The sequence below is a fragment of the Ictalurus furcatus genome, chromosome 15, assembly GCF_023375685.1.
Source record: "Ictalurus furcatus strain D&B chromosome 15, Billie_1.0, whole genome shotgun sequence".
Taxonomy (NCBI): domain Eukaryota; kingdom Metazoa; phylum Chordata; class Actinopteri; order Siluriformes; family Ictaluridae; genus Ictalurus; species Ictalurus furcatus.
In genome coordinates, this window is record NC_071269.1 from 16,914,111 (window position 1) to 17,048,052 (window position 133,942).

The window sequence follows — 133,942 nt, forward strand, 5'->3', positions numbered from 1 at the left end:
TAGGGGACTTTGGATTGTAGCTTTGGAGGCTTTCTGACCCCAAGACACAACTAACTTCTGCAATTCTCCAGCTGTGATCTGGCCACTTTTATGCCACTCGAGCCATCCTCTTCACAGTGCACTGAGACAGTGTAGACATGCATCCTCTTCCAGGTTGATTCATAACATTTCCATTTGACTGGAACTTCTTAATTATTGCCCTGATGGTGGAAATAGGCATTTTCAATGCTTTTGCTATTTTCTTATAGCCACTTCCCATTTTGTGAAGCTCAACAACCTTTTGCTGCACATCACAGCTATATTCCTTGGTCTTACTCATTGTGACGAATGACTAAGGGAATTTGGCCTATGTGTTACCTCATATTTATATCCCTGTGAAACAGGAAGTCATAGTTGAACAATTTCCTGTTCTTAGTCACCCATGTGTACTTAAAAAAATGTAAAGTACCAATGAGAATATACTTCAAATATATTTTTCTCATATGAATTCCAATGCCAATAATTGTTGCACACCTATATTTTATAAATATTTTTTTTGGATAAACCTGTGTTGTTTGCAATTGTTTGATATCCATAAGAGCAGAGTATTTTTGTGATCTTTTTTTAACAAAAGATCAAAAGGTTAAACAATAAAGACAATTTTTTATAGCCTTCTTGGCTCATATTTACCAAGGGTGCCAATATTAGTGGAGGGCGCTGTAGATGAGAGGTTTGCTAATACTGCAGGGCAGTGACGTGACATTTATCAGTCAACTGCCTCCATTTTCCCCTTCTTTTCATTAGCTGCTTAGGATGCTAACATAGTTTTATAATTTCATTACAGTTTCATCACCATTTATGTTTCACTAACATTATTAACAGGCCTACTACAGTAAGCTGAAGTAGGTCACGAGAGAAAGCCTCAGCCTCTTTCTAACTGTCTTTTTATGCACATATCCATGTTGTCAATCACACCACTGACTTGGCTTTCTCTCACTGTACATTGACTTTGCTCAACAGAAACCTTGTGCTCAGTAGGATATGCCAGAGCAGGTCTTGTGGAAATGCCCTGACAGTGGAACCTTTACTACAGTATACATGATATGTCATTGGGTTGCTGAGATGCAATGAATTTTTTAAAAGTGGGGGTACTGTATTATTAAAATGAACTGTACACATTGTTCAGAGCTGCACAGAAATGTCTGGAGCCTAAGTCTCGAAAGCCCACTCATAGTTAAAAATGTGGCTTTATGACATGTTGGCATGATAAAGTATAGCCGGGCGAGCGTAGTTTTCCTCTTAATCAAGCAATAACTGTATACCATAGCTTACCACATGCAACAAATCCATATTACTTATCATTTGAAAAGAGTGAAACAATATAACACTCAATATAAAAAACTGTAGTACTGTAGATAATTTATCATAAAAAGAAAAATAGATTGTTATTATTTTGTTTAAAGATCTTACTTTTGTCATTTAGTACTGCCCTTACTGCTACATAAGATATTTACACATTCCCCAGAAGACAAAATAATAACAATTTACACCAATCATCTTGTTCAAAAGTTTACACCCCTTGGCCTTTAATGTATTGTGTTGACTTCTTGAGAACCAGTGAATGTTTGCACCTTTTGTAATAGTTGTGTATGAATCCCTCAGTTTTCCTATGTGAAAAGATAGATCTCAAAATCATATTGCCACTGTTGGAAAGGGGTCAAATATGCAGAAGATGCTGGAAAAGCAAAGAATGTGCAGGACCTGGAGGATTTTTCTGAACAACAGTGGGTAGTTTAACTGCTCAGGACAAACATGGAACTCATGAACAACTATCACAAAACATAAACACGGTCGTTGATCATCCAGGTAACAACACACAGGATTAAGAATCAAGTATAAGTAAACTTTTCAACTGGTTCATTTGTGTGAATTCAGTTATTATTTTGTCTTGTGGACTATATGTGAACATGTGTTATATGAAATAGCTTATTCAGGGCAGTACTAAATAAAACAAAATGCAATTTTTATGATCCCTCATATATATATTTTTACATTGTAAACATTTGGCAGATTCTGCATGGTGTATGTAAACTTATGTGACCCTAACTGTAACAATTTAAAAAGTTATAATTAGTGGCATTTTTTTAACAATACTCTGTTCCTCGTTATTTTCTAATATTGACCTTTTGACCCACTGAGCAGAATGAAACCTGTTATTGCCGAATTGGAAGCTATTAAATGACTGAAATTAATGAATGAATTAATTAATGAACAGTAAACTTGGATGAATAAAGAGTGACTGTGAGAGTTCTATGAACCAGTAGACAGAAGAAGTTTTGTGAACTCTTCCTGTTGTCAACAATGAAGCCTTGTGCATGGAAGTCAGTCTTTTTTATAGTTTCCCTGTTTAAGGTAATATTGGGATATGTGGTTAAACTACTTTCATTATAGTTACTTTATATAAGGGCAGAGCAAGCATTTTGTATCTGCCGTGAGAGTGGGAGTCTTCTGAGCCCATAATAACACACATCATTGCCTGGTGGGATTATAAGTAGAGCAGTATGCACTGGGCAGGTTACAGCACATGCTTTGCTCTTGGGCATTGTAGTACTCGATACACAGACTTCTGTGTCTTTCTACTCTGTGTGGTATCATTTTATGTATGCATATCTAATTTTTCTGTTGTACAATTATCTCCTAATTATATTGCCACAGTGAAGTTCCAGATAATAGCAAAGAGATGAAAATAAATAAAATCTATTTCATGCAATATGTATGCACAGTTGAGTGCAAAAGTTTACCATTAGGAAAACCCTGTGTTAGGTTTCACAGATGTTCCCTCATTATCATAACAACAGTTGTGAAATACTTTGTAAATAATTCATGATATCTCTTCAGTGGTTTGCAACCCTCCATTTTAGTGTGATATAAATATCCTCAAATAACCTCTTTTCTTTCTTCTGAACATCTTTTGGGTCTGCTCAAAGTTAAAATCGTACCTGGAGAATTAGGAAGTCCTGGCAAAACCTCTTTCCAGAATAGTTTTTTCTGTTGAGTTTGTTGAAATGTGTAGGTCTTATTTAGTTCTGTGTCATCTCATGCAGTTTGTGTATTGTTTTATGTAGCACCATGGTGCGGGAGGAACATTGTTTGGTTTCACTGTGTACTGTACCAGCTGTATATGGTTGAAATTACAATAAAGCCACTTGATTTGACTACTATTCCAATTATACATTCCCTATATACAATGTGCAAAAGTTAAAAAAGACATTTTGATACTGAAGATCTATTTTAATACTTTATGTATCTCTTCCCAGAAATGCCTTGTTACTAAGACAGTGTCCAGTTTCCTGACTTCCACAGCTTCCCCAATAAAGCATGCTTTCTATCTTGGGGTAAAACATGATATTCGTACTGATTCGATATCTGCATCGGAAATCTGTGTGTCCTTAGAGCACTCCTCATTTGAGATAATGAAATTGCACCTCTTTTTCCTTCTTTTATTTTTAATTATACATTTCAGCTTTTTATTCATATTTCATGAATTTGACATAGTTCAACTATACACTCAGCACAATTCAATGCAGTTTCACTGTTTTCCAATGGGTGGCAGTATTGCATGAGATTACCACACTGCTGCAATATACTAACAGTAACTACAGAATTATATTATACTTATTTGTAATTGAAATTTTGCACTGTTTAGGGGTCCTAACTGAGGTGCTGTTGTTTGGGCGGCTTAGTAATTAGCTTGCACTACACTTACACTTTGCATTGGTCTGGTATTGATTGTAGGACAGAGAAAGAGCTCAGAGATGCCCTGTGGTCATAGGGTGACATCCATCAGAGGCTGAGGCTCCATTAGAACTGTAATAGATCTTTTACGGTTTGTCAGTGCAATCAATGTGGATGAAAAATACTTGGCCAAGCGTCTATCCATGCCTATAAACCACTTGCCAAGTCAACCTATTGATCCAGCTTAGACTAAAAAGCTTCATTACAGTAACACTGAAGGGAGATTGGTTGCAAGGTGAAAAATCACGTTACTAGTTGGGATGTGAATTTGATATGATGGGTTTGCAATCAAATGAACTAAATGTCAATGGAGATGCACTCACCAGCCACTTTAATAGAAACACCTGCAATTGTATCAAGCAATCATGTGGCAGCATTACAGGTCAGGAGCTTCTGATAATGCTCACATCAACATCAGAATAGGAAAAATGTGATCTCAATGACTTTGGTCAATGGTTCTTGGTGCCAGACTGGCTTGTTTGAGCTTTTCAGAATCTGGGTGATTGAAGATTGGAAAATGACCAGGCGACATTTTTCCAATTTCCAGCTGTCCAGTTTTGGTGAGCCTGTGCCTGCTGTAGTCTCAGATTCCTGTTCTTGGCTGTCTTGGAATCTGACATAGGCTTCTACTTTTGTAGCCCATCTGCCTCAAGGTTTGTTGTGTTATGTTATACTATCTGAGATGCTTTTCTGCTCACCATGGTTGTGGTTATTTGAGTTACAGTATCCTTTCTGTCAGCTTGAACGAGTCTGACCATTGTCCTTTGACCATCTAATGTTATGTTATCTAGTTATTGACCTTTTGAACAGCTGAGCAGCATGAGAACTATTATTGCACAGGAGGAAATTGTTAACTTACTCAAATTGCTGAACAGACAATTATGTGTGCATATAAATGTTCTGTTGAACTACAAATTCTCAAATGCTGTAACTTGTGTCCATGCGTCACTTTTGTAACTTTTGCTTCTTCTGAACAACTTTTAGATGTGCTCAGGTCAAATCATGCCTGGAGACTTAGAACGTCGTGGCATGATCAGTATTCTTTCCAGAATATTTTTCTGTTGATTTTGCATGTTTTGGATTGTTCTATTGTTGCAGAAAACTAAACAACCTTAAAGAGATTTAGTAACTGACCTAGCATTCTTCTTGAGCTTGTCTTCTGTCCAAGTATGCCTGATGAAGTCAGAGACACTAAGAAACTAATTTGGCTTCATTGCAATTATGCCCAGCATATTAACAGGACAAATATTTAACCTGAGTCTGTGTTTGTGTAATATACAGCCTTTTTAATGAGACCCAAATACAGCATCAGGTCTTGAAGGACCGCAGAACCCTTCTCACACAGAGTGTTGCAGCAACCAGAGACATTATGTAAGAAGCAGCTCTAAACACATAGTCACATAGTGTACTCCACATGCAATCTAAAGCTTAGTCCACATCAATAAATGAAAGCCAAACAGTTTGTAGTGCTAAGAAACCATTCACTCTTTGAGATCTGACCCAGCTATCACCTCAGAGATGCAGTGCATATACGTGTTCTGCTTTAGCATGGCAATATGAAAACGAAGACAAGAAAAACAAAGGACCCAGCACACATAAGATGCTAAATATTTTCTGCACAATTTCTCTTTGAATATTACCTCTCACCCCATGTTTGAGCCTCCTCCTGCATTCTAAATATGGCCCAACCTGGCTTTCTTCAATCAAGCGTCTGTGCTCTGGATCGCCTTGGGCAGGGTGCTCATCATGGTGCAGTGTAAATATTATCATGTTATTAATCCTCCACTCTGAAGCGTAGTAAAAAACCAAGCAACCTTTTACAGGTCCTGGATCAACAGCCCATAAACAGCTGCTTTGCTGTCTACTTTTACAATTTTTGCGCAATGAAAATTATTACTCTTGCTGGAACATTTGCTCTGTTTCGTCATTGCTCTCGGGCAGTCTGATCAAGTACTTTCCAGAACTGTTCAATTCCTGTTGCTTCTGTGTGCATGCCACATCTCCAGAAGGCCACCATTTCTTCTAAGTGTGCCTCCAGTAAAGTTGTTGATTTCACTTTGGAGCTTGACAGTGTTTCTGTAAAACCAAAAGCTACAGTACTGTTATGAACTTTGGTGTAACCAGTTAAATCATTTGTTATTTACGTTCGCTGTGTTAAAGCAATATTGCACGAGTAAGAGTGTTTTTATACTAAATATCAACATGGATGTGATTTGGCTTGGCTGAGTGGCATAACTAAATGTTGTTTATCCCAAAAACGCAACGCTCACTTTATAGCACGTAGGCTAGCTAGCTCACAATAATTTGTACATTCCTGTTAAAGGTGCTTCCAATGAAATTGGCTTCCCTTCTTCCTTTTCATCCTCATCTGACAAGTTGTCATATTTTAAGTAAAAATTTAAATTCATGAAAAATGTATCGTTTGCAGTGTCCACTGATTATGTCACTAACTCGTTTCAAATGAGGAAGTGGAAATTTACGTGACGAGCGGAGTGGATTCAAACAGTGAAACAGTGTGATTATACTAAATATAAGCACTCTTGTAACACCGCTCGACCAATCTAATTAGTGGACCGGAGTGTTATAATTAGTAATAAATTCGTTTTTCTACATGTTCAGTAGCATTGCTGCCTCACAGCTCCTGGGTCCCTGGTTTGATCATGAGCTCAGGATACTCCCTGCCTCATAATAGAAGGCGGCTTTTTTGGTGTGGAGTCTCTTAATCTCTGTTTTCTAAGAATTGCACAGGTTCTTGATTTGTTGTCTCCCACAGGTCAGGGTTGCACATAGGCAAATTTTGTTCATCGTTTTTTGAGTCAAATTGAGTTCATCATATCGGAGATATATGAAAATATGTGTAGTCTGACATGTGTATACTGTATGTGTAGTCTTTTAATACCTGCCTTCATTATTCTTTAAGCCATAGAGAATCGCTCACACAACACTAGAGAAGCCTGACTTTAGCTGAAGTGATATTCATGTAAAACTCCAGATTTTCCTCAGGGTAATGATTGTCACTTTGGCCTTGTGAGTTCTAGCAGTAATATTTTCATCAAAGGTGCAAATTGTCATTGGTGCAGAGCAGGACAGCTGAATTGTCAGTGGGGGAGATGAAGGAGATCATGAAAGGCTCTGCTTCCTCCAGGAAATGTGCTCTGAATTTGTCAGCACTATGATTTGTAGTATTAATCCTCACCATCTTGATGTCTGTGAATGGTTAGTCCTGTCGATTGCTGAAGTTGATGTCGGCTGTGTGAAATTAAAGTCATCTGTAAAGACCAAGTCCTTCTGTTGCTTACAGTGGGTTCATTGGGTACTCACTTACTTGCCAGTGGTGGCTGTTTGCATAATTGAGTTCACAGCAAGGATAAAAAGGAAGCATGAGAGCAAACACCATTGCGTTACTTAGAGCTAGACTTTGAATAAATCTTTTAGCTGTCCTACATGGATTCCTCTACACATCATTTCATTTTATGTTGTATGTTGAGTGCTCCACTAGACGAGTTACAACATGACCAGCACAGAATTCTTTGCTGAGTAAATTGCTGATGGCCACTTTCAGCCTCTTTATGATAATTTTGTTTATTAGGACTTTTCCTAACAATTGATTGCAAGCAGCATGATACCTTCATGGTTGTTTGTGTTTTGTAGGTCACTTTTTCTTTTTGCCAGGGTTATCCAAAAAGCTTTCCATAAAATCTGCAGGTGTTCTGGTTGTTTTTTCTTTCTTTCTTTTCAAGAGTAAATTGACAAGTGTTAGTCCAAGTCTCTTTGGATTTTTTTTTTTGTTTGGTTTCCTCATTGTTCATCATGAATTCTTTACTAGTCTGCAATCTGTTAGTGGGTCCACACTGGAGCTCTACCTGTTCTTTCCTGAGGTCCAAGGTTTCTTTATCTGCAGAAGGTGGTGATAAGACGCTGCATCTGCAGATGGAGTACAGATGGACTGTTTGATAGTAATATGTCCTATCTGGCTTTTAGTTCGAGGCTTTGATGAAACCATGCTGGCCTTAGATTCTTGTATGTGGACATGTGTTGCCTCCCACCAGTTTGTTAGTTGTGCATAGGTTATGCATATCCAAACCATGTCTTCATATGATATCTTAGTATCCTCTATTGTCTGTAGCAATTAGGGGTTTAACGCAATTCCACTATCTGTTTTATGCTAGATATAACTGTATATGTATGTGTTACTGCTGTGGCCTAAACCTGAAAGGTGTATTATTATTATTATTATTATTATTATTATTATTATTATTATTAAAAGTGAAGGTGAACAGGAAAACATGAAAAAATATAAAAATGCATTTAAATGTATTCAATTCATTTTTTAGAGTCCAGAAGTGATATGCAAGACTGTGCACAGTGTGTGGTTTGTGTAAGGAGGCTGTATGGATCAGTGGCTCTGCAAAGAAGTGTCATCTTTAAAAAGGAAACTGAAATCATATTTGAAGAAGTGTCACACACAATGAGCACAGGCATATTGTAATACAGAGGTTTGAGCAACCGTGAGACTGCTAAGACCAGGCCAAAACAGAGCCTTAAAGAAGCTGAGCAGGGTGAACTTCCATGCATTCACGAAAGAGACAAGCCCGCCTTTGCACTCAATCTATAGCCACCTCCTATTCGTATCTGTATGTGTATCTATTTACTGTAGAACACATTATCTGTTCAAACCGAATAATGATTTTTAAAAATGTACATCTCTAGTACCAATGTTTGCATTAAAGCCATAGATCAGTGCATTTGTCTTTTTCTTTTTGCTGATCCACAATGTCCTATAGTCTCCTGTAAAAGCTGTTTGATAGCTTCTTCTTTGTCATTTGTTGGATCGTACCACTGCACAATGTTGACTTGTATGTTTTTCTTCTCAGTTTCAAATGTTGCTGGGAGCTTTTCCCCAGTTGTGTGCAATATTAGATTCTTTGGTGCCTCAGAGTGTCACCACCTTCCCCATTGACAGTTCAGCTGTCCTGCTCTTCACCAGTGACATAAGCTATAATAACCTTGCTACACTTTTTGGAGGGTGTTTGTTATAATGTGAGATGCCTGATAAATGTGTTTATTGGGTTTGAATTCAGATTTACCTCATATGTTTGTTAAAGTTTCTTGGTGAGCTTTGAACTGATGGATTGTGTCTTTATGAAGCTCGAAAACAGTGTCTTGTTCGCAGGTAAAAATCACACATTGTATAATAATCCTGAGTAAAGATCAGTGGTCTTAGAACACATATATCGTGATGTGCTTCCTGGCAGCCATTTTAGCGCCACTGCAATCAGAAACAGGTGACAACAAATTTCTGACAGTGTCAGAAAGTTTTAATTAAAATCTCTGAGTGTGACCACTGCTGTGGTGCTTGTCTAAAAGCCCCCAATAGGAGGATGACAAAAGATGAAATGTTTGAGCAAGTGATCATTTAATATACTGACTAGCTCACCTGATATTTTGTGATTCTTAGGCATATATATATATATATATATATATATATATATATATATATATATATATATATATATCCTGATGAAGTTTGACTTGAGCTGCTGGTGATGCAGGCAATGAACTACTCGCTGTGTATTTACTTCCTTAGTGCAGTATGAAGTGCAGATCTATGCCATTCTCCATTCAGAATCTATGAAGTGAGCTGCACGTCTTGGCATTTATACTGGACCACATGTGTTGGTAGAAAAAGAATATATAGATGCTTCCACATCTGAGCGAACCATATAGTAGTCATTTCTAATGGCATTTCCAGCAAGTACTAAAAATGATATGTTTGATCAGGGGTGTTAGCTGGACTGTTAATCATCCGGGGCTGAGCCCAGACTCTTCTCCATCAAAAAACTTTTAAAAACATACTGTACTTCTAAATAGATTGCCATGCATTTTTTTTCTTGCATGTGAAGGCTATTTGCTTACAAAATGTGAAAGTTGGACAAAAAGTTGGATTTAGCATAAAACTTGCTTTGGTTGTTTGTAGGACTACCAGACCGATAAAATCTAAAACTTTTAGGCTATCTAACATGAGACTAAACTAGTTTGGTGTCGCTAGCCAAGGGGAGGCACAACTAAGCTATCATTGTATGGGTTTAGCTGCTACAGTGCCGTGCAAAGTATGTTAAATGTCCTATAGACATTTGCACACCTTGTTTTCCTGCTCAGCATGAGAGTATATATCAGTGTATATCCATTTTTCCCTCACACTAACTGACTGTTTGGCATTAAGACATGAGTATTTTCCTGTATTTTCCTGTAAACCCTGTAGATAAAGGATGAAGATAAACTATAACACTCAACACATTCACTGAAGATACAAAATTACATCACTGTCGTCTTCTTTTACTGACGTTCATTTACGTAGTGACAAACCGCTCCAAGGGGAGTATTATTCAGGGCTAAAGAAAAAATCTTCGGGGTTACAGCTCCGAATGGCCAGGTCAGGTTATGCCCTTGTGTTTGATGCTCTTATATATGACGTGGTCAGCTGAGTGCATGCTGTTTAATTTTTCTAGTGAATGTAAGATATAGAAATTTGCTTTTGCACCACTGAACATTCATGAAAAGTTTGGTAATAAAGTTTTCAATCTTCATCTGAATGCCAAACACCCCCTCCACCTACCATCCCCAACTACCACAAGGCAGAAAGGAAGGCCTGTTCCTGAGGAATCTGAGCTTCAGTGTCCTTGTGGAAGTCTGTCTGCCTATCTCTCTCTGATAGAAGGGTAAAAAGCATGCCAGTGAGAAGCAAACAGGAAGTGCTCGGTCTTGTTTTGTTTTTTTTGTTTGGAACAAAAGTGTTGAGCTGGTATTTTGGCAGAAAGACGTAATGCAGTAGAAGAGAGACAGAAAGAGACAGAGAGATAGAGACAGTAGAGTTGGACATTATGATTTACTTTATTAGGCCAGTTCTTTCTAACTACCAATTTAAAGTGATTGAATTTTGTTGGTTTGATTCATGAACTCATTTGGTTCATGGAAAAATGACACAGGTTATCATATTTCATTATTTTATATTGTCTGTATTTATCTAGTTATGAATTTTTCATTTATGTGATTATCGAACCGGAGACCATGTTTACAATTAACAACCCATTTTAATAGCATATAGTGTAGCTATGCTAAAACAAAATCTAACGTATAGAAGAACACTGCATTACTGACCAGAACTAAACCAAATAACTATCTATTTTTAGCTAAGCAGCACTGTACACTACCATGCTAGTTATATATACATGGCCACTATCTCTCTCATCTTATAACAACAATATAAATTATTATAATGTAAGAGATTTTATGGAGAATATCTCCCTAAGAAAGATGAATCGTTTTGGGATACAATATTTGTATCCTTTTGGTTTTTGTTATGTACTGAATGTAACTGAATGTGAATACAGTGTTCGGGTTGAACAGATAACGTGCCCTACATGAATACAAACACAGACATGAATAGTTGGCGGACTATTCTTTTTTTTCTTCTTCTTCTTTTTTCAAGTAAGCTTGCCAAAAAGCTTTAGACTGGGTGCATTGGGACTGAGATCCTGCAGGGTGAAACAAAAAAGTTGCACAAGCACAAGGTTTTTACTTTCATGTGGAACTTGAAAAGACAGCTTGTGGAAGCTTATGGACAGGTTTGCCAGGTTTCAGCAAAGTCTCACGCCAACTCAAAAACTGTCCAAAAAGACTTGAAAGTAATCAGAATGTTGAAAGCTGTTTTTTTTTTTTTGTCAGTGGTTTGCTCTAGCAGCCTGACCTAAATACTGCTTTACTCAAACTCCATATTTCTGTAGAAAACAAACAAACAAAAAAAATAGGCCTATGCTTATATTTATTGACCCACGCTAATGAAATACCATTTAAAGGACCTCATTTTGACTTGCAGCAGCACTGTGTCCCAGCTTGATAAGTAGATTCTGATAGTGAGTCCAGCAAACTGGAATGTAATAAACCCCAAAACCGAATTTTTTTTTTTTTTTCGGGGGCGATTGTTCTTTTGAAACAGGCACTTTAGATGAGGGTGTCTGGTTCAAGAGTTGAGTGAAGTTATTTTCAACAGATTGTTAATTTGTGAGTTAAACATTACTTATTTATCTGGTAGCCCTGTTTGTTTTTCAGTGTTTTCCAATGCTTCCAGGGCATAGTGGTAGGGTTCTCATAAAAGAAAAATAAAAGAAAGAAGCAACCTTCTGGTACAGACCACACCCACTTTTGGTTTCTGAATTTGAAAACAGATACGAATATTTTGAGCACTTAACAAATAGACAGATATAGATACATTGCATTACATCCCTAACATACAAGGATGTTCAAAGAGACTTTTGAAAAAGATTGTGTAATAAACTTTCCACTACTTGTGTGTTTTTAAACAGTTGACTTCAGTAGAACTTCTATCTTACTATATCTAAAATAACACATATTACGAAATAATACACAAAATTACTTTCACTTTCCTCTGTTCCTGGTTGATTTATTGCAAATGTGCAAGCATAAAAGGGAAATAACGGCCTACAGTGGGTGTCGTGAATCGAGAACTTTGTTTAGCAAGGCAGTGACTAAAGGAGGAGACAATTCCCGCTTACTGTGTTTGTTCCTCCCTTTTGTTTGGCCAGCTGGTTTTTGAAATGATTTGTGAATATATCACTATTTTATTTAATGTACTTTAGATGTTCTGCCTTTTTCTTTAAAGCCACCTCTGTTTTCTCTATTTTCGGTCTGTTATTTGTCTTCTGTCTTGGCATTAGTGTCATTAATGGTAGCAATCACCTATATTCTGAAACTCTCATTTACATTATTTACAAAGTCGGGTTTGCAGAGCTTCTTTAAAGAGCCTTTTCAGCTATTGGTTACCGGAGGCTAAAAGTGGTCGGTGGAGAGAGAAATAGAGGAAAGGGAACATACATACGAAGAGAGGTGGAGAGAACGACAGAAGAGAGAGAGAGAGGCAGACAGGGAGGGAGGGAGAGAGAGAGAGAGTCAGGGGAGTGGAAGAGAAGGGACACACACACACACACACACACACAAACACATTCACACTCATGCTTGGCCACTCTCGGTTCAGTCCGGTGAGACAGGCATAGTGCCTCCATCTCAGTGCATATCTCTGTTGATGTCTGTGTGTCTCTAATGCTGAGCTCAGCCTGTTTACCAAGATGGCTCAAAGGAAAAGGAGTTTTACTTTTGGAGCATATGGAGGGTAAGAAAAACTACCATTTTTGTTTTCTAAATCACATGTTTTCAATGTCTGTTCACAGTTTGTGTATGCTGTGGAGTAGAATAATGGCTGTCCCCAGTCATTGTCCACAGATTTTTTTTCCCATGCTGAAGGAAATACCATTCATGCTTAGCTTGGTTTAACATGACATTAAATACACTTGTACCAGTCTTAATGTGTCATCAGTGGCAAACATGGACGCTTCTAGCATATGCTTTAACGCAGGCCGTGATGATTGGCCATCATGTAAGGATGAAAGTCTTTAAAACCCATCACAGCAGTAGGTATAATTGAGTCTGGATTAAATTAGTCTGCGCAGCTGTTTGTAGCAGATAGTGACAACCAGACAGACCTGCTAACTGGTCAGGCAGCGTAACACAATCACATGCTGTTTACCTTCTCAGCCAGTCCATCTGGTTAGATTATGTCCCTCTTGAGTTGTTTGTTAACTCACCAGAAGAAGGCACCGTTAAGTGGGATTTGAGATTGACACATGTACAGACAGCAGGAGACACTGACACATCAGCAGGCTCCAGGAGACCCTGAGCAAAATTCTTCTGTCTGCTCATCTGTGGAGGAGTATCCCACTTGAGTCAACAGGTGCAAGGCTACCGATTCTGAATGCTGTCTCATCAAGGACAAGTCCTGTCTGTCCCTGTGCCTGTGGCTGGAATGCTGATGAGAGAACAGCCACTGTCCCAACCGACTGACCCTGAAATACAGAAAAAGTTACTGCCTGTGAAAGGGCAACTCTTCGTTCATTGGGATTTTTGCTCATGTTGTCAGACATTTTTTTTGGCAAAAGATCACCATATTGATTCTCTACCTTACTTTTTCAAAAATTCAGTCTTTTGACCTTTAAATTGGTGTTTTTTATTTCCAGTCCCAGTGGGTGATAATCTTGCTGTAAAATGTCATCTAAGAAAATTGCATGCTGTTGTAATATATTTGCTGTCCAACGTACGTGATGTGCAATGTCTTGACTTAAAACATGTTGCTATCATCCACTTCGAATCTGAAGTAAAACAGGGAAGACAATTTTGTATTAAGGAACCTCCAAGGCAGAAGTGTCTGGATTCATTCACATATTTAGCATGCTTGCCATTTTCTGTTTCATATGGCCGGTCGTGCCTCATTTCATGAACTCTTAATGGAGCTACAGTGTGCCTAGGATTTGGCCTAGACCCAGAAATGCTCAACCCCCACTTTCTATCTCTCACTGTAGCATAGCACCTATACCAGGGCCAGACAATCTGGGAACTAGCTGATTGGTTGACTCACACCAAGTCTTTGTCTGCTGTTACTGCCACAATGCCAGTGGTTAAAAAGCCCAGCTCTGTGTGGACCTTTTTTCAGTAACAGCCTTGTGGAAAAGGACATTTGTTGTATTGAATCTAGTGTAGCCAGTCAGTCATTCTAAGAATTCAGCACATTCAGTTGACTTATTTCAGATGATTCTATTAAAAGGAACCCCAACTATGAAAACTTGTATGGCTTATTAGATTAACGGTGACATCTGCTATATAAATCCACTATACAAAAACACTCTAGATATCAGGGTTTTTTTAAAATACTAAAAGTCCGTGCACTCGTAGGCCGTCATTGCTGTTTACGTTGCAATGCATTCTGGGTAGTGACGTCAAATCGTTGCAACGGTCTTGATTCTCCATTTGAACCCGGGTGCAACATAAGCGAGGAAGCTAATATAGAAAACATTAATCAAAATGTACATCAAAATGAAGACAATCAGAGAGGTGAGGAGGCAAGAGTGGGGCAAAATCGATGATGTCTGTGTATCAACTGTAGCGTTTGTTGTTCAAGGTAAACATATGGATTAAGCTATCATTTTATGATGAAACGTATTCTAATATCAATAATTTTAGAGATTATCAAATATTATCTCGCTGTCGTATACTTTATCCTGTTAAAATTTCCACGGTCCGCCAGCGCACCGTCACCATGTTATGAGCAAATCTACACAGCTATCTACACAGCTTCTGTGTGTACGAAGGTACTCATATCTTTGGAAAGTTAAGATTATTGTGATTCGATTGATATAAACAGTTTTGAGATACAATCACAACCGCAGCTACAATCAATGTCTCTGTCAGACCACCGATATACAAACAAGCACTTATGAAATAGAAGCAACTCACCTCATATGAAGCCTCATAGTAATCCACTGATCCATAACATCCTGACAATAACAGCCTTGTTACACTGGCAAAGGTCCAAACAATCCAATTATGTAAAAATATTTAGTCCACCTTTCAAAAGAGACCACAACCATGCATGTGCTCTAAATGGTTCAAGACCAGCTTTAATTTTACTTTGGGTATGCCTTGGCTAGGCGTTTTATGCTAATTTTACAGGAGATTTACGTTATGAGAATATACAGAAAAACACACTAACAAGATGTTTACAGGTTTGATTATATTTACAGATATCCCCTGTGTCACAGCACACAAGAATTAGAAAATTACAGCCAAAAGTAGCACACTGTGGCATTCTTTTCCTGCTACGGGGTGTAGTAGCTAATTCTTTTGACAGCTCAAGTGCAACCATTTTACGTCATCAACGTAAAGAGTAAGAGTGCACTTCGCATCTCACGTAATGGCGGCCTCCATAGGTTAAAATATGTACTAAATATTAAGTAATGAACATATTTCATGTGTTTCTAACAAGGTATTTTAGTAGGAAAGGGCAATTATTGGGTGTTAAGGCCTGGCAACCCTGTCCACATAGTCTGGGTTCCTTTTAAGGCAATGGGAAATACAGAATACAGTGGTGAAGAACAAAAACAATTGTTATATACTGTTATTGTTATATACTGGCATATATTCGAATATCCAGTAATGCTAAAATGATTTAGACACTCTACATACAAATTGCAAAAAGCTTATCTTTGTTATGCAGGGTTGAGTTAGTTGTGGCCCAATTATGATACATATATGTAAATTTTTACCAGCTGACTTTTTTTTTTTTTTTTACCAGTGTTTAATTTTTATTACAATCTATTATCTAGTGCTCATTTGAATTTAAATGGTAAATGGTCTGCACTTACAGCATATAGTGCCTTTTTAACCTTAGTGGTTCTACAAAGCTCCGTACACTGTTCCTCATTCACCCATTCACACACACACTCGTACACCATGCAGTGTGCTAGCCTGCCATTGGGAGCAACTTGGGGTTCAGTGTCTTACAACCAAAGACACTTCGGCATGTGGAGGCATGTGGTCTGGGGATTGAACTGCCAACCTTGCGATTAGTGGACAACCCGCTCTACCACCTGAGCCACAGCCGCCCCTTTAAAATGCTGTGATTTCTACAATACTGCTTTATTCTAATAAATAACCTTGACTACAAAGTTGAAGGTCATTTTAGATCCAGCGTACAGGATTATAGAACTCAACAACAGAAATTTCCACTTCACTTATTTTTAGACTACACTTCATATCTCAGTGTTGTGCCAGAGACATGTTGATTTGACTGTTGATTGTTTTGATGTTCAGTTAAAGAGCAACAATTCATGGCGCTATGGGATTCCTGAAAGCAAAGCTACATTTCAGCTATTCTAAAAATGAAGTCAAACTCATCACTCAGTGTTATCTGAGCAGCACAGGCACATGCACATGACATTCTTCTTGTGCTTTTGTGTGACAGGTGGCAATGAGTCTCAGGGACGCTCGTCATGTTGCGCAACATGGTGTTATGTTGTGTTAAAAGTCAGTGACGGGGTCAAACGCCAATGCAGGCTGCTGGTGTAGTGTAGCAGCATGAAATAAATACTGGATGTTTAGCAGCATTTATTTATGTGGCTGTCATACTGCATTTATTCATATGGCTGTTCTACTGACGAGTCTAGGCTATTACCACTATGTGTGAGTGTGTGTTATTTGTGTTAGTACAGTGCAGCATAATGTGTCCACTGTATTGAGGTATGAGTATGCATATTCACACTTCTTCATACTCAGTGACTGCATTCAGCAGACGTTAACCTTATGAACCCTCAGGTCACGCTGCATATTATGGTCTAATATTTGGAGTGAAAATACACTTAATCCTCATGATATTACTTTGCTACTTAGCGATGCGTGCACCATTGACCCAGGCCATGTATTTTAATTTTTTTAAATATTCAATGTATCTTATATGATTCATTTTAGTTATTAGAAATGTAAATAATGTTTATGGATGACAGATAAGCACGTACAGATGTGACATATGGAAGAAAAATATGATTATGGTTAATATACACAAGAATGTTTATGTTCATGAGTGAAATTGAGCCAATACATACATTATCAAGCTGGAAAAATTATTACAAATTTTTTTTTTTTTTCACTTTTAGTAAGACTATAAATTTGATCAATCCGCCCCAAACAGAACATAAGGTTTAACCTATCTTTAATTATTATATTTATTCCATAAAGATTAAATATTAACCTTTAGTAAATGTGTTAATATTTTTTTAATGTGAAATGTGCCTGCATTTAAAAATGAGATAAAATAAAGTTAAAAATTGCTAATGTAAGTAATCATTTGAGAGCTACAACAAAAATAACAAGCTCCTTACATTTGTAGCCGGAGAGTTAATCCCCCGTTTTTTTGTTTTTTTTTTTCAAGCTGAAAGGCTTCAGAAAACATGACATCATTTCCAGTAAGGGAACATAGTGAGCATCGATGCTCCCTGGTTTTTGTGGTGCATTGTGGGATTTTTTAGGGAGCAAATATTCCAGTACACTGGAAGGATTTTGTGATTGAGACAGCCCTTAAAATGGCCGACTCCCTGATCAGTGCCCTGACTACTGAACTAAGGAGCTGCTTGAGACATTTAGCAAATGGTTACAGCTAACAAGAAGTTTATTTTTGTGCTATTGTGCTTTCTATAGTTTTGAGAAACACCCAAAGAACCTGTTATGGGTGCTAAAGTTACAACTCACTGATATACTGCAGGTTAGTCACACAGATAAATTGATCTCAAATGGCTTGTAATTTAATTCTGTTTCACAACATGCCGAGCTACCTTAAGGAGGTTAGTAGCATACTGACTGGGTCTGCTAATGCTATAGGCAGGGTATCTCTGATTGGTGCAATAAATAAGGACAGACGGTACCATATAGCAGAAAATTTTTAGATTTTCACATTACCCACTTTTTCCCTTTGCAGAGGTGCCAACATTGCTAATAAAAAAATCCTAGTAGATGTCATGATTTCCCCTTGAGTCAGCACTGCAGTATTGCAGCGTGCTTGGAAAACTGAAGCGCATGCTCGTGCACGAGCCAGGTGCCGAGCCCTTAGCAAACGCACGCTTTTCAGTCTTCAATGACATTGACTTTGTTTACATTGGACATGTGATTTTGTTATGGTTATGTTCTGTCTCCGCCCCTGTTTTGTCATTGGTTGTTTTCCGAATGTGTCATCATTGTTTTCAGCTGTCCAGTGTTTAAACCATGATTACATTTATTATATATACCACTCGTATTTAAACAACCAGATAAGCTTATTTATATAGTTGGTACAAGTTCTTGCAAGAACATGTAAAATATTTTTAGATTTTGCACATAATAATAAATTATATACAATAAGTATATAATATAATAAGTATGCAGACTCAACCCCAAAAAATGGCTTGTGTTTACACGTGTGTTACTGACAGCGCATGGCACATTATCCTTTCTGTTTTTATTATTGAGTGACCTGCTTTTCGACACAGAAGGGCTGGGTGATATGACGATATAATATCGATCTTGTGATCAATTATATCACGGTACACTTTTCGGAGATATCATGGACAATATCTTATTATTGACATTGATTTATTGACATCATTACAAACTGACTAGAAGCAACTCATCTGATGTTAAATTTTGTAGCTAATCTTTAAAATAGTAAAGAAAAAACTATTATGAAATGAACTATTTAACTATAGCAAATGTAAGACGTTTTAGCAAATTTATTATTTAAAAAAAAACACAGTCATGATACTCTACACACAGAAACACAACAGTGTCCTGACTAATCTTATAACATACTTTCGGCAATTAAATAATTCATTCGTTTATACTGATTGAAAATGTCTGATAAGTTGATTTCCATTACTCGGGCAGACTGGAACTACAGTGTACTGTGAGAAAGGGTTAAATGAAACACTACTGAATTGCTGGCAGTTTGTAGGCAAACCTATATATCGTGATACCCGCTGTGTAGCATAGAGATGCCTTCAAGAATCATGGTATAATATTTTTGTCATCTTTTAATTGCAGTTGCAATATACAGCTGGCTTTTGATGTGATCTTGGTTACTTCAGATGATGGTGATAGCTTTCATTATTAACAGAAATGAAACTGATCAAAGAGAAGCAAGATGTCTGAGTTCCTCTTTTTATTTATTCCTTAAATTTTTTTAGGTTTCGTGTGAGTCTCGCGTTGTGTGTCTTTCCCTGTCTGTAAGATTCTCTCCAGATAACACGTGTGGACCCTGAGATGTGTAGCAATTATCTTGTTTTCTTATCTTAATATGAGTCATACTTTGATCTTAAATGTATTATCAGTATTTATCGACAACTTTCTAGAGAACATAATTTGCGTAGAATAGAAAAAACAGTTTGAGTACCAGAAAAATGTGCCATTTTTAGTGCAGTAACTGATTCATTATTTTGTGTAAGGCACATGATATGTCTCTGACATTCTCACCACTTCACGTGGTCTTGTTTATCTACGCTGTGTTCATGAGGAAAAAGAGATAACATTACTTAAACTACCCACAGGCAAAAACTGAACAGTGTTCACCACAGGAAGAAAATCCGCCCTCGTGTGTCACACCTGCTTTCAGTATCCCGTTGATTAGTTTGCATATTTAAACCTGCGTATGTCTTTGTCCTGTGCGAAGTGTCGTTCAGTGTCTATCTGCCTGTTCATACCAAACCTTTGTTCTGAGTTTCGTTTTTCAGGTTTCTTGACTTTGTTTACTTTTTCGGTTTTCGTGTTCTAGTGTACTCTGCTTGCTGATCGCCTGCCCCATGCCAGTTTATGACCTTGACCTTACCTTTAATTTTTTTTTTTGGATTTGTCTGCCTTCCTCTCTAAATAAAGCTTTAACTGCAATTGTATCCGTCTGCACTCAGATTTCATGACAAACAGAAACTAACTTATCACATGGATGTTTGACAAAATTAAACATAACTATAAATGGATAAAAAAAAAGCATGTTGTTGTTAATAAATAAAAATTTGAATCGATCACAAATTGCTGTGGTATAAGAGGAATAAAACATTTAGGCATTAGGCAGTCTGACCAGTTTTATGGACTTTTTTTTTTTTAACTGGCTCTTTATTTACCTAGCATGATTTTGTGGAAAGTCTCGTCAAGGTAAGAAAGGTAATAAAACATTTATCCACTGATAAATATATTTATGTTTTCATAAGGGTAGAGGTGTCATGTTACAGGCAGAAAAATGAAATGTTGCTTAAAATAACATTTTTCAGCTGCTGCAGATTCTCCCAGAGAAATAACAGTTATTTGAATGACACTTGTAGGATAAAGTATCTTGATAGTGGCAGGCTTTTCTCCAGATTTCAGTCACTCCAGTTTTTTTTTGTTTTTTTTCACTTTTTCCCAATCACTTCACCATGTAAGAGTGAAAGTACTCTGGAGCTCTTCATGTAATTAAAAAGAAGGCTTTCTTTTATGTAATATATAAATAATATTAAATTATTGATATTTTCCTGTAACTCTGGGCAGCACTGTAGTTCAGTGGGAAGCGTTGCTGCCTGAGCTCAGGTTACTGTCTGTGTGGAGTTCCTCTGCATGTTAACCATTGTCTGTGTTGATTTCCTCTGGGTTGTCTGGTTTCCTCCTACTTCCTAAAAACATGCTGGTAGGTGAATTAGCTACACTAAATTAACTAAATTATCCACTCTAAAATTAACCATGGGGGAGAATAAATGTTTGAGTGTCTACGTGTATGGGGCCCTGTTATGGATTCATCGAGGGTATCTTCACACCCTGAATACACACATTCGGTATCTACTGCTACCTTGAAGCACTTACTGAAGATGAATGAATTAATACATGATATTTTCATCTACACTCCCAATTAAAGTGAATAAAACTATTCACTTATATACATTTTCTGTATAGACTATGCTTGACCGTTGCAATCTCTTCATCCTCAGAACACAGATCCCTCTTTGTTCTATTTCCCTGTGTGGCAATGAAGCACTATGCTTAATGTATTTAATTAATGTCACTGCGGAAGCCAAGTAGGGCACTCCCTTCCTCGATGCCTCCATTATGTAGGCACAAAGCACTTGCTCCACTGGCCCAGATAAACCAGGTTAAGGGTTCTCTGAAGGCTATACATCATTGCTCATGCCATATGCCACTAGGCACTAATGACCATTTAATGTGTAGTCTCTACTGATTGCAGAGATGTGGAGCATACAAGTAGTAGATTGTGCTAGGTTTTATGCAGTGATGCCTAACTTTTGGGAAAACATGGACTTGAAACATTGAATTGCAACACTACTCTGATTTAGAGATGCAACAGTAATGATACTGCTATTATGTGTTGGTCCTGATACCATGCTCATTTACTCATACTAGTACTCAAAAAATTGCTCGGGTACCTACATACAATAAGTAAGCCTACTGTACATTGTCATGTCAAGAGATAACACAAAATGACAGTGACTTGAACATATTTCGCAATGAATTATGGATTTAAAATCTGAAATATCAAGGGAGGGACTACAGCATCTTTGTAAAAGTAACCAGATGAAATAGCTAGCACTGGGAATTCACTGCTACCACACAGTAGAAACCAACTCTGAGGCAAATGCTGAGTGGTGAGAAGAAATGTTCTCAAATAAAGCTAGATGAGTGGAAATTACAGTGATTACACAGTATATTGTTCTTGACAGTCATCATTTTGCTAGCAGTACATCACATCTGTCATGGACAATTCACCACCACGCCACAAGAGGGCACCCTCTTTTCAAGTTTGAATCCTTTACATTTATGGAATTAAATTTGTGGCAAAAGTATTGAACATAGATTTTCAAGAAATGAACAAAAATATGCAATGAGAAAGAAGAGAAACACTCTGAAACTGAAAACAGTGAACTCAGTGGCAAAAATTTAACATAGTCTTCAAATAAACAGCATTATTTGTTAACAGTTTCGAAGCTTCGTTAGAACACAGACCGCTGTTTATTTGAAGGTTATGTTAAATTTTTGCCACTGAGTTCACTGTTTTCAGATTCAAAGTGTTTGATTTCTTTCTCATTGTATATTTTCGTTCATTTCTTTACAAGTTACATTCAGTACTTTTGGCACAAACATAATTCCATATTCGTTAAGCACATGGACACTCATGATAATGTGTAAGCGATTTGTTTATTTGTTTATCACTCAAGTAAGTTCTGAGCCTTTGTTTCTCTGATTGAGCTTTGTGTATTGCCCGGCCTTGCTTTTCTGGTTTTTATCATTTTGATTATGCCCTTGTTTTTGTTTACCTCTGATCTTCTGTGTATCTACTCTTGCCTCTCTTTGTGATCATGATTTTGGATCTGCCTTTTGGATTGTGTTTCATTTGACCTCAATTGTGCATGACCTAGATCTGCCCATTGTTTGTGGTATTTGGATTTTGGACATTGTTTGTATTAAACATCTTGCACATGGTTCCTAACTATACTCTGGAGTCACATCGCAGTGTGAAAAACATTTGTATTGATGCATCCCTACTCTGATTATGTCTAATTATGTTTGAAGCTGTAGAACCAACATATTATACCAATTTACTACGAAACCCTTCGATTTTTATCATCAGTACACTTTCAAAGAAGCATGTTGCCATTTAAAATCATTTAAATGTCACATCAAACATCAAATATTGACATGTCTGGTACAGCCAGACAGAGAGACATTGAACCACCAGGATAATGTGTGAATTGTCACAGTGATGACTACTGTAAACACACTGCATATGTTCAGCTTTAGAGTAATAAACCAAGATGTTTTTATATCAGTGTACCACAGATTCCCTATCACTTACTCTCACAAGGCATCTAATGAACTCTACAGCCTTTATTAAATCTCCCCACACACATATGCACAGACAAATGTTGCTGTGGATCCAGAGGACCATGCACATGCACCTTGGCATACTCATTCACACCTAGGGGCAATTTGTGGCACATTAGGAGGTAGGAGGTAACCAGAGAACCAACATTCAGTACATTTACATGGACAACAATATTCCAATATTAACCTGATTAAGACAATACTCTGATTAAGAAACTGCCATGTAAACAGCAATTTTTAATTACCTTAATCTGATTAAACTCATACGCGAAGTAAACACAATTCGAATTAAGACATGTGGAGTACTCCTGTTTTAGTCACATTATTGGCGTGTATTACAGACATGTACACACCTTAATCACACTATTAACGTCGCGTGGGAGTTTTCACCGCATTTTGCGATCTACGTTAACGTAGATCTACGTTCTATAACGTAAAATGGGAACATGAAAGGGGTATTCTAAAAGCAACTAATGTAAACACCTTAATCACAATATTGTCTTATTCAGAATAAGGTCAATAATTAGATTACTGCTGTCCATTTAAATGCAGTCAGTGACAGGGGAAAAACATGTGAAACACCACATAGACAGTAATCCAAGCTAAGGATCAAACCAGGGACCATGGAGCTGTGAGGTGATAACACTACCCAACAATTATAAATTTAGTACAGTATGGCTTATTGTAAGGCAATGAATGGCATGTCAAATGAATTTCTAATGTATCTTTTATTTTTAGTCATATTTTCTTTTCAAGGTCAAAGGTTTGTGCTATGTTGTGCTGTGAGGTTTGTATTGCAGTCATTATGCAAAATAGTACAGGTATGATGGCAACTTGTGTCTTGTGTTCATGTGCATGAACTATGTGGTGGCTGTAGATTGAATAGGAAAATATGTCAAATCTGAGATCCGGTGTTTCCAGCAAGATGGACTGCTTGTTTATCTTTTTCTGTCTCATGACACCCAGTCTGTATATCGCTGTGATGTCCCAAGGCCTCCTTAATATTCTGACCCTGAGCACCACAGATTTTTGATAGCATTAAATTCAGGATTAATTTTCAAAATGCCTTCATATCCAATATGCTGTACTTACATACAGTACTTTGCAAAGTTTTAATCTCTCTAGCATATACAGTAAGCAGATTACACTTTATGGCCAAAAGTATGTGGATATCTGACCATACAGTGCTTGGTGAACATCCTATTTTGGAGCGTTGTGCCCATTCAGCTACAAGAGCATTAGTGAGGTCAGGCACTGATGTCGGTCAAGAAGGCCTGGCAATGCAGTCAGCATTCCAATTCATCCCAGAGGTGTTCAGCAGATTTGAGGTTAGGGCACTGTGCAAGATACTTGAATATTTTCAAACCAGCCTTAGCAAACCCTGTCTTCATGGACCTCACTTTGTCCACAGGGATATTATCATGCTGGAATAGATTTAGGCTTGGCCCTAGTTCCACTGAAGGGAAATCATAATGATGGATCGCACAAGACATTCTAGACAATCATGTGACTCCAACTTTGTTGCAGAAGCTTGAGGAAAGCCCACATACAGTATAGGGGTCATGGTCAGGTATCCATTATACTATTGGCCATATAGTGTACTCCCCAGAAATTTTTTAAACTTTGAAATATGCCATTAGTTTCCCTAAGTGATATTTTAAGGGCAGTTACAGCTTCACTGTGTTAATATATTGTGATTTGAAGTGTGTATTTTAAACATCTGTTGTCTTTATGTGCTCTTGAGCTGTACACGTTATAGATATACTATTGCACATCCAATTGAAGACCTATAAAACATGATAGGATAGAATGGTAATACAAACTATATGCATAGTTCACTCAAACAGCACCCAGTGAATGGCAAATAAACACACACCACAACAGCTGTACGTTTGATTTCACTTTTTTAAAGCCCTGCTTGTGCAGTGTTTGACAGCGAACAGATATTGTCTGGGATCCAGTATCTTCCAATGTAGGCTAACATATGAAGTTGCTTTAAAATCAGCATTGTGATAGGGCTGCACAGTATATTGTTCTGTAATCATCACTGCAATATTGGCTTGGATATTGGCTTACTGAAATCTGAAATTTGCAAACAAATAACACAATAGCAAATTTGGAAACATGGCCACAAAACCAAAAACACACCAGCAAATTTCGAAACACAACAACAAAACCAAAAACACAACGGCAAATTCAGAAACAGAATAGAAAATTCGGAATCACAACAATAAAACCAAAAACACAACAAAACCAAAAACACAAAAAAACAAAAACACAACAGCAAATTTGGAAACACAACAAAACCAAAAACACAACAACAAAACCAAAAACACAAAAAACAAAAACACAACAGCAAATTCTAAAACACAACAACCAAATCAAAAACACAAAAAAACAAAAACACTTCAGCAAATTCAGAAACACAACAACAAAATCAAAAACACAATTTCACAAACACGAGGACAACAAACCAAAATCACAACAGCAAATTTGGAAACATAAGAGCATTAACTTCAAAGAGTAGATCCTTGCTGAATACTACATGTTCATTGCTTATTCTTGTACAAACTCAGTTGATGTGTTTTAATTTTTAATGTTGTGTTTCTGAATTTGCTATTCTGTTTTTGGTTTCTTATTGTGTTTTGTTCTTGTGGGCAACCATACATTTTAATGAACAAAAATGCATTTGTTGATATAATGCAGGCTGTGTATTTTAATATATTGTGATGCACAATGTAATCACAATATATAACTGTATAATTGTAGTGTAGCACTTTGTCTTTCTCAAGCACCCTTTCTTTACAACCATGGTATAAACTACATTCTTCATTCCCTAGCACAATCTTACTCAATCTGGTGTTATTGTAATAGAGACAAGTGAATTTAATTACAATTGCTGTGTTCGGTAATGCCCCTGTTTTCTTTAAAAGCCATCAGGGACCTGCTTCCTCAGTGCATAAATGGATTAAACACACAGTCATGTTTTCATAGCTGAGCTATCAGGCTCTTAGATGAGTTTAGCTATTGACCTTAGCTGCCTCTGCAAAGAATCAGTAAGACAAAAGCAAACATTACACAGAACATGTTTTTTGAAATCTGTACTGAAGACATGGGCTGTCGAGAACCTCTCTGTCTCTTGAGCACTGCAGCTTGTAACAGGTTGTACTGTTTGTCATAAATACTAAGGTCTAAAGGTTAAACTATACCAGTGGTCACCAACCACCAATCTTCCTTGAGATCTACGTTCCTGCACATTTCATCTCCTACCAAAACACACCGGTTTTAATTAATCATGAACTTCTTAAGGCAATGTTTAGATGGTCAGGTGGGCACGTTTATGGCTGAAGCTAAAGTCTTCAGGAAGGTGGATCTCCAGGAACAGGATTGATTACCAATAACCTATATTTCTTCTATAAAGATATATATATATATATATATATATATATATATATATATATATATATATATATATATATATATATATATATATCTTTAATAATATATATTCTTTCTTCAAGTGTCTCTGTGTTTTCTGTCTGTATTAGCAAAATGCGTGTACATGCAAGAGCAGCCTTTATGTTTTTGCGCCTTGGCCCCTGAAGGACATTCACTATTTCTGTAGCAAATGACATGATCAGACTTGAATAGAGAACACATTGTAAATACCCTAATGCAAAGCTTAGAGTTGTATTATTGACCTCTGTGAAACATGGCACTGTCATAGGAGAATCAACACTTGTCATATATCATTATGTACTGCTGACAGAGCTTAATACAATTTTGACTAAATGATACTGAATATACAGTAGAAGAGCAATAAATACAGTAACCTGTACGGTATTTATTTTACAAACTGATTTTTAAGTATGTATATTTATATTTTGGCATGCATACTTATTTTTCAAGTATGCATATAAACTTTGTGTCCATACTTAATTTGTGTACAACTTTAAAAAAAAAAAAAATCATACATATTTAGCATACTTATTGTTTAGTATTTGCACATAATTTTACTGATTTGCACTTTCACATTTTTTTGCTTAAAGACTTCTGTGTATTAGTAAATTAGGTAAAAGTTGCTTAGTAAATTAATCCATATGGTAAGGTGGTTAAACTTTATCTTGGTCCTGCTGTAGTGGTGAGTTTGCATAATGGATAGTGTTATTTCTTCATGTTCCAAGGGTTGTAGGTTCAATGCTGAACTGTGGTCACTTCTGTAGTGTTTCATGGTTCCTCCTGGGCCTGTGTGGATTTTACTACGGGTTCTCTGGTTTTCTACCACCTCTAAAATTTTAGTATGAATGCTTATTTTTTTTTACATATGCATAAACTTTGTGTCTATACTTAATTTGTGTACAACCTTTTTTCAAAGCATACTTATTGTTTAGTATTTGTACATATTTTTACTGATTTGTACTTTCACATTTCTTTGCTTAAAGTCTTCTATCAGTAAATTAGGCAAACATTGCTTAATAAATTAATCCATATGGAAAGCTAGTTAAACTTTAGCTTGCTCCAGCTACAGTGGTGAATTGGCATAATGGGTAGTGTTATTAGTTCATGTTCCAAGGGTTTATGGTTCAATGCTGAACTGTGGTCGCTTTTGCAGAGTTTCACGCTTCCTCCTGGCCTGTGTGGGTTTTCTATAGGTTCTCCAGTTTTCTCCCACTTCTTGAAAAGATGCCACTTAATGGTTTAGCTAAAAGTCTGACTTGTGAGACTACTGTTATCCTGACCAGGACAAATATGTAGATGATTGAATGTATAGTTTCAGCATGATTCTGATGCTCAAACTGACATGAGGAATAGTAAACACCTGAGGTTTGACCAATGAACCTAACCAATAACTAGTTTTTAGATGAAACCCTTGGAACACAAACATGTGCAATGAAATAGTTTGTCACATTTCCATGACAGTGTGAAGATGCACATTTATTAAAACATGCAGTTAACAGTTCTGTTCCCCACGTTCTTGGCAGCCATGAAAGAAGTAGAGCTTCCCCACATCCTAAATATTACTTTTACCCCAGACGTAGATCAAATGTTTTGAAATAAAATCATACTGGATTTTGCAAGTATATTTATTTTTTGCAAACTTAAGTATATATTTAAATTTTTCCATGCATACTTAATTCTATTATGCATACCAAAAATTTAAATACACATACTTAAGTATGCATACTTACATAGGCATTTAAACTGTGTCCATAGTTAATTTGTGTACAACTTTTAAAAAGCATATATGTTTTGCACACTTATTTATTATTTGTACACATTTTTAATGATTTGTACTTTGCCGATGTTACGACACAGGACTCAAGACAGGAAGTAAGCACAGGAGTACAGTCTTTATTTACCACTTAAGTCAACGCACAAGGAGGCGGGAAACCAGATCTAAACATAACACTCGAACACAAGCAAAGAACAGGAAACTTAAACAGGCTGTGGGAACTCTACCACATTTAACTAAAACATTTCTCCTTTAACTAGAAATGAGGTGGGAAGTACCAAACTTAGAACCAGACCTTGCCATGAAACACTCATCTAACTATCTCATGAACACAACTATGGCATGAACACATCATTTCACTAGAGCATGAACATCTCATTTAACTCGAGCATGAACACTACTTTAACTTGAGCATGAATACTCATTAAACAAAGACAGAAACGCTCTTAACTATGACAGGGCGTAAACACTCTCAACTAGGCATAACATAAACACTCTTAACAAGGCATAAGCTAAGGAACAGGAAAACCTGGCACCATTATTCATTCCATCTTCTTCTCTGTTCGTCTTTTCTCTACTTTATTTTAATGCTGCGCATATTGCGCAGCAACACAAGGGGTTTAAATAACCAGTCAGCATTCTCTTAATTGCCGACAGCTGGCAACACTTGACACCGTTTTAGCGTCCATGCGCACTTCAAGCACGTGCGGTTGAGCGCTCTGAAGCAGATCGTGTACGTTGTCGCCACAGCGCCATCTGCCGGCGAGATCGTGACAGCTGCCCTATTGATGCTTTTATTCGTGATTAATTTTACATTGGTATTATTTTAAACACGCTATCAATTTTGTATGCTAGTAAGATGTGATCTTTAAAACACACTTAAGGGAAGCTGGGTTTTTCAGAACAAAGAATGACTCCTTATTATAATAACATAACTTCTATAATACTATAATAAAGTAACTTTGAATACAATTGCTTTCATTAGGCTAACTAGATAAAATAGATAGACTGAAAATGTGCGATTTTTTCCTCCTTTGTATTAGTCATATGCCATATCCAATCAGGAACGAGAATGTGATATTCAATAAGGACCTGCACTGTCTGTTTTGAGGTAATGTTGATTTCTTTTTGATTTTGCTGTTGCATTTTTGGTTTGTCAGCATGCTATGCACTTACAGACCAGAGTAAATAAAACATCATTGGGAACGAAACATAACATTCAACTATCATTAGCCTGTACGTAGACCAAAGCACATTCCATTTAAATCCCACTTAACATGGGAACAGGAATACCAGAGCTGTTGTCAGATGGTGGTAGATGAATCCAGTTAATACACAGCCTAATCCAGGACAGAAACATAACTAAGATGACAGGATTCCCAGAGCAGCCCACTCTCCGGCCTGCCTAGGAACAGGGGGCTGTCTGTTCAAAGCAAAATGCTTGAGAAAAAAAAGAGGTCTGATATGAAAAGAGACCACTTAGCAGCAGGAGTTCTGAAATATTGAGCAGCTGGATAACTTTTGTTGACATGACAGACAAGTGCGCTTGTATCTCTATACAGAAGTCTTATTGGCGTTTTCAGACTACTCGTACAGAATACAAAAATGGATTTCCTGCAGACTTCAATCCAAGGAATTGCTCTGTGTCCAGCGTACTGTTACTGCAACCCTAGCAAGGATAAAGCGGATAAAGCGGTTACAAAAGAGGAATGAATAAATGAATGAAATTTGGCTATAAAACAAGCCAGCACTACTTGTCGAATATTATTGAATTATTTATTTAATTCAGTTTGAGTGTGGAGCACCATTTTATGTTGTATGATAATCCTGAGACGGTAATTAAATTCTCACGACAGATTTCAGGGATTTACATGGCTTAAATCACACCTTCAGTTGTCTATAAATCTTTGATAAACCATTTCTTAAAATACAGCTGATCAAACGTCTTCATATCTTCAAATTTGTCATTTTGCTTTGACCAACAGTAACATGCAATTTAGACTGAACTAAAATCCATAAAATCCAACCACCGTTCTTTTCATTTATGACCATCATGACGTCTTTGACGTGTTACGAAGTCTGTAGTGAAATGTTTGCAGCTGCACTTGAGTGTTGACTGCACTTGACTTTATTCGAGTGTTGCACCACAACTCCATCTACTGGTTTCAAAAGCAACTTCTCTTATTAGAGACAGATGAGCATGAACAGAATATGATTTATTCACAATATCAGCAGCTGTGTGGGCTGTGCATGCTCTGGTTTTTGTGATGTGTTTATGCTGCTGAGATGTTTATGTAACACATGGACTCAGGTTGCATTTGTAATCATATAACTTTGCGACACGATTAAAGCGGAAAATTAAAAAAAAAAAAATTATTAAGGCAGAGAGCATAGAAGAGCAGTTACACACATCAGTGATTCATGACTACCCACAGCTCATTAGCAACTTTATTAAAAGTTTAAATACTTCAAAAGGTGAGCCAGAGGTTTGAATGAGGACATGTCTATCAGACTAGAGAGTCTAGCAGGAATTCTGCTACTCTTTTGGCACTCTAATTGGGAAAGCTGTCCCTGTGCTCAGGGGCTGAGGGAGTGGGAGGGTACTGAGTCATGCATTAGCAAACTGAACCCCACTGTGTGTACAGTCAAATGACTTATCCCCAATAATTACTCCATATGCTTTACAGACAGCAACACACTGAGAGATCAGGAGTGCATCAGTCCCAGTTCTGAGACATGCTCTCCTGATCTCACACTAGCAGTTCAAATTGTTGATATCATTGTGAGAGTAGCTGTAATATTAAGTAGAGTATGACTGAAATGATTTTAGAGATGTTACAGCCAAAAATGGCCTGAACCAGTATCAGATTCGACCTGACGTATATTTCTGATCCAGTGAACTGACGGTATAAGGTGTACTCCAATCTGAACATAGGCAACATTTTTACTAGGAATTGTTACATTTGTTATGCACAACAAATATAATATAAATATTACATTATATAAATATTATATATTAAAAAATATTATATTATAGAAATATTAGCTACATTATCCTACGTTCAGATTGGAGCACACTTTATATATAATAAAGAAGGAGCTCACTTACATTTGTGAGTGTACTCACTGTAGTCCACCATGTTTCTCACAGATTTGTAGGATTGCATACATACATTTCATTGGTTTGCTTCCTTATTGTGATCATCTGTTCTGTGTCAGTCTCTTGCAGTCCGTACAGGATTTTGTGTTATTTTGTGATTGTTGCGGCTAAATGCTTGATGTTGCTGCAGATTTTTTCAAAATTTGTGATGCAACTTGCAGAGTTTTTTTTTTTTTTTTTTTTTTTTTTTACAGTAAACTCCTTGAATTGGCAAAATGTAGTGGTAGTGTCACAAATCCCGAGAAGCAATAATTTTAAACTATGCAAGAGGTTAAATATGCAGATATCAAGATAATTGAAAGGTATTACATTCATATTAGCACGATGAAATGTACATTACATTTCCCATGCATCAAAATCTATTAAAAAATTCCACTACATGTGCGATTTTGAATCTCATGCCAATTTATCACCCCAACCTGACCGAGCAACACATTCATTTGTGAGCAAAAAAACAAACAACAACAACAACACAAACAAGAATAGAGGATTTTACTTGCGTTGGCATGAAAATAGGTCTCAACTTGTCTTAAATGTCACGTCTCGAGACGTCACGAAGATAGGGACGGATGCAATTGCAGTTTAACAGTTTATTAAATGTGAGACACAGGCAGGTAAATCCAAATCGTGATCAGAAACGTAATCCATAAACATGCAAAGGTCAGGCAGTCGGCAAGCAAGTATACACGGGGCAAAGCAGGAATCAAGGTCGCGGTCACGGAATACAGGGTCGATATACAAAACAAGAAACATAAACTATAGCCGGAACTGGGAGCGGAGAAACCAGCGTGGACTAAGTGCACTAATCTAACATGGAACATAACATGGACAATAACTAAGACTATGACTGTGATAAACTATCGTGTGGAATCTAAACTAATCTAACCTACTATAATATTCTGCGCCGTGTGCTGGGAGACGCACGGTATATATACAAACACAATCAGCATCTTAATTGCTGACGGCTGACAGCAATCCAGACGCACGCTAAATAGCAGCCAATGACAGAACAGGGAGGAGACATAACAGAAACATAACAAAAGCACGTGTCCAATATACACAATGACACGATTGTCAACATACGAAAAGCAGTTGCTCGCGCACCCTGCTCGTGCACGCGCCCACATGCTCTCCAGCGCACTGGTTAAAGGGGAAACCGTGACATTAAAGAAAACAGTTTGCACTGACTCAGTTCCTGTGAGGATGTGAGTGGCATCAATACTACCTCATGTGAGATTTCATTAAAAAAAAATTTTTTTAAACCTGCTCTCTAAAACTTAAACTTTTTATGTCCTTTCAGAGTTGACAAGACATTCTCCAGAGCTCGAAGCTTATGGTGAGTATTTAATCTCCACTTTATTTGCAATAAATTTGTTTGCACTTATTGGGAGTGAATAATGCTGTTTGGCTGTCTGTCGATTAGTCTTAGAGTTGCAACTGAAATGCAAGTGGCAAAGCTTGCATTTCTGCTTGCCAGAGCTTGCCAGTTTCATCCATACTTTCTTACAAAAATTACCTTTTGGCATCCTATGATGCATATATATATATATATATATATATATATATATATATATATATATATATATATATATATGTGTGTGTGTGTGTGTGTGTGTGTGTAATTTTTTTTTTTTTTTATCACATCATTTTCCCCATAGTTCCATTTGTGTTATTCAAGAGTTTTGATGACTGTATTATTGTTCTAAAATGTGGGGAAAAAATAAAGAATGAGTGTGTATTTTATTATAATAATTTATGCAGTTACCACAAGAAGTATTGTATCCAGTACAGTCTCCATCATGCAACATTGCATAGTTGTTTGGTTTGAATACAGTATATTCACATTGTACAAAACATGAGTGTCAAGTTTAAAATATTGCAATTACAACAAACAGCTGTAATTAGCTATCTAGGAAACAAAGAGTTCACTTACATTTGTGAATGTACTCACTGTGGTCCACCATGTTTCTAACAGATTTGTGGGATTGCATAGATTCAGAAGGACACATGACCAAAATAATCACCTCACTGGTTAGCTGTTTTATGATAGGGACAGTTCTTAGTTCTGCTCAAAAATGCTGCCTGCTTAGGAATGTGCATTCTACACATACAGATTTTGCAGATGAACAACTGGCTCTTTTTTCCATTATCATGATGTACATGAAGAAAAGACAAAAAAAACAAGCCATAAGACTGGTGCCTTGTATATTTTTGGCATCATTAGTGCATGTGGCACAGATCATTATCAAGAGGTGGGTTAAATATGTTGCTGTGCTATCTAATCAGATCAGCTCCTGACATTCTTTATAATGTTTCTGAGGATTCCTAGATTTCTCACATGAACATTTTTTAAGGCTGTTCATGTTCATGCTTTATTTTCACTTCTTAAATATCGATTTTCTAGTTTCTAAAATAAAGAATGAACAGATTATATGGTTGGGTATGTGTAAATAGAGAAGTTCTAACCAAATAAAGTATTATAAAGTCAATAAATAATATTTACTATTATTTAGTATAACCTAATTATTATAACATTACTAGCCGTTATAACCTGCTGTACATAATTGCTTTTTCTCTATATATTCTGTACCGGGGGGCATGGCGGCTTAGTGGTTAGGAGGTTTGCCTCGCGCCTCTGGGGTTGGGGGTTCAATTCCCACCTCTATGATGTGTGTGCAGAGTTTGCATTTTCTCCCTGTGCTTCGGGGGTTTCCTTTGGGTACTCCAGTGTCCTCCCCAGTCCACAGACATGTGTTGTAGGCTGATTTTCATTTCCAAATTGTTCATAGTGTGTGAATGTGTGTGTGATTGTGTCCTCCAATGGGTTGGCACCCCATCCATAGTGTCCCCTGTCTTGTTGCCCAAGTTCCCTGGGATAGGCTCCAGGCTCTCCTGCGACCCTGTGTAGGATAAGTGGGAAATGGATGGATGGATATATTCTCTAAAGTTTTTGTATGTTTACATAGTTGCTTATTTTGAACTTATGAAATATTCCTCTGCTGTTGTATTTTCTATTGTCTTATATTCAGGATTGTATCTTATCTTTTCTCATCTTATCGTATCTTATCCTACCTTATGATTTCTTATCTTAACATCTTAAAATGATTAAATATTTGAATTGTAATGAAGTTTTGTTAAAGAGTAATTTGGCACTCCTACTAGAAAATCTAAATATCTTCCAATTTTTATTTAATTCATCACGATTTCCCCAGCAGTCTGAAAGCAGAAACCACATCACACCACCCACCCACATCCTGAGCTAGTTTGTATGGCCCTGTGCATGTGTGAGCATGGCACTAGTGAGGCAGAGGTAGACAGAGAGCGGTCCCAATACGAGCCGAGACACTGCAGCCCCGCTGTCTGGTTGCCACAGTAACAGTAGACAGTTCTGCAGTGTTGGCAGGACAGATCGGGTGAGGTGCAAAGTAGGATGCATGCGTGAAAGTGTATGTGTGAGTTTGTATGCGTGCATGCGTGCTCACGCTGACAGGAAGTGTGTGAAGGCAGATGGACAGTGAGCTCATCCAGCCCTGAAGGTCAGCCTGCTAGAGCCTCTATCAGGTTTCTGCAGCACTTGGCACTGGCGTCTTTCCCTCTCTATGAGCCTCTCTAGCTTCTAGCTGTCCTGGGAAAAAGGAGCCTACCGCAGACCACACTCGACTCCTCCTCATCGCACTGACTGTCCGTCCGCTTCGGAGAGGATACAGGGAGTGCTACCTACATAGCATACTTATACCAGTGGATTTATTGCTGTAGTTGTGGTTTGTCAGTATTTTTGCTGTTAGTGCATGATAACCTTTTTTGCATGCAGAATATGATGCTGGTCAGATCACAACAGTGGCCACAGTGTCTGATATGAAGGAAAGATTCTGATATGGAAGATATCATTTGGAAAATTTGAGTAGTTATATTAGAGCCGAACAATTCACAGGCCTTGTTTTGAATAGGCAGAACACAATTTTACCCTAAGTGTTAATTCTGAAGGATGTTAATGTAAAAAAAAAATAGTTTAAGTTTAGCAAAATGTGATTAGCTTATATCTTAGATTTTCATATGTTCATTTGGAAGACACTTTTATCCAAAGCAAGGACAAATGCAATCCAGATATTTTTTCGAAAAGCATTCCAAAGTGAAGTACACAATTCCAAAAGCTTCTCACAATTGCAAGGTCGAGCACTAAGCTATAGCCAAGGCCTTGTATCTCATTGGATGTATGATGTAGGCCAGATTAGTAGTCGACTGTACTAATCACTGGGACTTGAGAAACACAAAAAACTCTATAGGTCTGACAAGAGAGGACCAACATGCCTTGCTCTCCATTCCGAATCGGGAGGCCAAAAAAGTTCTGGTGAGTTTTGCATGCAGCAATGTCATGTAAATGTTGTGACTTTTGAATTTGAATGGGAAGAACTTTGCTGCACAACAGAGGACATTTTTTTGCTGTAACATCTACAGCCCCAATTCCAAAAAAGTTGGGACGCTGTGTAAAATGTAAATAAATGTAAATAAAAACAGAATGCAATGGTTTACAAATCTCGTAAAGCCATATGTTATTTACAATAGAACACAGAAAAGATATCAAATGTTTAAACCGAGTAAGTGTACCATTTTAAGAAAAAAATAAGGTAATTTAAAATTTCATGGCCGCACATCTGGAAAGGCACCATCAATGCTGAAAGTATATAAGGTTTTAGAGCAACATATGCTTCCATCCAGATTCCATCCCATCTTTACGTCTGAGAGACTATGTCTCTCTAAGATACCCCTTTTATACCCAATCATGTTACTGATCTGTTGCCAATTAACCTACTTAACTGCAAAATGTTCCTCCAGCTGTTTCTTTTTAGTAACACTTACTTTTTCAGTCTTTTTTTGCCCCGTCCCAACTTTTTAGAGATGTGTTGCGGCCATCAAATTCAAAATTACCTTATTTTTCCTTAAAATGGTACATTTCCTCACTTTAACCATTTGATATGTTTTCTATGTTTTATTGTGAATAACATACGGCTTTATGAGATTTGCAAATCATTGCATTCTGTTTTTATTTACATTTACTTCATATTTTACAAGCGTCCCAACTTTCTTGGAATTGCGGTTGTATGTGCTCTTCAGAGTCAACAAAACAGAACAATTCAGCTGTGTTTCTCAAAAAGCAGAACACAAAAAAGAAATGCTGATCAGTTAAAGCATATGATTCAGTATGATGAATTATTCAATTACTATTGTGAAATTAATAGGAAAGGTATACAGTTACAAGAGTGAGGCACTGACAGATCCTTGGTGTTTAAGGGGTTAAATGTTTATGATGGTATATTGGAAAAATAACATATTACTGTCTTTCTTATTCTCTCTTATTCTCTCTCTTTATCTATAGCTGTTGCTTTTAAGGGTTATATATTTTTAGTTTCTAGCAAATGAATAAATGACACTAAGAGACCGACATTAAGAAAGTCACTGCTCTTTGGGTCACTTACTTGTACCATGAGCAACTTTTATAATCAAAATAACATGGTTTTTAACAATAATATCCAGATTTATAAGAAATTGCTTTAACTCTAATTCATTTGCAGTTGACATCCATTTGACCCATGTCATACCTTTCTATTTTATAGCAACACTGTAAAAGTTCTACTAAAATACCTAATATAATTCCTTCACTGTTATCAATTTACACTGCATTTATGGATATAGAAACACATGACAGGTGGGTGTGCACAGATGGGAATTTGAATTAGAAAAAAAAAACAAATGTGACAGGGACTGATTACATTCTTCTTTATAAAGACATATCATATGTGATCTACGGCAACCATGTGTTACCTTAAAGGCCATGAATGTGTTATGTAGACAGACACTTTTAATATTAAGTGCTAATTGTATTCAAAATTCACGCTGAATGCTACACAGAATCACACGTCAGAGTAATTATGTTGGTATCTCAGGAAAAGTATCTGGTTATATTTTCCATAGACCTGGATGAAATCATATATATATATGATATAAAGAAGATTTTTCAATGCCTTTAGAAACACTGAGCCAACAATATAAAATGTATTTAAAGAGTAACCTATACTGGCCATTAATCGTATATTCATGAGCATTGCATACATATTTTATAAAGCACTACTGGAGGATTCATATAAGGATTTACATTTTATACACTGTTAAATTCTCAAATCCGATTCCTTATCTGAAGAATATATTGGTTTGTCGTCACATAAAAGGCAGATAAAAGAAGAAACTTGTGTGAATGTTATGAGTTTGAGGCTGTTGCATTAGCCATTTAAAAAAAAAAAAAATCATTTTCTTGGAAGTTATCATTTTGTCTTTAGTAACAGCGAATTCTTAAATTAATGAGAAATATTTTAGAATTTGATAACTGGGTCTACTACTTTTTTTATTAGCAGGGAATTGGATGATATTTACTTAAGAGCTGGTGATCTATTTGCAAAACTGAAGCATCATACCAATACAAATTCAGTACATATGCCAGCAAAATTATTGTCTTTACTACTCTCAAACTAAAGTGATAATCAAACTGCAGTGAAAGTGCTGTTAGTAAAAATCAGACTAATAACATTCAAGATAAGATTAGCACGTTCGCCTCACACCTCCAGGGTCCGGGGTTCGATTCCTGCTGGGGCCGTGTGTGTGGAGTTTGCATGTTCTCCCTGTGCTGCTGGGGGTTTCCTCCGGGTACTCCGGTTTCCTCCCCCAGTCCAAAGACATGCATGGTAGGCTGATTGGCGTGTCCGTAGTGTATGAATGGGTGTGTCTGTAGTGTATGAATGGGTGTGTGAGTGTGTATGTGAGTGTGCCCTGCGATGGACTGGCACCCTGTCCAGGGTGTACCCCGCCTTGTGCCCGATGCTCCCTGGGATAGGCTCCAGGTTCCCCCGCGACCCTGAAGAAGGAGTAAGCGGTAGAAGATGGATGGATGGATTATGTATTGTTGTCTCTTCTCGCTAACAAATGTCCCAGAAATACCCAGATTTCCCCTTGGGGATCAATAAAGTACATCCATCCGTCCATCCGTCCGTCTGTCCATCCATCCATCCATCCAACTATCCATTTCATCCATTAATTCATCCATTCATCCATCAATCTATCTAAATGTCACCGCACAAGTTTGGACATAATACACCAGTCCAACATAGATAAATAAAGTATTACAAAAGTTTGTTGGGTTGGTAGTAAAAATGTAAATTGGAAAGGCTCCTGAATGCTGCAGTGATAAGAACTTTTACCCTGTCACTGAGTCATTGAGTTTGAATCCTATCTGGGAGGCCAAGAAAGTAGAGCTGATCTCTTAGAGAGATGGCATTACTGTCCATCTCTCTGCACTGTATATGGAAAAGGTCAGTTAACACTCCCACAAGTATGTCCGGGTGTCCTATGGCATTGTATGATGTTTTTAAATAATCCAGTGGATAGCTACAAGAAATCAGTATTATTTCTCACTGTCCTAGATTAGTAGCTAAAGAACGAGAAATCAAGCAGTGGGTGGGAATTGTCAGCGACTAAATGGGAAGAAAAATATGGTGGAAAGCCAGTTCAACTTGATTAATGATGGTAACAGTGCAGTGTTTGGGTGCCAGGTGGCCTACTCAAGACAACTCTTATTTAGTCTACACGGACTTCCCACTAAACCACGGCCTAGATTTTAACCACTGTTTTGACATTGGAACAATATTTGTTTCAGCCAAGAGCCATTTTTTGCACTCCTAAATTGCTTCTCATTGTCATGTTTGAATCGAGAAACAGTTTGGTGGCAATAGTGAGGATGAATAAATAGGGGAAGTAATTACACTTCACAAAGACAAGATCAGACAGGATAATAAATGCAGTTGTTCACCACTAAAGAGCAAATGCACCGCTTTTTTCTGTAGTGGTAATAAATTGCTGCATGCTGTGAATTTGTTTGAGAGTTTAAAGTGGATGTGAGTTTGTTTTTCTGAACCAAAGGAATTTTATAGCAGAATTGAATTTTCAATATAGTGTATTTGCCTTTTCTTGAATTTTTATATATTTTGTGTATGGGTTTTATTATTATCGTTATTAATTATGTCCTGCATACACAGTTCAATACAATCAGGTTCATGTGTCATTGATGGTCAGTAGTATGAACTCTAGGTTGCGACTTGCTAGGAAACAAGTTCACCACTAATCCCCTCCTGCTGCTAATCTTCATCAGAAAGCATGTTGTACTTATAGCTGTGATATCTAGAGCTCTCCTCCATAAATTATAGTAGTCTAAGAGGAGCCAAAGCCAGGGCCAGTGATAAATATGGAAACACTAATTCATCATGCATATAGCATTGGACGTAACAGAGATGCTTCTTCACACTTTTTTTTGTCTGCGTTGTCATTAATATTTGAACTATGACTAACCTGTGGCCATGGAAAGGCAGCTGTGACATTAGGAGGTGATATTTGAAAGCAATCAAGTGTCTTTCTGATTGCTGTATTGCTTCCGCCAACATCAAAGCGATACGGCCTGCTTTGATTCGGCTCCGGACGCTGGCAGATATGCTTAGCTTGCACTGCCGTGAGTGATACTGCTCGTTCATTACCACTTAAAAAGAACTTGGCTCATCATGAAGTGCAGGTGATTCTTTGAACTGAACCATTGCTGTTTTAATTTATTTATTTATACAAGGCAGTCATTTGAGACTCGGGCTGGTTTTCAACACATAAAGAACAAACGATGCATACTACTGTATACACTGACATTTACAGGACATGTGGAATATAATTTAATAAGGAAAAAACAATAAGGTCAGCAGCAGGGCTTTGTAACTATTAAAGCAGGTTTGTTATTAAATTTTCACTAGTTTGTTATTTACAGATATAGACTGATATCAGTATTCACCTGATTTGCACACCCATATGACCACTTTTACTTAGTTTTTAAAATAGTTGTTAAAATTTGCATTTCTCCTTGACAGATATGTACAGATGAGATTATCTAAATTTTGGCTCTTGATCTGTATATTTGTGAACTAGGTTCACGCAATATAACGATTTATATTGCAAAATCGTCTCCACACCGTAAAAAAGAAAAGTTGACTTAATGTAAAATTTCATTGCAACTTGCTGCACAGCTTTTTTGAGGTTACTCAACTCAAGGTTAAAAATTGAGTTAAGTGAAGTTAAGTTGAGTCAACTCAAAAAAGCTGTGCAGCAAGTTGCCTTGAAATTTTAAGTTAAGTCAAATTTTCTTTTTTTACAGTGCACCATATTACACTGCCATGATATACGGTGACGTTTACTCCAATTATATTATGTAACCCGACCTGCCAAACTTTATGCATTTTGCATAGAGGCCTGAAAATTAACATCAGAGTACACTAGTATGTGTTACCATTCAAAACCACACCAAAAGAGCAGACTTCTTCTCCCCAATAAAACAGGAGATGAGGCAATCAGCCTCCAGTATGAATCTGGAATGATTTGCGCAGGTGTTTTGAACTCTCCAATATTAACTGACAGCACCAGGAAGCCCCATAGCCCATCTGACACACCCGAGTTTTATATATATAAAACTCACCTGCACTAGACAGCATCAAAAGCATCAAGAGTGAAAAATATCAGCCATGTGGACATTAGACAACCAGTTTTAAAGGGTTTTAGAGTACTGGCATACATCAACACATTAAAGGTTGCATGACTATTTTTTTTTTCTGGATGACCACTAGCAGCTAAATACACTTATTTTTAAAAGCCATATACGGCTACAAATTTTGTTTCCACATAATTTTTTAGTCTACACTGTTATTGATTAAAAATAAATAAATCAGTGCAGTATGTGTATCATATAACATAAATTAAGCATGTGCCAATTCTTAAAACATAATTGTGTGGACTGCCTGGAGGCAGAAGTTTAGAGGACATTGTTGATCCTAAAACTAAGAGTACACAGATACAGAAGCTCATTAGCGAAGCTCTGCTTGTAGTTCAATGGCTGGCTATCCTTGGATGGAGGGTGCACTGTTTACATCAGTGTCTGGGAGTGTTTTGTTTAATGACCCGGGGTTGAACTGTCATGCTCAACTCCAGCCTCTTTAGTATCTGGCTCATTCTGGGTCAGCTGTCATGAGCCACTCTAAACTAGCTGAGTGGGATTGGATAGTGGCTTACTGTTTTTTTTCCCCCACACGCCCGACTAGTCAACATCACCACAGCAACTAGTAAATATATTAGTCCATTAGTCTGTGTATTGCCTAAAGCCATAACTGAGATGACTGAGGAACTTTTTAAATAAGAAAAAGTGAGCCATTAAGATAAAAATCTGTTGTTCCAGACGGCCATTAGGGGAGGCAATAGAGTCTAACTGAATAAAGAACTACAGCTGTTGTTGTTACCTCTTGCAATGTAGCTATCTGGAAATTAAAGTTTGGATAAAACTCTGGCAAGGAAATAACTGATGGTTATGATTGTCACTGATTTGGGTTGTTTCAGGCCTACAGTATATGTATTTATATATATTGGGGGTTCCTTTTTGGGCAAACGACTCCACATGAACATTAAATGGACATTAAAAACCTTACTGGGGTGAAAGATTTTTACTAGTAGACAAACGCACCCATGATTTTTAAAGTTGAAACGAGTGCAGTCTGCAGCCTTCAGTACTCATAGTTTTGTACTGAGATGAACTTTAGTTCATTAATGACTTGGACAGATGTCCCAAATGTATTATTGAGTTTCAGATAGAGCGGAGATGCCTGAGGTCATGTGTCCTCTAGCCGGAAGACATTTGGTACTTCTCAAGCTGACTTCTTAATACCCCTAAGAACTAGTTATGTCCAGATTATTTAGGACATAATGCAAAATTCAGACCATGTGTCAAACTGTTACTAAACTTCTTAACATTCAGCATTTCTGCTCAAATGTCAGACACTACTCTAGAGATATCTAGAAAGTATTAAATTTGTATTCAAGTTATATTCAAGCTCTCTGAATTTGATCAAATAAATGAAATAAATGAAAAGCAAAGCATATTTTATACTCAATTTGTTCATTAACAAATTGTTTATAAATAACGGTCAGTGTGAGTACTGAGTGTAATGCAGTAAGTACTGTTTCAAATAACTGGTTAAAAATACAACCAATGGCTTACGTCTCTACCAGTGTAACCAGTGTTCTTTCATAACAAGCATAATATGGCTGTGACGTGTTGAACTTGACCAGTAGGGTGCATAAGTCCGAGAGAGAAAGAAAAACCTTTTTGTAATGTGTGGCTGTTTTTGATTTTATTTGATTCTGTAGTGTAGTTTTTTGTTCATTTATTTATTTATTTATTTTTGCTTGAGTTCACCTTCAAGAAATAGGATGTTTCTGGGGGGAAAAAACATCCTGCATCTTAGGTTGTTTTTTTCCCCCATAAAAATCACCACAGATTTCTGAATGACTGCTGTATAGCCTGGTATTTTGTTGGTCATTCTTGTTAATGGTTTTCAGCAGCTTAGGAAGCAAATGACAACAGAAATAAATACTTTCACTTTTTAACCACCGGGTTCCTGTGCCATATACATTCCTACTTTTTCCATTCAAAGAGAATTGAACGAAAAGTGCTCCTGCACGTTAGACTTCCTCACCCGTGACCTTCTGCTGTTATTGCAATGTAGCTATGTGGATATCTGACAGTTGGATAAACCTCTGGCAAAGAATTTATTGATGGTTAGGCATGACACTGATTAGGGATACAATATACTGTATGTATTTAAACATATTGGTGTTTACCTAACCTTTTGGGCAAATGACCCCAAATGGACATTATGAATTTTCATAGAGTCAGGAGTGTGAAAAAGTGTATCTCATGTGTGCTTGAAAGAGTACATGTCATTTCTGCTGTTATGTCCAGCTTCAAGCGATACGCAAAAGATACTAAACCCATGTTCAGTAAATGTTTCAGCACTTCAAGTCATTTGATGTCCTTGTTTTTATTGATGAAGTCTAAAGTTAGTGCAGCATGTCAGGATTGTGAAAAAACTAAAATTGCATGTAAACTCTTGTGGCTTGTTAATTAATATTCATTTAATTAAAGGGGAGAATGTCATATCTGACATTTTTGACCTTGTGGGGACGTTTAGTTGGGGACATTTCTGTTGTATGTGAAAATCCCAGGAGATCAGCAGTTTCTGAAATACTCATCTGGCACCAACAACCATATCACAGTTAAAGGCATATAGATCCCATATTTTTCTTCATTCTGATGTTTGATGTGAGCATTAACTGAAGCTCTTGACCTGTATCTGCATATTTTTGTGCATTGTGCTGCTGCCACATGATTGGCTGATTGGACAACTGCATAAATGAGCAGGTGTCCATATGTAGTACATACTGAGGTTAAGGTTATGTGTAGCACATTTATTAGCTGCAGTAATATTAATGTCAATGGAAGGTCTTCACAATGAAGGATAGTAAGACAAGTGTGTGTGTGTGTGTGTGTTTGTGCGTGTGTGTGTGTGTGTGTGTGTGTGTGGCTTTATTGGGTTTGAAGATTTTATCAGAGGGAGCAGAGAGCTGTCATACTCAATCAGCTCCGACTGTCTGCGTGTGTCACCTACATGCCACAATCTGACTAAATATAGCAATGTAGTGACAGGCTAGTGTCTAACTCTCAGACACTACACATCCAAACATGACCCCATCCTGATGACAGCCATAAGCGTATGTAGAAAAGCATGAAGCGAAAGTCAGGTCTGACAAAGCAGCATCAAACTGCAACTCAGTTTAAGCCTCTCTGTCTTATCTCTTTTTTCCTCATGGGGCTGTTAAAGTGCTCTTATGCTAGGAGGGATTAAAGTACCTGCAGCTCAGATATGATTGCTACTGTATGTCAGGGAACTGCATTGAACCAAACCGCTTAATAAATAATTGCATTTCACACACACGTACCTACATTCACACACACACACACACACACACACTCACACACACACACACACACACTTCTCTCAGTGATTAACTAGCAAACTAATCTATCTGTATAATAATGATTTCCATGATAATAGTATTGCACAGTAATAATTGGGTTGTTGACCAGGAGGATTGATCTGTTCTGCAGAGACTGTGTGCGTGTGTGTGTGTGTGTGTTGGGGGGGGGGGGGAAGACAGACAGATGTTATATTTTTTAATAATGTAAATGAAAATTAATGTCAGCACTAGCACTTCTAGGTCTTGTCACTTGTATAATTTGTATAATTGTCCATATTTTGTGACTTACTCCCACACTTATAATGGTGGCCTAAGACCATATGGCACTATTGTCTGGAAAATTAATCAGTTTTTAACTGGACAATATGCCACATTATACGGACATCAGTATTAGAAAGCTAATTACAGCAGTTTCACCTGGTTGAAAGGAATACTCCAGCCAGTTTCAACCTAATCTCTGTGCACCATATTTATGGCATGAACAAAACCTTTGACACATTTCTCTTTACTGGGAAAAGAACAGAAAATCCGTTGACTCAAAATTCACTTATAATGCAAGCCTAAGAGCAGTTGTTAAATTCTACCCTTCCAACTCATGTGCAGTGCTTATCAGTGAGTTAGGAGATGTTTATTTAACATTTACAGAAAGAGTGAGGGGCTCAGTGGCTTAGTGGTTAGCACGTTTGCCTCGCACCTCCAGGGTTGGGCGTTCAAATCCTGCCTCCACCCTGTGTGTGCAGAGTTTGCATGTTCTGCCAATGCTTGGGGGTTTCCTCTATGTACTCCAGCTTCCTTGCCCAGTCCAAAGTCATGCGTTGTAGGCTGACTGGCATCTCTGAATTGTCCATAGTGTGTGAATGTGTGTTTGTGTGTGTGTTTGTGTGATTTTGCCCTGTAATGAGTTGGCATCCTGTCCATGGTGCCCCTGCCTTGTACCTCGAGTCCCTTGGGATAGGCTCCAGGCTTCCCGTGACCCTGTGTAGGGTAAGCAGTACAGATTATGGATGAATGAAAGGAGTCTCCAGTGTCAGTGCTGTGTAACACTCAGTAAGCTGTGTGTGTGTTTTGTTTTGTTTTTTTGTCTGATTAACTTGAGAAAAAAGAGAGGCTAATGTAAGAACAACTGTTTATAGCTGCTGTAAAGTAATAATAACAGGAACTAGTCTTACAGACATATTAAATGTACCCTATAAAGTGATAAAAAGCATGACATGTCATTCACTAATTAATTAAACATTGTAATCATTGGCAAATTGCTGTGGTATAAGAGTAATAAAACAGTTCTGGACATGCTGTTATAGACAAATAATCAACTTTGGGGTGGTAATTGCTCTCTGCTTCGCATTACACCATTCTGATGTTGATTATGTGCCCACCATGTTTTATTCTTATTATTGAAGGTTAATGAAAAAGAATTAGTATTATGTTTGGACTCACACATATCTTGATAAAGATAAGGGTGGTTGTGAGTGTAGTGCAGGTGGTCTTCAAGTGCTCATGGCTTATGTTGGAGTGCTTTAAATGATGCCCTTTGGGTCCAGAGTTCAACATCCGTCATTCTACCCTGCAGCTCTGTACACTGTCATACAGTCAACAGTGAATGAGAGAGAGAGAGTGAGCACGTGTGTGTGTGTGTGTGTGTGTGTGTGTGTGTGTGTGTATGTGAGGTTGTGTGTATCTGTGGGTCTGAAGCTATGTGCTTCTTAAAAAAAAAACACTAAAAGTGTAAAACCATGTGTTGTGTTTACTGATATTATAATTACAAGTAGGTAGTTACATATATACAATATACATATTGTTGTGTTGTGCAGATTTAATTCATTTTCCACAGAGCAGACCTCCATACTCTATTGTTGTCATGTGTTCATCTGACCTTTCTGCTAGTGGAAATGGTTGTGATATTGTGAAGTAATGCATAGTGGTGACAACCTGTAGGAAAAAGTGATGTAGTCGGTCAGTCTTATTCAGGATTTTACTTTGCGCAACTAGCTTTAATAATATTCACAGTCACTTTTAATTGAAATCCTACGAGGGTTTATTCTGCTAAAAGGAGCATGAAGCATGGCTGCAGAATTATGGTGGTTAGATCACACCATCTCCTGGTTTTAATGAATGTGATGTTGTAGGGAAAGAGCAATGGCAAGGTGGTATGATTAGTAAGCAGGGGGTTCGACCTTCGAGAAGCAGATCACAGTTGGCACAATCAGATTAGAAGCAAATTAGAAACAGATTAGAGAGAACAAAAAAACGTGAGATGAAATGCGAGACGCATTGTTCATATACAAGCCTGCATACTCTGAGTACATCTGAGGGAATAAAAGCGACATTTTCTGAGCCAAAACAACCCTGTCCATTATGTTTCTAAGTCAAACTATTCAATGTTTGGCAATTTAATACACAGCAATGCTAACCACCCTGACAAGCTCTGTCTTATTTTCTGCCATCATCATGACTGTTGTCATTTTCTACATCTCAGCTCAAAAGCTATGACCTTACATTTGAATATATTTACTAATCTAGATGATTTACAATATTGGTACACAAGAGAGATATTCTTGTTGGTTTTAAAGGCTACGTGGGAGGTTTTTAAAATTCAAACGCTCAACCAACTTACACATAATGAGATGGGAATTTAGACACAGCACCAGTTAATTTGGGGCGCACGGTGGCTTATCACGTTCGCCTCACACCTCCAAGGTCCGGGGTTCAATTCCTGCCGGGGCCGTGTGTGTTTGCCATGTGAGTTTGCATGTTCTCCCCGTGCTGCGGGGGTTTCCTCCGGGTTCTCCGGTTTCCTCCCCCAGTCCAAAGACAGGGTCTGTAGTGTATGAATGGGTGTGTGAGTGTGTATGTGATTGTGCCCTGCGATGGACTGGCACCCTGTGCCCGATGCTTCCTGGGATAGGCTCCAGGTTCCCCGCGACCCTGAAGAAGGAGTAAGCGGTAGAAGATGGATGGATGGACTAGTTTATTTGGTCACAGTGTCACGTGGTGCTATACAGCACCCACTATGTATGTTGATATTGTACCATGCAGATACATATACAGATACATTTCTAAAGATGAGCACAAGCAATACTCCAATCAAGTATAAAAAGCAAGTATAATCCAGGCTTAGGGTTGAACAAATTCATTATTCAAAACCACAAATATCAAAGTACATGCATTTGCAGTGCTGTCTATCTATCCAGAGGGAGAAGGAGTTAAGGTCATGTAATTTGTCAGCCCAGCTTGGGACTTTTAATACTTGATTTCCACTTATCTGCATCGATCTTCTCTCTCTGAATGCTAGTGTGGGTCATTTGGGTTTGCTGTCTCCGAGAGTTGGAGGTCTGAGAGATGAACTCCAACCGTGCAGTAAGTATTGGTTTAGAGTGGCTCACACTGGAAGTCTCTCTGCATGGCATCAGTTCTTAGTCATACTCATTAGGCCAAAGCAGAAAGTGAAATGCAATGTGCTTTGAAGAAAAAAATGAGGGGAGGATATTTTGGGTGTTCATGTCTTCGGAACTTTTTGTAAGACCATCTTGTAATATTTTGCACACACCTGATTATTTGCACCTGGCAATGCATCGATGCTCATACAGCGATCTGGTATCGGTCGGCTACCATGCTCATTTACTCATACACGTACTCATACTTGTAAAAAATGAAAATAAATGTGTCCATATTGCCTTTCTGACAAACTCAAAGCATAATTTGGGTCACATGACCAGAGCCATTTGCTTGCGTCCTTCTACTGATACAGTGGATATAAAGTCTACACACCTCTGTTAAAATGGCATGTTTTTGCGATGTAAAAAAAAAAAAAAAATGAGATAACTCATCAGAAACATTTTAGGGAAAAATAGGAAAAATAAAAAATGTACAATAACCTTTAAATAAGTGTACACACCCCTAAACTAATGCTTTGTTGAAGCACATTTTGATTCAGAGTTTATCAGCGTGGTACATCAAGACTTGGCAATATTTTCCCACTCTTTCTTGCAAAAATATTCTAGAGCCATCAAATTGTGAGGGTTTTTCCTGTGCACAGCCAGCTTCAGGTCACATCACAGATTTTTAGTTGGATTCAGTTGTGGTCATTCAAAAACGCTGATCTTCTTTTGGTTAAGCTATTCCTTTGTTGATTTGAATGTATGCTTTGGGCCATTGTCATGCTGAAAGGTGAAATTCCTTTTCATCTTCAGATTACTAGCACACACCTGAAGGTTTTGCAATAAAATCGACTGGTATTTGTAGCTATTCATGATTCCCTCCATCTTGATAAAAGCCCCAGTTCTGGCTGAAGAAAAGCAGTCCTAAAGCATGATGCTGCCTCCACCATGCTTCATAATGGGTATGGTGTTCTTTTGGTGATGTGCTTCTTTAGCACCAAACTTACCATTTGGAATTATGGAATTATTACACCTTTTGGAATTGGTCTCATCAGACTATAACACATTGTGGCATATGTTTTGGAGTGATTTAGCTGGGCTTGGATGTTTTTTGTGAGAAAGGGCTTCCCTCTAGCCACCCTATCCCATAGCCCAGACATGTGAAGAATATGAGAGATTGTTGTCACATGCAGAGAGTAATCAGTACTTGTCAGATATTCTTTAATTCAGCTCCTTTAATGTTGCCGTAGGTCTCTTGACAGTCTCCCTGGTAAGTTTTTGTCTTGTCTAGTTTTTGTTCATTGAAGACAGCTGTATGATAATTACTTTTGAACAGGAGATTGAACATGATTGGTTCATTTTCATGTTTTCATATTCACAATTATAAAAAGGATGTACACACTTATGCAATCAGGCATAACTTGTTTTGTTTTTATCATATATTTTTCCATAAAATGTTTCTGATTGTTTTTTACTTCATTTTTATATGTTATAATTTCACATTGAGTGTCAAAACCTTTCTGACCTGATTTATAATTAAAAAAAAAAAAATTTTTACATTACAGAAACCTGCCATTTTAACAGGGGTGTGTAGACTTCTTTATATCCACTGTATGTTCCACTGTCTGTTCCAAGGCAGACCACTGCTTAACATGTAAATGGGGGCAGTGGCTGCATGAATGTTGCTTTGTTGATGAAGCTGATAGCTGAAAATGCCTGGCCTTCAGATTTTTACACTGATATGTGAGCAGGTATAAGGTGCTTTACTCAGTTAGTTATTCAGCTTCAACCTGAAAAAAAACAATTTTTGGTCAGTTTATAAACAGCCATTTCAAATTTGTGCTTGAAATATCATCTTGTTGATCCAATTCTGGATCTCTCTCCATTTAACCAATTAAGAGAATGAATCTTGTTAGACTGAAAATAACTGCCCAGGAGCATTGCCAGAGCAGCCACAGAGAGGACAGACTTTTCTAAAAGCTCTTTGCGGAAAATCAATCGTTGGTGGTAATTAAGTATACAAACAGACTGACTGCACCTGAGCACTTGGCAGGTGGAGATTTAATACATTAGACGGTCTGTCAAAAACCCTCTATACTATCATTATGGGTTAGTCCCACAACATAAGCTGACACCAATTAAAGCCCTTGGCACTACAGTGTTAAATATACTGTATATATAAAATAAATTTAATCTATTTTTTAAACATTACTTTTAGTAAAGTTACATCCATAACTAAGATATATATGCATTATATATGAATTAGCCCTAAGATTAAATTATAACTAAAAGCTGCAAAATGCCCTACTTTCTGCCTGATCAGTACTGTGTAGGCGTATCAGATAGCATACAGAGCTAATGTTAGAAAAGCGTGTAGGAATGACAGAGTGAAGCTCCCACAATCCTTTTGTTTTTTTGGCTTAAAAACAGAATAAACATTTTTCTTTCTTGTGTTCCAACCCCAACAGAAAGTTCCTAGCCACAAATGAAGGAAATGTATTACCTTTTTCATGTATTGGGATATATGTATAATATAATCAAATACTGGCAAAAAAAAAAACTTTGAACAAAATTGTAGAACAAAACTTGTAGAATCCAATAAAGCTTAATGGCTCTTCTGGCTCAAGCCTACATTTGCAAAGTTGCAAAAACCTACCCATTTTTATGGAAGTATTTTGCAGATAATTTATTTGCAATTGGGTTTCCTATTTGTGGATGCATAAATTGTAACATAATTCAAATGAAAATGCACATCATATGTTACCATTCGCACTTTCCTTTACTCAAACATACAGTGTCTGCCAAATTTCAAATGAAAAGTCCATTTGCAATTGCATTTCCCTTGTCTTACGAATAATGACCCTGTCATATCGAAATAGTAATTACCCCATCTGCTGTTTCACTTCCTTGGTATCGCATATGGAGCCTACCAAATTTCAAACGAAATCGCGAATCCCTTTGCATTTGCATTTCCGATGCCTTGCACAGAAACTTGCCAATCAGTGTAGGGGGTGTGAGTATACTATGGGGCGTGTATTTGGAAGTGACGTCCAGTGGGCAGTGGAGGGCAGTGGAGGTTTAGTGGTTAAGGCTCTGGGTTACTGATCGGAAGTTCGGGGTTTCAAGCCCCAGCACTGCCAATCTGCCACTGTTTGGCCCTTGAGCAAAGACCTTAACCCTCTCTGCTCCAGGGGTGCCGTATCATGGCTGACCCTGTGCTCTGACCCCAGCTTCCTGATATGCTGGGGTATGCGAGGAAAAGAATTTCACTGTGCATATGTATATGTGACCAATAAAGACTCATTATCATTATCACTGACAGTCGACCATATTTTAGAATGCCACCTCCATAAATAAAGCATCGGCGGTTTAATGTTTTTCTTGGATTGTACTTTTAACTGTAACAAATTGCCCATAAAACTAGCCAGTTTGCACAAACAAGCATTAGACTCATGGAAGTTGGCTTGCAAACACAACTTTTCTCCTCATGGTTGTATCGTGTGGAATAAGCAGCATATTCTGCATAGAAACAGGACCATATTTAACAAAAATGTGTTGTGAGGAATTTAATTTTCATGAAAGATTTTATTTGGGATCCACTTAGTTATGAAAAACTGACCAAGGATAAGAATGTTGATGTGACATAATCACGTCACCTTCTTCATCTTATCAAAATCCTCAATACAATATTCATAGTTAAAAGAAGAACCACCTTGCCTGATGATATAAGTGTATTTCTTAGATTGCAAGTGAAACAATAAACTTATTAGAAAAACTTAATGTGAGCAGTGTTACTCCCAAATCTATGGTTTTATGGTGACAGATTTATACTTAATTATCTTTAAATAAAGCATCAGCACAATCGTCTGTACAGCACATTTTCCTTCTTGGCAATCGACTGTGAGTGACGTGACTTCCAAATACAAACACTCCCCATAGTATACTCCCACCCCAACACTGATTGGCAGGTTTCTGTGCAAGGCATCAGAAATGCAAATGCAAAGGGATTTGGAGTTTGCAGTTGCTTTTGAAAATCGTCCGCAAAATACTTATACATTTTACAATACAATCCCATACATTTTACAATACATTACCATACATTTTACAATATAATACCATACATTTTAATGTATTATTATAATTATATAAATAGGCTACACTTGCTTAAACTCTTTCAGTTGTTTCATTGGGGCTGTAATTCTTTCTTTTCTTTCTTTACTTATTTTTTCTTTTTGTAAAACGATAAACTGAGTGAAATCACACAAGACATGACGTTGATCCAAAACTATTTGTACATAAGTAAATAATAAGCTAGAAGGCTACGCAGAATATAAAAACAGTTATTAACCAGTACCAGAGATTTCTATTTGGGAACAGTTAATGATGATCACATTTTGTTCCTAGCAGAATACCATTCATTTCTGGTTTTTGTTTACCTTCCTCAAGCCAGATCAGAGCCCAGTTTTTATAGACAAGTCATGAGTTTTGTATGGGGTGTTGTATTTACCCATAGTAACTCTGTGCTCATGGAAGCAGCAAATTATGGTAAGATTGAGGTTTGGGTGCAGTTCACTGTTAACTCCCCTCTTACAGCTAGCTAAGCTATTTTTATTTATTTATTTATAAACCAGCAGAACATATTATTGCAATATGCTTAGGCAAGTCACGCATCATGTCAGGTTTAATAAAATTGATTAAAACGATTTTTAATGTCCTAACTGTCTACTCTCAAATGCATTGTTCACATGTAATTTAATCTAAGTAATGAATATTATAAAAATGTATTTATTTGATAAAAATACAGTTAGGTTATAATGCAGCCACTCTGCTAAGGTAAATAAATTTTTGGATGTAAATTGGTACAAATACTCACCAGATTTAGTTTTATTCATAGACAGGCACAGTGAGGATGAGTGAAGAGGAACGATTTCACTTTAGTTTCTCTGTCTAATTCAGATTGGTACCAAATATAAGTCCTGACCATCTCAAACTAGTTGAAGTAAATCACAGCAAAATAAATTCAGACTATACCAACATTGTGCTTTCTTTTTCAGTCGACGGTTAATACAGAACAGACACTACAGCTTAAAGTAAAGAGCTAATGACATACATAGGTTGGCAGGGGTTTTAATGATGGCTTGGAAGTAATGAATGGTCATTTAAAGAGAAGTGCTGCTTTAGTTTTCACTGTATTAGCATTTGGCTGCCATAACTACTTTACTGAGTGCATACTTGGCTGTTTGTATGCACCAAACCTCACAGTTGTGTACTTATGACCGTAGCTACCTCTGACGAGACAGAGGTCATGTCCCCAGTATTATATATATATATATATATATATATATATATATATATATATATATATATATATATATATATTGTTGTTCTTGTTGTTGTTGTTGTTGTTTGTTTGTTTGCTTGTTTATTCCATGGAGACAAATTCCTTGTGAATAGTGTTGTCTGCAGTCAATTAGAAGTAGCCTAATTAATTCTCTTTAAAAAAAATCTGTTCCACAAGGTGTGTGTATGTGTGTTTATTAAAAAAAGCAGTGTGCAACCTGCACAATAGAGTTTTTACTGGTGGATTGCCCTCTAATGTTTGTCGAAGATATAGACAGGATAACATTGTTTCAGCTAACACACTGTCCAGACAAACTCCAGCAAGTGCAGACAAATGCAGGGTGTGTTAATATTGTCTGTTGACAAGGCAAAGCAAGTTCATTTATATAGCACAATTTATACATGATGTATAGTAATTTATCATGCGTTACAGACAAAGTACAAGAATAAGCGAGATTAATAATAACTTCTGGGGTTTTTTCCCTCAACTAAACATATTTCCCAGTTAGTTGCTAAACAAATACATAACAATAAAGGTTACTGGACTAATGTCAGTGCAGGGATGGTGTATATTTTGACCTATTTGGCCATCATTTTTAGCCATTAATGCCAATGCTCGATTGTAGACTATTTCCTAGCACAATTTTCATCTGTGTTTTGCCACTGAAATAATTTTCAAGGTGATTATTGTTGCTATCAAAATGCACTAAAATAGATAGATTAATACTATAGTCTTTAAAAATCACTTGGGTGGACATGTCTCTGAACCCCACTGGAGAGACTGGGACTCATGACCGTGATATTTATTTTTTTTTAATCCTGTCTAAGGCCCTGGATGCACTGACTTTATGGATAAAATTGGTAAAGGTTTGCTTGCAGATGTTTATACGACTCACTCCCCCCACAGGAGATGAGATCAGCTGGATCCATTTGAGCAGTTGTCACTGTGTATTAAATGGGAATCAGAGTGGCGATGTAATGGTTAGAGCTGAACTGATTACTGAATGTTTGCAGCTACATGACATAAACCTTGGGAAGAGAAGTTGGAGAGTGATGGAGAAAAAGAAGGTTCAGGGGTTGAAGTAGGTTGATTTACCAAGACCACTAGGGGCTGCAAAGGTAATATCCAAGGACATATAGAAAAAGCTTCTGTTATATTTTCATTGGCAGAGCGTTAGCTACTTTTTTTTTTAGCTGCCACCATGTTCTACGAAGCAGTGCTTTATATTTATGTCAGATTATTATTCATATATTCTGAGCTAGTCAGAATCCTTTAATACACTATATGGCCAAAAGTTGTGATCACCTGTCCATCATGCCCATATGTGGGGCTTCCCCAATCTGTTGCCACAAAGTTGGTAGCACACAATTGTATAGAATATCTTGGTATGTTGTAGAATTCCAGTTTCCCTTCACTAGAACTAAGATGCCTAGCCCAAACTTGTTCCAGCATGACAATGCCCCTGTGCACAAAGCGAGGTCCATGAAGACGTGGTTTTCCAAGGCTGGACTGGATCTGAGCACCTTTGGGATGAACTGGCATGCCGTCTGCTTCCCAAGCCTCCTCACTTAACATCAGTGCTTGACCTTACTAATGCTTTTGTTGCTTAAAGGGGAAAAAAAAAATCCCACAGCCACACTTCAAATTCTAGTGGAAAGCCATCCGCGAAGAGTGGAGGTTATTATAACAGCAATGGGGGGGGGGGGGGGATCTGGAATGGGATTTTTTTTAAAGCACATACTGTATGGGTCAGGTGTCCACAAATGTTTGGCCATATAATGTATATCTGAAACTGTTTTGAAGCATTCATTGAACTGAGGTGGAGAGGTCAAGGGGGTCAAGAAGTCCTCATGCTAGCCTTCTGAGAAAGAAGATTTAGACTGTCAGTCCCAAACCAGTTTAATCTTAATTCAATGGAACACTCAAAGAGACATTTTCATTTCTGTGGTATTTGGCCATGTTGACTAAAGTATAAGCCATTAGCTTTTCTGGCCATGTCCTTGTTCCTAACTGTCCATTTGTTAGGGGAAAAATAAAAGCAATTTTTTCTCTGAGGCTTAGCTCCGCACTTAGGCACTAGTCCTTGGACTTTATGTACTCTCAGTTGTGGAAAGTTGCTAAGCTATTCTCTGGCTCTATGGCCTCCATTAGAGCAGGTTTGCATTGGCATTGACAATGTGATAGATCAGACATTCTGTCCTTTTGGTTGGTGAAAAATATGACACTCACACATTTTCCCTAAGTGGGGCTGTAAGCAGTTGGAGTGGTCATTATGATCATTTGATGGCTAGAGAGTTGTAGTGATTTTGATTAGCTTGTTTGTTGTTAAGGAGGCCATTACTGAAAACTCCTCACAATGTCTGGAACTTAGACATGTTTCCTGAGTGAGGGTCCTTGTATTAACTCAGATTGGCTGTAATCATTTTCCCCCTCACAACAAAATATTTCCAAAACTAATGTGATCTAATGTGATTCCACACTGACCAACTTTATATTAGACCTGTCATATAATTTTTACACACATTTTATTCAGGTCAGGATTCACCAGATGGGGAGCGATGACTCAAATAGCTTTTGTATGTGTCAAAGGTAGCAAAGTGGCAGGAACCCGGACCAGCAGGATTTCTCCATATATGGTGTAAAAGTCCTAAATGCAAATGCAAGTACAGGCAGCATTTGAGTCTCCTGCCATTCCCTGTTGTTGTTTTTACTCATTTCAGCAACATTCACAGAGGCAGAGTTACCTAACGATAAAAAAAAAAAAAAAAAAAACCATTTGCCGGCACATTCAGGTGTCCAGGATTTCATCACTTTTAAATATGAATTTTCAACACAAATTACTTATTAGACAAATGCCTACAGCAAGGATATTTTCTCAGATTATACAGGGGTGCTCAAATGAATTATTTGTTAGTTAGCCTGTTAGTTAGTTTTGGACTAATTGAATAGGTTAAACAATGGTATCTATTTGAACACTCTAAAATATGATAAGCTAGGTAGCTAATTAAGTGCATTAATACACACTAACAGGGGAGTAGATTTATTCCCAGGTATGGGACAACTGTATAGCCAGAGTCCTTATCTACTTTTGATAAATCTTCAGATGTAGCACAAGCCATTAGGCAGCCATGAGCTGTGGTGTGCTGTCCATACATTGCACATACATTATATTATTTGAAAGTTTTTATTTTGTCTATGAATATTTAATTGTGAGATGGCTGTTACTTAAAGCAGGACAGCTTTATGGTTTGCACTTCGACAGTTTCCACATACCTGCATGTTCATCTAGTAGGAATTATTCTGCCATTGGTCAGATCACATCTTGGCCGATGTGTGTAGTGCAGCAGGTGGTGGAATTTGGAATTAGGTGCTGTAATTACAGCATCGAAGGTACGCTGCACCACCATGAATCTCTTTAAGATTAGACATGCACACTAAATGAAACTTGAACCTAGGTTGTTGCAACTAAAGATTTAAAATATTAATAATAATACCCCCGACATAAAAGCTGCTTTCAAAGCCTGGGCCACTGATTTATTCAGCTCTGATTATAGATACAAAGATGTCAGACATCTATAAATGGAAGTATTTGAACAGCTTTTTTTTATTATTGAATTGATTTATTTTATTAAGGCATGGGTAGCTCTGGTTCTGGCTCATATTCTCTGGTTCTTGTCTAGTGATCAGAAGGTTGTGAGTTCAACTCCCAGGACTGACAGAGAGCCAGTGATGGGCCCATCTAGAAATATTCAAGTCAGCCAGGATGTGATGAGCACTGGCACCTATACCAACTGTAAGAGAGTGAGTCCTAACACATGCTTCTATGAGCCGTGCAACTTTGCTATCACAAGCTCATGCAACATGGTAGCTGAACACACTTGGAGGAGAAGTTAACTACCCTGTTCTGTATACATGAGCTCACAGACACTAATGATTGCCTAGTGTAGCTGTAATTGACAGAGGAGAAAGGAATCTCCTTCTAACCACCTAGAGAGCAGGGGCAATTACCGTGGATCATGAAAGGCTATGGCACTGCTGGGATTCTAACACATGATCTCACGGCAAGAGGGCGATTGATTTTCTGTTGAGCTACTCAGGAGTCCTCTCAGCATTCATTTCTGAATGAGAATAAATATGAATGTAGAATATCCACGACACGGTATTAAGATCAGGGATTACAGTGATTACAACATGCCTCTTACTTGGTTTGAGGATTGCTCATTAATCCTGTCTTATTTGTATGAATGGGGCATATCCAGCTCAACCTCACTCCCATGCACTGCATATTGATTGCTGTGGCTTGTTTTGCCTTGAAAAGGTCAGGAAGGGGTACATGGCCTTTTTCCACTCTCAGAGCTCAGTGTTGGGCAGGGCACAATTTGCAAGCCAAAAACTCTCTTTGTGTAGCTTATTGACCTATGCTTCCATTTGTTTTGACGCAGGTCAGCTGCGTTTGCACTCAAGGTAAAGGCTGCTCTAACTTACGCTACATATAAATATGAGAATGTTTGTTTCTAAGAGATAACATAGTTGGTGTTGACTTGAACAAAAAAATTTTATGCACTCTATTTGTGAGGTAATCTAGTAAACAGCACTGTTTCCATGGTTTTCTGTTCATCCTAATAGGACAGGTTAAACCTTAGAGGAGAAAACAGATGGATGTAGTAGATATAAACAGATGTAGGCATGTGGGTGTCTGAAAGACGGACAGAGACTCATGTATATTAAGAGAAAGACATGTTTAGGAGCGAGTTTAATTTTCATTACTGATTCCAGTTACCTAAGCAACAGTCACTGATAGGGAGATGCGTTTAATTATGGCAGAGCATAATTAAATGCAAAGTACGGCTGCATCAAACAGTTTGGACGGGCAGCGCTCAGTCTCTCAGCGGCATTCTGGGGGAGAGAGAGAAAGGGAGAGAGGAAAAAGAGGGAGGGAGGCAGGAGGAGGAGCTAGCAGTGGAGTGGAGGAAAGAAGAGAGGAGAGGGGGCGTAGTGAGGGGAGGATGAGCACTGAGCTGCTAGCAGGTGTGTGGCAGAGTTGAAAGCAGCACCAGAGATTGCACTGCCTTGGCTGGGGAAACACACAAGCACTGTTACTGCTGCCACACGGTGAGTAACTTCTTCACCTCGTTTGCTTTTATGTTTGAGCGTCAACATCTGGCGCTCTGAGATGATGCTCGTATTGCTGCTGTTATATTGTTTGGGTGAGGTTGTAATTTTCAGTTTTGGGGTAACGGTGCAAACAGAGAAAAAACACACAGGCTCGGAGCAGATTGTTGCAAAGCTAGTTACTGAGGTTCATTTTTTTTGTTGATGACAGCTGTTGCAGGGTTTTATGCAGCACAGGCTGAGATCATACGCATGAGTCTGGTGCCTGTTTGGAGCATGATGTGTAACCAGATAGCCCTTACACTCCTAACCCTGTGTTGCGCTCAGTGACCTTGCACAGTTCAATTCAATTCAGTGGGTTTTTTTTATGTAGTCCCCACTGACATTGCTTTCTCTCTCTCTCTCTCTCTCTCTCTCTCTCTATCTCTCTCTCACACACACACACACACACACACACACACCACACATCCCTACATAGAAGGAGGCTGGCAGATTTTCCATAGCAGCAGTATTACTCGTTTCCAGTGGGACAGACAGATCGGTGAGCAATAACAAGGTTCTGTTCACGCCTCATTAGCTGTAATTAAGTACTCGGATAATGACGTGCTATATCAGAGTTTCTGTCAGACTTCTGTCTCAGAAGTGTTATTTTAGGACTTTCAGCCACCACAAGGTGCAGCTGTCAACCATCTACCCCTAACTCCAGAATTTCTATCTGCATCACATTCACTTCCAGACACATTTGGTTGGGGGGGAAAAAAAGATCAGTAGCGATGGGTGCATCGCATACAAAATGTGAGTCACTCTGTCTGTCTCATTTTCATTCTGCTCTGGAGAGCTTTTAATATCTCATTTGCTCTCAGTTGAAGTCTCTTCCAGAAAGCTGAGCTTGTCTGCTCAGAGGAAAATGAGAGAAGGAGGAAGACTGAGCAAGAGCAATTATTTATTTGGATCTGGAGAGTATTGTAGCGAGTCTTGCACTCTCTAAGCAAGGTAAACAGTTCATTAATATGCTGTTAGAACCCGTTTAGCTGAAATATTATAGATTAAAAAAAAGATGCATTCGGTCCAACAGGTTGCTGTCAATTTAAAACCGTCTCTCAGTCATCTCTCATTAATCTTTGTTAAATATAGGTGTGCAACAATTATTGGCACTCTTTTAGTCAATACTTTGTGCTACTTCAGTCATCATTATTTGGGCAGTGGTGGTTAAGGCGCTGGGTTACAGATCGGAAGTTTGGGGGCTCAAGCCCCGGAGCTGCCACTGTTGGGCCCTTGAGCAAGTCCCTTAACCCTCTCTGCTCAAGGGGCACTGTATCATAGCTGACCCTATGCTCTGACCCCAACTTCCTGGCATGCTGGGGTATGCGAAGAAAAGAATTTCACTGTGCTGTAATGTATACGTGACCAATAAAGATTCATTATTATTATCTGTCTCAGTCTTATTGAGCATCTCTGTAATGCATGATGCTCATGCAACTCAAAATTGCAGGTCCAAAGTATATTTCTTTCATTTGTGTGCATACGTGAAGAGGAAACCCCTTAGAGATCCAGTCAAATCACACTGTTTCAGTTTTTATACTCTTTTATATGAACTTTATTTAATCTATAACAGTGTTATTACTGTTCAGAATGTAGTCTCTGTGTGTTAATTACACTATAATTACAATATACAGAATATTCCAGCATTCAACAGCTGAATGAACTTCTCCAGAATCAACTCCTCCGTGTTCTATTAATATTATTGTACATTTGGTCAGTCAAACCACTTGATAAAAACAAAGCAGGCTGTTGTTCTATTAATGTCCATTGCACTTAAGGAAGAGGACTGAGTCACGTACACGTGCCACTTACGTGTTTGGACTTTTGGACTCCCAGGAGAGAGGAAAGATCAGGATTATTTAGTCAAATCCTAATTAATTGGTATAGATTAGTGGTTTCTGATTAGCAGGGCTCTGATTAACGGCTTGCCTGCTGAAAAATCTGTATTGGCTCATTTAATTTAAAAAATAAATCAATAAAAGTTACAAATAGATAGTTACCTAATTATGCTTCAGTTGAGGGCTTGTGCACCATTATTATTTATTATTGGCTATTCTGTATGTTTTTATTAATTGTACATCAAAAACTGTCATTGAAACATGTTATATATTTACGAATAAAGGTATTTTTTAAAGAAAATCCTTCATCTGATATTAATGCCAGCTTACAAAAGTGCATTAATCATACAAGAGCATGTCTAATTTTATTGGCAGAGGATGCTGACATGTTCATCACAAGAGAATTTGTCATTTAGTAACACCTGTTTACTGCCTTGAGCACTCCTAATATATGCATGCCTTCAATTACGGCGGCATAACAAATCAGGAGGGCTGATCCCCTCACGTTTCCATCTCATTGGCTGTGTATTATATACGCTGTTGAACACTGATGATGTTGATAATAGCTGTGAAGTGTGTGTTTAATGAATGCAATGTGCTTTTCCTCAGCGCAGCTCATTGTCTATGGAGCGTGGAAGCTGACAAAAGTTTTGAATATGACCTTTTACCAACATTTTACCAAAGTTTTTGTTTGTTTGTTTGTTTTGAACTTGCTAGGGATTTTAATATTTAATAATATTTGCCTTCAAAAACATACATTTGAAATAACAGGTTCAATCTAAAAATTAGCTAGCCAACAGGCAACGTTAGACATTTAATATGAATTTAACCGTTACAGAATATAAGGTATAGAACATACAGTAAAAACATTAAATACATTTACCTAATTATTCCTGATTCCTATATTCCATTTTGACTCCACATAACTCTAATCTTTACTTCATGGACAGAAGCACGGCAGACAGCTGTGATTGGCTACCACTTTAAATAGCCAATTTCCATGGGAATCCTGGATGCTTTACCTTTGGCCAAATTTGCATACATTCTGTGTTTTTGAATTTTTTTTTTGTTATTAAGATTTTGTATATTTAGGGCTCAGATTTTTTTTTTTAAATCTCAAAACTATAACCATATAATAACCATGTAATTTGGAATTAAATTCAAATTTAAATTATTCAAATCTTACCTATAGTTCAAAAGATGGAAAAACCACTGGTAAAAATCACAGTTTAATAAATACACTTACAGTAAAATACAAGATTATTTAATGTGACGTACAGTATATAATTAAAATTTTACATATTCTTCAAAACCTTGATTTTCATGCTTTGTTTTAATTCAGCATATCATATCATGTCATAATCAATTTATAATAGTGCTAATAGTGAAAGCCTGAAGTCACATTACGAAGATCAGTAAAGAATAAAGAATAGAGTAAAGAATTGTATCCCACAGAGAGTGGAGCAGCTGAAGCTGTTCTCCAGTAATTACTTTTTCAGTGGACTGTGTGCTACAAAGACACCTTATCCCTTCCCACAGTAGGGTGTTATAGGCTGTAGAAAAGTAGCAGTGGAAAAGCGGCTATTGGGAGTCTAATGGGAATTTCTACTATGTCAGATCAGGATGAACAAGGAGAAATTAATAACCCTCTTCTACTACACTAATGCATGTTCTCAAGTGTGCATTTGGTAGTATATCAGCTACAACACTGATTCATGAGTCATACATTTTGTATTTAGAGTGCCCTCCACTAATATTGGCACCCTTGTTAAATATGAGCAAAGAAGGCTGTGAAAAATTGTCCTTATTGTTTAACCTTTTGATCTTTTGTTTAAAAAATTCACAAAAATACTCTGCGCTCATGGATATCAAACAATTGCAAACAAAACACAGGTTTATCAAAAAGTAAACTTTGTTAAACATAGGTGTGCAACAATTATTGGCACCCTTTTAGTCAATACTTTGTGCTACCTCCCTTTGCCAAGATAACAGCTCTGAGTCTTCTCCTATAATGCCTGATGAGGTTGGAGAATACATGGCAAAGGGATTTGAGAACATTCCTCCATACAGAATCTCTTCAGATCCTTCAAATTTCGAGGTCCACTCTGTTGGACTCTCCTCTTCAGTTCACCACACAGGTTTTCTATGGGTTTCAGGGGACTGGGATGGCCATGGCAGGACCTTGATTTTGTGGTCAGTAAACCATTTTTGTGTTGATTTTGATGTATGTTTTGGATCATTGTCCTGCTAGAAGATCCAACCATGGCCCATTTTAAGCTTTCTGGCAAAGACAGTCAGGTTTTCATTTAAGATCTGTTAATATTTGATAGAGTCCATGATGCCATGTATCCTAGCAAACTGAAGATGCTTGAGTTTGTTTTTGGATGACAGTAGAGGCTTTTTTCTTGAAACTCTTCCAAACAACTTGTGGTGATGTAGGTGACTTTGGATTGTAGTTTTGGAGACTTTCTGACCCCAAGATGCAATTAAATACTGCAATTCTCCAGCTGTGATCCTTGGAGATTTTTTGACCACTCGAACCATCCTCTTCATAGTGCGCTGAGACAATATAGACACACGTCCAATTCCAGGTTGATTCATAACATTTCCAGTTGACTGGAACTTCTTAATTATTGCCCTGATGGTGGAAATGGGCATTTTCAATGCTTGTGCTATTTTCTTATAGCCACTTCCCATTTTGTGAAGCTCAACAACCTTTTGCCGCACATCACAGCTATATTCCTTGGTCTTACCCATTGTGACGAACAACTAAGGGAATTTGGCCTGTGTGTTACCTCATATTTATACCCCTATGAAACAGGAAGTCATGGTTGAACAATTTCCTGTTCCTAGTCACCCAAGTGTACTAAAAAAAATTAAATATCAATGGGAATATACTTCAAATATATTTTTCTCATATGAATTCATAGGGGTGCCAATAATTGTTGCACACCTATATTTAACAAAGGTACTTTTTTTTATATAAACCTGTGTTGTGTTTGATATCCATGAGTGCAGAGTATTTTTGTGATTTTGTTTAACAAAAGATCAAAAAGTTAAACAATAAAGACAATTTTTCACAGCCTTCTTTGCTCATATTTACCAAGGATGCCAATATTAGTCGAGGGCACTGTATCCTTTGAGCGTTAATTTTGGAGTTAACATCATGGTACTGTACTTCAACCATAATACATTTCTTTCATCATTAGTCATAGAGATGATCAGTAAATGATGATCCATTTGGCAGGCTCTGGTCTACGATTCAGACTCACAGCATTATGAAGGATGGAGGCAATCTGAAGAGTTTGTTTTGGCTCCTGCCTGAAGTTCACTCAAGGTCATGCCTCTTTCTGTCTGTCTGTTTTAGCTCAGTGTGCCTTACAGATTTTATATTGTTTTACATGAAGTGCTTTGAAAGTGCTATGAAGGCTATGAAAGCAGAAAGACAGTATTATTTAACAGAACCCCCTTTATGTGCATTATAAGGGAACTTGAAAGTTAATGAAACCTGCATTGCATTCTATTCTATTCTATTCTATACTATAATTCTATTCTATACTTGGCATTTCTACTGCTGTTTATGATAATGAAGGTTCAGGAGGATACAACCCAAAGGAGGCATATCGGAGAATAACTGTATTTCACTCGAAAATGCCTGTCTGCTCCATGATGAATGGATTTGCCAGGCAGGGAAGGTCTAATGTAACTGGTGAAGGAGGTGCAACCTCCTAGTCAAGACCTGATCCCCAGAGATAGCTTCCTTAAAGTTTGTTTCCAAACTGGATTTCAGTGTTGCAGAGCACAGCAAAGAGGATCAGATAACTTTAATATGTGAAAGTGGAAAAAATGATAGGGTTTTAAACTGGTTTATTTGAGATTTTAAATCATTTTAAGGTTGTTTCAGGTTAAAAATGGGAATCAAATACGAATCATAGAGCTGTTTGATGAGTCAACAGTGACACTGACAAGTGCTGCAATACTATATTTCAAGCAACTAGCCAAAAACAAGTGCCAGATGGCTGTGGAAAGAAGAGAAAGTGTTCCAACTAAAAATATATACATACACGCAATAAAATGACCGCATTTTCATACGCTTTTTTCTGGAGTCCATTTGGATAGACAGTTCATTGTGTTTGGGATTCTCCTCAAGTGAATTCAGGTGCAGATTACATAATGATATAATCTGTATGATATAATAAGATCCCAAATAAATGTATAAAATAAAAAATAAAGCACTAATTTGCTTGTGCAGTCTGATCAATTTTGCATGCATTTGCAGGTGATTTACAAAAAAAATGCTGTGCAAATAATTTCACAGGTTGGGGGAAAAACAATATTTAAATGAAAATTTTATTTCAAAGACTTGCAGAAGAGTAAAACTGAAACTTACATATCATACATATGCATAATTGCACATTGAGTATAGCGCTACTTAAAGGCTCAGATGACTAAAAAGCTGCTATATAAAATATTATATGAATGCAAAATGAAAGAAAGTAGACCTGATCAAAACATATGTAAAAGAAACCTCTTTCACAGGTCCTGTTTAAATGCTGTTGGTTTGGAGGTGTGAATGTTCAGTGAATACTAAATATAAAGATTAAGTCATCATTTCAAGGAATATTCTTATTATATATTTGATAGTTTGAGACATAATAGTTTAATGCAGTCATTAAAATGAAAGAAACTGATTTACACAAATGTAACACCAGCCCTTCATGTTGTCTTATTATATACACACACAATAGTTTCAGACTGAGGTCATGAAGTCACTTTCAAAAATATAACATCTTCATTAAGGCAAACACACACAAACAAATCGCTGACAAGACATGCTATTTTACTCATGTAAAAAAAATGATCCTCTTCAGACCCTGTTAGTAAATCAGCTTGAACATTTTATGTCTAAATAGACATATACACTTACATGCACTCAGAGGGAAAGTTCTGCATCATCATAGTTCAAGGGCTCTCCGAAGATCTGAGGTAGAATGTTGCTCTTTTCAGTCTGTTTTATTCAGTACTGGCTCTGGAAATGTGTACCAGCCTGCAGTGTTCATTTGTTCCTTTCTATACTACATAAAGTTTGGAAACATATTTATATATTTAAGTTGGAGTCAGAAGTTCTGCATTTAATTCCAGGTCTCTAATGAGATGAATGGTATGCATTTGTATTCAATTTATATTACCTCAAGCAGTATTTTTGCAGTAACCTCATTTGTGCTGCTTGATGTGGAAAAGACTTGATCCCTTGAAGAGGACGTCCAGAATTCTTTAGGTTCCTGCTGAATTAGAGGGATATCTTTCAGCCTGAGGATCATACCACAGTTGTTTTCTGATGGGAAATTGAAGGTCATGCTTCAGCAGCTCACTCACATGGCCACCGAATCATATTTAGGCAGCATTGTAATACAACCTGTTTTGTCTCAGTCTCAGAATAATGGAATATCTAATTATGACCAGATGTAAAAAAAAAAAAAAAAAAAAAAAAAGAAGAGTCAGAAGAGAGAAGAACCGAATTGAATTACTCATCTCTCCCCTGCAGCAGATACCTCTTGCTCATCTTCCCCATGTGAAGAACTCATACAGATCCTGGAATCTGCTAACGAAAGTGCAAAGACTGCTGGGAGGTGCTTCCAACACAGCTGCATGGAGTAATACAAATGTCATCCCCCAGGCTGCCACATTGATAAAGCTTCCCCTCCTGTGACCTCACAGTCTTTGTGTTTATGTATACACTGTGTGTGTGTTTGTGCGTGAGATGTGATGCAGCACTGAAGAGCACTGCATCTGTCGCTCTCTGTTTGCAGGAAACAGGATGGAGGAGAGGCACGTATCTCTAGCACTCTAGACGCCACACTGCTCCAGGCTCCGCTGCCCTACACTGCCCCTGCATTCCTAAAGGTACTCAAGTACACACACACACACACACACACACACACACACACACACACACACACACATCGCTGCCTTTAACACTAAGCCTTAAATCCTCCCTGATGCCTTTAGCTTTGCCTTTTCCCATTGAACTTTAATCTATTGCCTGCAACATTACCAAAAGTCTTCCTACAGATGGCTCAGCTTTTGAGCACAACCTTTGTCATGGCATGAATTGTATCAAGTTTGCAAGCATGGTACTAACAACTGATACAAATTACTGACATGAGAGTGAGTTAATCCAGCGCTGTATGATTGCTTTTTTTTTTTTTAAATATCTGTCCTGGTTTTATTCAGTTCCTCAGTCACACTATTTGTTCCTTGAGACAAACGTGTAATTGTTGAAATAATGCACATTATAAAGCTTCTTTATTTCACACCAGTGGCTTGGCAGTTTGCTCAGAGCTCTAGGGTTCCGCCTGTGTCATAAAACACATTTCCTGCTCACTAACGCAAGGCCCTGCAAGAGATCCACTAATTATTTTACTGTATACAGTGCATTGTATGTGTTTAAATAAGAGGGTGATAAAGAAGCCAAAATGGTTTTTCACCCTTGCACATGTTAGAACAAAACAAAAACTCAAAAGCTTGTGCTATCATCTGCATACATTGGAGTGCAAAAGTTTGTGCATGGTTTGTGGGTGAAAGAAGGAAAATAAAGCTCTATCTTCTCCACAAATAAACTGTCAAATTAAAATGGGAGTGTAAAGGGGGATACGAAACTGATTTGTAGCTTAACATTCACAATTTAGTTACTTTTGGTAATGTAAGAAAGAACATCTATGAAACCGAACACACTTTTGCCCTTAGGTAGGAATTACTAATATCCCAAATAATCTGCATGGCAATGGGATAATTGATTTTTTTTTCCTTTTCCTTAGGCTAGTTATTGTTCGTAGTCATGGCAAGTTCAGATCTCAAAGAGAGATCCAGGGAGATGAAATGGAAACTGAATGTCAGCATACGCATATCCAATATAAAAAGCAATTACAGGCGGTGAGGTCTATTGAAAATTGTTAATAATACACCATTATTCAGAATAACCAAGTGTCTGTTTTGTTTAGAAGGTATGTGCCAATGAAACCTTTTTCACAGGCTGTATTTAAGTGCTGTTGGTATTGGATGTGCAAGCATGCTGCGAAATCCTAATATGAGGCTATCCTTGACACCTCTGTTCTGAGGCATAATATTGATAACGAATTATGAATGGTGCAATTTTGACTTCAACTGTATTTTCAGGTGCTAATTTAATTGGTTTTTACTGAGTCCTGTTTCATTTTGCACTTTTAGGTAGACACACCCCAAATTGCATATACATTAAGGCAAACATGTAAAACAGAAAAGACGGATGTTCTCAGGTTTGCACAGGCTTACACAGACAGACCTTTAGGAAATCGGGGCTTTATTGTCTTGTTGGTATACGTTAATATTCTCTCTCTTAGTCATTTTGTCCTATGGGTGTGCAAACGTTTGCACACAACTGTTTATTTTTTATATCATCTGCTCACAGAAGTGCTGTGGGTTCAAATATTTCATACAGTTTTATTTATTGGCCGTGTTTAGGCACAGTTTCACAGAGGGCAGCGCTGCTTCACAGCTCCAGGGTTCGATCCTGAACTCAGATTACCGTCTATGTGAGGTACCTCCCCCACATCCCAAAACCATGACAGTAGGTGGATTGGCTATTCCAAATTGGCCCTAGGTGTAAGTCAATGTGTATGTTTGCATGGTGCCTTGCAACAAACTGCTGTCCCATCCTGGGTGTATACTTGCCTCAATCCCAGTGTTCCCAGTACCTACTATATCCATGACCAGGATAAAGCGATTACTGAAGATGAAGGAATTTGTGTAATATAGCCTATGCAGCCCCAAAACAAAACAAAATATGCAGGCAGTTATCTAATACTGACTCAAACGTCATTATCCGTTCCTTATATTCAGGTGTCTTTATATTTCCAAATGTTTCCAATGCAAGTGATCAGAATGTATTTACATGTTATGTAGTTACATTTATATAGCACTTTTCTAGACACTCAAAGTGCTTTACATTGTGGGGGGGGATCTCCTCAACCACCACTAGCTCACTGAATCCTAGCCTCAGACTCTTTAGATGTGAGGCTGTGGCAAACCATGCTGTTTCCAGGATGTTGCCCGTATGTCTGATGTCCTGGCAGGGAAAAATAAAGGGTGTGGCTGGTCATTTGCAATGCCAGTCAAATAGCCTCGACTACGCTGAGTGACAAAAACAGCCAGACTCTCTAACAATAGTTGGAATTCTGCTCTGCGAGACTATATGGAAGAGGATACGGCATCCTGCATTATGGCTGAAGTGCAGAGACCGAAATATCTACGTGTAATCTGATACATGTGACTCCTACACTAAGGGAATGGAGCCTGAAAATTAACAAGAGAGAATATAGATGGTGTCAGGGAGCTACTGTATAAATCACTCATTCTTTAAAATATAGACAATGCATTTCTCTATTCAACTACTCAATGAAGTGTTTTGCATTATTCTACTTTGTTCTGCATTCAACATTATATCCCTCTGCAGAACTGAATAAGCCATGCCTCTGATTGTAATTTTAATCAGTCAGTTAAGAGTAAGTCATGTATGGACAGCTACTATTAAGCTATCGCGAAAGAGAATTTAACAGTCCTATTTGCTTTCTGCTTTCCTTTCTCTGCGGTCAGTACACACTGCATGGCTGTGATGCCTATCTGTGAGCCCCCGTCGTTCTTCACTCGAAGGGAATTTCTCACTTATTCATCCCCACCTGCTCTGGAAAGATAACATGAATTATTAGACTGGCATGGTCAGGGCCAGTATGCTAACAGGAGTGCATGGAGAATAATAATGTCTAATATCAATAAACAAGAAGAGAGCATAGGCTGTAAACACGTTAATTAATGGCGAGAGAGCTCAGACCAGGACCCAGTGCCCATGGGCCTGTCTGTGGCTGGAGGTGAGATGGAGTTTGACTAACAGTTTTCAGCCTGAGCTCTCAGGCCTTCACTCCACCAGACACTTTAGCCATGATTAGGATACAGGAGGTCCAAAGGACAGTGCTGTGGTATCACTGATTTAATTAATGCTGAGCCATGGAAGGTCATGGAGGAGGGAGTGTGTGAGAAAGAGAGAAAGACTTAAAGTCAGAGAGGGGACTGATAATCTTGATTCTGAAATCAGGTCCATCCTTAATTAATGATTCCCTGCATATAATTCTTTATTCCCAGACTAATTATACCAAAAAAAAAAAGCCTTCTTCATTCTCTCGCTCTCTTACATTGAAGAGCACTTGTTTACTCTGCTGAACTATTGTTGACTTTTACGATTGAAAAACTTACAGAGAAAAGACTTTTTGGTTTTTGGTAGTCATTATACTATTTGAGTGAAGCATGTGACAGATTATGTGATTTGTTTTATTTTTAAGAAGAATTTAGCATCATATTCCTTCAAAATTCAAGCAGCCAAAATGCCCACTTCAGAACAACCTTTCACGGTGAATCATGTACTGTAAATGAAGCGATCTGATATTGCAGATATGTCCCATGGCATCATGAATATGTTTCCACTGGAAAAGTGTTTTTAAATTGGCTAAATTGATTTTCTGTTTTACACCCAGATATCCAACCCTGGAGCACCTGTATTTAGCAGCTCAGCAGTTTTTGAAGTTATGACAGACTGCTAGCAATTGGCTCCCAACCTTCAAAGACAGCAACAAGTCCAGATCTTAAAATCTGGCACAGAGCAGAGGGGGGTGCAAAACATTAAAAGCTCGAGGAATGTGAAATCTGTATTGCTTTCTGATAATGATAATATTGGATTTATGACATATAACATGCATGCACAAATGAGAATAATTGGTGACTATTCTGAGAATATTGGAGGACTAATTGGGGAATAATTGCAGAATAATCTCCATGGACTTGTAAATTGGACAATCTTAATCTTAAAAGTAAAGTTTTTGTAAGTTTCCTCTTCGAGGTTCTAGCACCAGAACTCTCAGCGGCTTGTGACCATCGATTTTGGTTTGGACAACAATAATGACATTAATTTGAGAGGCTATCATACTTGACTTATGGTATGGGCTGCCATCTAGCGAAACTACACAAAAGTCATGAAACTAGCCCAAAAATGTAGGCAATAGGAATATAGAGACACATTTTGCCTTTTTCTTTCTCAGCCTTTGCACCATTGTGCACATATGCATTTCTGTTGTACAGATATTATCCACTCCATAATCCCTCTTTTCCTCAACCAATCTTTGCAATACATCATACCGTGTTAATATATATATATATATATATATATATATATATATATATATATATATATATATATATATATATATATATATATATATATATATGAATTAGTTCATTCCAATTATTGGCTATATGGATCCAAGATCTTGGATCTTGGGGACCATATTTTTAAACTAACCCAATTTAGCAACTGTGTCCTACCCTCTGCTCCTCTTCTGAGCATGGGGCAACATGATTTCTGCCCCCAATGGGCCTCTTTTCCCATTTTTGCCCACAAGCTGCAATAATAACTCTATGGAGTTAAGTGGGGCAGTAAGCATGCTGCCTCATGATTGCACAACATCTGTAGAAAGGTGACCAAATCAGCGGAACAGAACAGCGGATCTGTCAAATAGCTACCATTTTTTAGATAGTTGGTCACTCAAAAGAGGTCATTAGTATTTCAACAGAATTAAAAATATATGGAGTTGTGAATGAGGACTTTATGAAGATTAATATTGGCTGCCACTAGGGACAAGCCACCAATGAATATAACTTTATTCAAATTACGAGCCTGAGAATTACGTCATTCTCCTGGCATTAAGTAATGCCATTTAGCAGAGCACGTCTCTGTGGATTAGCTTTATCTAGTTAAATACAGACAGTCGGCTTTATTATCTCAAATGGCATTCATGGCTATCCTGTATGCTGATTTGTACTGCTGATGTAATCTGACTACACACTGATGAACTAGGGTGAATGCACTATAAGGACAGCAGCAATTGTATAACCTCTGACACAGTAGGACTTATTATTAACAATATAGAGTTTAATTAAGGCTGTGGATTCAGGTTTAGATAGAAGTCAAAACAATAGACAATGATTTGCAGGAAAGATTTCAGGAGCTACGAGACAAATGGAGTAACATAGCAATTAGCATGACACTTTGAGTTAGGGTTAGGGTTAGCAGGACCTGTGATGTATTCTACCACTTTGCACATGATCCAGAAGGCTTACCAATGCATCTATAGCACATATAACAGCTATATCACAGCCGAGGAGGTTTGCTGTGTCTTTGAGACAGTACCCAGACTCCTCACAGTCACAAGGTAATTTCATTATACCATGAAACCATGGGCTTCTCTCTCTCTAGACCATAGGTTCTGAAACTTGGGGTCTCACCCCCACTTGGAATGGACTCAGAAACAGATGGAGTTCTCTCTTTTTCCTATTTGTTATTTGTAATGTAGCTCTGTATATATAATTTATACTTATGGAATATTTTATAATAAACAAAACTGCCAGATTATTAGTATTATTTACATTTTGTTAGCATTTCAATTTGGAACTCATCTTAAGCTCATTTTACACCACATCCATCATGCTGTCATGTTGATCAATGTGACTTTTATATTGGCAGCTATTTAAAACACAAATTAGCATATTTGTGGCATGGCATGGTCATGTTTTCTAGCTAGTAACACTATGAAATTAAATATTATGATCACTGTATTACACTGTATTATAGTGGTGATACATGTTTATGATATTTACTGATATTTGCATCTTATACTATATATACTAAACCACATGCATGAAATTTACAATCCATGCCAATTCACTATGATTTTTTAAATAAGTAGACCTACCATTTCTACTAATAACCACTAGGAATTATTATGGGAGAGGATGAGGGAGAGATGAGATCAGAACACTTAGCCCTGTGATTTAGTATATAGGAAAAATAAGAGTGGACAAAATACTAATCCCTGAGGAACTCCCCCAATAAGAAAGTGAGGTAATGAGACTTCTCCATGGTACACGGTAGGATTAGTACTGCATACTCCATATGATGGAAACCATATCATGTCTAAGTCATGCTAGTTTAATATAAGTTATTAACGTTAGAAATATGCATAGCTTGATGCAGGGGCTTACTTGATGCAAAACTTATGCAAGATTTTTTTTTTGTGGGGGGCATAGATCTTTTATACTACAAACAGTTTAAATTGCACACACTTATTGATTTACATATTGTAGGGTTTTTATTTTATGCACTACCCATGATAGTCAATGAAGTAAGGAATGGGCTGTATACACCACAAATGACTGTGTGTACAGAAAAAATGGCTCTGTGTTATCAATTAAGAGTGGATTAGATGGCTATCGTGTACCAGTGATGAGCCTGATATTGAGCTGCACCCAGTCATCACTGTTTGTATAGTGCAATAATGTGTGTCTGTGTGTACTTTCTGAGCATATCTACAACACAGGATACTCTCATCCTAAATCCTTTTATGAGATGATTGCAGTTCCTTGTTTCCACGGAACTAGACGGCCCACGATAGACATCAACATTATGTTTATTATGGTCTTATTAAAAAGATATGTTCAGCTGCAGGTGGAGCACCATCTCATTGTGGAGAATCAATAAGCAGACACTGAGTTCTGTTCTGCTCTGTCGTTGTTCCATGTTAGTGTTCTTTTTTTCTCTCTGTATTTTATTTGCATTTGAATTTGAAAAGCAAAAAAAGGGATTAACTTGGGTGGTGCAGGCAAAGCTGTAATCAGGGGGAAGAGCTGCAGTGCTAACTCCTTATTAGTGCCCATTTCTTTTTTTATGCAATGTCTCAGCCACATCACCAGTAGAATCCTTCATTTAACGTGTCTGTAAGCAATGTTAGCAATTCTTGCTAACTTCTGCCAAATGTAACCACCGAAGGAGTCCATCTGCTTTCTTCATTCATATGTATTCCATACTGATTCATACACTGTTTTAATTTGTTGGGGTTTTTTTATGTGCATTTGTACACTACATCAATGTAAATATTTGCCATAGCTCTACATACAGTATAAGTGTTGCCTACATATGTTTTGTCTATATAATTATATAGATACCTACTTATGTAGTCAACATAGCGGCATAACGAGTAGGCATAGCTATTGTACAGTTTCCACAACTAACATTACTTTCTAACATTAGTTATCTAAACATAGACAGGTGACAAATTAAAGGGAAACCAGTGGGTATGTTGTGGAGGCATTGTGCTGGCAGGTTTTGAATACTCTTGTCCCCTTATTAAGAAAGAGTCACTGCAAAACAATACAAAACTATACTGATTGATCACCTATGGCCTTCATCTCAACCCAACTGAACAGATATGGGAGATTTTGGAGCGGTATGTTAGACCATGCTCTATACTACCATCATCAAATCATCTTTTGGAACAATGGTGTTCAGCACTCCAGTACAGTTCCAGAGACTTGCAGAATCAATGCCATTGAAGCTTTGAAGCATTTGAAGCATTGAAGCTGTTCTGACAGCTCCTGGTGGTTGATCACCTTAAAAAGGCACTTTATGTTGTTGTTGTTGTGGTTTTGGGGTTTTTTGCAAGGACGCAGGAAGTGGGGGTGCTGAGGAAGCTGCCGCACCCTTCACTTTCAGGATTCTTTTAACTGCACCTTCTAAATTAATAATAATAATATATAGATAGCACACACCACATGCATGCTGCTTGAAATTTCGGCACCCCCAATGTAAAATGGCTTCCCTCATCAATGTTTTTTGGTTTTTTTAAACAACCATTTATTGGGATTGCTTATTGGAACCATTTATTGGAGAATTCCAATATATTCTCAAATCTGCCAGAAGCCTGGCATCAGTTCATCATCTGGCATCAGTTCACCTGGCAAAATTCATCATCGTCTTCATTTTTGTTATTCCCTTATTTTTCCTTAATGCTTTTCAGTTCCTTAGGCTGTTTTAGTAATAAAATTCCTGGTCGGCAAACCACAACTTTTGTCTGAAAGTCAGGATTCTCTGCCAAGAACATTAATTCTTGGCTTAACTTAATTAATTCTTGCTCTCGTGTCATTTATTCTGCTTTGATAGCAATATAAATGTAAAAATTTATTTTAAAATAACCATTTTACCTTATCACCATTATACACTATATGGACAATACAACCAGTTCTGATGCAAACAGCCCTTGGAGGACTCTTTTTTTCCTCTACGTAGCACTCATTTTCACTTTGTAATTCTTGCCCTCAGAGCAAATTCAGCTAAACATAATCTCAAGCAAGGTTCGTAGTGGAAAAGTGGTTTAGTAGTGATTTATTTATATAATGTTCCACTTTTAGAAAGACTTCAAAATGGGTAATTTTGACCTGAACAGAACAGAAAGTGTTTTGATTGAGAGTCTCAAAGTAAGAATCTGAGCTCATTAGCCGTAAAGATAATATCTCATCATGCACCGGTTTCTCATATGCAGCTCCAAAAACTGATAGAAAGAAAATCCCCAGCACCTGTTGGTGTGGCACAGAGCATTAGAGCTCCATTGGGTGGGCTCCGTGCAGGCTTGTTGAAGTATAACCCGAGTCTCAGCTCCACCTCTACACCTCAGAGAGAGAGTACAAAAAGAGCTGCTCTGTGAGAAAGGAATGCAAGACTTGCCTTGCCAATTCCCACACCAGTCTGGAGAGAGGAAAAGAGAAATATTGGCCCTAACCTCATGCTCATACACACAAACACACATACAGGGTACACACACCTCACAGAGCAGTGCAGCGTTCTCTATCAGAGGCTTTCTCACACTGCTGTGATGGGACACTCTGCTGGTTCTCACTTTGGACTTTTCTTCTCAATCGGACAGAAACAGGAGGTCTTGTTGGAGGCCCAGGAAAAACATTTCTGGATCTGAACTAGTCTGGACTGGATGTAAAGTATTTTTTTTGTGTGTGTGGGTGTGTAAGAGACACTGGACATCATTTCAGAATGGCTATAAAAAGTCCAGTCCGCGTGACAGTGGGACACTGGAAAAGGCCTGGAACTGTAAGTAAATCTTTGAAGCCTGACAGCAGTCAGAGAGCAAAAATATAAGAATAAGAAGTGATGTTGCTCTGAGAAAATGTGTTGAATTATATCAGACTCTGAGCACTGCAGGCTAAAGATCAATTTCTGATTAGTCAGGTTGATTTAAAAAAAAGCATTTCGTCCCATAGCATCTCTGCTGTATATGGAGAGAAGTAATTGTAACATTTCACAGTATTTTTGCACTATTTTAAAGTCTGCAAAATTATCCAGAGCAATAAATTAATGGTTACCATGTAATAGTTGTATCCGGGAGCACTTTTTATTGTTGTGTTCTTAGCTTTGTATTTGCTTTGTATTATTTTAAAGCCGCCAGTGTTCATGACTCAGGCACTGTTTGCTGAAGGAGGATCACCTGAGCTGAGGATCAGGAACAGCATATGGTGCAGAGTTTTACTATTAGTCTTTGATAAAGCCTCAGTGTCTGCTGTTTCAGTTTGTTGTTTGATAGCTGAGAGGTATGAGAACCCTCCATAGAGCAATACACTAAATAGATCATCAGCTTCTCATCACACACACACACTCTCTCTATTTCCTTCCTTTTCTCTACGAGGTTGTGAAATTGTTATTTTGCTGGGTTGAATTTCTCAGGTTTTTGTTTTCAAGGCAGTAGGGTCTGTTTGCATATGGAGGAGGACTAGCACAATGTACTCAAACAATGTGACATGGTACACAATCTGTTTGCCCAGGCGAATGGGAAGAAATTCATGTAGAATTCATTCGACACACCCCTCCCGGAAACACACTGGTATCATGTCAGCTGTCTATGCATTGCTGTTCGTAAACATGAGGGTTGTGCAGTGTCATGCACTAGGACATTCAGTGAATTTAATATGAAAAAGTATAAACGATTCCCCTCAGAGTGTGGAATGAGGACGTGAACTCAAACCCACAAAGCCCCTAAACTTCAGCTTGTATTCTTATAAGCTTGAACATGCCTGTGTATAGAAGAGTTTTCTTTTTGTTATTATTGTTTAATTATTCTATGATTATGATATTATGATAATATATAGAAGAACTTATTAACAATATAAAGTAACTCATATTGGAATAATGGAGTGATTGAGACAAGTGTTAGGATAACGATATAAATCCTAGGATAATTCATATTACAGAAAGAAAACACTAGTATGGGTTAAAGACAATAAAACACAGAAGCAGTTATAAGGCTGGGAAACAAAGCTGGGAGTTTACGCTAGAAATGCATGATAAAATTTTAAAAGGAGAAGCAAAAACAGCAGAGCAGAAATAACCAACCTTATGAAGGTGAGACACAGAACAGGTCAAGACTTTAGGGTAATCAAGCAATGATGGGACTTCGACAGAAAAGCACATAGAAACATTTGCTTTATAAACAAATGAAGTGTGTTTTCAGTTTAATGTGTCCAAACCTTTGCCCGGTAGTGTACATGCCTTAACTTTACAAAACATTGTAGTATAATGATGTGATTATGGTTACATAACACAAGTGATTTAACATCGAATCAGTGTTTTAACACTAAAGATAAGCAAGGGGCCTTGCTGACCACTAATGCTGACTTATTGCTACTAACATCGCACTCCAACAACCTCAGCACCAGCTCCTCCTGTTCTAAGACACTTCAGTGCTTCATTAAATAAAAAATATAATCTTTTGATGTCATTTGTAGAAATGAAGGCCAGTAAGGTCACGTTAATACAGCAGAGCTATAGTGGCGTAATCAGGTGAAGCAGTGTTCAGTGCAGGTAGCTGATTAAAAGAGCTGCAATGTGTTCACTGTCTTCACTCTTGCTCTACTTAGACAGTGTAACATAATTCAGGGTTCAGCTCTCACATGTGAGTTTTATCATCACTCATCTCATTTCCTCTCCCCCCTTTTTCAGACTACTGATTTATTTGAAATGATTGAAAGAATACAGGTAAAGTATTGCTTTTATTATCTAAATCTCGCTCTTCCGTTCTTCATATTAGATGTCTTCCACTAACCTCAGAACCAGCTCTCAGAACTGGTTGCCTAGACATGACTTGTTTGCTTTCCACTTCTTGTAAAGGAAAGCTTTGTAGATAATGAGAAAACCCTGTTTCATTATGTTGTCCTATGCTTTCTAATGTGCAAGATTTTCTTGTTCGTTCTTCGTCAATAAGTTTGTCTGTAAACTTAGAGGAGGACCAAATCGTTCATCATTGCAGACAGCTTTGTGTAACACGGCTGAGTAATTAACTTATGATTAAAGCAGTTACTCATTTTCATTATTCATCGCTCACAAATAGGTGATAGACATTTGCATAACAATAACTTTATTTTGCATGATATTTTATAGCCCCATTCGGATGGTTGTAGTTTTGCATCTATTACAGGAACTGTACTCAGTGATTTTATTTCCGTTCATTTTTTAATCCATGCACATTTGAGAAAATTCCAACCTACAATATATAGTATATGGCTTTTAAAACACTCGTATTATTTTAGTACCAACTGGGTAGACATCTGGTCTAATAACAGTCCGAAAATTTTAGTCCCAATTGGATAAACATCTGGTCAAATAATTGTCTGATCATTTTAGTTTTGTCTGGATAGAAGTCTGGTCTGAGAATTGGTCTGATAAATGTACCGACATCTTTCTCATTATACAAGCAATTGTTTCGGATCAGAGCAGAAATAATGACATCATATTTAGTCATATTTGAAGTTGTTACATGAAGAAAGTGTTTATACTTCCAGTGTCCAAAAATAATGTATGCTTTGGAAGAGTGTTATATCATTTGAAGTCAATCAAACACATGAAGTCAATCAAAAAAAAGATTGCAATCCCGCTGTTACAAGTTGTTATAAGCAATTGCAATGGCAGCTACAGGCCACATTTTGTATTCACATACATTATGCCACAATATCATGACTGTAGTGTTTTGTTAATAATTTCATCAAGTATATGATTACATCACCATGTGTGACACAAAAGTCTGGTTTTGCGGGAGAGGAAACCTGCAAGAAAATCATTCTTTTGCCTAAATTTAGATGTGAGAGTATTATGATGGTAGACATCATCTTAGGAAACTAACACCAGTCCATACAGGATTTCGTTGTTACGGCAAAAAATACTTGATTTTGCTGCGACATTTTTTTTTTCCCAAATGTACAACTTTGCAGCTGAGTTTTTTGTGTTTGAATTGGCGAAATCGCAATCGCACAAAATTGTTTTACATGGACTTTTGCAATGATGTTTGTTGGTAAATTAGACCTTTTAGCTGTACTTATGTTCGACGCACATGAACTGACAAGAGCTTTGGCTGAATACACGTTGTGCTGATGTCACATGACGCATCTTGGCCCAAATCTGCAGTAATTTTGAAAAATTGCAAGCAAGGAGTTTCCCTGATTTTGCGTTAATTTCTGCGATCGTAAAATCCTGGAGGGACTGTAATACCATCCGAACAGGGCTGATGGATAGTGCAGCTGTAATGCCTAGAATTCATTCTAGTGGAAAAAAAAAATTAAGAATGGGACTGCAAAGAAGAAAGCACATCATAGACATTCCACTCCAACAAGAAACAGCTGTTATCACAAAATGATAAAGATGCCTGTTTGCAATGTATCAGCAGATAAACCAAAAATCCAGTAATCTGAATATCGCCCTTGTGCTTTTCAAACACAGACACACCTATCAGTAGCATCTGAGCCCATACAAATACACACACACAGCATGGTGGTTTGGCCTGGATATACAGTACGCACGTCTGCAAGTCCTCACTGTATGAAAGTGACATGTCAAATTGTTCATGTCAAAGATTTTCTATACTTTCAATGATATTTTTTCTTAATATCTAACACACAATTCTGTAGTAATTGTGTAATTTCTTTCATTGTTTCACTCTTTTCTACACTTACTGATATTCACTTCTCCTTCTTGCAATACACTTTTACTCTCATATCTACTTGTGGTTCATGCTGTTGGTTCCTTTTTATAACATTTGGGTATGTCTATACAGTAATAGAAGGGTATCTCCGTAAAAACGTATAACATGCATAAGTATTGAATTACATTTATAGAAGAATGCATAGGGTTATATGAACAGATCATGTTATCATTCACTGCCTTGAATGTAGTTAACACCACTTTAGTTCAAAGGCATTAAAATATATGAAAGAGTTAGTCTGTGACTTGTAATTATGATAATTGATTCATAAAGCTGATGAGTGCACACATGAGTGTCATAAACATCATACCTATAGTGAGGACAAAAAGAATAATGAATGCACACAAAATTTAAAAACAAGCAAAAAAAAAAAAAAAAAAAGGTTTTATGTATGTGTTACATAAGTCACATTATCAGGGTTTTTCTTTTCATTTATACAAGGCTATTGACTTCATAAAGCATCTCACACAATCCTGATAACTGACAAAGGTGGCTCATAAACGCTCGATCATTGCCTTTAAATAGGTGTTATGACATCACTATTTTCTCTAAATCCATCAATGCAAGTCATTTACCTATATATTTACTTGTACTTAATTACAGTTTAATAAAGCTTAACCTTTTCAAATTTTTAAACTTTTTGAAAAAATATTTTTAAACTGTACTGGGTCTTTGTCCTGTAGAATGACACAAAAGAATATTTCCGTATATTGTTCAGTATTTATATGTATGTGTTATGTTGACAGTGACAGACTAAATGTTATCAGTTACATCACCCAACTGTTAATGCTGTCATCATCACTGTCATTAATATGACATCAAATTCATATTAATTACCCTTAACAGCTTATAATATACTACGATTTCTATCTAATCTATTAGATTTTTTTTTTAAATAATGAATGAGACGTGAACAGATTGTGGCAAAGAGGATGGTGATGTGCTATAATTTTTTTGCTATGTTTCAGAGCAACAGAATGGATGAACAGCGGTGTACCCTTCCTCCACCCCTTAAAGTATGTCCTTCACACACACACATAAACACACACACACACACACACACACACACACACACACACACACACATACTCACCTCACACACAGCCCCTATTGTTTCCAAGCCATTGGTTGGTTCAAATGGAAGGCGAGTTTCAGGCAGACTGACAAGCATTGAGTTCCTACAGCAATAACTTCTCTCAGACACCAACTAATAGAGTTGCAATCAGATGAAATGTATTGGTGCTGAGCAATAGTTTCTGTTCTGTGGCAGTTTTGTCTGAAATAATTCACACTTGATTGTTAAGTCCAACTTAGTCACCAATTTCTGAATATTATAATGTTCAAATGTTATTAGCGTAAACTACAACAGCATGTGTGTGTTTGGTTCTTTTTAACAGACTGAGGAGGACTACATCCCATACCCTAGTGTTCATGAGGTACGGTATAACCCAGGAACAGGTCTCAGTCACATTTCCTTTTTTTTTTTTTTTTTTTGGAAATCTGTTGCACGGCTTCACAGGTGTGATTGCTCTCTCGGTTAGGTGTTAGGCAGGAAAAGCCCTTTTCCACTGATCCTGCTGCCTCAGTTCGGAGGTTACTGGATCGAAGGCACCAACCACGAGCTGAGCAATGGAAATGACTTGGATCAATTGCTGTCTCCTACGTCCCACATCAAGCTGGAAACCAACACTACAGCCAGGATCTTCCGGAAACACTTCATGGGAAAGGTAAGACTGTACTCCACTGTACTGTACTACTTTCAATCCATATAAAAAAAGATAAAAGACAAGAACACTGTTTTGTACCTTTTCTCTGTTTTGAGACCTAAGTGTCATGCTTGTATTTTGCATTTGTGCAACAACATTTGCATTTGAACAAAAAAACCTTCCCTTAGAGATTTGGAAAATCCATTTGACCAAAGTAAGACGCATGACTAGTGTCACACCAAGAAGGTTTATGCATGTCCCTGTACGCATTTTAGAGCTTAGCTCTAAAGAAGACATATTAGTTTTGCCCTTAATTTGACATAATGTGTTTAGCTAATGAAATCCTCATAATGGATGAGTCTCATAGTGTGACCTTGTAGCAGACATATGTCTGTGTGCATTTATTCAATTGTGTGTGTGTGTGTGTGTGTGTGTGTGTGTGTGATAAATGTGTTCTCACACTCTTTCTTCCCTTCCTCTCATTAGGAGCATTTTAATTACTACACAATGGACAGCGCTCTGGGCCACCTGGTCTTCTCAGTTAAATACGAAGTGATTGGGGACCAGGAGCACCTCCGTCTGATGTTAAGGTATGCATCGTCACTCCTAATATCTCATCCATACATTTTCATATTAAACCTTCCTAATGTCTTATTGAGTGAGGGATTAGTCTTTGACAGATATTCTCCTCCTGAGCTGCTTTGCTTTGCACTTTCATTTGGATTAAAGATTACTCTAGACGTGGCAGTATCCATTCTCTGAACCATGAGTCATATCCGGAGACTGTATGTATCAGAATATCCCATTCAGTCACACATTTCTCTCCTGAGATTACATGGGCAGCACCTTCACAGCACCATCGTTTCCAAATTAGACACCAGATGGACAATTTGGGCCAGTGTGTGGGTGGAAAGAGACAACTGTAGGACATTGCTGACATCTCACCCGTGTGATATAATTACAGTACAGCATCCAATCTGACACCAAATAAACTGAACGAATGTATGAGTCTGTACATCCATCAGTTAAAATGTAAGATTAAAATTGAATCCGGTAAACACCGCAGAATCTCTTTTGGGCTTTTCCAGGAGCAAATTGAAGACATATCACGATGTGATCCCGATATCATGTCTGACTGAATTCCCCAATGTTGTCCAGATGGCCAAGGTGAGAGTATGATTCAGTGTTGTTCTTTTCTGCCATTGTCATTTATCATCCTCAATATCATGACTGACAGATAACCTCATCTGACCAGTCCTGACAAAAGCAATGGATTGATTATTACAACAAACAAGAAGAGCAAAAAAATCATTCAGCTTCTTTCCTTGTTTTCTTATTCCCAGCTTGTGTGTGAGGAGGTGAATGTGGATCGCTTCTTCCCAGTGCTTTACCCAAAGGTATGCAGTTCTCCACCATACATGATTAGCCTTTCAGTTAATATAATTAAAACCTTTGTTTTTATATATATATTTATATAGTATCATTCATACATTTAAAATGCACCTCAAAGTATATTTATATGGACAAAAGTATGTGGCCACCTGACCATCCCATTTGTAGGTCGTTCCCAAAGTGTTGCCGCAAATTGTTAGCACACAATTATCTAGTATGTCTTTGTATGCTGTATCATTAAAATTTCCTTTCACTGGAACTTAGGGGCTCAAACCTGTTCCAGCATAACACTGTGTCCGTGCACATATCAAGGTCCATAAGCATAGACATGGTGTGCCAAGGTTAGTGTGGAAGAACTTGAGTGGCCTGCACAGAGCCCTGACCTCAACCCTACTGAACACCTTTGGGATAAAGTGGAATGTCGACTGCACACCAGGCCTGCTCTCCCGACCTCATTCATTCTCTTGTATAAAAGGGCACAATTCCCAACAGCCACATTCCAGAGTCTAGTGGAAAGCCTTCCTAGAAGAGTGGAACCTATTTCAGCAGCAAAGGAGAGACCAACTCCATATTAATGTCCATGGTTTTGGAATGGGATTTTGAACAAACACATATGGGTGTAATGGTTATGTGTTTCCACAAACCTTTGTCCATATAATGTACTGTTGAGTGTGAAGTAAGAAAAAAAATAAAGATTTTTTTTAATGTTGCTTGGTGGGGTGGGCGAGGGGGGGGGGTGGGTTGACACACCATCCAGGGTGTCCCTGGCCTTGTGTCGCCAGTTCTCTGGGATAGGCTCCAGGCTCCCCACGATCCTGTGTAGGATACACAGGATGGAAAATGGATTGATGTCCATAAATAATAGAAACATGTACTGTATGTTCTAATGTATTGTAAAGTTAAATATTTTACAATGGAATTAAATTAATATTTAATAGTTAAAGAGAAACAGCCAGACAGACCCCTTTTTAAAAAGCCTTACAGAAAAAAAGGCTTAAGCATAATCTTTGATCACTGTTGAAAGGTTTACTCTCTAATTGCTCAAGAAGTTTTAAAGTTTTGCTAGCTGGAATGTCAAAGATTTGATGTCCCATATCTCAAACGTCTTTCTTCACCCCAATAGCTTGTAATACAAATGACACGGTGTCTCTCACTTCTTGCATGCAACAGTTCTGGTGCAAAAATGTTTTATTTATTTAATCTTTTAATTTATTTATAGGCTTCGAGGCTTATTGTGGCTTTTGATGAGCATGTCATCAACAACAACTTCAAGTTCGGAGTAATATATCAGAAGTTTGGACAGGTGAGTCCCACAGGAGCGTCTCTATCCAGGTCTGAATAGCTATATTATTTTTTTAGTCTATTTTAAATCTTCAAACAGCACCCAGGTGCTTGGCCCACAGACACACAGACTTTCTAAATAACAAAAGCAGCTCATACAGTATTGAAAAGTCCTCTTCACATTGTAATGCCTCCTCTGAGTGAGAAGTTACAGCACCTCGAGCATTACTTCTGTTCTTCTCTTCTTTAAATTATAACGCTTTTGTGTGGTTAGGGCTTGGTAGAGAGATTTGCTCACACAGCTCCTTGACCTTTAAGTTGGACTAGATGAGCGGTGAGCAGAGAGGAAGAGAGCCTATGAAATCGTCCACTCGCAGCATTAGCATAGAGAGGCTCCTAATGATGCAGCCACACAAAGAGCCTCTTCCTGTCACGTCTCTGTCTGTTATCACACACAAAATGCTCTGTTCTTGCTCTCTTCTTCTCTACTGAACCTATCAGGAGACCAACACAAGTGTTTTACCTACACCTTATCATAGCATCAAGACAGCTCTCTCTACCGCTGTGCACTCAGCACCCACAGCTTCACTCAAAAAAGTCACGATGTTTATTCAGGAAAGCAATTAGCATTTTCATCAGCCTAATTGCCCCATAGGGAATCATAATGAACTAGCTCTGTAGGTTTTGCTAATATGAGCATGTGCCAGGGTCTTTGTCTTTGTCAGTTGTTTGTTGAAGCTCTTCATTTTATTTAGCATCTTTTGAATTTTAAGCTTTGTTCTGTCTAACAAAAGCAGTGTCATTACATTTTCATGTTATTGTAAGCACTGATTCGAACAATGAATGATGCTCCTGTGAATTATATTGACTTTCTGTGTAGGTGCTTTTGTACAGTCAAGAACAGCCAAGAACGTAAATGCAAATGTCGTGTATGTAAATATTCAACATGGATTCATAACAATTTGTTCATACAAAGTTTCGATTTGTATGAAAGGTTACAAAGGTTAGGGTTAAAGCCAAGGTTAGCATTCGTACATTTTTCATATGACTTCAATTTTAATAAATTGAATAAGATCCTTTTTGAAGTGATCTGAATTTATTTCTAAGTTGAAATGTAATGTCTTTGTCATTGTAGACTGTTGAGGAGGAGCTGTTTGGAAATAATGAGGAAAGTCCTGCATTTGTGGAGTTTTTAGAGTTTTTGGGTCAGAAGATCGAGCTCCATGATTTTAAAGGGTAAGATACTGAACATGCTACCCACTGATACGTTTTGTACCTTATGTGAACAGCTACATATAAGGATAGTTGTCATGTAGTATCGATTTCAACGCTCACCGGACAATACAGCCCCTTGCCTCATTTCATCTGGGCAGTGTGAACTTGGCCCCGTAGTTCACTAAAACCCAATAATTTCATACTGGAGCAGTATCACCAAGAACACACACCAAATATATCTTCTTCATGGTTCTGTGTTGTATGAACAACACATTGCTACCACTGGTGCAATAGCATACATACAGCAACGTCAGTAAAACATAACATGGGGGATAGACAACAAAGTTAATTAAAACCCTGACTTAAGCCTGGGACAATCAATAAGCCAATAAGCCTCATAATTGCTTTTATTCTGATGATCCATAAGTAACCTTATTGCACAAAACCTGCACAATCATGACATCATCATGTCCAAAAGCATGCCAGTAGGTGGACTTGTGACTCTACATTATTCAGGAACAGGTATTAAATATTTTGAAAATACAGTAAACCTAAGCCTAAACCTAATATTTGGTGAGAAGTGTGAGGAATGTAAAAGTGGACTTGAATTTAATGGTTTTGAAAATTAAATGCCATTATGCTTGAAAATGGAATCTCACCACCTGTCCTCTTGTATTTTCTCTAGATTTCGGGGAGGCTTGGACGTGACACACGGGCAAACGGGCACAGAATCAGTCTACTACAATTTCCATAACAAAGAGGTCATGTTCCACGTATCCACCAAGCTCCCCTACACGGAAGGTGACATGCAGCAGGTACAAGCATCCATCAGGTTTATCATCTGCTTCAGTAAACATCTGTGCTGCTGTGTTCTTCTTTACTAGCGGACTAAACTGCCTGCCAATTATCTCTTTTGTGAGCAGTACAATTGCTCCCAACCAGTTGGTCTGTTGTTACATCCTTATTTAAGATGATAAATAACCTATTAGATCAGACAGGACAGGCGTGAGCGGCAGATCTCTCACCCAGCTGTTCTCTGCTGTCGTGCTGGCAGATGATGTGCTGCACTAAGTGACCTTCTTGTCTCCTGGTGCCAAACGCTTTCTCTGAGGAGCAGTGTTTTTCTAGACGCTCCTTAGGGATTCAGCCATGTTTATAGACACTCACACACAGACCAATAGCAGCTGTTGCCGGTTGACAAACCATAGGGTGCTTTCTGAAAGAGCACCATTATAGAACTGAGTTCTAGGTAAAAAATAAATAAATAAATAAATAAATAATCAGCAGCACCGGCCCATCCAAACTCTGCAGTTTGCATTATCGTTGCCAACCGTCTGCTGAGGGAGATTATCATGACTTCAGCAGTCTTCAAGCTGCAGGAGGTTACACATTCAGGCTTCCCTGCACTTCCAGCCATGACGCAAGTGGTACACTGGTCTGGTCATTGTGCATTGCACCAAAGGGTTTTAATATATTAGAGCCACTCATGAGACATATTCTTAATTCTTATCTATCCACCTTTTTCCTGAGGGTGCTCCTCTAAAAAGGATTATGGGTATAACTTCCGCAGAAGTAGTAGCACCGCGCTAACTGGCTTGCTCTGATGGCAGTAGGTGTTGTTTATGTCGAGATTCGTGTGTGTTAAAAACTAATACTGTTTGTAGCTTCAGGCGGGAATATCATTACAGAATGTCATTACGATGCTCAGGAACAACATGTGCTGTCCGGGTCTACACTTACAACTTGGCAAAACTTAATTTGTGGCTTAAAGAAAAGTGCTAAATACACAGACCTAAAGTTAAGGTGGACTGTTCCTGTGAGCCATTGTACAGTCATGCCTGTCTTGCTTTGCCTGACTGCATTCTCTACCTTTATAGAAGAAACGACAGTCTTTCTTACTCTTTATTAACTTACCTCCCTTAGGCTGTAGCTATAAAACACTATTAGAGCTCAGATAATGCTAATACTACTAGCCTAATACTAATACTAGTAATAATTATAATAATAAATATTAATAATAATCATCATCATCATCATCATTTTTTTATCCTTAATTTAATGACCTTCCACGTTATTGCAGCTGCATGACTACAAGAGCGCGCTGGACCGGCTGTACATACGATATATATGATGTCTGTATGACATCTGGTGTTGACACTAAAACCTAAGCTTTATGGCGTGACAGGTTCAGGCTTTGACATGGCTCTATTTCAGCTTTTAAGTACACAAAATCATTTCCCACATCCTTCAGTAACACACGACCGACTTTATTACAGTGAAGCTACTGGTAAGCCTCCGAGCTCTTCAAATTGCTCAATGCCTTACTATTACAAGCAACAGAATCAACAAATTAGCTAAATATGCTACTGTTAGTTATCCATGGGAACTTTTTAAATTGTCTTCACATTCCTGTATTAAGGAAGGGACGGGTATGCTGATGTCTTTTATAAGCTCTGTTAGCGTGGGATCCACATCTTGCTACAATTAATGACTAGCGACACCGCAGCGAAAGGTTTGCTTACATCTTAATGGATGTTACTCCTATAATTCACACAAAGCATCATGGGGCGTAGGAAAATGGTGGATAGAACATTTGACAATATTCGATTTCATCAGTTGTGTTGGGGGGCACGGTGGCTTAGTGTTTCATGTCATGGAGTCATGTTTGCCTCGCACTTCCGGGGTTGGGGGTTTGATTCCCACCTCTATCTTTTGTGCACAGAGTTTCCATGTTCTCCCCATGCTTTGGGGGTTTCCTTGGGGTACTTGGGGTTTCCTCCCCCAGTCCAAAGACATGCATTGTAGGCTGACTGGCATCTCTATATTGTACATACTGTGTGAATGGGTGCATAAATGTGTGTGTGATTGTTCCTTGTTATGGGTTGGCACCCCATCCAGAGTGTCCCCCGCTTCATGCCCCTAGTCCCCTGGGATAGGCTCCAGACTCTCTGCGACCCTGTGTAGGATAAGCGGTACAGAAAATGGATGGATGGATCAGTTGTGTTCATTTGTGTTTGCAGATGGTAATTAATACATTTCTAATACATTGTCTAATTCTAACTTATTTTGTGGTAACACTTTATTTTAAGGAACACATATTATGGGTTAAATAGGGTTTTGTTCTTTGTTCAGTAAACCCCAAATTAGACACTTGTAAATGGTATTTAATAGGAATTCAACTTTATTCATCAACACTCGTATTGTTTCATATTTAATGAGCTATTATGTGAAAATGTCTAATGAATGCATTATTAGTTGTGATAATGTGCAACAAATGCTTTGATAAAGCTCTGTTATGTAAATTATTGAGCATGAATTAACCATCTGAATTCATCTCTTACTAGTTTATAATTGGTAACATGTTATTCCTGTAGATTCTGCGTAGCATCACGTGACCTGCAGTTTACTTTTTTACCAAGTTTTGAAAAAGATCATTTTGCATCCCATATTCTAAAATCACTATGATTTCATGTCTTTATGTTTATAGCTACAACCCCAAGTCCAAAAAAGTTGGGACGCAGTGTAAAATGTAAATAAAACCAGAATGCGATAAACGCATAAACCCATATGTTATTCACAATGGAACATAGGAAACACATCAAATGTTTAAACCAAGGAAAAAATAAGGTAATTCTGAAATTGATGGCCTCAACGCAACAAAAGACTGGAAAAGTAAGTGTTACTAAAAAAAACAGCTGGAGAAACATTTTGCAATTAATTAGGTTAAATGGCACCAGGTCAGTAACATGATTGGTATAAAAAAGAGTATCTTAGAGAGGCAGAGTTTCTCAGAAGTAAAGATGGGAGGGAATCTGGATGGAAGTATATGTTGTTCTAAAACCTGTATATAATTTCTGCAAGGATGATGCCTTTCCAGATGTACAAGCTGCCCATTCCATAGGCACTACTGCACCACCATACCATCAGCAGGCTTTTGAACTGAGCGCTGATAAAAAGCCAGATGGTCCCTCTCCTCTTTAGTTTAGAGGGTGCAGCGTCCATTGTTTCCAAAAAAGAATTTCAAATTTTGATTCGTCTAACCACAAAACAGTTTTTCACTTTGCCTCAGTCCATTTTAAATGAGCTTTGGCCCGGAGAAGACAGTGGCATTTCTGGATCACATTCAAATATGGCTTTTTCTATGCATGATAGAGCTTTAAGCAGCATTTGTGGATGGCACGGTGACCTGTGTTCACAGACAACGAGTTCTGGAGGTGTTTCTGAGCCCATGCAGTAATTTCCATTACAGAATCATGCCTGGGTTTAATGCAGTGCTATGTTATTAGTGTTAGTGTTGTGCATGAAAGTGTTTTGCAATCAGGATTATATCCCCCCACCCCAGCCCCCCACCCCCCGCATTTCATGCATATGTTCTGGCTACTCTTTTTTGTTCTGCTTGAATTGAAAAATGTTTGCAACATTTGCTCTGATGTGAGATAATCCAAGTACATTTTGATAAGCAGATATTTTTGTAATTTAAAGAAAGCAAATATGACAGGTATGAGAATGGGATTAAAAAAAAAGTAGAGAAACGAGACTGATTATAGATCAGGGTAGTATAGGGTAATATAGTATATAGTGTGTTTTCATTATTATTTCTGTCCCTCCCTCTCTATGTTTTAGCTGCAGAGAAAGAGACATATAGGAAATGACATTGTCGCCATTGTGTTCCAAGAAGAGAACACTCCATTTGTGCCAGACATGATTGCATCAAACTTCCTTCATGCCTACATTGTGGTACAAGTGGAGAATGCGTGTTCTGACAATGTCCTGTACAAGGTAGAGCATCCTGAAACAACTGACATATTTTTATTACTTCACTGAAGCATAGAACTTTCAATTTTATTTATCTTAAAAGAAGTTATAGTGTTATAGCAGAAAGTTCACAGATATATATGTATACATTTTTATTTGCTAATTAAGAACTTTAGCAACCCAATACTATTTTATTTCATAATAATCATCATTATGCTTGAGTTGTGTTTAAATTACTTACCTAAATGAATATCTTCTATTACCATTATTTAAAGATTTTTTTTTTTTAATTTTGTGTCATTCTACAGGTGTCAGTGACTGCAAGAGATGATGTCCCATTCTTTGGACCGGCCCTTCCTGATCCTGCCATATTCAGGAAAGTAAGCTGAAAGAAGTTGTGGCAACTTTAACATATCCTCATTTGTTTTTTAGACAGTTCAGTATTAAACCATGGTTTGTATTCTGTTTCTCTCTTAGGGATCAGAGTTCCATGAGTTTTTATATACAAAGCTAATCAACGCTGAGCACGCCTGTTACAAAGCTGAGAAGTTTGCCAGACTTGAGGTGAGTTGATCATATTTAAGGCAATGTACTACACATACAGTCATGTGAAAAAATAAGTACACCCTATGGATTTGAAATCGGCAGTACATGCAAGAAAACCCTCAAACATCTTGCAACTAATATTCTTCTTGCAAAGAATATTGCATGGAAGAGTGGTCAAAAATTCCTTCAAGCCGATGTCAGAGACTGGTGGACGTTGATGCAAAACTCGTACAAGAAGTTATTTCTGCTGAAGAGGGCAATACTAGCTTTTGAGGCAAAGGGTGTACTTACTTTTTCCACAGAAGAATATCACATCTATTGATATTTCTGTTGAATAAATGATTGAAGAAGTTAATTTTCCTTTTGATTTTGTATATCAACTTTATTAATAGGCACTGTTTCAAAGATGATCAAATGTTTGCTTGTCTAAATATGTCAAAAAAGCCAACAATTTCCATGGGGTGTACTTTTTTTCACATAATATTTTAGTTTTTCTTTACTCAATGTATAACTGTTGAAAATATACATATACTGTATTCAAATGCATATCAACATACACTGATCAGCCATAACATTAAAACCACTGACAGGTGAAGTGAATAACATTGATTATCTCGTTAAAGTGGAACCTGTCAAGGAGTAGGATATATTAGGCAGCAAGTGAACAGTCAGTTCTCAAAGTTGATGTGTCGGAAGCAGGAAAAAGCGACTGAGCAATTTTCACAAGGGCCAAATTGTGATGGCTAGACTACTGGGTCAGATCATCTCCAAAATGGCAGGTTTTGTGCGGTGTTCCCAGTATGCAGTGGTTAATACCTATCAAATGTGTTCCAAGGAAGGACAGCCGGTGAACCGGCGACAGGTCCATGGGCGCCCAAGGCTCATAGATGTGCGTGGGGAGTGAAGGATAGCCTGTCTGATTCAATCCCACAGAAGAGTTACTGTAGCACAAATTGCTGAAAAAGTTCATGCTATGATAGAAAGATGGCAGAACACTCAGTGCATTGTAGCTTGCTGCGTATGGGGCTTCCTAGCTACAGACCGCTCAGAGTGCCCATGCTAATCTCTGTCCACCGCGGAAAGCGCGGGCATCAGTACTGGACCATGAAGCAACGAAAGAAGGTGGCCTGGTCTGATGAATCACATTTCTTTTACATCATGTGAATGGCTGGGTGCTCGTGCATCACTTACCTGGGGAAGAGATGGCACCAGAGTGCAATATGTGAAGAAGGCAAGTTGGCAGTATGATGCTCTGGGCAATGTTCTGCTGGGAAACCACCTACCTAAACAATGTTGCAGACCATGTACACCTCTTCATGGCAATGGTATTCCCTAATAGCAGTGGCCTTTTACAGCAGGATAATGTTGTCCCCTATCTATATAGAGGAGAAATAAGTCACAAGCATGACGGTCGGTGTTACTTCCATGAGAGCTTTACTCGAATGGAAAATTACCGCTTTTCCTCCAAGTATGTGGGCGGAGACTAAAGCAATCGATCCCAGAGTGCAGGATTCAGACCATCCTAATAGACGACTGATCAACGTTATCCTTACTTGAATTATCAATGTATTAAAACATTAAAATGGAACAACAGCGAAAAATAAACACTCTTTTAACTCTCTTTTTTTAAACATTTGACTATTTAACTTAACACATTATAACTTGTCACAATAAAGCTCCCTGCCACACTGTAAAATTGTTCAAGAATGGTTTGAGGAACATGACAAAGAGTTCAAGGTGTTGACTTGTGGGATGTGGGATGTGCTGGGCAAACAAGTCTGATCCATGGAGGACAGACCTCGCCACTTGCTGGATTTAAAGGATATGATGCTAAGGTCTTGGTGCCAAATACCACATCACACCTTCAGAGGTCTTGGTGTCCATGCCTCGACGAGTCAGAGCTGTTTTTGCGGTGCAAGGGGGACTTACACAATATTAGGCAGATGAATTTAATGTTATGGCTGATTTGTGTATCATTCAGTTATGCTGATTTGCATAGCAAAACATCCATTTTTAACTAAATTAATTTTGAGACTTTTAGCTACAGTATGTCACTTTGGAAAAGTACACTAGGAAAAAAAAAACACTGTCAGCATGGTGTGTGAATTCTGGCTCTGACAGTTCCTCAACCTCATTTCACTTAATAGATGTGCACAGGACTGTTTTTAAATCCTGACCATGCATTTTTTTTTGTACCTGGCTGTGATATTTTCGAACAAATTTTGCTGATTCTGTTTCCCAAAATATAAACAAACTAGTAGCCTAGTTTTAAACCACCTGACCATGCAGGTACTAAGGACAAGTAGAATAAACAAAAGAGAAAGAAAAATACAAATAGTGTCCCTCTTATTTGACTGGTTTTTGTACCTGTTTAGAACACATTATTTGTTCAGTCTGAATAATGCATTCGTATTTGGTTACATCTCAACTGTAGAAGTATGAAGGTTATATATAGAAAATATTTTAATATCTCCATCATTTATTCATTAATGTATCTCATGGATTGAATTGTCTGTTTTGTGTGGGCGGTCAGGAGCGCACTCGGGGAGCCCTGCTGGAGACACTGTACGAAGAGTTGCATATCCACAGTCAGGCCATGATGGGGCTCGGTGGGGATGAGGAGAAGCTCGAGAATGGAGGAGGTGGAGGAGGGGGCTTCTTCGAGTCTTTTAAGGTAGGACCTTGCTACTAGTCTCCCAAAGTGCTGCTAATGATAATCTGGAGGACGGGCAGTGATTTATGGGTGGCTGGGTCTGTCTGAGTGCTCCTAATAATAAACATGCACTGCTTTTGTGTGGGCTCCCATGGTGCTCTTCATTACAGGTGTGGGTGTGGGTGTGCTTCACAGAGTCTGTAGCTTTTGTGCTGGTTTCACACAGTATCCCCTATGAGACTATATTTTCCTTAATCAGACCCAATCATACCTTATTCTATAGACACTTTTTTTTCTAGCAGCTTAGTACCACTTTTTGTGAAATGCGTAAATGCCAGGTCCTGTCATCTTCCAGGATGGAGATATCAAGTCAGCATGCTTATTACAACAACTGTTAAGTACCAACAGATGCTCTGCAGAATTTACAGTGATGTAATGAAATCATTCAAACATTAATTAGCCTTAATTACTTCACTTAGCAGATGAAGAAATAGCAGTGCTCAAGCCTGTCATCTGATGATTACACTTACACATGATTAATAACCCTAAATTGATTCATAGCACATGCAGTAAAAGCGCATCCATATTTGCTACACTGGTACTCAAAAAACAACGACCAAAAATATGATTAGATTAGGTGTGAATTTATAGTCACTCTAATATGTAGATCGGACTGTTATAAATGTGTAGTATAATTCATATTCTTTACTTTCTTAAGGCCTCATAAACAAATGTGTAGATACTGTTTATATGTATAATATTTACTTAGTTTAATCCCCTTATTTTATCTCCTAAAATAGTTGAGCCCCTTAACACTCAGGCCTCATTAGCATGTTTACCATTTCCTCATTCTCATAACGACATATCATTCATATTGGTGTCTGGGTAATTATTAAATAATTCATAGTAGTTACTGAATTATATGCGTTACTATGTATAACTAGCTAGAAGTCTAAAGGGTTAATCATTTGTCCATTATTTGGCTAAATAGACACCCATGTAACAATTTACAGTACATATGGCCACACTACCTATTTGTATGGTCCAAGTTTACCTGAGCACTGGATTTGATATAGAAAGATTTGATATAAACAGCTCCTGGATCGCATTGGCTAGGGTGACATCAAGGGCACTGATCATTTTTGGTGCTGGGGATACATCAATACATGAATTGGTTATCCATTCAATACCATGCTCATTTACTTGTAGTGTGATACTAGGTGATCAATACACAACACAAAATGACAGTGATCTGTATTTATTTCACAATTAACAATGGCAATCAAGCAAAACTGACAGCAAACTGTGCTCTGCAAAAATATCAACAGGAGGAACTACAACAGGATTGTTGACCTGAGCGTATAGAGTAGTATCTGCGAGCGTGGTCGTTAAAAATGAGTGCAAGTCCTTTGCATGAATTGCATGCACACTGAGGTATTTGCAAGCGCGGAGTAGAGAAAGTGTCGCATATAAGAGCTGTTCAGTTCTACGAGCACTGAGCACTGAGACACGCATGCTTTCTTTGCCCGCTTTCACCAGGGTCTCAAGTCAAGGTGCAGTTCACAACACCTTGCACTCATTTTTACCATGAACAAAAAAACTGAGCTAAATAACATGCTCCACAGTGCCACTGGTTGATTAATGCAAAGAAAGTTAATAAAAGCCGATTTCAGCATCAGTATTGATATAAACCAGTACAAAAAACATGTACTCAGTGTGAAATAAATTGTATTGATGCATCCCTATGTACGGCAATTCTAAGAGAGTATAATTGATTGTAATTGTTTAATTAACTCCTGTTAGGATTATGGACAGTCTGTTCTCTCTGTGAGCTGGCTTCAGTAGTGCCTGGTACATATCTCGGTGGCTTCCCCTTGGCTTGAGCTAGCCTTGCTTGACCTCACTGTGTGCACCTTGCCCATTCAGTTTCTCTACAGTCATGGACCTCTGCTCTGCTTCATGCCTCCATCTCTGTGTTCATTTCTGATTTCTTCTTATCTGTAGAATCCTCCAGGCCTCCTCAATGACTCAGGGTTTCCCATGTAATTGGCGTTCAAATCAACGGGTTTCCCACCTCCTCACTTCTCTGTTCATGGTCCCTGTGCCCACTATGCCCACTGGCTCACAGTGTTTCTCTCTGACCCCTAGCGGGTGATACGCAACAGGAGCCACTCTCTGGATGCCATGAGTTTCAGTATCGGGAAGCGCGTGGTCTCCTCTAGTCACAGCGGCAGTTTTACCCACAACAACAACAACAACGATCAGCTGCACTCACCAGAGACCCCCAAATACGCTGGGATAGTAAGTAACACTCCCTCTGGCCTCAACATGAGCCAAAAGAAGCCCTAACCCCCATTCCCACCACCCTGAATCCCAATATTGTGCCTCTTCCAAGTCCCACCCTCACAAAGTTTTTCTTTCCCTGCCCACTTCTATTTTTTATAAATATATCTCTGTTAGTACAAGTACAAGCAAAATGAGACTACTGATCAACAGCTAATCAACACAAGAACACAACATGAGAGGCCAGCTGTATAAATTCATATTTAACACTATTTGCTCATGTATGGATAGAGCTTTTTGCCATATCCATACTCTACTACTTCTTTTCTCTTACTAATGACACGCTGCCTCAAGCAGCTCCTTAAAACATACTCACTAGAGTGCATTCTCAGTCCTTGCTCATCTCATCTCATGATAAGCTGGATGATAATGACATTTGAACCATAGCAGAGGTTCAAATGGCCACCTGCTATACTAAAGGCATGTCTTATGACTCAGAGAAATGGTCAAATCCCAATACAGTGTTATTCACTCCTAGTCCTGATATGAAAGTTCTGTCCATTTTATTTGAGTTCTTGGCAAGCCTTCAGGGTGTGTGTGGTGTCCAGTGTGTTTTCTTACAGCTGTATATGGTTTTGGGATGAATTTGTACCAGAATGTCGAAACATGCTTTCAGTTTGTGCTGGCAGTGTTGGAAAGAAGACCTATGCGAATATGTGGCATGAGTGAAGTGTGCATCACAACCTGCTGAGTGAGCTTTGTGTGTGTGTGTGTGTGTGTGTGTGTGTGTGTGTGTGTGTGTGTGTGTGTGTGTGCGTGCTTGATGTTTTTTTTTGCTGTTCTGGTGTTTTATCCACAGGCATGAGCTGACGATGAGCTGAGCTGTGCTTTGCTGTGTGTGTGGTGAGTATATGTGTACACAGCAGGCCCGGGTCACACTGCTTGAGGGCAAAACTGGCCTTCTTCAGTCAGCCAGCTCACCCGCCTGCCTGCTCCTCTCTATATCAGTTTCTTTTTGCCAAGCACAGCTGCTCTAATGGAGATCCTGCCAGCCCTGGGGATTGTTGCAGCTGTCTGACACCACATGAATTACGTCACTGCCCTTTCTGACCATGTTTGCTCTGATACCCCCCCCCCCCCCCCAGCACCACCACCACAAATTCCCCTCCTAACAATCACAGGGTTTTGTCCACAAGGAGCAAACATGCTGGATCAAACTACTGTGTATCTGCTGGTTTGTTAGGGACCCCATTGTTGTTGTTGTTGTTTTTGTTTTCTCGTCTGTGTATTTACATGCTGTGTCAGATATTCTGACTTTGACGGTTGAAGTTTACAGACGGCTGTAGCTTCCTGTACTGTGCATTTATCAACTGTAATGAAAGTCCAGGGTGTGATACAGGGCTTGGAATACTCTGAGAAATCCCACCCAAATTTCAGATATCCATCCATCTATCCATTTTCTATACCGCTTGTCCTTCAGGGTCATATCACGAAAATAAAAATGCAGGATATACAATAAATTTGCTAACCATACGTATGATTACGTTCATTTCTTAGCATAACACTAACTTGTATTGGTTATCTTAATCGAACACTGTGCGAAGTAACCTGTATGAATGTATGTGTGTCCGCAATGTCTTGGTTGTCTCTAACAGTCTGCTGTGTGTGCTCCTTTTTCTCAGCCCTGCTCTCTTGTTCCTCACAGGCCTCCGTACCCAACCATGGCTCCTCAGGCTCCTCATCTGGCTGCTCTGTTGTTTCCATAATAACCCTTTTACTGTAGAATTATTAAGCCCGACAACTGCCTTGTGTGGTTTTTCAACAACCTGCTGCATGACAGCTCATGGTCTCTTCCCTCCCCCCCTTCTCTCTCTTTCTTTGTGTCTCTCTGTTTGTGTGGCCCCTCTGCAGTCATTGCTTGTCCCAGGGAAAAGTCCCAGTAAATACGGACGTCGCGGCAGTGCCATAGGGATAGGAACGATAGAAGAGGTTCATGTAAAACTCTCACTCTTTTCTCCATCTATTGCTTCCACTGCATGACCGACTCTCATTCGCTGCACTACCATTGCACTATACAGGCAAACACCCGATCTCAGAGAAAACAGTATGGAGTAGCTTGGTTTCACTTAGTTTTATATCTAGAATAATAAATGCTGCTTTCACATTGGGTTATGTTCCCTGTGTTTACAAGATTCCACAAGAGAAATTTCTTATTTACAAGTTTGTTTGTTTGTTTGTTTGTTTTTGTTGGTTGTTGTTTTTTTTTTTAAAAATTGCAGAATCCATGGAAGTATGGTCAAACAGACTTTTCTTAGCAATTCACAAAGACATCTGTCATCATTTTTTTCAATCACTATGTGTTTACATTGTCTATATAAAGACTTAACATTTTAGCCTATTAGCTAGCTTATTTCTCAGTTGCCAAGCAACAGTGTTCTTATTATATTAAAAACTCTAGGAGTGAATGTACTGTGTGTTTTGTCTCATCATACCAAGATTTTAGTCTTACACAGTCTTGTCTTAATAATGTGTCAACACATTTGAGGAACATGTTGATATTGTAGACACTTTGGTTTTGTTTTCACTGTCAATATACATTTACAATAATGTAAATGTATAAAAGACAACAGTGAAATGCTTGCCTCAGTCATTAGCTACTGTAGCTAATTTCTCAGCTGCCTAGCAACAGTGTTCCCATGACATGAACCATTTGAATAGAAAATCTATTGTGTTCACCGTCCCATGTTGAAAACATAATTACTTATTACAATTAGCAGCTATTTTAAGAAACCCCTATACGAATTAGCCCTCTATAGAATTGTATTCAGCATAGGGACACTATTCATGACCTGTAGCTCATGATTGTTTCACTAATAATGCATGGAGTTTTGATTAAAAAAAAAATTACAGCATTCTGTCACACCACTGAAGGCTCTGTAGCTGCCAAAAGCATTTTTATCATTTTGCATTTTACTTACTCAGCATAATTGTCATTGAGCTGTAAATATCAATTCACCTTTCCAGTGTCCTGCCCTTTCAAATATCCTTCCATATTATGTCCTGTATCGCTACGTTCCCAATGTCTCCCTCCCTGTTTGTTGTGGTATATATAGCTCAGTGTATTTCTTTTCTCTTGTCTGGATATTCATTGGTATTTAATAGCTTGCTAGCATTGCACTACAAAGTGGGGGGTTGGGGGGTGGAATTCAGTGTCAGTTCTCCCAATGATTTTGAAGTCATTCAAGATAAAGGGCTTTTTCAAATCATATTTTTAAGACTGTAAAGTGGGAGTAGTAAAACCCAGTAAACAGACCGAGAGAACAAAGTGGCCTCAGTAAAGTAAACCTCATCGAAGCTCTGTAGTTCAGCCCCTGTCTTTTATCTTGCAGTAATGTATAAAGCCTGGTGCTGAAGCCACTTTAGTGATGCCTGTGGACCAGCATGTCGCCTCTAGCCAGTTCTGGATCACATCAATAGCTTTCAATCTCGCAGATATGTCAAAGTGCATCCTATCACAATAAAACTACAACCGGGCATGGTAAAAAGCTATAGTTCTCGGGCATATTTGGAGAGTAAAATAAAAAATGACATAGCTGTCCAACCGAATCATTCCGTGACATGCAGCATAATATAACAAAACTATGTGTACTACAAAATGTGGGAGGCTGATGGTATGGTATAGTATTTTTTATTATTAAAAGCTCACAGCTGCCATCTCTCTCCTACAGTCTCTGATCATTCCTGGGAAAAGTCCAACGAGGAAAAAGTCTGGCCCATTCAACTCTCGCAGGAGCAGTGCTATCGGCATCGAGAACATCCAGGAGGTGCAGGAGAAAAGGTGAGGAGCTCAGTGACTCTTTGTGAGTCAGAAAGCAGAAGCATCTGTAATGTCTTAGGTCATGTTATTACTCAGTACACTGATGTTTGTTGTGCTGTTTGGGAAAGAAAGATATTGCATGTGTGTGGATTTACAGTCATCAGCAACTTTAGTAGGAAAACCAGGAATGCTGCAGAGTCATGCAATTATGCAATCAGTCAATCATGTGCAATGAAGCAGTGCAATGAATACAATCATGCAGATACAGGTGAAGAGCTTTAATTAACGTTCACATCAAACATCAGAAACGGGAGAAATATGATCTCTGTGATTTTGTGGCATGTATGTTGCTGCCAGACAGACTGGTTTGATTATTTCAAAAATTGCTTTTCTCCTGGGATTTGCACAGAATGTGATAAACAATAAAACATCCAGTGAGGAAAATGACCAGACTTGTACAAGCTAACAGGAAGGCTGTAGTATCACAAATAACCAATGTTTACAACTGCGGTGAGCAGAAAAACATATCAAAATGCACAAAATGCCAATCCTTGAGGTGGATTGGCTCAGGGTTCCTCTCCTCAGTCAGTGAAGACCAGGTATCTAAGGCTACAGTGGGCACATGCTTTCAGAAACCAGTCAGGTAAAGGTTGGAAAAACATCACCTGGTCTGTATAATTGCATGAATGAGCAGGTGTACATTTGTTCCTATTAAATTATATATTTAAACCCTTTGATTTAGATGTAGCGACAAACAAAGTAAAAGGTCACTGATTGTGTGCCATTGTATCTGTGTTTGTGTGGTTACTCAAGGATTGCCGCTCTTTTGTCAGAGGACAGGACAGTGCTCTGTGTCTCTCTACCCAGCGTCAGTCTCAGGAACGGCAGACTCATCATGGATTCCTCAAAGTAGAGATGCCACCTTAGAATCGCCTTATTAACTGCAGAACTGCTTGGGCTCTTTAGATATAACATAGTGGAATAGAGTGGATAAGATTATAAGCTTCAGTGTGCATGATAAAATTAGTTACGCGTGTGAAATGAGCAGTGAGTGATAACAGGTTCTGATTGTGTGCTTAATGATGCAGCTTAATTGACCTCTGTTATATGTGCTAAAAATGTTAGTAACTCATACTTAAAGCGTCTTGCCCTGCTGAAGTATCTGTGATGAACAAAAGAGAAGAAATGCTGCTGAAACGCCCAGTGCTTCCAAATAATAAGAATTCCATGGCAGAGTCAGTGCACTAAGACTTTGCCTCACTGACAGTGAAAGTCTGATTAACATAAAGTTAAAGAGCTTTGTACTGTATCTGTATATGGGCTCTACTTTCATGCTGGCATCAGTGGTATAAGAGACATATCACTGTCCGGTTTGAATTTTTGTGGTCAGAAATTGAATCATTGATCGGAGTAGTTCACCCAGCTGTTTTGTAAATGTTTTCGCACTTTCAATGTAAAAGAAGTGAATTAATCGAAACCCAAAATTCATTTTATTCTTAACAAATAAGAACAATCAGCATGTTTTGGTGGTAGCTAAATGCGAATTATAGTTCATCAATCACTGAATGTCATAGTATATTCCATACAAGCAACAGAATATCTAACAGAAAGCATGCTGTATATTATTACGAAGTCTATAAGTAAATTCTTATAGCCATTAAGAAAATGTCACTGCGCTGAATCCTGTACTCGGTTTTTAAAGGGTATTTAATCAGCCAGGATTTTGCTGAGTTTTTGTAATTGTTTTTTTCGCGATTGTTGCGGCCAGAAATGCTTGATTTGTCTGTGCTTTTTTTTGCGGAAAACTACTTGAACTGGTGAAATTGCAATTGCATGAAATTGTTTTGCACTGTCTTTTGCAGTGATGTTTATTGGTAAATGAGATGACGTCACACGACGCATCTGGGCCCAAATCTGTGATAATTTTGAAAAAATGCAAGCTCCTCTGAATATTATGACATTTCCTTGATTTTTCCTTCATTTCGGTGATTGCAAAATATTGGACAGACTGTTTAAAGGAACTGTTGAATTTGGATGTAGTAGCTTGTCTATCCACATCAGTTTTTAATGAATTCTTTCTAACCAAAGCTTTTCTAAAGTTCTTCTGCCATGTTCCCTCAAGAAAACCCAAAATATTTCTGCCACCTGCACCGTGCCATGACGAGGTGCCTTATTTTAGCACTTGCGTTACGATCACTAAAATAGAGCTTTTTTTTATGATTCATGTTAAACCTCAGAGCACAACTTTCACTCGCAGCTGCTCTTCTGGAATTCCTGTTGTTCAGCAGATACTGTAGTGATTCGGCATGCTTTGTTCCAAATATACATGTCTAATGTCTCTCATGACTAACAAGATGATGTAGCGTGTAACCTGGTCTTCACCTGCTCCTAACTGGAGCACTATATTCAACTACAGTGTGGAAGAGAATTCTCCTGCTGCCCTCTAATGGTTAGTGTGTTTATGTGCAGCAGCAGGGACAGTTCACCGAGCACACAGAAGACTCCTGACAGTGGACACATTTCACAGGAACCCAGGTCTGAAAATTCATCCAATCAGAGCTCACCTGAGGTCCTTGTCACTAAGAACAAGTGAGGGATACAAACCTGAAAATATGAATTTGGGATGAAACAGTAAAACAGTAAGGTTGTATTGATATAAAATTTTGTGTGTGTGTGTGTGTGTGTGTGTGTGTGTAGCTCAGCCATGTGCTTCAGAGTTCCTTCCATCCCTGAAGCTAATGACTTGTCACGTTCCTCCTCAAATGCCAGCAGCTTTGCAAGTGTGGTGGAGGAGAACGTGACCGAGGCCACTGAGGACTACGATACAGGCATGGTATGAGTGTTTTATAATTCTCTGCTCAAAGCAGCTGACACACTAATAATAGCTGACAAAATAATCTAAATTTGGTCCTTGTAGCTAAAAGGGATTCTAAAGTACATCTCTTTTGGTATGTATAGAGGGTGTGTCGATACATTTGTGCAAAGTAAAATTGTGTGTCATTCTGTGTTTAGGAAAGTCTGTCATCAGCAGGGACACCACACAAGCGGGACTCGTTCACCTACAGCACATGGCTGGAGGACAACGCAAACAACATCACCACCACCAGAAGTTCTCCTGGTGAGTTAAAAACACTAGCACAGGGTGATAATGTTTAGCCATAAATAAGAAACAATTCACTACAGTTGTACAGTCTGATGTGTGTAACCCTGTCAGGTTGAGTCATGTCAAGTGTGTGAAAGCTCACTGCAGACTGTTCATGCAACAGGTACAGGCAAACCTCCCGACGGTGGTAAAGGTCATGAGCAGAACCGGACGGACATCCGCTTCAAACTAGATCGACCGCTTGACCACAAGTCTACATCGGTGAGAGGCATTCTCTAATGTCTGTTCATGTAGAACATTTAACAGGTTGTTTGACTTTGTTGTTGAAGAGAGAGCGAAAGACATAATATATTCGCCTAATTTACAGAGGAAATCTACTGGGGGGAAATCTTACGCTCTCATTTACAGATTTAGTTTTAATTCACCCTTATAGAATTACAAAAACTGTCTTCACTACATAATGGTTTTCTTGATTCATTTCATCTTTAATTTTTCTTCATAGAGAAAAAAACCCATCTAGTCCCTGAATATACTATGCTATATATATATATATATATATATATATATATATATATATATATATATATATATATATATATATATACACACACACACACACACACACACACACACACACACACACACTTATTTATTTATTTATTTATTTATTTATTTATATGCTCATAGGGCATGACTCATAACTCTACATAATATGTTATACTTGTTTATACGAAGATTTTTTTAAAAACTTTTTTGTGATGTCACCAGTGACTACTTCTAATAAAGAGATGCACATTTAATATCAGCTTGCAATATTACACTTGCGTAAAGAACAGCTCAAATGCCTGAAACAATTAAAAACATAAAATATTATCTTGGATGTTGCATCTGCTGTAAGATAAAGACATGAAAGTGAAGAAGAAATGTTAAGAAACAAAGAAATGCAGTATTTAGGCAACGCTCTGTTCCCTGCATAACCATTGTGCTGTGTGTATATGTGTATGTGTGTGTGTCCTGTGCAGAGCTGCTAGCCTCGCCAATCTGATTACGTCATGGCTCTCCATCAACAGGTCAGAGCTTCATTCAACTACTGAACTTAAGCAGAGTTAATTAACACATATCTGAAGGAGTAATCAGAGGAACACTGATTTACCATAGGAAAGGTACTGTAAGATTAAATCAAGGTTTCTTAAGATGACATAAAACAGACACCGTAAAACCATCCTAAAAAACATATTCATTTTAAAGCTACAGTACATACAATTTTTGGTTGGAAAAAAATGAGTCAGGAGAGAACACAATATAGTTTAATATGTGATGTTCCTTAGATGCTGTGAAAACCCAGATCATAGCAGGTATATAGCAGGTATAGATCAGGTGATAAAGACACATACCAAACGTGACCACAGTTCCCCACACTGCCTTTTAGCTAAAGAGCTAAATAAAGATAATCAGGTTATCTTGGCAATGTCTGTCTTAGAGCCACATGAAGAACCCTTTTCCCTACAACAAGGGTTTTCGCTTTATTATTAGCATCATTGCAAATTAGGAATCATATTTAGTGAATGGAAGTCAGTTTGTGGGGTGGGGGGTTGCACATCAGCTTAGTGGTTAGCACGTTTGCCTCGCACCTCCAGGGTTGGGGCTCGAATACCACCTCCACTTTGTGTGCGCAGAGTCTGCATGATCTCCCCGCACTTCAGGGGTTTCCTCTGGGTACTCCAGTACAGCCTGGGTACTGGCATTTAATGATTCTCAATAGTGTGTGAATGTGTGTGTGATTGTGCCCTGTGACGGATTGGCACCCCGTCCAGAATGTCCCCGAGTTCCCTGGGATAGGCTCCAGGTTCCCTGTGACCATGTGTAGGATAAGCGATACAGAAACTGGATGGATGGATGGATGGATGGAATTCAGTTTTGGACACAGCTCTGAATCCTCATTTAAAGTATATGCCTATTACTTGCCTCTCACAGCTGTGAGATTACTGTGTGCTGTGTGGTGGAAAAGGAAGCAGCACAACCCACAGTTCAAATTGTTCCAGCTTGAGATAGCATTTTTCCAACATAGAGGGTGAAATTTAAATTGAAAACATGGACAGAATGAATGTTACCTTCAAAAAAGTCTATTAAACAGTCAATCTAAACTTAATATTTATGTTTCATAATTTATTCATACCATTGTCTCTATATATCTCTCTTCACAGCTACCATTATAGCATTCCTATAAAACTCACGAGCTCGGGTTTTCACCGTGACTGCTACTGCTGCTGAAGATGATCATGAAGATAATGAAAATAGCTCCAGCCTGCACCACAGTGACAGGATTGTGATTATGTACATAATAGAGTGACTATGCCCTGCATCAGACTACTGCTCTACTGGTGGCCCAGTGCAGGACCGGGTGAGAGAGAGAGGTGGGAATAGGGGTCACAGGCTGCATGGAGAGATCTCATTTGCACTGCATCACTTTCCTTTTCATGGTCAATTTCTCATCTGCTTTCCACTCCGCTGAATCTGACCGGTTCTGTTCTGTCCTCAGTACCGCTTCTAGTCCATGTAGAAAATCAAGTGCTATTTTTGCCTGTTAAGCATAGGCTGCTATCCTTTTCTCATCTTGGCGAATGTCTCCTAAAGCGGTGCCATGTTGAGCTCCAAATATTTTTTTAAAAGAGCAGCATGCAGCAGGAGCTTGTTCATCAGGTAAAGCTGACTGGAATGTTTCTCAGACACTGGCATGGGCATGCTGTTTTGTTTTATATTATTTTATTTTATTTTGATTATTATTGTTATTGTCTGATTTTTGCCTCTTCATAATCACTACTGATACTGATATTGTGTGACATAAAAACATACATTTCTATATAAAACTACAGAGTAAACATTTTCATCAATATCATTCCCAGTCTGTCAACAAAATGGGGAAAAAAAAGATTGAGTTTTAGTCAGCTAGTATACATTCTTTAAATAGAAATTGCATAAAAATGCCTTACTTAACCCTCAAACAGGTGATTCATCTAGCCAGCCAAGTGGCCCCAGTGTTCATCAAACGTGATTAACTGTGGTGTTATAAACTTCATATGCCCTGTCTATAGTGAGAAAAACTCCTTTATTGAGTCTCGGTTATTTCTGTGCAAGAGACCGTCACCTTAAATATATACAGCACAGAAAACATTATATACAACAAACTGTGAGTTCTTTCTGTAACATGCTCACTTGAGTATAAAATGGTGTCTTGGTCCTTGGTTAATGTGTTTGGACCCTAGATCTTTGAAGAATGCCACTTTAAGGTTTAACATCCGCCTAAAATATGCAAGCCTTCCTGTTCAAATCCATGCCACTACACAAATTGTCATATATGGTGATAATTTTCATTTCGACCCGAAGCTAATGTGTTGTAAAATATATTTATTTTTTCTCCAAACATAAAGATTAGTCTATATAGATCATCTCTATATACGCATAAGCCTAAACCTGACACTGTCTTTGTACCTCAGTAATGCCAAATTCACTGATCATGTGTCCTTATGTAAAATGTAGATATCACCGAGAATCACTGAGAAAGGATTAAAGTGCATGTGGTTGCTTTACTGTATGGAACAGTGGCAATCACAGAGGATGTGAGGTAGCTGAAGGTATAAATGTTGAGTAAATATTCAAGTATATATGCTTATTTATTTAAAAGAAAAAAAAAAGATTGTTTTTATTTGTCCCCAGTGACCGAGGCACGAGCAGAACGTTCTATTCATTTTTGTTGGTAACAAGTGAAAATGAGGATTATGAATCAGTCCACTAAACCCTTAATTCCTTTACGTATGTCATTATGAGTGAGATATACTGTAAATGTGTGGGGTCCCGGGAGTTTAAAGGGAGTTTTTATATACATCTCCCTGACTGACTTTCATATCAGTCTTGCTCTATAATGCAGGTCATTAGTGTGTGAAGATGAATGACAATTTCAAAGTTCATAGAAATACTTCGAATGAAATGTATAAAAGTGAAAAAAATAATCTTTTTTTTTCTTTTCACTTTCTCTTTTTTTTTTTTTTTTTTTTTGCTGAAACAAATGAATTGCCTTTGTCAACCCTGCTTAGTGCTTTTGTGTCCCTCTGTGGTCAGTTCTGGTCTTTTTAAGCTAGAAGTATCTATGTTGTAGTTTCAGTACAAAAGTCAAATTAGGTAACAAAAAATCGAGCAAGAAATGTGTGCTGCTCAAAACAGGGTACAGATCAAGCATCGCTATGACTGTTAGTGTGACCTCTTCATGCTTTGGTGGGCTCATTTGTGTAAATACAGCTGTTTTGTACATAGTCCTACTGCCCAAAAAAAATGAAATAAAGAGATTTGGGTGGAATATTTCTCTGAGATTTGACTGTGTGATTTATACACATGCAATAATCTGTGTTCATCTTAACTGATTTTCTATACAGCATGAATTATAAATAATTTTAATAATACTTTCACTGCTGCTGTTTTATAGGCAGTTTTGAAAAAATACATAGATTCCTCACTGTACTTTGTTCAGCTAATAAGGCTCAGAGTTGAGGCCTGAATATAATACAACCCCCAATTCTGAAAAAGTTGTGACAGTAGGGAAAATGCAAAAAAAACAACAAAAAAGAGTCATTTGAAAATTCAATTCACCCTGTACTATATTGAAAACACATTATTAAACACATTATTTGATGATTTACTTTGTGAAATTAATTTACTTTCGAAATATACACTCATTTCAAATCTGATGACTGCAACACACTCCAAAAAGGTTGGGACAGTCGACTGTTTACCACTGTGTAACATCACCTTTTCTTTTAATAACACTTATTAAGACACCAGTTGGTTAAGTTTAGCAAGCGGAATTTCCCCCTTTCGTCCATTATGCATTTCTTCGGCTGCGCAACTGTACAGGGCCTTCATTGCCTTATTTTGCACTTCATAACGCGCCACACATTCTCAATCGGAGACAGGTCAGGACTGCAGGCAAGTCATGCTCGCACCCGCACTCTCTGCTTACGCAACCATGCGCTTGTAATCCGGGCAGAATGTGGTTTGGTGTTGTCCTGCTCTGGATGGCAGCATATGTTGCTCCAAAATGTGTACATATCTTTCTGCATTAATGCTGCCCTCACAGATGTGCGAGTTATCCATGCCATGGGCACTGACACACCCCCATACCATGACAGACGCTGGCTTTTGGACCTGACGCTGATAACAGCTTGGATGGTCCTTTTCCTCTTTGGCCTGGAGAACCTGACGGTTGTTTTGTCCAAAAACTATTTCAGATGTTGACTCATCAAACCACAAAACACGATTCCACTGTGCCACTGTCCATCTCAGATGAGACCGAGCCCAGAGAAGTCAGCAGTAGTTCTGGACAGTGTTGATGTATGGCTTCTGCTTTGCATAGTAAAGCCTTAAGTTGTATCTGTGGATGCAGTGGCAAATGGTGTTGACTAACAAAGGTTTACCAAAGTATTCCCGATTCCATGTCAGGATCTCCATTACAGACTCATGACGGTTTTTAAGACAGTGACGTCTGAGGGATCGGAGATCACGCGCATTCAGTAGTGGTTTTCGGCCTTGCCCTTTACATACCGAGATTTGACCGGATTCCTTGAATCTTTTAATTATATTGTGCACTGTAGATGGTGAAATGCCCAAAATCCTACCGATTTGTCTTTGGGGAATGTTGTTCTCAAAGTGTTGGATTATTCACTGACATACTGTTGGCAGATTGGCGAGCCTTGACCCAGCCTTGCTCTTGAAGGACTAGGCCTTTTTTGGAGGTTCCTTATATACTATGATTAGATGATTTCCTCACCTGTTTCACATCACCTTCTTATTTCAACTTGTCACATCACTATTAGTCCCAAATTGTCCCTGTCCCAATTTTTTGGGAACGTTTTGCATGCATCAATTTCAAAATAAACGTTTATCTTAAAAAAAAAAAAAAAAAACTATGCAGTTGATGAGGTAAAACATCAAATACCTTGTCTTTATACGTTTTTCTTTTTATTAGCATTTTTATTAGCATATCTTTGTTTTTATTAGCATTTTCCATACTGTCCAAACTTTTTCAGAATTGGGGTTGTACTTCCATACCAATGTTAAACTCATGGACTGTTCTGCCTTCCCGGACTCAGAAAATATTTTACTTTAATAGGACCACCTTTGCCAATCATGTGGCACCAGCACAGTGAGTAAAGTCATGAAGATACAGGTCAAGGACTTCAGTTACTGTTTACTGTTATATTCTATACAAACATGGTGAGAAGAAATGCATCAGAATGCACAAAAGAATGCACAAACGACAGGAATCTGAGGCTACAGATGGCACAGGCTCACAAACTGGATCAGTGAGCATTGGAAAAATACCAGACAACCATTCTTCAACTGTCCAGTTAAGATGAGCCTCTATTCTTGTTCTTGAATAATAAGAGGGAAACCCAATGTAATGTTCTGCTGTTGTAATCCATCCACCTCAAGGTTTGATGTGTGCTATGAGATGCTTTTCTGCTCACCATGGTAGAAAAGAGTGGTTATTTGAGTCATCAGAGATCTGACCATTCTCCTCTGGTCTTTTTCATCACCAAGGCATTTCCGCCCAAAGAACGGCCACTCATGTGATGTGTTCAGAGACTGTTGTGTGTGAAAATCCCAGGTCAGCAGTTTCTGAAATACTCAAACCATCTATCTGGCACCAACAACAACGGCACATTTAAAATCACTGAGATCACACTTTTTCTCCATTCTGATGTTTGATGTGTACATTAACTGAAGCTCTTCAGCTGTATCTGAATTGTTTTATCTTGCCCTGCAGCCACATGATTGGCTGACTGAATAACTGCATGAATGTGCAGGTGTACAGGTGTTCCTAATAAAGCAGACAGTGAGTATATAGCTTAAATCCTCATAGAGTTTTATAAGCATGTTAACTGAGTGAACACTAGAGGGAGATAGTGTGTGATAGAAGTGTGTATCCTCACTACCACTTGTCACATGAACACTTTCTTCACCACAATCCAGTTCCAGTTGGCTCAAAGCAAACATGCAAGTAAACTCATTCATGAATGGTTGCTTTTGATAAATCAAAGAAAAACTGAAAGTAAATGTAAGCATGACAGATGTTGGCCATATGCACAAGACATCCCTATTGTTCATTATTGTACAATGCAGGAACATTAAATAGAAGTCCATTCAGTGTTAATGCAATACGCCAGATTTTTAATAATTGTTTTAATAAATAATAATAATAATAATAATAATAATAATAATTAGTAGTAGTAGTAGCAGTAGCAGTAGTATAATGATGATGATGATGATTGTTGTTGTTGTTATTATTATTATTATTATTATTATTATTATTATTATTATTATTATTAGTGGTGGTAGTAGTAGTAGTAGTATTATGATGATGATGATGATGATGATGATTATTATTATTATTATTGTTGTTGTTGTTGCTAATAATAATAATAATAATAATAATAATAATATGGTGGGTTTAAAAGATGAGACCCACCAGTCTCACCAAAAAGCATAGCAACAGAATTTAAATAATCATATTAAAAACCCATAAATAATGTCATAAAGCACAATTAGATATTAATACAATCCACAACATCCTCCCACAGGTCTTTGCCCTTTGGTGTGTAAATCTTCAATAATAGACATGTCAAATAATATTAATGATTAATCCTATTAAATTAGTGAAGGTGGACTAGGGATATTTTTACCAGGTGGATAATTTATGGCACCTCTCCTCAATTTGGGTTCATATCAGGGTTTAATGATTAATATGTAAATGTAAGAATATCTGGCATTAGCTGGTGCTAAAAAACAAGTTGTTTAACAATATGCACTTAATATGTAATTCCACATGTGTTGCACCTGATAGACATTCCAAAATTTAGCAACAACCTTGATGTGTTATATATCCCAACACATGTTTCTATAGCTAAATTCACTGCTGCTTTCATGTGTGTTTCAAGATTTATGTATAGGCCTGAGTCACATATGGAAGTCTTTGGTCTCCAGGAAGTGTGTTTCTGTCATACGAAATGTCTGTGAATCAGCCACAACCCTTAGAAATAAATTGATTTATGTTTTGTTTCTGTCTTTATTTTTTCTGTTCTTTATTTTTTTGCCTGTGGAGTAAATTTAATTTTGATTATAGCTGAAGAGAGGGACAGAGAGTATATGGGAGAAAGGGAAAAATATATTAGGAGGTGTCTAAGGGTGTTGATGTTTGTGCAAGTGGGCATCAGTGTAAAGAGACGGCAATGTGGAGCTGATGGCTTCACACTCCATAACATAACGTGATGTATAATTCACGCAGATCTTATCAACTCCCATTTAGCACTTCATTTACTGCTTGCCACCCACTTAACACACTCCTCATCACCTCACTATGCCTGAGGGTCTGATCGAGCTAATTAAGCAGTTTTACATATCCATTACCATGTTTTAAAAGCCTGCTTCTTTTTATCATAGTCTGTAAATCTCTTTTGACCATGACTCAATGAAGTCATTAAATAGAGGTCAGCATCTACATTTGAACTGATGAATAACGTCTGCCTGCCCAACTCCTAGCTTAAGGCATTAGACATTAGCATTGACAGAGTAAGTGTGCTGACTCATGTATTAAATTATGTATACATCTTAAATATGTAGTAAAGGAAGCAGTTCCAGAGAACTCTGAATTTTATACGTGAGGAATAAAAAGGTTCGAATCTAGTTTTATGTGAAACATGCCTGCAGCAAAATGGACAGATATTGAAAACATCAATATATTTGCAAAGGCATTATATTCCACTACTACTCATAAATAAAGTCAGTGGTGTGTTAGACAACTGAAACATCTTAGCTGTGTAATTTCTGAGTAAGTCAGAAAGCAAAAAAATGACCCAAAAAAATGGCAGCTGTTGACAGAGGATCTGTGATAGAAACCCCTTGAGATTAACAACCTCTGTCTGGTCTGAAGATCTGTCAGTCCAGGAAACATTGATGGAAGTCCACAATGAGTGTGAAGGAACACAGGGGCCAAACTGCTCTCCTGCACAGAAATCCCAGTCTGCTAGATTGCAGAAATACCACCATGGCACAGGTTGGATTGAACAGCCATTTTCTATAAGGGATTTACTGTGAAAGGTGAAAAAAGTGAAGCAATGAACTGATAATTGAATGATAAAAGAGGTTTTTGTTAACAAAAACAACACTATTCAACAATAAACGATCATCAATCATTGTGATGAATTAGGAAGAAAGCTTGTATTTTTTATTAGATATATTATGTATAATATATTATACTACACGCACACACGCACACACACACACACACACATATGTATATAGTACTGTGCAAAAGTTTTAGGCACCCTATTTTTTTAATACAAACTTTGTTACAGATTTTTTATTTTATGATTTCTACATTATCAAGTCAGTACAAAAATAACATTTTAGATTCCCAAACATTAGTTTTCTAGAACAAAATTAAATGTTACAGAAAAAAATGTTTGTATTTCATTATAGAAAGCAGCATATGTGAAATTATAGCTTTCATTATAGAAAGCAGCATATGTTTGTATTTCATTATAGAAAGCAGCATTATAGAAAGCAACACACTTTTCAGACAAAAAAAACAATGAAGGCTGCTGGGTTTTTCTGCAGAAATAAGAAACAAGTGTGACAGTAAAAGTCTCCAGAAGAACTGTGGTTGATTCTGCAAGATGCTCAATAAAACTTACAGCTCATTTCTTTATAAAGCCACACAAATTGTATCTGAGACTACTATTTTTATTTTTATTTTTTCTCACATATTATGTTTGTTTCATTTACTACTGTTTACTGCTCTTTACGGTATTTTTTTAAAATGTAGAAACATCCATCCATCCATCCTTTTTCATCCATCGCAGGGCACAATCACACACCCATTCATACACTATGGACACAATTTTTGGACATTCCAATCAGCCTACAATGCATGTCTTTGGACTGGGGGAGGAAGCACGGGCAGAACATGCAAACTCCGCGCACGTAGGGCCGTGGTGGGAATCGAACCATTACCGCTGGAGGTGTGAGGCAAACATGCTAACATGCATTACATAACATGCAAACATGCATTATTTTGAAGGCATCTTTATATATATATATATATATATATATATATATATATATATATATATACATATATATATATATATGTATGTATGTATGTATGTATGTATGTATATATGTGTGTGTGTGTGTGTGTGCATGTGTCGGTGCATGTGAATATGGTATATAGTAGTTAGCACGTCCCTTGGGGTTTGATTCCTGTTTGAGTCCAAAGACATGTGTTGTAAGCTGATTGGCATCTCTAAACTGTTGTCTATATGCAATACAAACATACCAATCATATTCTGAGAAAATATTAGTTGACAATATTAGTGTTAAGTTACATGCTTTGTAATGAATAACAGACTAATAAGCTGGGAGTCATACGAGGAATTAGACAGACCATACAGCAGCACAGTTTAATCGTAGTGCTTAGATGTAATGAAAAAAAAACATTATTTTCCATTTGAGCTCCTCCCTTATAGGCACTAGACTGTAGACACTCAATAGATCTTGGTAAAGTACACAACACCTTGCAGATGTTCCAAAGCATCTGGAACAAGTAGGAAATGGTAGTGATAGTTTAGTTACAGCAGTTAAGCATAATATATGATTCCATACATAAGCACTTCAGATTGGGTGGAGCACAGCAGTTTGCAAAAGTTACTGTCCAAAATGGAAGGGTACCAACTTCCCATCTATCTCCTCAGTGACTGATCAGTAGAGATGTGCAAATTATGGTAAAAGGAGCGAAAACAGCAGTGACTCCTCCTGCCTGAGAGTCTCTCCTCATCAAATGTGTCTATCAGCACAATGTTGGGTCATAATTTAACTACATTTCCCACAGTGATGTGGAAATGGTGTTCCTTTTAAATCAAGAAGATTGTAACTATTGAAAGTATTTTATTAACCAAGTGGTGTAAAAAATGTTTTCAATGTTTTTAACTGAGATGAATAGGCAGAAATAATTAAAACATGAGTGTAGTCCATTTCAAAAATGAAGAAACTCACTGCTGCACTAAAGGTAGAAGACTGGATGAACCTCCATTTCCTATGCCTCAGTCAGCAACAGAGGGTAGACATATGATCAAGGACAATCTAGCCTAATTAAGCTATTAATAGCACAGGCATCTGAGGAGACAAATGACCCTGATCTTTCTGGACACTTTGGAAATTTTATTTTGATAGCACCTCAGAATGTCTGGTGGGTTGGTGATTAAGTGGCTTTCAATACTTGTGAATGGCACTGGGAGAGAACCATATACACTAGGCTATAATCTTCTTCTGTGTCCAGGAGATATGGGTATCAGGTCATCACAGCCAGGGAAGTGCTAAAATAGTAAAGTTTGAGGTTGAGGACAGCTCCAAATTATGATTTTTATTTTATTTTCATATTTTCATTTCAACTGAATGCCAAATTATTTCTGAATTGTATGGTAAATGTCAATGAATAACAAGCTCAGAGCCCACCTCAGCCTGATGGTTCATGTGGCAACAGTGTTGCTTCTCATAAGAAACCTACTCAGACTGCGGTACAAAAGCCAAGAGATTTGGCACACCCACCTTGTCTGAGACATTAAAGCAGCAATCTCTGTCTAATATTCTGCCACTGAAACTCACAAAAGACACTTTTATAATATCTGGCTGGGATTTTGGCCTTGTCACTTCCATGTGGGCAGCATGTTCACGTTGTAGAGCGTCTAGACTCTATCCATAATGAGACCATTACAGACAGGAAAAGTGAGCCAGCTGATTACAACAGAAAGCAAACGTAATGTAGTCTGAGGGGAAAAAATGACGTTTTTTGTGGCACTAAGGGCACTGGGAGTGTCTGGCAAGAGGCGTGGGATTAGACAAGACTCTTTGTGCACAGAGCAACAGAGAGATGCATGCCACTGGGCACAGTCCTCCACGATAAACACTGGATGTAATTCTCCCTACACTGGATCAGAAGTCCCTTAGCACATCATTGTCTCGCATACTCTTCACATACTCTCGTTTCTCCAGGAATATCATATAACTGATGGAGACTGAGGAACTGCTTTTGGGAATATATAAAACATGTCCCTCAACATTATACTGTCTAGGAATTAGGCAGATTAGACTCACTGCCAAAGTTCTGACTCCCAGTGACTGGGGTCTCTTTAAAGTAAACAAACCTTATGGTTCGATTTGCAATTGGTTAATCATAACATGCATCAATTTATCATATAACCCCTGTACCCACAATGTGAAAGAAGTCTAAAAATGAGTTTTCTAAGAAGTAATGAAGGTAAACTGGAACTATTTACATAACTTGTATATACATGTACTGTACATCCATGTACATAAATGACTGAGATAACTTGCCATTGTGTGATTTATCAATTTACATTCTTTTGACAACTTATGGCTTATTACTACAGACCACCAGAATAAACTGGGGGAATAATTATAATTTATTTGCATTAGATTTCAAACCGAATTAAGCATATAAATCTCAGATCTCGAAGTGAACAAGATGTTTTGTTCATCATACCAACATGAACTACATTCAATTAGCCATCATAGACGTAGACTCTCACACTGTCCGCATTGTAACCTTTTTCTAGTGTGCATGTTCACCCAGGCTGATTTATTCCCTGTAAATATTGTCAGACTAGAGAGTTTGCTAGAATAACTCACAATAAACTGGAGATGTACATCAGTCTCATTTGATGTGCTACTGACAATTGCTGCCTTGGCACCGATTTATTATAGCATCACCAAATCTCTGCATTGAATTCAATTACAGCTTCACCTTGGTGCAGAAGCTATTCCATACTCTCCAGAATGTGCATAGTGTTTATGAATATTACTATTTAAGCTACGAAAGTTTGGAACACAAACGCACAAAATCCTTAATGTTTTGCCAATTGTTTGCCAGCAGATTTGGGTTTGAAAATGAAAAGAGTTTTGTTCATTGTATCACAATCAATCTCTCAAGTAAAAAAAAAAAGTTAACTTAACACCTTAGCACATGGCCAACAAAGAATGAGAGTGAAAAAGCCCCTTGTACTTTGGATACACTCACACACACTCAGCTTCTACCAGTTTGGATCATGGCCCCTTTGACAGCCTGGTGTTTTTGGCGTGTATGTGAGGCTGTGTTTTGGCGCCTGATTTGTGTGAAAGCAGAAGTTTTAAAAATACTCCCACAGTGTGCCACTACTGTGGCATTTAGATTATAACTACAAAACTATAATTATTTGTTGTAGAGTGTCATGTTTATCTGTATGTTGCCTTGTCTGTTCGGTTCTCACCTCAGGGTAATCTTTAAACACATTCAGGGGATTGACGTTACATTGAGCTTTTAATGTAAACAATATGCTTTGTCAGCAATCGTATTACAGGGTAAAGGATAGGGTTAATTTCCATTCTGCTCTACTTCACCATGAATTTTTGCCACCTAGTGAAGGAAAAACACAGCTCACTCCATGACATAGTAAGAGACCCTTACTAGGTCATGGCTGCCAAGGCCCTTGTTGACGCCAGTGTGTTTTTTTAGACATCATTACTAAATGGACAAGATGTCCAGTCTGCATCAGCATGTTGTATGTACATCAGAGAACAATATCTGCCTCTGTAAAATATCCTTCCCTTTCCCAAACTCAGTGACTATCTTCCTAAACAACCCCAAGCTCATAATAAGATTATAGGAACAAGTACATCTTCAAACATGGATACAAGGACAAATAAAGGCTTCTGTTGTTTACCTCCCTTAAATATTACTCATGAGAATGTGATCTAATAAATCAAATAACTTTGTCTAAGTAAATTCTTTCAGGAAAACACACTGGGAATTACCCATGAATCAAATGGTTGAGAATGACTCACTGTTTCATAAAACAGGCATGGAATTGGCTGCGCGAGTGACAGGGAGCTATTTGGTGTACTTATAGAGCAATGCTGGCTGCTTTTCCAAGTGTCATAATAGACTATCATAAAAACTGTGGTCTGCCATTGTCTTTGTTTTTATAAGTGAACTGAAAGTCTTTTAGCAACTGGTTGCCAAGAGACAGTTAGGGCAAAGAGGCAAAGAGTGACAGTGGTCTATTTTTTACTATTGTTAATTATTTATTTATTTTCTTTGAATGGGCAAACCCGAACACCTGCTTGTTAAACACAGCCAGGTTGACAAGCCTCTAGAGTTTACTCTTCAGACTGAATTACGTTTTCCAGCCATGAACATTGACAGGCCAGAGAGAGATTGGTTCAGAAAGTACAGCTGCACAGCCTGCATGGCCCAGGGCACACTGCATGTTCCATTAATTAGATGGTAGATGGAAACCGTTTTTGAAATTATTGCTACCAGTGATCACAGTCAGGGTGTTTTTGAGAACATAACACAACAGTCAAGATCAAGAAATTTTCAATTATTGATCTATTTAGACTAATAATGGTAAAGGTGGTCTACCAGCTTGATTAGCTCTGCAGCTGATCAGACCAAGCTGGATTTTTCAGCAGGGATAACACTGCTAATTTTATGCATAACCCCACTCATTATAATCCAAGAAGGCTCAAGGGTGAATCCTTAAGACAATATATGCCTGAAAGATACGCCTATTAAACATTTCTGAACAGGCTTACATTTTATCACTGTCAGAAATATCCTGTGATGTTAGCTTGTGCTAGTCACATAGAGAGAAGCAAGCAGTGAAGATTTTAAACATTTATGAATGTGACTTAAATTCCCCTCAGAAATCCTGTCAGATTAGCTCATGTTACCTTACTGGCTTGTGCTAGTGAAAGATTATATAAACATTCCTGAATATGTCTTAAAGATCTTCACAGAAATCCTAACATGTTAGCTTGGGTTAGCTAGCTAGCTTTCTGGCTTTAGGTGTGACCATTGATGAAGATGAGAATATTTCTCTCAGAAAACATATTTAGATTTGCTCATGTTACCTAGCTGGCTAGCAGTAGCCATAAATTATGAATTTATGAACATTACCTAAAGTTTTCTCAGAAATCCTGTCAGGTACACTGTTCTTAGCTAGATTACTACCAAAATTGCATGTGTACCTATGAATGCCAGCAAATCCCTTCCTCCTAATTGAAGGCTTCCTCACAGGGACACAGTGTTTGTGGTGTATGATCTGCAGACAGACCCTGTAAAACAATGCAAATTTATCCTCGCATTGCTCTTGGCTTTGTACTCGTAACATTCCATAGTGGCTTTTTAAGATGGGTTTAAATAAACAAAGAGTAAATAAATTATATAGAGTGATTTAAGTGCCCATAATGTGTGTCTCTCGCTCTCTTTCTGAGAAAGAGAAGAAAATCCAGCTGTTTCTCACAGCTAGTCGCAAACCCACAGCAGGACTACTGGGAAACAACCATCCCAAAAGAAACTTCTCACTCCTCATAAATTTCCTTGTAACATTGAAAGAATCAGCTCTTTATCCAGCCATTTATTAAGACATTGGAATTAATTACAAGCACATACCACCGATACAAAATGTTGATGTTTAGTGTTCACTGAAAACTACACAAGAGATACAAAAACAGCCTTCATGCTTTAATGACTCTGTTAATATAGTTGTTTATGTTCCTCTATGAAGCAGGCCATACGCCTATAAAGCTGCTATTGTGGCATACAGGACACACATACAAACACACATATATTTGTCTTAATATCCTTGTGAGGACCTTCCACTGACATAATTATTAATGTAGCTAATTAATGCTGTGCCTAAGCTAACCCTAACCTTATCATCAGTAACCAAAATGAAATTTGTTTAGTTTTGTAGTGTTTTTCTTTCTTTCTTTTATCATGGGGATATACAAATGTCCCCACTATTTCAAAACTGTCACGAAGATGATAAAAAAAAACCCCCAAAACACACACAGCATGCTCTCGCATGTCTTATAAGGACTCTTCTACCACCCAGCTTTCTTCCTTTTGAGGTTTATGTGTAGAGGAGACATTTTCTGAGGTAAATCTCTATAGCTTGACATACAGAAGGGAACCCAGCTGCATGATTGCTTTACCATTCTCTCTCGCTCATACTTCAACCCTGACACAAGGAATAAAACGCATGACAAAAACCACACTCAGGAGTCAAATGACTCTCTATACCAAGCGTGTGTAAGTGCTGTTAATATGCCTGACTTACTGCAAATTCACACACAGTGATGGTTTTGTCATTTTATTAAAATTCTTCCCTATTACACATATGGTCTCCAGTTACATTGAAGGCTTCAGGACACTTAAAAACGGGTCCATTTGAAGCACAAAATATGGCCTCTCCACCACAGGAAACATAATCGTGTCTCAGCCACATATGCACTTTCGGATGACTGTCACAATGGCTTCCATTCATGAATGTTTTGCTTCCTCCTGTAAATAATATACTGATCTATATTTCTTCCCATCATTCAATAAAGCAGCTTTTGTCTTTTCTGTGTACGAATGCAAGGCCCTGCAGACAGATTCATGTGGCTACAACCACAAACAAATGCCTATTTGTCTGGATACTTCACCAAGGAAAGAATGTAGAACTACCCTGTACACTCACCAAGTTCAAGACTTGAAATTCATCCCAATTGAATATCACCAAATTATTGCCAGAATATATTTCTCGCCACAGAGCCTCAGCACAGTTCATTCCCTTTACACCAATCACATGTTTGTTTGAAAATGCTTGTAAGTGTTTTCCTGGCTCTTGGTAATAATTTCTGATTAGGTCGGGCTGATCATTATCATTATCAGACACAGTACAGAGAAAGCCTTATTTTCTGCTCACTCTTTCTGTGGGCACTGTGAGGTAGATAACTTGTTTACCATCACCCTGCCAGCACAACAGATAAAGTCTCTAATTCCTTCAACCATATGATATGCCGTCACTTGTTTTCTGTGAACAATTCCGGAACGAAGAAAATTAATTTAAGATCTGAATCATCTGTCCGTTCACGGTTAATAAATCTTGAAATCTAACTTACGGTAATATAATTAGGGCCAAAGTTCAGAGTCTGAAAACAAATTAAGAGGTTAACAACAACAGCATATTCCTTCAGGAAACGAAAAGTAATAAAAACAGACTGTGTATAAATACAGTTAAGTGCGTAAGTTTGAAAAAAAAGTGAAGAAGACAAAGTCATTTATGTTTACCAAGACAATTACAATGTTAGGTTTTCCTTCATTATCACAAGTAAAAGAAGTGATCAAATAGTGTATGTTAAAATATTAACAGTGAAAACATTGGTTGCACTCTATATAAAGATTCTCTTAACTGACAGTATTTGACATGAATAAACCATGAACTCCAGCATTAATGCACCATTAATACCATGAACAAATCAACTCTGTGTTTTTTAATGATAAACCAAACAACCCCCTCAAAAAAATTCAGCACCTATGTACATTAACCAATGTTTATACTATAAATGAGTCAAGCAAAGCCCACAATGACCAGTGTGAACCACACTTTAAGGTACATGTTTGAGGTTGTAAAATAATAAAATTCAGAACAATATTTACACCTGGAGTTCACTAAACATTATCAACATGTAGGAACATGCTGTAATAGAATGTTTTTGATCATTAATGTGGAATTATTTTTGGGTTACATATTGAATTCATTAACCTTGAAACAAATGCAATTAAATAACTTTGCTACTTTGTAACATTGCTTACGGTGTATTAATGCTAAAGTTCATGATTTCTTAGCTAATTCTGTAAATAATATTAGTTATGGAATCTTAATGCAAAGCATAACCAACTAATCTGGATGATAGTATAATATTATACATACATCATACATATCTGACTCTTACACCCACCTTTTTGCTCACTAAACTTACTGAGTAACCACAGTCAGTTTCATTCTCTGTACATTCTTCTTGGAATATCTGTTCTAACTGGAACAGCTGTCATAGAGAGCCTTCTTCCAGTCATATTGTGAGTCTACAAAAGTTTAACCTCTTGCTTTAGGTTATTTTCAAATGATTATTCAGTTCTTTTTTTATTATTATTTGTTTTAGGTTGTTAAAGGAAATAATCACGTTATTTTTTTTAACTTCATGGAATTCTATTTATTTGTAAATAAATTGTTTTGTTTTATTTGTTTTTAAAAAAAACATGGGCTACAAACTTGCACACGTCTGTACTGTATCATTACAGGTTCATGGCTTTGCTGACTGAGGAATAACCTGTAGTGACACGGTGACATGATTGTGTCATAAAAGGGAGGAATGTAAATTAGACTGAGTAGATTAGATTTTATGTAAGGACAATGACGAAAAACTGTTTCTGACTCAGAATAGCTGTCTCCTGCCCAGCCCCATGAGGGTTACTGTAGGACAGTTATAAATATGACAGCAGCTATCTAGTGGTAAAGACATCTCTGAAACCTTACATAGTGTGCCTTTCCCTTAATGTTGCTTATTAACTTGATTGAATTAGTCTGAAATTGCTCTAGAATGTTTTGCATAGTGCTTTCTTTTATCTGTGGTCTTTGATCAGAAAAACACTCACAGTACGATACTGAGGACAATAATGTTTTTCCCTCTGTTTCATCCCAGAAAAGTAGGCAAATTTTAACTTTCAGGAAATGTCATTCCATGAAGTGCAAGTGAATTCCATTTCTTCTAAATGATTATACGTTAATGGCTCATTTTCAACATGGCACTATTTTCTTATAGTCAATAGAAAAGGATTTTTGAGTTCACTGAACATAAAAAGCCTCAAGCAGCCTGGTCCAAGGGCTTTGTGGCTGTGAGCAATATTAAAATTACCTGTAATCAAGGAAAATCTCATCACTCATAGGATTATCTGTACTCAAAAGCATGATATTATGATACTTAGGACAAGAAGAGACGTAGGAGTTCTAGCATGATCATATCTTAGGAGTATTGTAAAATCATATCTTTTATATCTATTTTATGTAAATAAATAAATAAATAAATAAAAAACATTGAGCAATGAGAATATGGATTGAACTATAGCTATTTTCCTGCACACCATTACAGATACATAATAGGAAAACAGTTAAAAATCCACCCTAGCAAACATATTATGGTTCGTAACCTCGACAGGTACAATTTTCACCATAGTTCAGTTATGCTACAATCCTCGACACCAAGTAACCCCATTTTGCAGCTCTGTCACCTTAACAGGAAACACGGTTTATGATGTCTGTCTATGCCGGTTGAATTTTATTGGCACACAGACGTTGTGATAAATAGTTTTCACATTAACAGCCCGCAGCTCCTTTCTATGGCACCAGCCATTTTATCCTGTATTTGAACCTTTTCTACATTTGCTTTTCATTTCACATCTAAGCATTCGAACAATTTTTTAACAACCTCTAGTGCTGCTTTAAGACAAACACATGTTGGACATTCTTGTGATTTTTTTTTCCATAGACGGCATCACAGTTTATCCACATACTTGTGCTCAAAGTCGGTGAGGTATTGTCTAAGGGTTTAAAATTAGTATGATGCCTTCAGGGCACCAGCTTGACCTAGCTGGTATGTATGAGGTTTGTGAAATCAACACAGGTATTGCTAGAACTCTGCTCTACCATCTCTATCTATTTAGTTCTGTTTTGACATCTCTCCTATAATCTCCTTTATTCACACTGTAATCTTGCTTGGAAGTAATTAACAAATAGCAACATTTGGGAGCATTTTACATGGTTATTTATTTGTCTGTCTGTTTGTTTGTTTGTTTGTTTGTTTTGTTTGTTTTAGAATCAGCAGTCTATTCTGAGTGTGCATTAAAATATCTCTCTGTATAGACTTTAGAGTAAAGTGTGACAAACACTAAAGACTATTATATAGTGTATAGTATTGTGTTCTTAAAGTAAGTAATAAATGTGGAACCACCCACAGTGTCTTGGAGTTTTAAAAGTTAAATGTATGCACTATTCTGGAAATTCTCAAACATTTTGTAGCCAGGGACCCCTTTAACTGTATAAAATAATAATAATAATAATAATAATAATAATAATAATAATAATAAATAAAAATATTCATAAGCATTTCAGTGTATGCAATAATATTTGTCTATTTATATTCGCTGTAGAGCTTTCTTGTCCCGAACACATTGGCTCCAAGTTGATATTATTTAAAGTGGTACTTATTTTGAGCTTTTCAGTTGTGAATGAAAACCTTTTCAATTCAAGCGAACAGTCAAACAAGTTAATAACTATAAGAAGTTAATATTAAATATAATAACTTTGCTAATGGTGCAGTGTGATTTTCACTGCTTTAACTAAAATAAAAAAGATAGTAAATCACCAGACCCCACTTTGGGAAACAGTGCACTAATCTTTTTTCACATTAAACCTGTGTGCCACATTTGTCAAGAGTAGAGGATCAAAGTATGCAGTTACGTATATTTCCCTGATTATCTGAGATCTGAGATCACCTATTATCATTAGTTTATTATGAGATGAGGTGGAGCTCTGAGCCAGACTGTCCATGCCTAAGAACCCCATGTTCAAGGTAATCAACATAGGTCATTAATATTAGATAGCTATAGGTCTTCAGTACAAAGTTGAATAAATATAAATCCTGGTTAAATGGGGAACACATTAGCAATAGGCTAGTTACAGATGTGAAGATTGGCACATCTATACAGGCATTTTCAGAATTCTAGCTAAGGGTAGTTAGCAGTATTACATGTTATCTAGCTCAAATATTCATGCTCATAATGTTACTCCACTTAAGCAGATTGTATAATGTCTATGACATAAGATTCTTCTGTTGCTTTGAACAAGAGCTATTTCGCAGAGATTGTCTGGTTCAAGGTTTTGCTTTAAAGACAAATGCCATAGTCATGAGTACATTAAAGGAAGCCACCTGCACACTGTTATCATTACATTACTCACACATTCATCTTTCTGCATGCAGAAGGGTCTCACTTGCACTGTCTGTAGATATCCTTTCTATTCTCAATGTTCAGCTGTAAATCAAGAGTTTGCTGAGCTCTTAAGCAATCACACTCAAAAGTTTGGGAGCTCTAATTGGGCTCAGATTACATTAGAGATAAGTTCTACACCATGAAAGTCTGAAAATAATTCATCCCTCCGCTCCTTGAACAGAGATCTGCAGACTGATAAATTCTCCATCTGTAGTCTATTTTGGGTTTATAGACCCTGCTGCTTCATAAAAATTGTAGTGCTAAACTAGTTCCACACCAATAAGCTGTGCTATGCATCATTCAGTGTGAGCATATTTTCAGATTTCGCTGGCCCCTATGGTCTGTCACGAATGGTCTGATTTCAACATGACATCCAGACAGCTAATTGTCTCAGCATGCAGTCCATCATTCCTGCAGAGCCTGAGGTCAGCCTTGTCCTCCCTCACCTCCAGCATCCCAGAACCCAGGAAATGCCCCTGAACCAGCCACACATGCCCAGCCAGGCCAGAGACAAGCAATCCAGCATGCCTGTTCTCTAGCGCCTTCAGCTGTGCCCATCTTCCACAGCTGATCAGCACAGCTAAATTTCCGTGTGTGGTCAAGGCCATGAAAAAAGCAAGGAAAAAAGAAAACAGTGTGTTGTGGTGTCTGGCTGGGGGCTTGTGATGTCTAGCCAACAGGGAGAGCTGTGAACCGCAGAGGCCTGCGAATAATTTCTCCACAGGAAGTGGCCTGCTCACATGAGCTCCCGGCACTGGGCGCTCCCTCATGTTCTCGCCCACATGGCTTTAATCACCATTCGCAAACACAGACCAAAGGACACTTAAAATCTGCTTGTGACAAGCATTCCTACGGTATATTATCAGTCCATGCCTGAAACGCTTTCCTTGAACAATGGAATAAAATGCGAAAAATGGTGAGCCCTCTCTGCAGGGGTTAGGGGGTATATGAGGACATTAATGGTGTGCTACAGACATGGTTGCATGTCTTGCAAGTTTGCTTAGCTATGTATAGTCGATATCAGTCATAAATGTATCTAAAATGTAACTAGATCTGCCTGTTATTCCAGTAGCCCTATGCAGAATGACATCATTTATGTTGTTACAAAGAACAGTGATTCATACACTCACCTTTGTACATAAGGGTGTTACAGACACATGACTACACCAGGGCGCAGTATGAACTACAACATATAAATGCTTTGTATTTTAAGAATACAGCAATACATTTTGTAGTGGGGTGCAGGCCTTAGTAGTGCAACTTTAGTTTATAAAGTTAATGATAGCATTCTGGTGGGGAAAGCAGGTCATGATATTAAAAGGGAGGGTTAAGATGTCTATCAATATCTATCAAAAGCTTGACAATGAAACTATTAGGGTTGAGTAGTGCATTATATCAGATCACAAGATGGTATAATAAGATGATGTGGCGCAAATTATAACACACCCACAAACAGACTTAGACAGATAAGCAGCTGCATTGATGACTAATTTCCATAATGCTTTTCTGAGTTCATGGCGTGTTTCCTCTGAATACCCAACATGGTAAACAGAAAAGTTGTATCCCTTTCATTCAAACCAAAACACATCAAAAGTCTGCCATCTCTCTGTGTGTATAATTTGTACTTTAATTGGACAATGTGTGTTTAGTCTATCTACTTTTAGTTTCTCCTCCAAAGGGATTTTGAGGAAAATGATTGATGATAGTGTAAATAATCCACCTGAATCATATTAGTTACACCTGTGACTGTATTTTACATGCACTTAATGATGTGATACAGATGTGTCAGTGAAGTAGGCCAAAAATATCACAACCCAAACCCCCTGCATTAATATGCAGCCTGGGCTAGCAAGAAACCAGCCCCAGCCTTGCTTCTTTATACCATTGTAAAGATTTGAAGTAGCACAAATGTTAGTCTAGAGTATTTATTCTACTGAATGTAGTTTCAGAAGTTCTTTTTGGTTGTTTCATGTAGACATGTTGTTAACATTAATCTAAAATGAAATATGAAAAATAAAATCGCATAATGACCCACTAACGCTTAAAAGCCCATTGCATAAAACGTTTAGCCATCGTCTGTGTAGATTGTTGCTGCACTTTTACCAGACAGACAGTTATATTTAGACACAAAGAAAACCACAGCATTTGACCTGAAACTCCAATATGAGGAAGAGGTACTGATGATGTAATTCGACTGCTGAGTTGCAGTACTTGAGTCAGTCTCAATGTTTTTTTGATTCCATGCAGAAGTTTCAGCAGTCTGGACCACAGCCTCCCCCCACCTGCCTCAGCCACCCTGACCCCAGCTACACCCTTAGCCCTCCTTCTCTTTTACGCATGATGGAGGACTGAAGTAATTACTGCTGCTCACTATAATGAATTGGCTGCCTAATTAAATGGGACACTTAAACAAACTGCGTCTTCGTTAATCAGTCTAGTTTGCCATTTTTCCACTTTCAAATCGCCTTTGGCAGCCATTTGCAGCAATTACACTCTTTTCCATGACTGGCCTCGGTTACTCCTCAGAAGTGCACCTCCTGTCCTCCTGCCCTCTCCTGGGTGGTACAGCATTGATGCCCTTGAGTTTGGCAGACATATGGACAAAATTATCCCCCACACTTGTGCATGCTGGTATAGGAGTGTACACAAAGCACTGACACACAATATTTATACTTGTAAATAATCTATTCTTATAAGCTTGTTTACAATTGTGTGAAAAGATTTGCAACCTGCTTGTCTCTTGGGTGAAAATATGAAAAATGTTCCACTATTTTAGAGTTTATCTACAAAACAAAATTCTATTGGACAATCCCTATAATAGCATAGTCTGTATATTACAGCACTTGAGTTTAGATCAATAATTATCTTTATTAGCAGACACAAATGTTGCCATAGCATAATTCATTTATGTTAATTTGCCTAATTAAGGTGGCTAATGGCTTAAAATAGTCACATATTTACTATGTTAAGTCTTAAGGCTCAAACTTTCATTTAGAGCAGGCAATTAGAGCACAAAAACAGCTACAACAAAATCTAAGACATAAGATATGACTTTTCATAGAGCACAACAAGATATCAGTGTTTAAGGATAATATTAAGAATTATTATTGTAAACGGCTAGACAGATTTGGAAAAATCCAGTTAGTCTAATAAAAGACCAGATTTATATCACTTTCAGAAATGCCATTTTATTTTTTTCACAATTAATATCTAAATTAATTGTGAAACTATTTTTTCTCATTGTGATCATCTGCAAAGCAGGCCATACAGGATTTTGCAGCATTTTTTGTGATTGTTGCTGTCAAAAATGTTTGATTTTGCTATGTTTTTTTTTTTCCTTCAAAATGTGTGATTAAATTTTTGTGTGTTTTTTGTGGAATACTACTTGAATTGCCCAAAATTGTTTCACACAGTCTTTTGTGACAGTGAAGTTTGTTGGTAAATGCAACCTTTTAGCTGTACTATGTTCGATGCACATGAATCGAAGAGGACTTTGGCTGAATGCGCGTTGTGATGACGTCACATGATGCGTCTTGGCCCGAATCTGCAGAAAAGCTGCGGGTCATTTTGAAAATTTGTAAGCGGCTCCAAATATTATTGCGGAGTTTGCATGATTTTGCGTTCATTTCTGTGATCGGAAAATCCTACAGGGCCCGGTAAAGCCTAGCTTGCATTAAATGTCATGTTGGTTTCATCGTACCATAATAAAGTGCACTCAAACGTATGAATCCTAAGCTTCACAGAACAGGTGGCCATGCTGATTATGTATTTGCTGGAAAAGTAATAAATGGCCAATGTTACAGCCTCTTAAACCCCCTTTCAACTATTGTGCATTTATGAGTCTAAATTACTTTTATTTATGGCTGAAACATTCTTATGGTTTATTCTACATAGTGTAATACAGTGGAATAACAGTGGAGCCAAGCATTCTTCTTATTTCTACAAGCTAGTAAAATAAATGTGACTAATACTTAACAGAACACAACAAAATGGTGCTTCTGTCATTAGAGGCTGTGAAAGTTTAAGCTGTCGTGTTTTTGGTTTTGGAAAGCATGCTGAGGATGAATTTGGTACATTGTCCAAAGAATTATATTTCTGCTCCATTCTGTGTGCCAAGTGTCTTAAGAGGATTAGTCTTCAGGTCATAGGTTTGGAGCAGCTAATTTACCACAGGTTCCTGGACAGCTTGTTGTTGGACATGGGGGAGAAAGAGAGAAATAGTCGTGAGACCCTGCTGACATGTGAGTCCTTGCTTCCTTTCTGGCACTAGACACAGAGTGCTGTTTAAAAAAAACCTGACTCCTTACTTCCAGCACAGCCATGGGGATCCACACCGCCCTGGCTCTCCCATACAAATCCAATTCTGCCATTCCTGCACTTTTTACATACTCATGTCTGACAAAAATACACCAAATCCTTGCTCTAAACTCATTTGTAATTCCAGTTGGCAGAATCACTGCCCTATACAATACTCCTACCATAAATTATAGGTTACACTGTATATTTAAAGTCTTGCATGTGAATGTACAGTATTATACATATACAATATGCACGAGTATGAAAGGTGACACATACACACATTTTTATGATTTATTAAATGCCAGCAACATTTTCCTGAAATAAGACATGTCTGATCTCACTCTACCCCTTACTTGCAAAAATCTAGGAGATTCTCTTGTTTCATACACAATCATAGCAGACTAACAGAAATATCTTTTGTCACTTTGCCCAGATAAGCACATAGAGAGGGGGGGGAAACCTGCTGGACATTTATCAGTCTGAGCTTAGCAGGATGAGTGTTGAAATATGGTCTACTGTAATTCTCTTTTTATCCTGTGTAACGTCTTAGACAAAATACTCTCCGAACCTGACTATAATGTGTCGTCTAGACAGCAAAGACAGGCGATAATCTGACCAAACCCAGGCATGTGCAGTGTCGGAAAAGTGTTTCAGACAGACTTCTCTCATCTGGCCCGTGGCGGCGGTAGACAAATTCTGGAGGTGAGGTGAGCACTCTGGATTTCCCCCAGTTTCCAGCAGGATTCTGTTTATATGCCGTGGTTATGGGAACATTACCAAAGAGGACATATTCTCTACAAAAAGCTTTACTGTTAACCTTTTCAACAGGGTACCATGTCAGATCAGGTTTTATTCACAGGAAACAATAAAATTTTATTATATGACCTGAAGTAGGTTCAATAACAACTTTCAATTTCCATTCTTTTATCCTTATTTACAATATAAACTTCTGATGTTTGTATTACAAGAACACAAGGGCATATAAATATAATGGACAAATCAAGCTGTTGGAGGAAGTTATCTGGAGAACTGGCTGCAATGATGAGTTTTAAGAGCTGAGACTCTCCTTGTTCTGGACACAGAGGTCCAAAAAGCCAGCCAATAACACAGAGTGTGATTCAAGAGTGCTGACATGCCAAGAAAAAGTCTAACGACCATCCTAACCTTAAACTCATCACTCTGACCTCACTGAACCTTATCAGAGTCCCATTAAATGTTCAGTAGTACTCACTGGCTTGTTTAGTATGTTCTGTTATTACTTTTGTTGTGTTGTTCTAATACTTTTGTTCATTCTATTTAGCTTAAAACAAGATATAATATTATACCATTATGCTAATATTAATTTTAACAATTTCTCTAGCGGGATCAATCAAGTACAGTATATCTATCTATGCCAATAAAGCTACAGAGAACACATTGTCTATTCTAAGACCATGTAGGTCAGTCAGTATTTTTTTTTTCCCGTGTTCTCGGGGGGGGGGGGGGTGTATAAGTAAGCAAGCAACTTAAACCTTCATTAGATTTATTGTTATTCAGCTATTTGCTGTAGATTCTCCTTGCTGTGGAATGTAGAGTTAAGTGCAAAAGTGTGCACCTCCCAGGACGTACTTTTTTTTTTTTTTACAATTTATACCTAACAAAAAATTTCCAGGAAGTTAAAAATGAAATATGGGTTTATCCTGCAACAAGACTACAATCTAAACCAGAAGGTTAAATCAACATAGCTCTGAGAGGATCCAAAGGAGAATGCAAAACAGGTTGGAGAGCCAAAATGTAGACATACAAGTTATTAGAAAATATTTAGATCACATCAGGAAAGAGAGCTACAAACTTTTGAAATGGTATTGCTTTGATTTCTGTACTAGTGCATGTCATGACTTACATTATTACACCATTTTGTTACTTTGTGATCATAAAGAATCCTACGGGCATAAAAACTTTTGCACTGTACTCTGTTTAAATTATAAATTTTATTTAGCACCTTGCCTAAAATTTGTTTGCATCTGAATTCCCATCCCATTCCCATACATGGTGTCCTGCTCCTGCTTATGGTTCCTATGTCCTTTGTTTTTGCTCTTGCATGCTATCCATCCTCTGTTATTGTATTTACATATACACCAATTGTATGTGAACAAGCGACCATCATACCACATGTGGGCCTTCTCCAAATTTTGCCACAAAGTTGAGAAGCACAGAATTGCCTAGAATGTCTGTGTATGTTGTAGCATTACAATTTCCCTTCACTGGAACTAAGGAGCCTAAATCTGTTCCAGTGTGACATTGCCCTTGTGTACGAAGTGAGCTCCATGAAGACATGGTTTGTCAAGGTTGAAGTGGAAAAACTCAAGTGGCCTGCACAGAGCCCTGACCTCAACCCCACTGAACACCTTTAGGATGAACTGGAACTCCAACTGTGCCCCAGGCCTCCTCACCGACATCAGTGCATGACCTCACTAATGCTATTGCAGCTGAATGAGCGCAAATCCCAACAGCCATGCTCCAAAATTTAGCATAAAGCCTTCCCAAAAGAGTGGGGGTTATTATAACAGCAATGGGAGACTAAATCTGGAAGGTGTCCACAATCTTTTGTTCCTTTATTATTATTATTATTATTATTATTATTAGTGTTGTTGTTGTTGTCGTTATCATTATACCAGTCATGCGTTTAACCAACAAAAATATATCTTTGACCTGTCATCTGTGTAAAACGTAATCCCCAGCTTGACCTCTCATATGTCTCATAAAGAGAACATGTCCAAAAAATACAGAACATCTTGTCATCCTAATATTACACAGATTTCTCACTCAGAGCTTACAGCACAGACAGAACATAATAACCAGTACTAATAATAGCTTGGACACACGATGGATATGTGGTATCAAAAATCTTTTTTGTGCCTGCAGACACCCAAACACAGATTGCCATTATAGGAGCAATAAGGTGTTGACACTGTGGTTTTGTGAAATATCAGTGCACTTAGTGAAGCTCCACATGGAGCAATTCCTTACAAAAGCTTTTAATTTGAGGTGGTCAGACACCACGGCTGGACTGAAGCAGACTGTAGAACTCACTGTTGTCATATCATTGGGTATAATTTACACCCATTATAGAACAACAAAGTCTACATGTGAATTTACTGGTCTCTATTGGGTATAAGGCTCCTTGAAGCCGATGACCCTTTCATGCTCCCCTCTGGACTACTGAATTCTGGGTAACTTATTACCCTTCATCCGTGCACCGCATTCCCCGCCAGCAGTTCCAGGTCAGCTCTGGCATTATGTCTACAGCTGGGACAGCCTGTTCACACAAACCTTTCCCACATTCCCACTCTCTTGTGCTTTTAGATCTCAGTCAAGGCACATAGGTCATCATTGTTGGCAGTACATTTAAAAAAAAAAAAATTTAAAAAACCTCTCCTGGCCGTTTCTGTGCAGAAATTTTCTGATATGTCTCAATTGTTTCTCAGCACCTTCAAGTGGTTAATGGTTGTATGTGTGTCTGTGTGTGTGTATGTGTGTGTGTGTGTGTGTGTGTGTGTGTGTGTGTCCTTGACCCCACTTGAGCTCCTAAAACTTTCACATTAAGAGCATTAATGTCATTTACAGCTGGAAGCAATATTGACTTAACATTTTATTCCGTCACGTTCAAACTATCCACTGTAAATTAAGCAGCCCAATCTAGATGTCCTTTTCTTGCTTGTTTTCCTGTAAGTCATTTACATTTTCTCCTGGAGGTCCTTTTGCTCAGATGACCAATAACATATTTACACACACAACCACAGTACCCATGAGATTAGTGTCTGAAATAGCACCTCCGGTGTTCAGTCACAGCAAGCCCTTAAAAAGGATGTCATATTCCTCTCCCATCACGCTTACATGTCAGGTCAGAGAGCTAAACTTAGCTGGGCTGCAAGAGCATGTCTGCCTGCAGTGCTCTCACTTTAGGTGGCATCCTGTGTGATCTCATGAGTCTATCTTTACTTCCTTTAGACAATATTAGCATTCGATTATACATGCTAGCCCTTATTATGACTTTTGTAAGGATACGCTGCAAAAAGAGTTGACAAATGGACAGTTTTTCAACTGTACACTGCCTGTATGCTTGTGCTTTAGGATTTAGACTCGCACTCTTTTTATGGCTGTGCAATGGAATGGTAAAAGCCAGAAGTGTGTTTAAACAAAACAGCGTTCCCCAGTACACCGAGGCAGATTCATTCTTCTTGATGTGTGTGAGGCCCAGGGAAGACCACATGTAAAGCAGCTCAGCTAGGTATGTCTTTGTACAAACATTTACAAGCTTATTCAGCTTGTTGTACAGTGCAACTCGGTAACTGCTGGTTGGGAGGCTGCTCTTGACCCAGACGTTTTTTCATCTGAATGTAAACAAGATTTGATTTCTTCTCAGCAGACTAAACAGGAGACAGTTACAGTGTAAAACATTCCCTTGGAGTTTTTGCTTGGTGAAAATGCTGTAGAAAGACGTTGTGTTTGGGTGTGCTATAGAAACTAAACACATCTAAATGGATCAATTACTTCGAGCTGAAGTCAGGGACAGTGCGAACAAGTCCATTGGAGAGCCAGGTGTGTATACAAACGATTTTGCACTGACGATGGGTTAATGGATGGCGTTAACTAAGCTCTGCTGACAAAACATTAATGTCATTTCTTTCCTAACACCACGTTCCATTTCCCTACACCATAATAACAGTGCTAATCCTGTCAGGTAGTCTACCATAGTAACAAGTTAAATAAAATTGTGTAAACCACAGCCTGACCAATAATTTCAGTTTCATAAAGAAATAGAATGTCTGGTCACCCTACTATTAGATATACTTTTCACTTGAAGCTTGTGGCAGGGACAGTGCGTAATTACTGAAGCTAATCTTAATCTACTGGACAAGCATTACCCAGGAGACCTGATGGATAGGTGACAAATTCAGATTTTTTTTTTTCTTTTTGTGCTTGTAGACACCCAAACATGGACTGTCATTATAAGAGCAATAATATGTTGACACTGCAGTCAGACTGAAACATTGTGTCATTTCTTACCCATAATACTTCCAGTCAAAGCCCACTCTCTCACTGAATGGATCAGCAGTTCACTAGAATTCATGGTGTCTATGTTGGTGTTTCACTTGCTATATTACAATTAATCCCACAAGTTTTCTTTGGGATTAAGGTCTGGCAAGCTAGTGAATGTGTCTCAGTCTTCAATCATGCTTGTCAAACAATACACACCTTAGAGCAGCAAACCTGGAAAATGAGAGTGTCCATGTTCTTTACATTCATCCACATGCCTACAGAGCTCCGCACATGACACGCAGGTAAAAAAACAATATATCATGGACACGAATTAAGAATTTGTTCCCACAATTTATTAATACATGAACACGGTTTATCATTTTGTTCCCTCGTTTTAGGTAAATCGTGGCCATGTTTTACCAATTTGTGTCTAGATCACATACTGAGAGGCAGGGGGCTTTACCAGTGACGATATGGTGACTTGGGGGCTGGTGTTGACTTCATTGTTGATCTGCTGCAAGGCCCTGGAAAAGAACATGGAGTAAGGATCGTTCTCTCTATGCATGACCCCTTTAACTCCCGGGCTCACCAGAGCCGACGCTCAAGCCCAGCCCCCAAGATACTATCCCGTTGCCGGTAAAGCTTTTGAAATGTCTCTATAACTCAAACTAAAACTCAATCAAATTGTCTCCATCAATAACAGCAGCTATAGCTGTCATCACCATACAGTAAAAGGATGATGGATTTATGAAATTGTGGGCACGAACTAGTACAACATGGCCACGATTTACCTAAAATGAGGGAATTTGCTAATCTGGAAACCACACAATCTGAACTTTCTTACCATGGACAAGAAAATATCTGCATGCCCAAATTGTAAAGGAGGAACAAATTCACATCAATCCTGTGCCAGGTTACAGGCTATATTTGGGCCCTAATTACATTTTTCCTTGATCACCCACACAAGCTCTGGGAAGGATACTTTTGGGAGCTTTGGGAGAGAAAATCGAGGAGATGAAAGATTTTGATTTAAGGAATATATAACAGGCTGTAGGCCAGATGCAAATGCAAAATTTCAGCTCTGACACATTTGTCTTGACCACCATCGTAACACACAGTGAGATACAGGTCACTCCATAAAACCTTTTATTGTTACAGAAGAGCACAACTGATTGCTCTGGCTCTAAGCCCCGTTTTAGGGTTTCAGCTGTTCATTTAGTTCTGATGAACTGCATCAGACAATAACATGCCATATGTTTCAAACTGCTAAACAAAGTCCAAACATTTATACCAGACATAATAAAATTTTTTCCACACAAATAAGCACTTCACCTGTCCACTGAAGTTAGAACAGCTAGGTTCAGTCTTGAATAGACAATTAAATCACAAAGAAGTACTTTCTCCTCAAAGTGTGTGCAGATGCTCCTGGCCTTCAGCACTCTGGGAGAATAGCACAGGCAGGAATGTACTGTTCCAGACACCCAAACAGTACAGTGTTCCCGCCAAGCTGCATACTTGAGATGAGTGACTTCATACTGAGGCAGCAGCATGCTCTGTGTATGCAAAACACACACCCATGGCAACCAAAGTGACGTCAGGAACATGATACGAACTCCTCTCCATGACCCGCAGCATTTTATTTGCCTTAAGAGTCAGGAATGAGCTCACCGTAAGCACTCAATTACATCAGAGCAGCCGCAAAGCACGCAGGAACCAATCAAATGACACGGTGTGACCACGGCGCGGCGCGGTCCTGTTCCTCTTACATGGCTTCTGAAATGTTATGTCTAGAGATAAAGTTTCCGCTACGTGTGTGTGAGATGTGGACGAAATG

The 133,942-nt window shown here is 37.9% G+C and overlaps 1 protein-coding gene across 11 annotated transcripts; it reads left to right on the plus strand.

Annotated features, from left to right (window-relative positions):
• The first annotated feature begins 12,877 nt into the window (after nt 1–12,877).
• On the plus strand, nt 12,878–104,079 carry rap1gapa (RAP1 GTPase activating protein a). 11 transcript variants are annotated; one of them, XM_053642595.1, is made up of 27 exons: nt 12,878–12,961; nt 32,758–32,793; nt 65,917–66,010; nt 77,025–77,060; nt 80,025–80,072; nt 80,454–80,492; nt 80,598–80,783; nt 81,249–81,352; nt 81,851–81,929; nt 82,106–82,159; nt 83,374–83,457; nt 84,571–84,671; nt 85,336–85,465; nt 89,274–89,429; nt 89,714–89,785; nt 89,883–89,969; nt 92,485–92,625; nt 94,753–94,905; nt 96,799–96,876; nt 98,616–98,725; nt 99,518–99,613; nt 101,174–101,293; nt 101,402–101,537; nt 101,717–101,822; nt 101,971–102,068; nt 102,830–102,877; nt 104,012–104,079. In XM_053642595.1, the coding sequence occupies exons 1-26, from the start codon at nt 12,918–12,920 to the stop codon at nt 102,836–102,838; spliced, it is 2,397 nt and encodes a 798-aa protein (XP_053498570.1). In that variant the 5' UTR covers nt 12,878–12,917; the 3' UTR covers nt 102,839–102,877; nt 104,012–104,079. The 11 variants fall into 11 exon arrangements, with proteins under 11 accessions (XP_053498570.1, XP_053498571.1, XP_053498573.1 ...); XM_053642596.1 differs by having other exon boundaries at nt 101,177–101,293; XM_053642598.1 differs by lacking the exon at nt 99,518–99,613.
• Nucleotides 104,080–133,942: the final 29,863 nt, after the last annotated feature.

Excerpts from the sequence above, each read along its gene's own strand:
- rap1gapa (XM_053642595.1), top strand. The coding sequence starts at position 12,918 with ATGGCTCAAAGGAAAAGGAGTTTTACTTTTGGAGCATATGGAGG. Across the intron at positions 12,962-32,757 it reads ACTTTTGGAGCATATGGAGG|AGTTGACAAGACATTCTCCA; the intron begins GTAAGAAAAACT and ends ATGTCCTTTCAG. Across the intron at positions 81,930-82,105 it reads ATGTTGTCCAGATGGCCAAG|CTTGTGTGTGAGGAGGTGAA; the intron begins GTGAGAGTATGA and ends TCTTATTCCCAG.